The 119,742-nt window shown below is 48.8% G+C and overlaps 2 protein-coding genes and 2 long non-coding RNA genes across 6 annotated transcripts; 3 read left to right on the top strand and 1 right to left on the bottom strand.

Annotated features, from left to right (window-relative positions):
- The first annotated feature begins 5,930 nt into the window (after window positions 1-5,930).
- Window positions 5,931-18,405, top strand: KLHL36 (kelch like family member 36). The gene is made up of 5 exons (XM_084757882.1): window positions 5,931-6,129; window positions 8,907-8,983; window positions 12,609-13,679; window positions 16,484-16,641; window positions 17,725-18,405. The coding sequence occupies exons 2-5, from the start codon at window positions 8,924-8,926 to the stop codon at window positions 18,275-18,277; spliced, it is 1,842 nt and encodes a 613-aa protein (XP_084614008.1). The 5' UTR covers window positions 5,931-6,129; window positions 8,907-8,923; the 3' UTR covers window positions 18,278-18,405.
- A 26,678-nt stretch (window positions 18,406-45,083) lies between these two features.
- On the top strand, window positions 45,084-97,637 carry USP10 (ubiquitin specific peptidase 10). Of its 2 annotated transcripts, none has more exons than XM_084757446.1 (14): window positions 45,084-45,702; window positions 65,427-65,495; window positions 68,110-68,167; window positions 73,310-74,338; window positions 83,611-83,702; window positions 84,199-84,308; window positions 85,066-85,121; window positions 85,341-85,444; window positions 88,264-88,363; window positions 89,017-89,194; window positions 92,645-92,810; window positions 94,332-94,476; window positions 96,286-96,351; window positions 96,652-97,637. In XM_084757446.1, the coding sequence occupies exons 1-14, from the start codon at window positions 45,298-45,300 to the stop codon at window positions 96,837-96,839; spliced, it is 2,766 nt and encodes a 921-aa protein (XP_084613572.1). In that variant the 5' UTR covers window positions 45,084-45,297; the 3' UTR covers window positions 96,840-97,637. The 2 variants fall into 2 exon arrangements, with proteins under 2 accessions (XP_084613572.1, XP_084613571.1); XM_084757445.1 differs by having other exon boundaries at window positions 45,085-45,702; window positions 73,307-74,338.
- Window positions 97,064-99,019, bottom strand: LOC311583665. The gene is made up of 2 exons (XR_014774628.1): window positions 97,875-99,019; window positions 97,064-97,800 (listed from the first exon to the last, which is right to left on the bottom strand). It is a non-coding gene; the product is annotated as an uncharacterized lncRNA (long non-coding RNA).
- A 7,837-nt stretch (window positions 99,020-106,856) lies between these two features.
- LOC311583916 lies at window positions 106,857-112,267 on the top strand. 2 transcript variants are annotated; one of them, XR_014774716.1, is made up of 3 exons: window positions 106,857-106,917; window positions 109,175-109,315; window positions 112,176-112,267. It is a non-coding gene; the product is annotated as an uncharacterized lncRNA (long non-coding RNA). The 2 variants fall into 2 exon arrangements; XR_014774717.1 differs by lacking the exon at window positions 112,176-112,267 and having other exon boundaries at window positions 109,175-109,549.
- Window positions 112,268-119,742: the final 7,475 nt, after the last annotated feature.

The following is a 119,742-nucleotide window of genomic DNA, read 5'->3' as shown; positions in this document are numbered from 1 at the left end:
ATCCCAGTATTTGGGAGGCAGAGGCAGGCAGATCGCTGTGAGTTCGAGGCCAACCTGGTCTACACAGCAAGTCCAGGACAGCCAAGGCTAAACAGAGAAACCCTGTCTTGAAAAAAAAAAAAAAGAAATAAAGTGGAGATCTATGTGTTGTATGCTTACTGTCCTGAACAGCAAACTATAGGAAATTACTAGCAATAGTAGCAGCTCAGCTAAACAAAGTAACAAATGCCTGTGATCTTAGCACTTGAGAGGCTGAGGCAAAAGGACTGAGTTCCAGGCTGGCTTGGGCCTCTAGAGAGACCTTGTCTCAAAATAATACTATCAGGGAACAGGTGTTAAGCATGTCAACTGTGCTAGCTCGTTCATTTCTTCCACTTCTGTAGAATTCAAGTTAACCCTCAGAGCTGGACATCACTGTCCTTCCTCTCAAAGGGCTTTTAATATTCGTGTCATTTGTTGGTGCATCCCAGGCTCCTAAAGTACTACCTAGCTGTATGGGGACTCTTAAATGTTTGCTGAGGAGCAGGTGAATTCCCATTTTGCAGATGAGGAAACCTCGAGCCTGAGAAGTAAGTAAGTAGCTTGCTCCAAGCCAGGCAGCTGCTAAGTACTACTTCAGGGCAGCATGTCCTATAGAACTTTCTGGACGTCTGGAAATATTCTGTAATCTATACTGTCCCATATGACAGCTACTAGCCATATATGGCTACTGAAGACTTAAAATGTAGCTAGTGTGTGGAAATCTGAATTTTTAATTTTCTATAAATCTTGACTAATTAAAGCTGACATGGCAGCTGCTCCGAATAGCACGGCCAGGAGCTTAAGGGTTTGATCCCCAGAGGCTAAAGCCAGATTCCAGGATGTAAAGTACACACAGGGTCAAGGTTTCCCTGTGGCACTAAAGAAATACCCTGCCTTTAGGTTCCACAGGGGAGGAGAGAGACGGCCAGTGAAGGAAGGTTCCAGCAAGTGCTTCTACCATAGCAGTCTGACAGGGCTTTTATCCAGGTTGTGAATGTTGTGATGGTTCCTGTGGGGATCTGGGCCACTGATGACCACCTGCTGATCTGGGCCAGAGTTCTAGGGCTCCAACCTTGAAGTCCTGAGTCGTCAAGCCTTAGCCTTTTATTGCTTGACAGAAAGAGAAACACGGTGTTGGGTGCCATGCCCCATGGGTAAGTCAGGCTGTGGGCACCACCAGTGGGTTCTGCCAGTTGTAACATGCTAGAGTTGGGGAGGGGGTGTCATCATGCATATAGAGGCTTCTCACTCCTACTGCAGGCCTCTGTCCAGGCTGGCTGGTGTCTTCCTACCTCTCCCATCAAAGGGTGTTGTTGAGAAACGCCTGAAGCAAAGGATGAGAGAGTGTCCACTTTAGACTGTATCAGTTTTATCAGGGATCAGGGCTTAAAGGGAGGGCCCCCTGTGTGGTCAATTAAGAGCCCTGTACCATCAGCTAAAGTTAATAGTTATGTCGCAGACAGCTTGAAGAAAGCATGGGTTCATTCACTGGACTTTGATGACACCTCCAGGATGGAGGAGCTGGTTGGGGATGGAGAAACTGAGCTACAACACAGCACATAGTTTGTGCAGACCACACACACCAAGGGCACAGCCACGCCAGGGGGCATGCCTGGCAGAACTGGTGTGGGGTAGGGTAGGGATATGTTGAGGAGGGAGGGAGAAAGGAGTGATAAACAGCCCAGAGGGAGAGGTCTTTCCTATCTACTCAGATGTGAGGGGACCCCTCTCAGCCCCCCACCCAGGACTGGCCTATTGTGCCCACTGTGGCCCTATCTACAGGCAAGCCTCACTCTCCAAAGGCATCCTGCACTTCCTAGCTCAACAGTTACAAACTTTCAGGATGTAGAGGCCAAGGATTCCCAGCAAAGACATGATTAGGGTTGGCCAGCAAGCCTGCTCTTTTGTTCAGATCATCAACTCTCTCGGTTATTCAGCCCCTGGGAGGAAGGACAGGCCAGGGGCAAGCCTTTGGCAGGAAGAACCTAGTGTTTGGAGAGCTAGCGCTGCCTTCTGGGCCCAGATTTCTCCTGAAGCCCAGCCTACATCAGCTGTCCTCTGTTGCTCTCCGTTCTCTTCTAGATATTCTTTTCTTTCTTTCTTTTTCTCTTTTTCTTTTTCTTTCTTTCTTTTTTTTTTTCTTAGAAAGAAAGTTATTTTATTAGAATCTTAAACAGTTTAGGCAATGAAACCATTCTAACAGCAAATGTACTTTCTGCTTACAATTAAAATCTGTTTCAGTTCTAATAATGACATGAGAGACAGGACCATCCAAGTTTCTCCAACAGGAAAATCAACAGCTCAAAATCTCTTTTTCTTTTAAAAATGTTTTTTTTTAATGGTTTATGCAGCTGGGCCTTGGTGGCGCACACCTTTAATCTCAGCACTTGGGAAGCAGAGGCAGGCGGACCTCTGAGTTTGAGGCCAGCCTGGTCTACAAAGCGAGGCCTTGACAGCCAAAGATACACAGAGAAACCCTGTCTTGAAAAAAAAAAAAACAGTTTTGGCCAGGCGTGGTGGCTCATGCCTTTAATCCCAGCACTTGGGAGACAGAAGCAAGGGGATTACTGTGAATTCAAGGACAGTCTGGTCTACAAAGTGAGTCATGAGTCAAGTCTACACAAAGAAACCCTGTCTTGAAAAAACAAACTGACAACCCCCCCCCCCCCCGCGCAAAAAAAAAAAAAGTAAAAAAGAAAAGAAAAAGAAAAAATGAGGCTGGAGAGATGGCTCAGTGGTTAAGAGCATCACCTGCTCCTCCAGAGGTCCTAAGTTCAATTCCCAGCACACACATGGTGGCTCACAACCATCTATAATGTGATCTCTTCTGGCCTGAAGGTGCACATGCAGATAAAGCAATGTATACATTAAATAAATAAATAAATCTTTAAAAAAGAAAAAGAAAAGAAAAAAATAGTTTTATGGTATTCTGGAGACAAAACCTAGTACTCTACCACAGTAGTAACATATACCAGCCCTAACATCTGTTTCTGATCAGAAGGGTTAGGCACAGAGATAATACACATCATTGGCGTAGGCCCTCTTTGCTGATAATCCAAACTGTTTTCTGTGGCCAGCTGTCTGGGTCTGTGGCCTCTATAGGGTTACACAGGGCCCCACAGAAAGGCCCAAAGCTGAGGTTTAGCATTCAAAGACTGTTACCTTGGACCTTGTAGTCACCTGACCTCGCATTTGTTCTGTATATACAAAGCACTATGGGATCGTGGAGCAGGTAATAGGAATTCTGGGCCACAGAATTCCCTCATTGCTACCTGTTAATCACTGTCACCCAATGGGGACCTGTGGGTGCTGCCTACCAAATTACTAAGTGTGGCTCAGGGTGGCCTGTGACAGTTTGCTAGCATTCCTGAGTCTCCCTCCCTATGTCCCTGAGACTGCAGAATGAAGTGGTAACTTTGTTTGGTTTTGGTTCTGGGGACAGGATTTTTTTGTGTGGTCCTGGCTGTCCTGGACTTGCGTTGTAGACCAGGCTGGCCTCCAACTCACGGAGATACACCTGCCTCTGCCTCTCAGCCGCTGGGATTAAAGGTGGGCAGCTCCACACCAGGGAGGCCACATGTCCTTAAACACCCACAGCTGTTCCCTTTGGGTGGCTGGTGCTTTCTCCTTTCTTCTGCGCTCTCTGTAGGGAGGAGATGTCACTATGAGGCACTGTGGTAGGAGGGGCCAGGTTAGGCTGTGGGGTGTGGAGGCTGACTGCCTGGCATCGGAGCTCTGCTTCTGAGAGGCGGGTGATGTGGGGGGATTTTCCTTCTTCAGGCCTCACCTTCCGCATCTGTAAACAGGAAGGGAAGGAGGCCTTCCTCCCCAGGGTTAAGGACAGCAAATGATTTCCTGTGCATGCTGAGCTTAGAGAACCGCCTACTGCACGCAGTAAGCCCCGTGTGTTTGCTGGCTTTCTTACTGTTGTTTAGAAACCGTGTACTCCACTGGGTGTGGTGGCACACTTGGGAGGCAGAGGCAGGTGGATCGATATGAGTTTGAGGCCAGCCTGGTCTACAAAGTGAGTCCAGGACAGCCAAAGCTACACAGAGAAACCCTGTCTAAAAAAAAAAAGAAAAGAAAAGAAAGAAGGAAAGAACAGAAATTGTGTAATCCCAGCACTTATGAGGCTGAGGCAGGAGGACCAAGAGTTCCAGCCAACCCCGGCCACGTACCAAGGCCCTACCTCAGCTTTATGATGAAGCTCCTGCCTCTGCTTCCTGAGCACTAGGACTGCAGATGTAATCCACCATGGCCAGCTAGCATTCACTGTTTATGAACGTTCGTGCCATGCTCCCTAGGGAGATGGGATGTGAGCCCAGGCTAGCTTTCAGGCCAAGGTCACCCGTGGATCTCCAGGGTTGTCCAAGGCCTCCCTACAGCCCCCCACCTCGGGGCTGTGCATCTTCTAGTTTGCCTTTCCAAACCCGACACCTCAGGTACTAATGTGAAGTTACATGTCATTAAAATAGCTTTCGGGGCTGGAGAGATGGCTTAGTGGTTAGGAGCACTGGCTGCTCTTCCAGAGGACTGGGGTTCAATTCCCAGCACCCACCTGGCAGCTCACATTACAGTTCATCTGTAACTCCAAGATCGGACACCTTCCCACAGACATACATGCAGGTAAAACACCAATACAGATATAAATAAATAAATAATAAATATTTAAAATAGCTTTAGTTAGTTGAAGAGGCAGTAGAACTGAGTTTGAAGTTAGCTTGATCTACCAAAAACAAAGCAAACAAACAAAAAACCCCTCTAGCTAAATTTTTTTCCCTCTAGCTAAATCTTAATAAATAATAGGTGAACACATATATTTATACTCATATAGATACACAAATATCAGCCTCCCCCCAAAATCACTAATTTTCCTTTGTTAGCTATCCCAACTCCCCCACACCTGGCATCCTGTACTGTGCTTCCTGACTTTTCCGTTTTCCTGTTTGAACATGTCACTTAGGTATTTTGTTTTCAAGTGGTTTGCTTTTGGGAGACATGTAGCCCAAGCTGGCCTTGAACTCTCCATCTTCCCACTTCAGCCTCCCAAAGGCTGGGGTGTCAGCTGTGTGCCACAAAATGCAGCTGGGAGTGTCCTTGTGTGTCTGGCTTCGTTCAAGTTGAGAAATCTAGGTTCTTCCAGACTAAAACGAGAGTAAAGTTTGATAACTCATAGATGAATTACTGGTGTATTGATTGAAAGGCTATGTACCTGCCATGGGAGCCCAGCAAGGACTTTTGCTGGGCAGCTTCAAGTGGAGAAGAATCAGAAATTAAGAAAGGTGGAGGGGGTAGGAAAAATATGTAAAATATGATGAGCCAACTAGGGCGAAGTTGAGGGGAAGGGTGATTGAGGCCCTGGGCTTAATCTCCAGCACTGAAAAGGAAAAGGAAAAAGAGAAAAGAAAAGGGGGGGGGGGGGAGGTAAGAATAATAGATTGGGATAAAGGTAAGGAGAAGCACAAAGCAGAACACAGGGTGCAGGAGGTGTGGCTATTTTAAGAGTGGTCAACAAAGCCTTCTTTACCGAGTGGGCCAGCTAAGGGAAGATAAGGACCGTACAACTATCCCGGAGCCTCCTGAACCCGCCCTAAGGTCTGTCTTATGGAGCCACTTGGTATACTGGCGCCTGGGATGTGGGCACCAGCAAGCTTCTACAGCGCATGCCTGGCCTGCCTAGGACAGCTGAGATCCGGCCAGGTGGGATCAATAGTCAGGGACCCCTGGTGCCTCTTGCAGCGCCCTCCCGTCCACAGACCCCACCCCTAAGGCGGCGCCCCTCCCTCCTTCCATTCTGTCTCTGCAGGCCCCGCCCCTAAAGCTGCATTCCGCCTCTATAGGCCAGCCCCTCCGGTGAAGCTCCGCCCTTTATCCTGCAGACCCCGCCTCTGGTCCCGCCTGCAGACCCCGCCCCCCAGCCGCCATTGACTGTGAAGGCTTGCACTTCCTTGCCGAGGGATGGCTGCGCTTCGGGCTAGCCCAGAAGCCCCGCAGTGTACGGTGCTCTGGTAGCGGCTTGCAAGCGGGTGTGATCCGGGCCCGCGGGTGCACAGGTGCGGCCCACGCCTCCCTCAGCGCCTCAGCACCTGCGGGGCAGGACCCGGGACGGTGAGTGCAGCCTGGGCTGCGTGCTGGCTCCCAGGGACCCCGGGTGGGGCTCTGCACCTTCATTTCACCTGCTTGCACGTAGCCCAGGACGCAGCTAGGTGTTTACAGACACTATCCGGGAGACTAAAGCGACCTCGGCGCTGGAGAACTCTCTCTAGAACCCTTGGCCTAGAAAAGAAAGCTTCCAGACTGGGAGGAACCAGAGATCTGGCTGGCCTAAGTAGATGGGCGGTTAGGGTATCTATATTTTCCTCTCTGTGACCTTGGGCGGGCCCCTCAGCCACCCGCCCCACCACGGTGTGCCCTTCTTACTGTGGGAACAATGGTGCCCAGTCTCAGACTGCCAAGGTGAACCGAGGGGTATGCAGTAAGTAGATGCCCTTTCCTCTGGGCCTCCAGCACCCCTGGGGACAGTCAGAGAGTCCCAGCATGGGTACAGCCTAGTCACAAAGTTACTAATTCTCGCTGAAAGATCCAGTTGTCTCTTCTTGGGTCCAGGGAGAATGGAACAGAATGCAATGTCTGCAGATTTCCTCCTCCGTGGGAACACTGGAGCCCCCCGGCTCTCCTGATTTATCTCAGAACAGTGTTATCTTATCATATTGCTCTGCTTTAGCGAAGACTCTTTGTTCAGTAGGTAACAAGATGATTCTTCTTGTGGACTCAGCAGAACTGGGGGAAATGTCTTCTTGTAGCCCCAGTCCCAGCGTGTGTGCTACGCCCATACTGGTTTTGTAAGGAAAATGAGGTAACGAAGTAAGACAGACTCATGACAAGACAGACGCATGGCTGCACTTTCCAGCCTTTTCAAAAAGAGGAGCCTTTGAGGCAAACTTATTAAGGGTAGGGAAGTTGTTAGTGTTGATTCTGGGCTGTTTGCAGTGGTTCCCTCGTGACACGCCCCCCGCCCCTCCCACCACAGAGCATATGGGGCGGGAAGCTAGTTCCTGAGCAGATTTTTTTTTCTGAGTCAAACTAAGTTTTAACCTAATCCAACAGGTTTAGTCCTTCCTGGGTGGCCCTTGCTAGTGCCCTCCTAGTCTTTTTTTTTTTGGGGGGGGGGGGGAGGGGAGTTCCAGAATGGGTTTCTCTGTGTAGCCTTGGCTGTCTGGACTCACTTCATAGATCAGGCTGGCCTTGAACTCACAGAGCTCTGACTAACTCTGCCTCCCAGAGTGCTGGAGTTACAGGTGTGTGCTACCATGCCTGGCTCTCCCTAGTCTTCCAAGCCCCCCCCCTCCACCACCACCCCCCCACAAAGCCTGGCTCCTAGGTATTTACAAGTTACTTGGCATGTTAATGCAGGCATCCTGTGTCTCGTCTGTAGATTTGATCAAAAAGGTCAGCAGAGTACGATTGCTCATGTTTGCATTAAATCCCAGGCCTCAAGGCCTGCTTCTTGCCATGGATTCATCCCTCCTATGACCAGACAGTACAGCTTTGGAGGGCAGAGGAAGGAGAAAAGGCCTCTTGGGTCTTCAAGGCAGCCTTGCCATGAACCCCTGGCTGAGGGGTGCTGTGTGCGTTATTTCATGCCTCTTGTTTTCTGAATCAAGAATAAGGGTTATATGGGAGAAAATGATGCCCTGAGGACAGTTTGTACCCATCAGTCATAACTGTCTCTCACCCTCCACTTGAGAATCTGAAAGTGTGACATTGGTCAAGTGTGGGCTCTGTTTCCTATGCTAAGGCGAAGGGCCCAGGTTTGGTGGTCAGACATTAACTAGCATTTTGACGATTGTAAATGTCCTCATCTGCAAAGTGGGACAGTTGACATTAGCCTGGCTGATGTATGGCAGGAGTTAAATGCAATGGCAAGCAGAAGTCCCTTAGCTCGGATCCACACTGGAGTCCAAACTCCAAAATGATGACTGTCATAGCCAAAAGGTAGAGTTTAGATTAAACATCAAAAGGTGGGTGTCGGACCATTGAGATGGCTGAGAGGACAAAGATGTTTGCCACCAAGCCTGACAACCTGAGTCCAATCCCTGCGTCCCATATGATGGAAAAGAACTAACTCTCCCAGGCTTTCACAAAATAAATACATTTAATTTAAGGTGAGGGAACCATGAGCATGGGACACAGACTAAACTCTGTCATGTTCTAGACTTTAGACGATAAAAAGACCTGAATTAAATATAAGTAAAGAAGGTTGCCCCCTGCCTCCAGCCAAAGCCATAAGATGGGCTCAGAATTCCAGGAACTCTGATACCCACCTGAAAAAAAGCAATTGGCCTGTCTCCCGCCCCACAGTTCCCAAATAAAACAGCTTATTTTAAGCATTGGTGTTTGCACACCTTTAATCCCAGCACTTGGGAGACAGAGGCAGGTAGATCTCTGTGAGTTCAAGGCCAGCCTGGTTACAGAGTGAGTTCCAGGAAGGCCAAAGCTACACAGAGAAACCCTGTCTCAAAACAAAACAAAACAACAGCAAACCCTTATGTTAGAAAGCCTCTCATTCCTCTCACACTCCTGTTACTGCACTGTCTGTTCTGCACAATAGGTCTTGAGACTCCACCCTTCAGATTAATAGTATCTACCCTTGTGGTCGAGGTCTCTCTGTTTCCGTTCCTTCAAATTCTCTTTTCGAACTCAGTTCTCACACTAAGAGGCTATGACACCCTAACTTTTCCACACACAGTATTTTGTTCTCGCTCACTCTCCTCCGCAGGACAGTTTCCTTCATTTGCCGACAGCGCTGTCTGCCAGCAGGGCCTGATGCTAACAACCAACGTGGAGTTAATGCTGCACGCTCAGGAATGCTATTCTTGTTGTAGGTCTGAAGTCACTCACAATGGAGGCAAGCAAGCAGATGCGAGTGTCTCGGCCGTACAAGATCAGTGAATCTTCAAAGGTACGTGAGCGGTCCCTCCCCGCCCGTGGCATCGATTCTGATCGCCTCCTCTGGACCGAGGTCTTTTTTTTTTTTTTGGTTTTTCGAGACAGGGTCTCTCTGTGTAGCCTTGGCCGGCCTGGACTCACTTTGTAGACCAGGCTGGCCTCGAACTCACAGCGATCCGCCTACCTCTGCCTCCTGAGTGCTGGGATTAAAGGCGTGCGCCACCACGCCCGGCTCCCGAGGTCTTCTTAACTGTGGCCACATGTGGGTTTGCAGAACGCCTGGCTATAGCTCCCTCCGTTCCACAAATCACCATGAAGGGTGGGACAAAAGAACCATGGGACTTCTGCCTTCATGTGGGGGCTCACCAAGTCCACAGAGAAACCAGCCTCTGGTAGGACTCATCTTCCTGATGTTAAAGCCTCGGGGAATCTCTTCCTTGTCTGTGTCTGACTCCCTGAGACTCCCTGAGTGAATAAGTCTGAGCTCCCTGGGTTCTGGCTACCAGCCCACATTTGCCTGGTTTCTTTAGAACAACCCCCAGCAAGCCAGGAAGGAGTCTGGGGAGAATGACCATCGCCTAGCTGGGCAGGGTGCACATCTGTAATCTCAGCAGCTGAGGCTGAAGCAGGAAAACAAGCACGAGTTTAAGGCTAGCCCTCGCACTAGGATGAGCGCCAGGCTGGCTGGCCAGCCAGAGGTACACAGCAAGACCATCGCTCTCAGAAAACAAAACAACAAATCAGCCTGTGAGATGGTGAACGCCTGTAATCCCAGCACTGGGGGAGGCAGAGGCAGGGGGATCGCTGAGAGTTCAAGGCCGGCCTCGTCTACAAAGTGAGTCCAGGATAGCCAAGGCTACACATAGAAACCCTGTCTCAAAAACAAAAACAAAAACAAAAACAAAAACAAAACAGAAATAGCTGGGCGGTGGTGGCACACACCTTTAATCCCAGCACTTGGGAGGCAGAGGCAGGTGGATCTCTGAGTTCAAGGCTAGTCTGGTCTACAGAGAGAGTCCAGGAAAGCCAAGGTTATACAGAGAAACCCTGTCTTGAACTCCCCTCCAAAAATAAACCCCCAGAAATAAATAATAAATAAATAAAGAGAATAACAATAACATTTTAAGAAAGAAAAGAAATATTAGGGTTGGGGATGGAACTCAGTTTGTAGACTGACTGCTTGACTGGCATGGAATGCATAAAACCCTGGGTCCAGCCCCCAACATTGCATATTTGGTACACAGTAGAACATACCTGTGATCCTAGCACTAGCAGAAGGGTCAGAAATTAAAGACTGCTCTCAGGCTCATAGCAAGAGAAGGGAAGGCTAGGCATGGTGGCACATGCCTTTTCTGGCACTCAGAAGGCACAGACAAGTAGATTCCTAAATTTACGGCCAGGGCTACACAGAGAAACCCTATTTTGAAAGACAACAGACAGAGCTGGGCATGGTGGCGCACACCTTTAATCCCAGAACTTGGGAGGCACAGACAGGCGGATGGATTGCTGTGAGTTCAAGGCCAGACTGGTCAACAAAGTGAGTCTAGGATAGCCAAGGCTACACAGAGAAACCCTGTCTCAAAGAAACAAGAAGAAGAAGAAGAAGAAGAAGAAGAAGAAGAAGAAGAAGAAGAAGAGGAAGGTGGTCTTCCCACTTTAAATGATTTAATTAAGGAAAAAAATCCCAGCTGGACGTGACTGCATAGGCTTTTACTCCCAGCACTTGAGACAGAAGCAGGCAGATCTCTGTGAGTTTGAGGCCAGCCTGGGTTCAGATCTAGTTCCAGACAGTCAAGGCTACACAGAGACATCCTATCTGGAAAAAACAAGCAAGCAAGCAAAAAGCTGCTTTTCCTTGTATTGAGTCTTTTTCTTGCCCTCCCCCTTTGCCTTTCCCCTCTTCGCACCCCTTCTCCTCCCCCCCTTCGTTCTGTCTTGTGGACAGCACACAATGAGCCCTGAGGAGGATGCCATTTATTCCTGCAGTGCTGTCCGTGGGTTCTCAGCCTAAGATCAGAGAAGCAGCATCAGACAGGTGGTGATAGCTGCAGACTCCTGAGCAATGGATGTGGGGGCAGGGCTGGGGGCAGTGAACCCTGCATTCTGTTTTGTTGTTTGTTTGTTTGTTTGTTTTTTCAAGACAGGGTTTCTTTGTGTAGCCTTGGCTGTTCTGGACTCACTTTGTGGACCAGGATGGCCTCGAACTCATGGAGATCTGCCTGCCTCTGCCTCCCAAGTGCTGAGATTAAAGGCATGCGCCACCACCGCCCGGCTGAACCCCACATTTTGTAAGACAGAAAGAAGGCTGCCACCCTTCAGGACCTCAAGCATAGCAGCCAGAGTCTCAAATGCCCGCTAGGCCGTCCCATTGATTTCCTAAGCCTAATTCTAAATGTGCTCACTTTGGGGGCGGGAGAGATGGCTCAGAGGTTAAGAGCACTGGCTGCTCTTCCAGAGAGGTCCTGAGTTCAATTCCCAGCAACCGCAGGGTGGCTCACAGCCATCTATATCCTCTTCTGGCCTGCAGGTTTTCATGCATCAGATACATAAAATAAATAAATAAACAAACAAATAAACGTGCTCACTTTGTTGTCAGGTGAGGGAGTCAGGTTAGCAGAGCTGGAGTCCTGACTCAGGCCTGTCTGGTTTTAGGGCCTTCGGCCTGGGGTGTGTCACGTCTCTGATGGGAAAACATTTACAAAACATCTATCATGACCTAGAAGAAGGAAGAAAGGAGAGACTGAAGGGAAGAGAGAAAAATGTAAACTCTTAGACTCCTGGTTATAAAGGAGAAAGATGACAGAAAGCAGACAGTTTCTTCTTGTTGTTGTTGCTTGCTCTTTTTTCTTTTCTTTTCTTTTTTTTTTTTGGTTGTTGTTGTTTTTGTTTGTTTTTTGAGACAGGGTTTCTCTGTATAGTCCTGGCCATCCCAGAACTCCTTCTGTAGACCAGGCTGGCCTTGAACTCACAGAGACTTGCCAAGCAGACAGCTTCTGGAATTACATATAGTAGGGCTGGCTAGACAGCTCAATATGTAAAATCACGTACTGCTCAAGTCCGACAAACAACCTGAACTTCACTCCTAAAATGTACAGGATGGAATGAGAGACAGCTAGCTGTATTCTGACCTCAACATTCCTGGATTCAACTTTATAGACCAGGCTGGCCTCGAACTCACAGAGATCCTCCTGCCTCTTCCCTCCCTGAGTGCTGGGATTACAGGCGTGCTCCACCACGATCTGCTCACTACCTATTTTATTCGTTTGTTTTGTCTTATTTGAGATAGTGTCTCTATATAACAGTCCTGGCTGGCCTAGAACTTTCTAGATAGACCAGACTGACCTTGACCTCACAGAGGCCCACTAGCCTCTGCCGCTTGCATGATAACACTATAGGCATGTGCCACCATGCCCAGCCAAATTTTTAAAACTTATTTCAGGAGGATGGGAGGGAAGGAAAGAAGGAGACACATGCTCTTAGTGTACCCGTGATGCTCTGATGTTTAACTTCGATGTCTCGTTCCATTTTATCACAATTGTCGGTACCTCTGGGGGCTGACCGTTTGATCCCTGCAGGCCGTGGGTGGCAGGCCTGTGCCGCCCCCCCCCCATCTCCTGATGCCCCCCTTTTTTGTGCAGGTGTACCACTGGGCTGACCACTCCAGCACAGTGCTGCAGCGGCTAAATGAGCAGCGGCTGCACGGCCTCTTCTGTGACGTGGTCCTTGTGGTTGAAGAGCAGCAAGTACCAGCCCACCGCAACCTTCTGGCTGTGTGCAGCGACTACTTCAACTCCATGTTCACACTGGGCATGCGCGAGGCTTTCCAGAAGGAGGTGGAGCTGGTCGGCACCTCCTACGTGGGACTCAAGGCCGTGGTGGACTTCCTCTACAGCAGCGAGCTGGAGCTGGACGGCAGCAACATCGACTACATCCTGGAGACGGCGCACCTGCTGCAGATCTGGACGGCGGTGGACTTCTGCTGCGAGTACCTGGAGCAGGAAGTGAGCGAAGATAACTACCTATACCTGCAGGAGCTGGCCTCCATCTATAGCCTCAAGCGGCTGGATGCCTTCATCGACAGCTTCGTGCTGAGCCACTTCAGCACGCTGTCCTTCACGCCTGACTTCCTGCAGACCGTCTCTGTGCAGAAGCTGTGCTTCTACCTGAGCAGCGGCCAGGTGCAGCACACGTGGGAATATGACCTGCTGCAGGCGGCTCTGCAGTGGCTCACACAGCAGCCAGAGCGCGAGGCGCACGCCGGCCACGTGCTTGAGAACATCCGCTTCCCTCTCTTCCCCGAGGACATCCTGCTCCAGCGCGTGAAGCTGGCCATGTGCTCGCTGTTGCCCAGCGAGGCCAACTTCGAGGGCTTTGTGGAGGAGGCCATGCAGTACCACCAGAGCCTGGTGGCTCAGCCTGTCCTGCAGACCAAGCGGACGGTGCTGCGTTCCGAGGAGTGCCTGCTCTTCGTGGGTGGTGAGGTCTCGGAGCGGTGTCTGGAGCTGAGCGACGACACCTGCTACCTAGACACCAAGAACGAGCAGTGGGTGAAGGAGACATCCCTGCCGGCCCGCCGGAGCCATCACTGCGTCGCTGTGCTGGGGGGCTTCATCTTCATTGCTGGTGGCAGCTTCTCCAGAGACAATGGAGGGGATGCGGCCTCCAACCTTCTTTATAGGTATGACCCCCGCCGTAAACAGTGGATCAAGGTGAGATTAAAGCAAATGAATTTGTTACTCTTGAGGCCTCTTGGCAGTTCGCTAATTTCACCGTGGCTTTCCAGTTTTGTTCTGGGCTTTGACTACTGCCCTGCTTCTGAGAGAGCTGTGGTGATAAAGTGATGGGTTATACCATTGCTGCCCTGCCCGTACCTACACCTGGGTAGGGGTCAGGGAAGGCCAAGCAGCATTCTTCTGATGGAACCTTCTGCCCTGGTGGGAGCATTCTGTGTCTGTCCTGTGTCCAACACAGTGGCCATTGGCCCTGTGTGGCCGTTGAGAGCTTGAAATGTGGACAGTGTACATTTTCAGTCTTATTAATTGTAACTAACAGATGCTAAGTGCTAATGGCTGTTCCAGGCTCCGTGACAGGGTTCAACCCAGCAAGGGCCCCAGGCCTTAGAGCCTCTCTTGGGAGTCTCTTGTGGAGAGGTCTTGGTAGTTATTTTGAGGAAGCAACAGAACTCAGCACAACCCAGGGCCAGCATGGACCTCACACGCCAGCCCCGTTAGCACACCCTAGCTGAGTGTCTTAGTCAGGGCTTCTACTGCTATGAAGAAGACATCATGACCAAGGCAACTCTTGCAGAAGCATTTAGGGCTGGAAAAATGGTTCTCAGTTAAAAGCATTTATTGCTGGTGCAGAGGACCAGAGTTCAGTTCCTGGCACCCACATGGTTGCTCACGAACATCCCTGACTCCAGCTCCTGGAGATCTTGTGGCCGCTTTTGACTTCCGTGAGCATAAAAGCATACATACATACATGCAGGCAAAACATCCATACATGTAATATAAAATAAGTAAATAAAATTTCTTAAAAGATTTATTTATTATTTATATAGTATTCTGATAGTTATAAGTCACCATATGGTTTCTGGGAAATGAACCAGACGTATATATAAGGGCAGCCAGTGCTCTTATCCTCTGAGCCAAGAAGGCATTTAATCCATTTAATCGGGGGCCTTGCTTGCAGTTTCAAAGAGTTAGTCCATTTTCATCATGGCCAAAACAGACAGGCGTAGGCTTTTGAAACCTCCAAGCTCACCGCCCCCCAGTGACACACCTCCTCCAACAAGGCCACACCTCCTAATCCTTCCCGAACAGTTCACTAACTGGGGACTCAGCATGCAAGTGTATGAGCCTATAGGGGCCATTGCCCTGAGCTAGTAAATTCTCAGAAGTTTCAGGCTGGCTCCTTGTCACATATGTTTGTGGCCTTGTAGGCCCACGAGGGTGGCAGGCGGAGTTGATTGGCATCCAGATGGCTGAAGTGAAGTGATGCCTCTGTGATCACCTCTTCAGACTGCCAGCCATGGAAACCCACCTTTATGCTCACACCTCTGTGTAACTAATCACCTAGGTGTTTGCTGAACTTAACACCAGCCAGGCACAGTGGCTCACACCTGTAATCCCAGGATTTAGGAGGCTAAGACAGGAGAATTGCCACAAGTCTGAAGCCAATTTGGGCTATATAGTGATACAGCCTAGACTATAGTTGAGGCCCTGTCACAAAATTGAAAACAGAGGGCGGAGTGTTGTGGCACACGCCTTTAGTGCCAGCACTTGGGAGGCAGGTGGGTTTCTGTGAGTTCGAGGCCAGTCTAGTCTACAAAGAGAGTTCCAGGACAGCCAGGGCTATTATACAGAGAAACCCTGGAGAGAGAGAGAGAGAGAGAGAGAGAGAGAGAGAGAGAGAGAGAGAGAGAGAGAGAAACAACAACAAAACCAAAACAACAACAACAACAACAAAACCAGAATGGATTCCAGGTGACTCTAACCTGGGCCAGCAAGATGGCTTAGCAGATGAAGAGGCTAGCCATGGAAGCCTGGTGACTTGAGTTTAGTTCTTGGAGCCCATATAAATGGAAGGAGAGAATCAGCTCCCCAGGGCTGCCCTCTGACTTACACACACACATGCCATGATGGCATGCATGCCCTCTCCCCACCACATACAAGCTTTGTAGGCTTTCCTGAAAAGCTGGTGGCAGAGGCTGAACCTGTGGTCTCCTAGGTTTTTATCAAGACTGGAGCTCGTACACTCAGGAGTGCCACTTTCTGGCTAGTGAAATCTCAGCCGGAGTGTGCCTCAGTGGCAGGGTGTTGTCCCACATGCTGGAATCCCAGCACTCTGAACAGCCATCTGATGGGGGAAGAAGGACTTTGTTTAAATATTTTATTTCATATAGGCTTATCTATTTAATTTTATGTGTACGAGTGTCATGCTTACATATATGCCTGAGCACCATATGCATGCCTAGTGTCTGCAGAAGTCAGAAGAGAGCATCAGATCCCTTGGAGCTAGAGTTATGGACAGTTGTGAGCTGTCACGCGGGTGCTGGGAATTGAACCTGGCTCCTACATAAGAACAAGTGCAGCCAGGCACAGTCGTGCACGCCTCTAATCCCAGCACTCAGGGAGGCAGAGGCAGGCGGATCTCTGTGCGTTCGAAGCCAGCCTGGTCTACAAAGTAAGTCCAGGACAGCCGAGGCTACACAGAGAAACCTTGTCTCATTCATTTCTTGCGTAATGCCAGGCCACAAGGTTGACCGTGTGGCCTAACGAGTTTAAGGAGGTGTGTCCCCACACAACTCTTAGGAATTTGAGTGGAAACATCAGGGGTTCTCAGAATTTCCCTCAGTAGCGCCCCCTCCCCCTTTCCTCAAGTCCAGGCTCCTCTCTCCCGGTCATCTGGCCACACTGTCTGGCCTTCCTGGGCCATTCACTCTGTGGACACAGTTAAGGAGTATGGCACTAGGGCTTGGGAAGGTAGCCTTCACGGTGTCTCACCGTCCCAGGTGGCATCCATGAACCAGCGCCGCGTGGATTTCTACCTGGCCTCCATTGAAGACATGCTGGTGGCTGTCGGCGGCCGGAACGAGAACGGAGCTCTGTCTTCTGTAGAGACCTACAGCCCCAAGACCAACTCCTGGACCTATGTGGCTGGCTTGCCGAGGTAATGAGGGCTTAAGGCAGGCAACCGTGTACTTGTGTTTGCTGTGTTCATAGGTGTCCTGGCTTCTTCATAACTGGGTGTGCATGAGGGGCTGAGGGTGGTTGCCGCCATGACAAGCACCCCCCAGTTTCCGAGTTGACTGGGGCCCTGGGGTTCAGAGAGTGAGGGTTAAGTTGGGATGGTTAAGTGCCTTACTAGAAGACCCTGCTGGGTGTAGGAGGGAGTTCAGAGAGGCAGGGGCCTTTCCCCACCCGTGTTCCATTCTCTCACTTGCAGAGTGGGTACTGTTGCACAGCCTGGGGAAATTTAGACACCATCTCCCTGTGACCTCCTCATGTGACCTCCAGCAGGCAGGGAGCACCCCAGGGAGAGTGGCACACCCCTCCCCCCGCCCAGGTCTGCAGCTGGTATTGAATCACTGAGTGTGGGTTGTGTCATGGACTGCCGAACCCGCACACCATCTGTTTACCATCCTCAGTTGCACCAGAGCCCAGTCTGGCCATGGGATACACTAGGTATCTTGGGGACTTTGTCCCCCAGAGTTTGAAGGGTTGGAGCGAGCCTGTGTTTTAAAGTCACAATTGGGCCAGGCGTGGTGGTGCACGCCTTTAATCCCAGCCCTCGGGAGGCAGAGGCAGGTGGATCTCTGAGTTCGAGGCCAGCCTGGTCTATAAAGCAAGTCTAGGACAGCCAAGACTACACAGAAAAACCCTCTTGAGACAAACCAAAAAAAAAAAAAAAGAGAGAGAGAGAGAAAGAAAGAAAGAAAGCTTGCATCACAGGTCCTGCCATACTTTTTTTTTTTTTTTTTTTTGTCTCTTTTTTCCACTTTGATAATGTTCGGTGGAGTCAGGCTTTCAGAAAACTGGCCAGAAAGTGAAGTACTCCCATGGGCCTTCCCTGAGGCAGGGGCCATTTGTTGACTCACATTCTGTGCCCCTCTCCATTGACAGCTGAGGTCCAGAAGGTGTCCTTGGTTTGCCTGCTCCATGCTTTTCCCCTCAACCCCTCATGACTTCCTGAGAAGCAGGCTGCCGTGCCCTGAGCTCTTCTGTCTCCCCCCACCCACCATCCTCTCTGCAGGTTCACCTATGGCCACGCGGGCACCATCTACAAAGACTTCGTGTACATCTCTGGGGGACATGACTACCAGATTGGCCCTTACCGCAAGAACCTTCTGTGCTATGACCACCGCACGGATGTGTGGGAGGAAAGGCGGCCCATGATGACAGCGCGAGGCTGGCACAGCATGTGCAGCCTGGGCGACAACATCTATTCCATCGGAGGCAGCGACGACCACATGGAATCCATGGAACGCTTTGACGTGCTGGGCGTGGAGGCCTACAGCCCACAGTGCAACCAGTGGACTCGCGTGGCACCGCTGCTGCAGGCCAACAGCGAGTCGGGCGTGGCAGTGTGGCAGGGCCGCATCTACATCTTGGGGGGCTATAGCTGGGAGAACACTGCCTTCTCCAGGGCCGTGCAGGTATATGACCATGAGACCAACAGGTGGAGCAGGGGGCCCGACCTCCCCAACGCCATTGCAGGCGTGTCAGCTTGTGTGTGTGCCCTCAACCCAAGGCTGGAGGAAAAGAAAAAGAGGAACAAGGACAAGCGCCAGGACCGAGGTCAGTGACCCCGAGGCACTCGCAGAGGCGGCCACACCCACGCCACTTACTCTCTAGCAGTTTTTTATACTTTTTTGATTCCTGATATTTCTATGCCATCAAAGTAATTACTAATTAAATATTCTTCACAATTTTACATATTATCTCGTCTGAATACTTATGTACTTGGGCCCTCATATCTGCACGGGCATTCTTCCCAGGCCATGCACTCCTAAAGGTCCCTGCGACTGTCCCCGCCAACAGTAGCTGCCTCACAGGTTATATGGAAATGTTTGTAGTGAAACTCGAGGTCTCTAAGGTCTGGCTGGGCTGCCCCAAACCTGACCAGACTTTCATACAGACACCCAAGCTGTGCCGAGGGCCTGGAGCGGAGGCCAGTCCAGAGACGTAAGATGTGAGCAAGTTGTTGCAAGCAGGACCAAGCACATCTGTTGTTCATTTAAAGACATGGGGACCCCCAAGCTCCCTGGGCAGGCATGTGAGCAAGACCCGGGGACTCTCAATTTTCTTGCTGGTAGTTACATAGTAGCCTCCATGGTGCCATTTTCCATGGCTGGGAATCTTTGTGAATTTCATGTAGGTCATTAAAAAAGGGGGGGGGGGAAGCAGCACTGAGGTGTCTATGTGCTTCTGTAGCACGAGCTGCCTGCCTCTTGTCACTGTCATAGCGAGCTCCCTGAATCTACCTTTCTTTTCTCAAAGGCAGCCCTGTAGGCCCCTCAGTTGTTTCTCTGGGCTGGCCCAGCATCAGGAGCACTGCACAAATAAGTGCACTGGTCCTCAAGAAGGTGGCTGAGTTCCTTCCCCTTCCCCGGCTCTAGCCACTGTCCTGGCCCTGCTGGTGGCTGCTAAGTGGGTCTACCATGCTGGGAAGATTGTTTCTCCATTTCTTTCCTTCTTTCTTTGAAACAGGGTGTCTCTCTCTCTCTCTCTCTCTCTCTCTCTCTCTCTTTCTCTCTCTCTCTCTCTCTCTCTCTCACACACACACACACACACACACACACACACACTGTAGCCCTGGTTATCATCAAACTCATGGTGATCCTCCTGCCTTAGCCTCCTGAGTGCTGGGATCTTAGGCATAGCCACTATACCCAGTCAGACTCTTCTCGGTGCTTTTGTCTGTGCACATTTCACTTCTTCCTTCTCCTCTTCTTCTTCTTCTTTTTCTTCTTCTTCTTCTTCTTCTTCTTCTTCTTCTTCTTCTTCTTCTTCTTCTTCTTCTTCTTCTTCTTCTTCTTCTTCTTCTTCTTCTGTCTTGGCTTTTCAAGACAAAGGGTTTCTCTGTGTAGCGCTAGCTGTCCTGGGACTCACTCCATAGACCAGGCTGGCCTCGAACTCAGAGATCCACCTCTGCCTTCCCCAGTGCTGGGATTAAAGGCGTGTACCACTACTGCCTGGCCACCCCCTATTTCCTACTCAACAGGGGCAGGGTAACTCCTCTCCAGCCTTTGTGTTCGAAGCAAAGCCTCAGCCCACTGGTTTTGGAGACACAGTTCCTTGTAACCTAGGCTGGCCTTGATCCTCTTGCCCCTACCTCCCAAGTGCCAGGGTCATAAGGGTTTGCTGCCATGCTCAGATTCTCCGCTGACGCTTTCTCGTCTGTGCTTCCTTCCCTCCCCACCTGGGGTCATGGTGGTCCCAGGCGGTCTGTTTCTGCGCTGCTCTGGGAGGGGGAAGGCTGGCTTGAGCACCGAAGACTTCAGAGTCATGGGCCGACTCCACTACTGCATAAGCAGTCTGCATAGCTCATCAGTTACTGCATGCAGAAGTCCCTATGGGCTCGTAGACAGTTGGGAGCTTCAGCAGGCCATGCAGACAAGTGACCAGGGAGCTTCGTGCCCTCCCATGTATAAAAGGCTCTGAGAAGTCTTGCGCTGTTTACCTCCATCATCCCACCGTTTCCCACACTTTGGCTTTGAGACTCCACCTCTTCTCCCCTCTCCAATACTGAACTCCAGGACAGTGTACCCATCCTTACTCCAAGAAAAACCTCATTACTTGAAACCCTTTCAGAAGGCCTGGCCGAAGCATGGCCTGTTCTCTGCAGATCATGAACACACAGAAAGGGGAGCAGGGTACAGGGTGGGGGGCGTTCATCCAGAGTTGGGCAGTCTGGGAAAAGCACATGGGAAGACATCACAAATGGCTTACCCGGCAGGACAGCCTTGACCCTGGGAAGAGCAGAGCCACTGGTCCGAGCCTAAGCCAGCTCCTCTATTGCCCGCTGCAGCTGTCCGCCCCAGATAAGGTGATCCACGGCTTCCACTCTACTTGGGTGCCTTGTGGGTTAACCACAGTGTCCCTCCAGCATTGTTAATGTGGTTACTAACTTACAGGCTTGGACTCTGCCACTGTAGCAGCCGAACAGAAACTTTAAAGCTCCCTTCCTTTAAAGGGAGGGCTTTCACTGTGGGTTGCTTTTTCTCATAGCTGCAGGGAGCTGCCCTTTACTGAGAAAGGGTTTTGAGCTTGGTGGGAATCAGTGGAAAAGCCTGGAGCCCAGCAGTGGTCCTGGGCCATGCTTTTGTTTCCTGGGGCTTTAATTGGACAATTCTATTCTATGCAAGAATGAAGAGAAACAGGTATCCACAAGGACAGACCGCTTCCAGATGACCCCAGCAGGGGGCACTGTTGGAACAGTGAGGGCGGGGCTTATATGTTACAGGTTTTTGGTTTGGAGCCCTGTTTAAGTAAGGCAGAAAGGAAAGAGGGCAGGGAGCTCGGGGTGCTTGTTTGCCTGGTCCTTCTGGTGCTTGGCATCCCATAAAGCAGCCAGCCGCTGAGGCACATGCCTTCCACCTAGTCACTGGAAAGGCTGAGATGGTAGGATCTCCTAAGCCAGGAAGTCCCAGGCCAGTTTGGGCAACACAGTGAGATCCTGTGCTGCCCCCATGCCCCAATATACATGATTGTCTGGCAGTTTATTCTTTTTCACACTGTAAGGCCCCTGTGAAGGTAGGGCTCCTTCTTCTGAGCAGTGTGAATGGCCCTTCCTGGTCCCTGAGTATAAGGTGACCTGGACAGACTTTGATGAGTCCCCAGCCCCTAACTCAGGTGGTATTTTAGGCCTCCAGGTGAACATGAGTCCCTCCCTCAAGACCTGGTGCCCTGTCTGCAAGTTCAGATGTACTGACCTATGTCTAAATACTTTGGCCTCTAAGCCAAAAGGGACCTTCTAGTGCTAAAAGTAAAAGGTGCCTGTCACCCCTCCCACCATCTTAGAGAGTCACTAATTGTCCTTCCTTACCCTGGTCCCTGTGATGTGGTAAGCCTGGGGGTCCCTATCCTGCTGGGGCAGCCGCTGCTTTGCTCTGCGGTGGTACCTGGCCCCCAGGATAAGCTTGCATAATGCGGGACAGCCTCATAGGAGACCTTGTCTGGCGTCTTGTCAAACTGACTTTTTAAGAGTTTTTTTTTTTTAAAAAAAAACTGTTTTGATACCCTTTCATACAATTTGCTAATCACCATTTTGTAGGATGCCTGCTTGGGTTCCCCAGCTCTGTCCTTACCTTCAGCACCTTGGTTTGTCTGGATAACGGATGCCCTGTTGTCCATGTGCGCCTCGCTTTGTGTGGCTTTGCCTCCCATCTCACCCTTCTGTGTGGGCAGTCTAACACAACTCAGGTTTTGTGAGTTCACACGTAGTGGTGGGTGAAGTCATCTGAGGGTCTGCATTCCTGCTGGAGCTCCTGGCTCAGTGGAGTGCAGAGTGCGAGGGTTACCTGAAGCTGCTCCACGTATGCTCCGTTTCATGCCGGACATTTCTCTAACACATGTGTGGCTGGGGTCCTGGTCTCTTCCTGTCTACCTATCCAGTAAAGAACGCCTCACTCCACAGCCACTGCCACAGCATGCCATCCTTGGACTTTTTATATGTCTGACCTCTGACTTCCGAGTGGATGGTGTCTGTGCATGTTTCACGTGAACAGAATAGTTGGCTTCTGAGGGGACCTGAGTGCCTTAAGCTGTCCCCCTCAGTCATCTCAGTCACATGGGGTGAACGGGGGCTGGGGCGAGGACTCAGTCAGTGAAGTGCTCGCCCAGCGTGCAGAAAACCCTTGGGTTCCATTCCCAGGGCCACATAAACTGAGCATAGTGGCTCAAGCCTGTAATCCCAGCACTTGGGAGGTAGGAGGAGGAGGATCAGAAGTTCAAGGCCATCCTTGACTACACAGCAAGTTTGAGGCCAGCCTTGGCTACAGGAGACCCTGACTCAAACTGATTAATGGATTAACCATAAATTGATAAGTGAAAGCATTGGATACGCATTTCTATGTGCACCTGTGTTGACCCCAGCAGCAAGGTCCTTAGGTTTGATGTCGTAGCCAACCACAGGCGGCCCCAGTCAAAATCTGGTAAGGTTTATGGTGATGAAAGCGTTCTGGCTCCTGATGTCACAGAAATCTGTAACAGCGTATGCTTTTTAACGTGTAGCCTTTGTGTCTGTAATTTTACGGCACTCAAAGTTTTCCTGTCTTGCCTCCTTGGTTAGCTTTCCCGCATGTTGCTTTTGTTTTGAATTCCATACAGAGCAGTGACGTACATTAAAACAACTTGCCTGCCAGCCTGTGCTTCACAGTTATTACATGGTCTGTGTGTCTATCTTCTGTGCTCTTCTGAAGGTGAGCCCGCGTGTGTGTGTGTGTGTGTGTGTGTGTGTGTGTGTGTAGCACATGTAATTTGGGAATAAATCAGCTTCCTCTGAACTCGGAGAGGCTGGGACATTCCAATGGCACCTCAATTGTGCTTCTAATGACTATTAACCCAGGAGTGTCATTCAGATCCTCGATCGCCACACTGAGACCCCATGACCAGAACCAGAGGTGTGTGTCAGTTGGGATAATTTGGTTAGCAAAGAAGAAAACTAGAAACGGAGAGCAGTCTAGGCGAGGGCATGCAGTGGGGTCCCCTTGATCAGAAGGACCATGGCTGGGGTTCAGCTCAGAGATGCACCATCCTCCACTAGCAAGCATGAAACTCTAGTTTCCATCCATCACACTACAAAGCAAAAACAAAACCACCCTCGAGAGCCTAAGGCAGGAGGTTTGTCACGAGTTCCAGACCACCTTGGGTTGCAGAAGGGGACCCTGTCTCAAAGAAGCAAAAAGGAAAGGACCAGAAACTGTCAGTGAAGACAGACGCTCTTCTTCCCTTGGGGCCCGTGGGACTGAGGTTGGCTCCCTGCATGCAAAGTGTAGTGAGGTCACCTGTGGACAAGCAGGTCCCTGTTGGTGTCTTCAGCTACTCAGTACCTAGAGAGCACAGGGAGACACCTGCACACCTCACACATGGAAGCCTCGATCCACAGCACGTAGAATGTATCTGCCTATCACAAATTCATCCCCTTGGGGTACCCAGGTCATTAGTTCAAAGCCCGGCTTAGTAGACCTGCTCCCTTGTGGCTCCCTTGGCACCTTACAGCCACCCGCCGTCAGTCAGTGGTCAGTAGTCTTGGTTTGGGAGCTTCCAGGGTGATGAGATGGGGAAAGGGAGGGCTTTGCCTTTTATAGAGAGGCAAGTCCATCACAGCCAAGCGAGGTGACCATTGTCTGTGGCGTGGAGAAATAGCAGCATCAGCTCAGCAAAGCTGCTCTCACCTGAGCCTCACCCAATCCTCGAATCGCCTATTCCATGGGGTAGAGGCTCCTGAAAGCAACTCAATGCTGTGGCCTCTGCTACCTCCACAGTCAAGAGAGTAATGGGATGGGAGGCTAGAAGGCAGTTCAGTTCAACATGACTAAGTAGCTGGTGGTGTTGGTTCAAAATTCTGGAGTCTCCCTCCTGAGTAGTTTATTATAGTCATATTTAAGCACAGCATAATTTGGTGTGTGGAGAGCCACAGATAGCAGCGCCCCCTGCTGCTTCCCCAGTGCAATGCGCCTTTGAGTGAGCCCCTTATGCGCTTGCGCAATCCGCCTTTGAGCGAGTCCCTTATGCGCATGCCTGAAGGCATAGCGTGAGGTGGCGTGATCCAAACAAGGCATAGAGTGAGGTGGCGTGATCCGAACGCACCAACCAAGAGTGACAATGTGGCAGTCTCTGATAGGACCAAACACATTATAAAGGTTCTGTGGGAGCTTTTCCCGAGGTCACTCCGATAGTCAAGGTTCCTGAGTAAACTGCTGTGAGAAGAGTTCCTGGTGTTGGTGTCTTTCCTGCTGGTCGGGGGCAGCATCGACATTGGTGAAAACCCTCATAGTGATAAAATAACTCAGTCCTGTGCACACAATAAAGCTTACAATAAATCTTGAGAAATAAAGTGCACTAGAGATCAAATGTTACCATGTCAAAACCCATTGTAAAGTACATGTGACACCTCCCCAGAAAGACAGGTTCTACAAGCAGGGAGGTGGTGGCCCAGGCCTTTGATCCCAGCAGGTAGATCTCTGAATTTGAGGCCAGGACGGTCTACAGAGTGAGTTTCAGGACAGTCAAGGCTGCACACAGAAACAAAACAAAACAAATAGAAAACAAAAGAAAGGAAAAGATAGGTTCTATAGGTTGACTAAGAAAAACATGCTTATAATAAGGGTCTGGGGGAAGGTTCAGGGTGAGATGGCCGTAGACTGACCACACGGATAATGCAAAGGTCACCAGGCTATTAAACACCTGCGCTCCCAGCCTTCTGGGTGGATAATGGGTTATATAAGCCTGCCCTTGAAGGAAGAGCCCTGTGTGTTTAACATCACAGGTCCCCTGTGAGCACTGAGACCTCTGAGCCTCCTTCAGGTTAGGAAAGCTCAACCCTTGGCCTTCTCCACCCACAGCCTTCCCCTCATCCTTCCTCTTCTCTTTGGTACCCTGCTCTCTGTTTCTCCACATGGTAACTTGTTGTGCACATCTTTTTGTGGGGAGCGAGGACGGGTTTTTCTGTGTAGCCTTGGGTGTCCTGGACTTGCTTATAGACCAGGCTGGCATCAAATTCACAGAGATCCACCAGCCTCTGCCTTTTGAGTGCATGCAACCGTAATATGCACTTAAGATATCAAGATACACCTTTAATCTACAAAAAGTCCAGGGCAGCGGGGGCTGTTATACAGAGAAACACTGTCTTGAAAAACAAAAAAGAAAAAGAAAAAGAAAAAAGAATATCACCGGGCGTGGTGGCGCATGCCTTTAATCCCAGCACTCGGGAGGCAGAGGCAGGTGGATCGCTGTGAGTTCGAGGCCAGCCTGGACTACAAAGTGAGTCCAGGACAGTCAAGGCTACACAGAGAAACCCTGTCTCGAAAAACCAAAAAATAAAAATAAATAAAATAAAAAAATAAAAATAAAAAAGAATATCAAAATACAGGAATGATGGTGTGATTTCTGATTGGACCCTAGTGTTAAAGCCACAAGGTGAAAATTCCTGTATTGCCCAGAAATGGGAAAGATGTTGACTCAAACACAGCTTCATCTCAATAGAGAATACAAGATAGGTACAGCAAGGCATGGTGACACATGCCTTTAATCCCATTACCCAGAAGGCAGAGGCAGGCAGATCTCTGAGTTTGAGGCCAGTCTGGTCCACAGAGAGAGTTCCAGGATAGCCAGGACTACACAAAGAAACATGTGCACACACATGCACACGCATGCACACACACACACACACACACACGCATACACACACTCACACATGCGTTATTCAGTTAAAGAGTGCATTAGAGGCTGGGCATAGTGGCGCATGCCTTTAATCCCAGCACTCGGGAGGCAGAGGCAGGTGGTTCACTGTGAGTTCAAGGCCAGCCTGGTCTACAGAGCAAGTCCAGGACAGCCAAGGCTACACAGAGAAACCCTGTCTTGAAAAACAAAACAAAACAAAAAGTGCATTAGGTAGCTTGTGAATTATATATATCAATAAAGCTATTTACAGAATCAAGCTAAATAAAGCAAAGTTACACCCATTCTTCTCATCCTCTTGGTTGCCAAGAGCTACAGGTTGTCAGTACTTAATAATTTTTTTAAAGATTTATTACTTAACGTGGGGTTAAAGTAACAAGACTGGGGACCTGGGGGTGGGGGGGCCTGGAGAGATGGCTCAGCAGTTAAGAGCACTGACTGTTCTTCCAGAGGTCCCTAGTTCAATTCCCAGCAACTGCATGGTGGCTCACAACCATCTATAATGTGATCAGATGCCCTCTTCTGACCTGCTAGGGTATATGCAGCCAGAGCACTGTATGCATAATAATAAATAAATAAATCATAATAGTAAAAAAAAAAAAAGATGGCTCTTGTTGCCTAATGACCTAAGTTTGAGCCCCAGAACTCACGGTGGAAAGAGAGAGGACAGTGGAAGTTGTCCTCGGAGCTCCACAGACACAGGGTGGCACGTGCCCCTCCCCCAAAATATAAATAAATAAATAAAAATGTAAATGGAACTTTTGTGGTTGCTTGGGGCACCCTTCAGATGGCCATATGGAGCAGCTGTCCTCAGAGCTGGACCACCTTGAGCTGGAAACACTCTCTGGCCCTTCAGGACAGAGCCATCAGCCACCCGGGGTGGGGGTGGGGTGGGGGCGTCGGAGACACAGATCCAACAGGAAACCTTTCTCTACCACACAGCCCTTCCTGGGTCGCCAGGCAACAGCCAACAGCTGTATCTGGTTGGTTCCAGTCAAAACCCAGGCCTTCTCCCAGGTAAGCAAGCCGGCTGTGGTAGCCAGTAAGTGTGGGCTTGAGGCGAGAGTGACCTCAGCAGGGGCTGGCTCACACCTGCTGCCCCACAAGGAAGATGACTCTTGACTGCCCTTCCTGTTGACGCAACAGGAAGTCCTGGGGTCTGGCCGGCAAGCCCAGCTCTGTTCCACAGATGCCTTTACCAGGCTGCCTCTGCAGTGATTCGTTCCCCGGGGCCCTGGCAGAGGCTGTTCAGTCATCCAAAGGGCTGAAAACACAGTTCTGACTTCTGAGTCTTTTGTGCGTCCTGCTAACATTCAAGAGACCTAGTCCACGGTCTCTGCTCATCACTCCTGCTCACAGCTCAAAACCTTGCTGGCATCTCCTGTTTCAACTTTATAGGAGTGTCTTACATTTTAGACCAGGATGGCCTAGAACTCAGCATCTAACCCACATAGACCTGAAGCTCCCCACTGTTCTGCCTCTGGGATTACAGGTGTGATTTCTTTCTTTCTCTCTTTCTTTCTTTCTTTCTTTCTTTCTTTCTTTCTTTCTCTCTCTCTCTCTCTCTCTCTCTCTCTTTCTCTCTCTCTTTCTTTCTTTTTTTTTTGAGACACGGTTTGTTTGTGTAGCCTTGACTATCCTGGACTTGCTTTGTAGACTAGGCTGGGCTCGAACTCACAGTGATCCGCCTGCCTCTGCCTCCCAAGTGCTGGGACTACAGGCATGTGCCACCACGCCCAGCTGACATTTTTTTCCTTTAAAATTTTTTTTGTAAACCAGACATGATGGCGCAGGCCTTTAATCCCAGCACTCAGGAGGCAGAGGCAGGTAGATCTCTGTGAATTTAAGGCCAGCCTGCTCTACAAAATGAGTCCAGGACAGCCAAAGCTACACAGAGAAACCCTATCTCGAAAAACCAAAATAAAATGAAATAAAATAAAACAAAATAAAACCAAAAACAAAAAAACAAAACAAAAACAAAAAACCTCCAATACACCATAGCCACGTCAAAGCCCAGGATTGGCTTCCATTTGTGGGCAGGAGCAATGTCCCTGTGTCCCCTGGTGACTTGTGTCTGATATACAGAAATGCTTTTCCCATAGACGTCAGCTAGAATCTATCATAGGTTCCCCAGAGGCAGCCCAGAGTTGCCATACAGTGGGAAAGGAGGTTGTGTGGGGCTCAGCAGCATAGGTGCCTTCCCCACGCCTTACTCCCACCCTGCTGCCATCACTGTCAACAGAGAACAAAGCCCATACAGGAGGCCTGGGGAGGGGGGGGGGATGGGGCATTGGGGGAGTGGAAAGGGAACTGAAGATGCTCATTAATATTCATAAGAACCCTGCAGTGAATAAGCCCAGCTTGGTGGCTGGAATCCCAGCACTCAAGACGCAGAGGAAGGTGGGTCTCTGTGAGTTCGAGGCCAACCTGCTCTACAGTACGAGTTCTAGAACAGCCAGAGCTGCTACTCAGACAAACCTTGTTTCAAAACCAACCAAACAATAGCAACAAAAATTAAACAAAACTGGTTGGTGCTGGGCATGGTAGCACAGGTCTTTAATCCCAGCACTCGGGAGGGAGAGGCAGGCAGTTCTCTGTGAGTTGAAGGCTAGCTGGGTCTATCTACAAAGCAAGTCCAGGACAGCCAAGACTACACAGAGAGACCTTGTCTCAAAACAAAACAAAACAAAACAAAACAAAACGGAAAAAAATAAACAGAAGTGAAGTAGACTTTTTAGTTAAGATGGAGTCCCAGTCTTGACCCTCATCCAGCAGTCAAGGTCGTGATAATGGTAGAGGTAGGTAGTGACAGGTGGCAGGGGCCCACTCATCTACAAGGGAAAAATCTGCCCTGAATCTTGACCTCTGAGGATCAAAGCATGAATACCATTAACAGCAGCAGTAACCCACATGCAAATTGTCTTTATTTCATTGCAGGTCGGGCACAGCACAGTAATTACTCATCAAGTGGTAATTATGCTTTTATTATTTTTTAAACTTCCATTAAGGAAAACATCTTTTTTTTTTCCTTTTTCTTTTTGGTTTTTCAAGACAAGGTTTTTCTGTGTAGCCTTGGCTGTCCTGGACTCACTTTGTAGACCAGGCTGGCCTCGAACTCACAGTGATCCACCTGCCTCTGCCTCCCGAGTGCTGGGATTCAAGGCATGTGCTACCACCCCCTGGCTAAGGGAAACATCTCAAACTGGGATGAAACGATGTGTGTCACAAACCAGTTAGTTAAAAGATGTTTGTCTGTCTGGAGGCCCCAGAAAGGTTGTCACAGGGCCCCCCTCTGATTAGCCTTTCAGCGTGCACCAGGCACCAGCAGAGCTCAGAAAGCGCTGTGCATCCGTCTCCTCAGCATGCCAGGCAGCCATCTTGGAACCACAAGACTGCAGGTGAGGTGTGCCACAGACCCTGTGCCAGAGGGGTTGTCATCCCAGCTACTTGGGAGGCTAAGGCAGCAAGATCTTGAGTTGAAGGCCAGTCTAGGCCATAGGGTGAGTTCAAAGTCAGCCTGGTCAAATTAGTGAGACCATGTCTCAAAATAAACAGTAAAAAGAAGGCGGACTGTAGTAGGTAGCCCAGTGGTAAAACAACTGTCAAGCATTCGTGAGAAATCTAGGTTCGATCCCTAGTATGAGAAAACATTACTGTATTTAAAAAAAAAAGAAAAGAAAAGAAAAAGAAAAAGAAAAGAAGCCGGGTGTGGTGGCGCACACCTTTCATCCCACCACTCTGGAGGCAGAGGCAGGTGGATCTCTGTGAGTTCGAGGCTAGCCTGGTCTACAAAGTGAGTCCAGGACAGCCAAGGCTACACAGAGAAACCCTGTCTTGAAAAACAACAACAGAGCTGGGAGTGCTGGCGCATGCCTTTAATCCCAGGATTTAGGAGGCAGAGGTAGGTGGGTCGCTGTGAGTTCGAGGTCAGCCTGGTCTACAAAACGATTCCAGGACAGCCAAGGCTACACAGAGAAACCCTGTCTGGAAAAACCAAAAAAAGAAAAAGAAAAAAGAAAAAAAGAAAAGGACCGGAAAGATGGCTGAGTGGTTGAATGCTTATGGCACCCAACTAACTAGCGAGTTTGGATCCCTGGCACTCACATGACAAGCCAGGCGTCTCATGCGCACCTATAAGCCCAGCTCTGAGATGGGCAGAGGTAGCAATAGCTTTGGGAATAGTGGCTTCCGGCCTAGCTGAGAAGATCTGAATTCCAAAGTCTCCAGGAAGAGACTTTGCCTCAAAGGGTATGTGATGCCCTCTTCCAGTCTCCCCATGACCTCACAGGCATGTGCACTCACACACGTACACGGGATCATTCATTTTACAAAAAGAAAAATCGCATCATAGGAGCATTTAACAGGACGTGAGAGCACCTGCCACCAGCCACTGTGTGTCTCCCCTCCCTGGTCCTTGGCTGGAGGGGGTGTGAAATGAGACAGAGGAAGCGGTCAGGCTATTTTGTGCCTGCAGACATGCCGTAGGTTGAGGTTGCTTCACACGTCCTGTCCTCTTTCCTTCCCTAGACAGTCAGTCTTGGGCACAGGGAGGTGAGGCTGGGGAGGGGTTGAGTGCCTGCTTCTAAGGTCATCCCACCACCCTAGCCCACAGAGTCCGTACCATGAGATGGCATTTCCTGCCTGCCACCTTGGCAGGTCCCACAACCTCTGTGACCTCCAGTCCTTTCCAGTCCCTGCCTTTGCAGCATCTCCTTGAGATGGCTCATTCAAGAAGTCTGCATCTTCTCTCGCTTGAGGCATAGTGGGGTCTTTTACCAGGCTATGAGGTTGACTGCTGGCCTAAAGAGTTACTGAAAACCCAAGGGACAGGAATTATACACGGTGTTATTTACTCATTGGTTCAAAAGTGTGGGGAGAGAAAAATTCTCAGCATCCTGTCACCTTGCCTATAGTTGTGTTAGCATTGATGTCTGTCACCCAGCACTTTAAGCGACAGGAGGAGCTGAAGTTGAAGGTCACAGTCAGCTATGTGGAGTTTGGGGGCTAACCTGGGATACAAGGAGACCTTGCCTCAAGCAGTAACAAGGATGGCTGGTGACACAGAACAGACCTCCTCCGGCTGTTATTCATAGCCCAAACTTTGCCTCAGCAGAACCCTGCTTTAAAAATCCCAGGCAAGCCAGGAAATGCTGGCGCACGCCTTTAATCCCAGCATTCCAGAGGCAGAGGCAGGTGGGTCTCTGTGAGTTCGAGGCCAGCCTGGTCTACAAAGTGAGTCTAGGACAGCCAAGGCTAACACAGAGAAGCCCTGTCTGGGGGTGGGGGTGGGGGAAATCCTGTTGAAGCCGTTCACTTGGAAGAAGTAAAGATGTGTATACCTGATAACACTCCTATGGTCTCAGCACTCCAGAAGCTGAGGCAGGAGGATGCTAATGTCTATCTGGGCAATTTAATAAGCCCTGTCTCAAATAAAAAGCAAAGGGACATTTGAGCCACGCCTTTAATCCCAGCACTTAGGAGTCAGAGGCAGGCGGATGACTGTGAGTTCGAGGCCAGCCTGGTCTACAAAGTGAGTCTAGGACAGCCAAAGCTACACAGAGAAACCCTGTCTCGAAAAACCAAATAAATAAATAAATAAATAAATAAATAGACATTCAGGGGTGTAGCTGAGAGGTGGAGTTCCTTTTCCATGCTTGTAGCTGGCATTCAAGAAGCTTGGATTCCTGCTCCCAGCATATGCTCATCCGATGGGAAAAGATGGTTTTCTCTTTTTTTTTTCTGTCTCCACTCCCCCTCCTGGGGGGGGGGTCGTTCCCTCCCTCCCCCCTTCCCAGCAGAGACAGGGTTTCTCTGTGTAGCCTTGGCTATCCTGGACTCCCTTTGTAGACCAGGCTGGCCTCGAACTCACAGAGGTCTGTCTGCCTCTGCCTTCCAGAATGTCTTTCTTTTTTCTTTTTTCTTTATTTTTTTGGTGGGAGGTAGGGCGTGAGTGGTAGGTGGGTGTTGGTTCTGTTTTGTTTACTCTCAGCCCTGAGAAGGGGGGGGCAGGGGCATGGGGGAAGGCAAAAGGGTGGAGTTGGAGGCCAGCCTGAGTTACATAGCAAGATCCTGCCTGAGAGAGAAAAAGAAAAAGAAGCAGGTTGTGTGTGAGTTCTTGTTTCATTGTGGTTTTTCTTCAAAATTAATAGTTCCCTGATAAACCACCTTGCCTCTGGAAAAGAAAAATGTTTCTAGTTTCATTGGCTAGAGAAGATTAAAAGAGTGTCTGTCTCCCCTCCACCCTGAGGCTATCTGTCTGGCAGAAAAGAAAATCTTATGTTAGTTTAAAATTGATGATAAATAAATGTTTTATGAGTGAGGGAAGGAAATAGGGTTTGTAGAAGTGACTGGAGCAACCAAAATGAAAATGCCAGGCAATGGTGGCACATGCCTTTAATCCCAGCAGAGGCAGGTGGATCTGAGTTTGAGGCCAGCCTGCTCTACTGTTCCAGAGCAGCCAGGGCTACACAGAAAAACTTTGTCTCCTCCCCCCACCCCCGTCACCCACCCCAAAAGTATTAAGGAGCAACATAACCTCCAGGGTGAGCTAGACAACCCTGGTGGCTGTCACTATTATTCACTACAAGTTAAACCCCATTGTCAGCTGGGTGTGGTGGCCCACACCTTTAATCCTAACACTCCTGAGGAAGAGGCAGGCGTATCTCTGTGAATTCAAGTCAGCCTGGTCTACAAAGCAAGTCCAGGACAGCCAGGACTACAAGAGAAATCCTGTCTCCAAAAAACAAAATAAGCCAGGCAGTGGTGGTGCACGCCTTTAATCCCAGCACTCAGGAGGCTGAGGCAGGTGAATCCCTGGTCTACAAAGTGAGTCCAGGACAGCCAAGGCTACACAGAGAAACCCTGTCTTGAAAAACCAAAACAAAACAAAACCAAAACACAACAACAACAACAAAAAGCTCTTTGTGTCTATCTCTGGCTCCTCTCCAAGATACCATAGGAAGCAGGCAAGACATTTGGACTTTTCTGGTTTTTTAGGAAACCAAGTCACAGAAAAGTAGCAACTTTGTGAAGGTCTTAGGTTCAATCAGTGGCTGAGTTAAAAATGGAATCCCAAGCTAGGCTTGATGGTGCTTACCCACCACATGGGGAATGGACACAGGAGCATCAAAGTTCAAGGCCAAGGCTGGAGAGATGGCTCAGTCACTTCTTCCAAAGATTCTGAGTTCAATTCCCAGGAACTACGGGGTGGCTCATAATAGTTCCTCTATAATGAGAGCTGGTGCCCTCTTCTGGCCTGCTGGCACACATGCAGACAGAATACTATATAAATAATAAACAAACAAGTAAATCAGAGAGAGAGAGAGAGAAGAGAAAGACGCCAGCCACACCTTTAATCCCAGCACTAGAGAGGCAGAGGCAGGCAACTCTCTATGAGTTCGAGGCCAGCCTACTCTACAAAGCAAGTCCAGGACAGCCACAGCTACACAGAGAAACCTTGTCTCAAAAACAACAGCAAAAGAGTTCAAAGCCAGCCTGAGCTACATGAGACCTTGTCATTTATAAAAAAATACATTTTAGCCAGGCTCAGTGACCACACCTGTAATCCTAGCACTTTAGAAGGCCGAGGCAGGCAGACTGATTTGAGTTCGAAGCCAGCCTGGTCTACAAAGAGAGTTTCAGGATAGCCAAGGCTACACAGAGAAACCCTGTCTTGAAAAACAAACAAGCAAATAACAACAAAGAATGAAAAAAAGGAAGAAAGAAAGAGGAAAAACCAAAAACTGAAAAAAAAACGTAATACATTTTAACCCGTTTATTATATGTGTGTGGATACTGTTGTGTGTAGGCGTGCATGCATGCCATGGCACACATGTGGAGTTCAAAGAGCGAGCTTGAGTCAGGTCTCCTTCTGCCGTGTGTGTTCTAAGTGTGGAACTCAGGTCATCAAACTTGGAGGAGGGTCCTTTCTTTTCCCACAGGGTCTTCTCACTGGCTTCTTCAACATGTTTGGGATTTTCTGTTTGTTTGGTTTTTGTTTTGTTTTTTGAGACAGGGTTTCTCTGTGTAGCCTTAGCTGTCCTGGACTTGCTTTGTAGACCAGGCTGGCCTGGAACTCACAGCGATCCACCTACCTTTGCCTCCTGGGTGCTGGGATTAAAGGCGTGGGCCACCATGCCCGGCTCAACATGTATTTTCATTCTTATGCTCTGAGTGCACTCTTAGGGGAAAAAGCCCTAATTACCATCTTATATAAGCCTATGAATAATTAGGTATGGCAGGCAGAGGCCTGCTCAATAAGAGAAAGCTTATATAATCCACGCTTATCAATCTAGACATGACTGCCCTTCAACACCCCTTCATAAGCAACTTCTTTTCCTGGAACCCATAAAAGGAAACCCCCACCGAGGTAACAAAGGTAACAAGTCCCCTCCCCCAATAATAAGTTTAAGAGGTTCCAAGCAGTGCAATTGAAGCTGTTGAGTTTACCATCCTGCAGTGTTGGGTGCCAATCCAAGCAAATGGCAGGCACACTGACTGAGGGCACAGAACAAGTTCTATTGTTTATTTTGTTTTTGTTTTTGTTTTTGAGTTTGTTGTTGTTGTTTAGATGTACTTATTTTATGCGGCTGAGTGTCTCTCCTGCTTGTATGTCAGGGCACCCTGTGGATGCAGTGCCCACAGCGGCCAGAAGAGGGCACTAGATCCCTGGAACTGGAGTTGCAGATGGTTGTAAGACACCACCTGGGTTTGGGGAACCAAACCTGAATTAAACACAGGAACAGCTAGTGCTCTTAAGCATTGAGCCATCCTCCGTCCTCCTGAGATAACAGTTTTTATGGCTCGGCGTGCAGGTCTCCTCTTCCTCTTCTTCTTTGGCAAAGTGATCAGGGACGAAATCTTACTGTCATTATCACTTGAGTTGTTCTGTTTCCCAACAAAGCTGCTGCCTGGGTTCCTCTCTCCCTTTCACACCCTGTGTATTTTGGAGCTTCCTGTCTCATGACCTTGTCACGTCTGTGTTAGGCAAGCCCGACTATTAGTAATTTTCTATTCTAAACTTCTAGTCTGGATGCCGGTAGACTGGCATGCACCAGCTGGGTCTAACTGCTTCCTGTCCACCTGTGGCTGGGCCTTAGCTGATTTTAGCCGCTTCTGTTTTGGAAATAGATGACTACTATATGCTTCCTTTGGGGGGGGGGTTAGAGAGGTGTCCCAGTGGTTAAGGGCACTGCCTGCTTTTGCAGAAGACCTTCGTTCAATTTTGAGCATCCACATGGTGGGTCACAGCCCTCTGTAACTCCAGGTCCAAGGATCTGACGCCCTCTTCTGACCTGTGTGGGGACCAGGCACATGCATGGTTCACATACATACATGCAGGCAAAATATACATATACATAAAACAAAGAAAATTAAAAACAATTTTTTTCTCTCTTTACACTTCTATAAGCCTCCCAAAAAGGAAGAGTCAAGAGTTGGCAAGATAGCCAGGCAGTGGTGGCACACACCTGTAATCCCAGCTCTGGGGGAGGCAGAGGCAAGCAGATCTCTGTGAGTTCAAGGCCAGCCTGGTCTACAAAGTGAGTCTAGGACAACCAGGGCTGTTACACAGAGAAACCCTGTCTCGAAAAACAAAAACAAAACAAACAAAAAAGAGTTGGCAAGATGGCTCAGTAAATAAAGGTCCTTGCTGTCAAGCCTGATGACCTGAGTTCAATCCCCCAGAGGCACATGGTGAAAAGAGAAAACCTACTCCTATGAATAGTCCTTTGACTTTTTTTTTTTAAGATTTATTTATTTATTATGTATACAGTGCTCTGCCTGCACATACACCTCCAGGTCAGAAGAGGGCATCAGATCACATCATAGATGGTTGTGAGCCTCCATGTGGTTGCTGGGAATTGAACTCAGGACCTCTGGAAGACCAGTCAGTGCTCTTAACCTCTGAGCCATCTCTCCAGCCCCAGTCCTTTGACTTTCATGTGTGCTTACACACACACACACACACACACACACACACACACACAGAGTACAGTAATTTAAAATGCTTCCTTAGAAGCGTGGTGGCACACACTTTTAATCCTAGCCCTTGGGAGGCAGAGACAGGCCGATCACTGTGAGTTTGACGCCAGCCTGGTCTACAAAGCTAGTTTAGGACAGCCAAGGCCATACAGAGAAACCCTGTCTCAACAAAACACAACAAAAATGCTTCCTTAGCCAGGCATGGTGGCGTATGCCTTTAATCCCAGCACTCAGGAGGCAGAGGCAGACGGATCGCTGTGAGTTCGAGGCCAGCCTGGTCTACAAAGTGAGTCCAGGACAGCCAAGGTTAACACATGTAGGTGCTAGGACTCCATTCCTTTGCAAGAGCAAGTGCTATTAACCTCTGAGCTATCTCTCCAGCCTGTTTTAATTTTTTTTAAAAAATATTTATTTATTTATTGCATTTATAGTGCTCTGCCTGCATGTACACCTGCAGACCAGAAGAGGGCACCAGATCTCATTATAGATGGTTGTGAGCCACCATATGGTTGCTGGGAATTGAACTCAGGACCTTTGGAAGAGCAGGCAGTGCGCTTAACCTCTGAGCCATCTCTCTAGCCCCTTAATTTTTAAAAAAAAAGATTTATTTATTATTATGTATACAGTGCTCTGCCTGCATGTACATCTGCAGGCCAGAGGACGGCATAAGATCACATTATAGATGGTTGTGAGCCACCATGTGGTTGCTGGGAATTGAACTCAGGACCTTTGGAAGAGCAGGCAGTGCGCTTAACCTCTGAGCCATCTCTCTAGCCCCTGTTTTAATTTTTTTAGCTGTATGATAATCATATTAAAATCTTTAGACCAAGTAATGACCAAGATCCTGGCATATGCTCCCTCACGGCCCTGCTGCTCTCTCCCAGCATTCAGTCCCTCCCGGCCTTTGCCTTTGGATCAACTTCCCTTGACATTTCACAATCTGCGCTTTTTCAATCCTTCGAATAAGGTGCCAAAACCACCCAATCCAGACACTGAGCTCAAGGTAACACCTTCGTGGGTCCCCTTCACCCCTCCTGGGGCAGGTTACTGACTAGAGCTCAACATCCAATGTTTAAAGACAAAACCTTTTAGGGAGCTGAGGCAGGAGGATCAAGCGTCCCTGTCTCAGTAAAGAAAAACAAAAGCTAGCACACGTTTCAAATGACGTGAGCGACCAGACGGAGCGGCAGGCTGAGCCTTCATTCGGCTCCGGATAGAAACTGCTCTGTGTTCATCTCAGAGGCACGGACTCAGAGCCAAACAGGAAAAAGTCATGGGGCGACACAGGCCCAGGGGTTAGAGTGACAATGTGACAGGATGACGAACACCGAGGTCTGCCTGTGACCTCTGACAGACTGCCTGTGACCCCAGAAACAGATTGCCCAGGACCCTGGAAGACTGGTGAATGAGGGGGCTTCCTGTTATTATGACACGAACGTGACTCTTTTTCTTGGGATAGAAAGTCCCCAGTGCCTCTGCTGAGGGTAGCTGGAGGTGGGGCTGGGGCTGGCAGCTGGTCACTTTATAGAGAGAGAGACCTAAGCTGGCATACTGCCCTCTCCTGCTGTCACCACGAGACCTCAGGAGACACTGAGGTTCTGTCTCCTGGACCTCAGCCTCTAGACCTGTAAGCAACAGGAAGGGCCCTTATATACAGAATAGCTATGTCAGGTATGTAAGAAACACCTCAGAGTGGACAAATTTCCTTCATCTGTCCTGGGGCAGGGAGGGGCAGGTCCGTGTGCAGCCCTGGATTTTGTACTTCCGTTTTGTTTTTTTTTTTTAATTATCTGTATTATCTGTAGGCCTGGCTAGCAATCAATCAAGACACAGGTACTTAGTTTTGTTTTGGTTTGGTTTGGTTTTTCCAGGCAAGGTTTCTCTGTGTAGCCTTGGCTGTCCTGGACTAACTTTGTAGACCAGGCTGGCCTCGAACTTACAGTGATCCGCCTGCCTCTGCCTCCTGAGTGCTGGGATTAAAGGCGTGCGCCACCACTGCCAGGCTCACTTGTTATATTTTAAAATAGCCTTAGTCAACCTGAGGCAGGGCAGATATTAATCCTCTAAACTACCTCCCACAATGGGGCCTCAATCCCATGCCATCTGCGGCCAATAACTTCTATCAAGCTACCTCCCATCCATAATCCCAAATACTTGCTAATGTTCTTCATCTGGACCGGATTCTCCATCCACGCCACTGGCTGTGGGCTTCTCTTCCATCTAAGTCATGGCGGCCTTCCTCTCTCCCCTTCAGGTCTCTCTCCTTTCTCCTCATGGCAGTCTGTCTTTTCTTCCCAGGATTCCTCTCTCTCTAAGCCCCACCTATCTCTTTTGCCTGCCCAGGTGGGATGGCTTTTTATTAAGCAAAAGGTGGGTCGCATAGACAGCAAGCAGTAACTAGCATCAAAATACATCAGACCATCCCCCAACACTTCCGGCCTCCAAAATTATGACAGACTGAATTCTTCTGTTTGTTTGTTTGTTTTTGTTTTTGTCTTTTGAGACGAGGTTTCTTCTCTGTGTAGCCTTGGCTTGTCCTGGACTCCCTTTATAGACCAGGCTGGCCTCGAACTCAGAAAGGTCTGTCTGCCTCTGCCTTTCGAGTGCTGGGATTAAAGGCGTGCACCAGGAGGACAGCCAGAGCTACCTAGTAAGACCCTGGGTCTTAGTTATGGTTTCCACTGCTGTAAAGAGACACCATGACAACAGCAACTCTATAAACATTTCACTGGGGCTGGCTCACAGTTCAGAGGTTTAGTCCATTGGCATGGCAGCGTGAAGGCAGACATGGTGCTGGAAAAGGAGCTGAGAATTCTACATCTTAAATCTGTGGGCAGCGTGGGGGACTATCTGCCATGTTGGGCAATAGCTTGAGCATCTGAAACCTCAAAGGCCACCTCTAGCGACACACTTCCTTCAAGAAGGCCACACCTCCTAATAAAGCCTCTCTCTAGGGCCAAGCATTCAAACACATTAGTCTATGGGGGTCAGCCCTATTCAGACTACCACACTCTGTCTCGAAGGAACCACAAAAAAAAAAAAAAGTTTTCCACTATGTGACTGAGTCATAAAAAAAGGAAGCAGCCTCAAGCACTAAACTCTTCATTAGATAAGACTGTCCAAAACCAGTGAGATTAAAAATTTGCAAAGGGCCGGGCGTGGTGGCACACGCCTTTAATCCCAGCACTCGGGAGGCAGAGGCAGGCAGATCGCTGTGAGTTTGAGGCCAGCCTGGTCTACAAAGGGAGTCCAGGACAGCCAAGGCTACACAGAGAAACCCTGTCTCAAAAAACCAAAAAAAAAAAAAAAAAAAATTTTTTTTTTTTTTTTTTTGGAAAGGGGACAAGTGATAGCCTGTGAGAGAGGAGGAAAGGATTTTATCACAATCAATGGGTTTTTTCCCTTGCTTGTGTTTTCCTTGAATGTCTGTGCACCACATGCATTCAGTGCCCACAGAGGCCAGAAGAGGGCGTCAGATCTCCTAGAACTGGAGTTACGGAAGGTTGTGAGTCACCATTCAGCTGCTGGAAATTGAACACAGAGCCAGGCAGTGGTGGTGGTGGGGGAGGGTGGGGGGGGAGAGACAAAAAAACAAAACAAAACCTAAAAAGCAAAAAACAAACAACAACAACAAAAAACAAAGAAAGGAAAAAAAAATGAACACAGGTCCTCTGCAAGAGCAGCCAGTGCTTTTAACCATAGAGGAAGCTTTGCAGCTCTGGACTCACTTTGTACACCAGGCTGGCCTCGAACTCACAGAGATCCACCTGCCTCTGCCTCCCAAGTGCTGGGATTACAGGTGTGTGCCACCACCGCCCAGCTGTCTTGTGCCAGGCAGGCCATTTTTACTTTTTTTGTCTGCTGATGTGCCTTTCTGCTGAACTGCCTATTGAACCTGCTGTTTCACTAGTCTCTCGAATTTGTTATTATATTATTTCCAATGTCCCAGGCTAGCTGGCCCACAGCCTTTGCCTCTTCTCTTCCCAGAGACAGGCTAGCATTGCATACACAAGCCACTAAATCTTACTTTTTTTGTTTGTTTGTTTGGTTGGTTTTTGTGTTTGTTTGTTAGGGGTTTGTTTTGTTTTGTTTTGTTGTTTTTTCAAGCCAGGGTTTCTCTGTGTAGCCTTGTCTGTTCTGGACTCACTTTGTAGAGCAGGCTGGCCTCAAACTCACAGCGATCTGCCTGCCTCTGCCTCCCTGAGTGCTGGGATTAAAGGCATGCGCCAGCACAGCTCTAAATCTCACTTTTTTATGGGTTCTAAGGTTCCAAGTTCAGGAGGTCAGGCTTGGGCAGCAAACAAGTTCACACACTGAGCGAGCTCCCCAGCCCAGCAAATGGTTTTCAAAATCATAGTCCGAGAAGCACACAGCATGCTTTAGAGTGGGGAAAACAGTAGCGTAGCGTCCACTTCACTGTGTTCTGTGAGAACTCAATAAGGTCATCTGTTCATTCAACAAATGTTTACTGAGAAGCTGCCAAGGGCCTGGAGCCAGTCTGGGGTGCTGGGGACAGCCGGGACACAAGAATATGTAGCTGGCTTCTGGGGGGGGGGGAGGCTGAGTCCAGTGCAGGAGCAGAAAATTCCCATGTGAAATGCGAGCTAGCACAAGCGTGACCCAGCAAGATGGAGCAGAATAATAGTTGGGACCACAGAGGGGCAACCACTTGTCGGATGGTGGCCAGGTCCGAGTAGAGTAAGTGCTGAGCCCCTGAGGGATACAGCCTCAGTCCACTCAGGGGAGCTTGGCCTGCAATGGGCTGTGTAGATCAGGCTGGTCTCGAACTCACAGAGAGCCTCTGCTCTTTCCACCCTCAGGACTGGAGCTGAAGGGCCTACACACACAGAGTTGATAGGAGAAGCTCACCTGGCCCCGCTGGAGGCCTTGACCTTGAGTCTCATCTCCAGGGCTACAGAGCACATAGACACGCTGCTCATTGGCTGACTCTGAAATTGCTTTGGGCTTTGTGAGTTATATCCATGTATTTTCAGGGTTAAAAATGAAAACCCTGATGGGGGCTGGAGAGTTGGCTCAGCAGTTAAGGGCACTTGCTGCTCTTTCAGAGGACCTGAGTTTAGTTCCCAGGACCCACTCAGCAGGCTCATAACCAAGGATAACGCCAGCTCCCAAGAACCCAATACCCTCTCACTTTCCTCTGGAGTCTGAGGACACTTAAACACACACACACAGAGTCAATATCAATGAAGAAAATCTGATGTTTATTTAATTATGTTTTGTCTGTTTGTTTTTAGTGACAGGGTTTCTGCTGTGTAGCTCTGGATGTCCTGGAACTGCCTATGTAGACTAGGCTAGCTCTGAACTTTCAGAGTCCGGCCTGTTTCTGTCTCCCAGCTGTTGGAATTAAAGCGCGTACAACAACAACCTGGCTTATGATAATTATTTGTTTTGGAGGCTTTTAGGCTGTGTTTATTGTTTGCATGTTTTTGTAGGCAAGGTCTCAAGTCTAGGTTGGCCTCAAATTCACTATGTAACAAATTCAATATGTAATTCACTATGAACGCTTCCTGATTCTCCTGCCTCAATGTCCTGAGTGTTGGGATTCTAGGTTTGGGTCCTGTGTAACTGTTAACTATTTATTTGTCATGCTTGGTTGTGGTATTTTTTTTGTTTTTTGTTTTTATTGTTGTTTGTTTGGTTGGTTTTTTTTTTTCTAGACAGGATTTCTCTGTGTAACAGCCTTGGCTGTCCTAGAGTTACTCTGTATACCAGCCGGGGCCTTGAACTCACAGAGATCTGCCTACTTCTGCCTCCCAAGGGCTGGGACTAAAGGCGTCCACCACCACCCCTGGAGGCTGTTTATGTTTTGAGACAAAATCTCACGATGTAACTCTTTGCTGGCCTAGAAGTCACAGACATCCCTCTGCCTCTGTCTCCTTAAAACTGAGGTTAAAAGCCAGGCTTGGTGGTGCACGCCTTTTGTCCCAGTCCTCGGGAGACAGAGGCAAGAGGATTGCTGTGAGTTCAAGACCAGCCTGGTCTAGAAAGGGAGTCCAGGACAGCTAAGGCTACACACAGAAACCCTGCCTCGATAAATCAAAAAAAAAAACAAAAAAACAAAAAAACAAAACTGAGGTTAAAGGCCTGTGTCACCATGCCTACATTATGTGCATGATTTTTATTTTATGTATTTATTTTTTAGCTGATTAGAACTCCTTTAATACAGGCATGGAAGATAATTTAGAAAATGGATCATGTGCATGATTTTTAAGAAAGATTTATTATTTATTTATATATTTATTATGTATATAGGGTTCTGCCTACATGTACACCTTCAGGCCAGAAGAGGGCATCAGATCATATTATATATGGTATGGACCACCATGTGGTTGCTGGGAATTGAACTCAGGACCTCTGGAAGAGAAGTCAGGGCACTTAACCTCTGAGCCATCTCTCTAGCCCTATATGCATGATTTTTAAAAAATTACATTTGTTCAGTTTAGAGAGATAGCTCACTGGTTAAGAGCACTGTCTGTTCTTCCAGAGGTCCTGAGTTCAATTCCCAAAAACCACATGGTGGCTCATAACCATACTGGGATCTGATGCCCTCTTTTGGCCTTCAGGTATACATGCAGTTAGTGCACTCATATATATAAAATAAATAAATAAATCTTTTAAAAATGTATTTATTTTTATTTTATGTGCATTATATGTCTGTGGGTGTCAGATTTTGGAGTTACAAACAGTTGTGAGCTGCCATGTGGGTGTTGGGAATTGAACCCGGGTCCTCCAAAAGAACAGTCAGTGCTTCCAATCACTGAGCCTTCTCTCCAGCCCATAAATAAATCTTTAAAAGGAGTGTTGGGATTATAGGTGTGCACAACCCTGGCTGGCCTATTGAGTTTTATTTACTCAGGTCAGAGGACAACTGGTCAACTTCCTCCCACCATAGGGATCCCAGAGATTGTACTTTGGTCACCAGTCTTGGTGGCAAGCACCTTTGGCTGCTGAGCCCTCTCACTGGCGCACACTTGTGATGTGATGGTACCTTGCATCTATCATTTAGTGGCACTGCCCACTGGACTATGTGGTGCCTCCCACGTGGCGGGACATTCCTCAGTTTCTTATTTTTTCATTTTGTTACATTTATTTCTATTGCCACTGTCACCAGAAAGTCTTCCAGAACTGGGAAACTGTCCAGCCCACCTGGTAGACACCCATTTGCCACAATCCCAATTTTTGTTGGAAAGCTTGAATTTTATCATTGGCAATAAAACATCAAAAGCATCAAGCCCTTCCTGAGAAAATGTTACCTTTATGCCCAAGGACTCTGGGAACAACAAGGATACATTTCAGCAGTTACTAAGCTCCTAGGGCATCGTTCCCAACCTTCCTAATGATGTGACCCTTCAATACAATTCTCATGATGTGTTGACCCCCAACTATAAAGTTACTTTCTTTCTTTTCTTTTTTCTTTCTTTCTTTCTTTTTCTTTCTTTTTTTTTTTTTTTTTGGTTTTTTGTTTGTTTTGCTTTGTTTTCTGAGACAGGGTTTCTCTGTGTAGCCTTGACTGTTCTGGACTCACTTTGTAGACCAGGCTGGTCTCTAACTCACAGCAATCCACCTGCCTCTGCCTCCTGAGTGCTGGGATTAAAGCCGTGAGCCACCACCGCCTGGCCTGAAGTTATTTTCATTGCTACTTCATAACTGTAATTTGCAACTGTTATGAATCATAACGTAAATATCTAATATACAAGATATCTGTGAAAGGGTCCTTCAACCCCAAAAGGACTGAGCCCTACAGGTTGAAAACATCATTTATTTATTTTTTATTTATGGTTTGTTTTTTTTTTGGTTTTTCGAGACAGGGTCTCTCTGTGTTAGCCTTGGCTGTCCTGGACTCACTTTGTAGACCAGGCTGGCCTCGAACTCACAGCGATCCACCCGCCTCTGCCTCCCGAGTGCTGGGATTAAAGGCGTGCACCACCACGCCCGGCTCTTATTTATGGTTTTTCTTTCTGGTAAAGTGTGCATGCTTATAATTCTAGCTAGCACTGGACAGGCAGGGGGAATCACTTAAAGTTTGGAATTTGATAGCAGCCTGGGCAGCACAGCAGGATCCCTTGTTGGGAAAAAGAAAAAAGGAAGAAAAGCTTAACTCACACCACACTCAGCCTTTAGTCCCAACCTGCGGAAGCAGGCGGATCTCTGGGAGTTCAAGGCCAGCCTGGTCTACAAAGCGAGTCCAGGACAGCCATGGCTAACACAGAGAGACCCTGTCTCGAACCGCCCCCCCCCCTGCCAAAAAAAAAAAAGAAAACAAACCGGGTGGTGGTGGCACACGCCTCTAATCCCAGCACTCAGGAGGCAGAGGTAGGTAGATATATGTGAGTTCGAGGACAGTCAGGAATCTGTAAAACAGAAAATTCCTTTCTTGAAAAAAACCAACCCCCCCAAAAAAACCAAACAAAAGCCAAAAGGAAGAAAATTGGGTGAAAGAAACGGGATGCCATGGAACATTTTAAGCGCATTTAAAGAGTAGTGTAAAAGAAAGAGCTTTAGCTTGGCAAAGTAATCAGAAATAAGACTTTGCGTTTTAGCCAGGTGTGGTGGCACACGCCTATAATCCCAGCACTTGGGAGGCAGAGGCAGGTGGATCACTGTGAGTTCGAGGCCAGCCTGGTCTACAAAGCGGGTCCAGGACAGCCAAGGCTACACAGAGAAACCCTGTCTCAAAAAACAAAAAACAAACAAACAAACAAAAGACTTTGCGTTTTGTTCACTCAGTCACAGGCAGGGAGCCTGAGGGAAAGGGCAGTAACTTGTCTGAAGCCACAGGAGAGGGGGATGGTAGAGCCATGAACTCAGAGTGTGTGTGTGGGGGGGCGGGTAGGAGATTTAAGCAAGGGTTTCCTACCTGTGTGGCTGAGTCAACAGCTGTTCCTGTGTGTACGCACCTCCCGGTGTGAGCTATAGGTAACGTCTAGTGAGTGCTGCTTACCCTTTGCACAATGTGCTAAGACCTCAACACGATCTTGTTTGATCTTGTTTGCTTTCGTGTGTCCTTTTCCTCCCCACCCCCCAAAACTGTCACCTTATGTAACTCAAGTGGCGCCTGAACTTGCTGTGTAGACTGGTCTGCAAGTCATGGAAGATCCTCCTGCCTCTGCTGCCCATGTACTGAGAGACAGGAGAACAATGCCGGATCAACGAGTCCTTTTTAAAATTCATTTATTGTGTGTGTGCGCGCCCGTTTGTATGTCGGAGGACAACTCTGTGGAGTTGGTTTTCCTTTTCCACCTTGTGGATCTGAGGATGGAACCCAGGTCGTCAAGGGTAAAGGAGGCGGCCTCCGTTACCTGCTGAGTCATGTCACTGGCTCCTTCAACGTTTATTCCTGTTACACAAACACAAAACGATTTCCCCCCAATGCCAAGCAAAGCAAGTGGAAGGAATGACGAGTGGACGAACGAACGAATGAATGGTCGGAGGAGCGCGCTCCATAAGGCAAGGGATTCATGGGTCTCTCCATTGGAGGAGGTTCCAGGGTCGATCTCGGGTGGCCACCGCGCAGCTAAGACGTCCGGACCCCACCTTGCAGACCCGAGGTGTGTGGCCAGTTCCAACCGCACGCCCTCGTCGGGTGCCGCTGCCCTCCGCGCGTTGCCAGCGGAAGGGTCGCCAGCCGGGGCGCACGCCCACCTGTCGCGCGCAGGCGCAGAACACCGCCTGCTCTCCCGCGGCGCGGCCAGTGCGCAGGCGCGGCGGCCGCTGCGAGTGTATCTGTGCGGCGAGAAGATGGCGGCGACGGGGGACGCGGCGTGAGGAGCCAGAGCAGCGCGGAGCCTCATTGAGACGGGCGGCCATGGCCCTCCACAATCCGCAGGTAACGCGGGCCTCGTCCAGGGAGGGAGGTCTGGGCCTCGGGACTGCCTCGGGGTGGCGGGCGCGAGGTGCGCGGCGAGCGGGCGGTGGGGGAGGCGCCGGCACGCTGCCGGCCTAGGCCCGCGCCGCGCCCCTTAGTGCCGCGCTTCCCAGCGTCCGAGGCCGCCCGAACTGCCCCGAGAGCGCCCGAGCTTGCCCGAGAGCGCCCGAGCCTCCCCGAGAGTGCTCGAGGCCGCAGGGAAGGCCTCCGCGTGCCGGGCCAGCAGCCGCCGAGTCCCGGGCGACGCTCTCTGGCTGCTGGTGTGGTGCTGCGGAGCGGAGGGGTCCCGGCCTTCGCCTAAGGGATTCTGTAGCAAAGAAAACTGGGAACCACTGGGGCAGCACACTCTGTCTCGTCCGGGACTGACACCTTTTGCACGGAGTGGTCTGAGTCCCGGCTGCGTCCGGGCCCCGCTCGGTGCCGGAGCTGCCCCTGCAGAGGCCCTGATAAGCCGCACTTAGGAGAAGTGAGAAGTCAGCACGTGGTGCTGCTCCTCAGGGCTGCCTTAGCCTTGGCGTTTGCCGAGGTCTCAGCCCTAGGCTAGAACTTGTCTTCTTTTATAACCATCTCTTGATATTTTCCTGCCAGACTGAAGGGTGCGTGGGTTCATGTACAAACAGGCGAGGTCGATCTGGTTAGATCACTTTTGAAGAAGTCTTTATATTTTGGGAGAGGGTCTTTCTCTGTAGTCCAGGCTGGTTTCTAACTTGAGGTTTCTTATGTTTCAACCTGATGGGTTGCAGGCATGAGCCACCACGTGCTTTTTTGAAGGGTTTTTCTAATAACAGTTGCAATGAAGGCATGGTGTGAGATTTAAACCTCGAACCCTTTGTAAGGAAAGGTTTGACCCTAGGAGACACTGCTGTCCCATTAAATATGTGATGTTTCATAGAACAAGTCAGAACTTTGCCTGTTTGACCTTTCTCTTCCTTTTGTGAACTTACTTTTGTAGTTGGTGTAGTACTCTGCAGTAGAAAGGCAATTCGTAATTGTTGAATATATTTTTTTTTGGACAAATATGTCATTCCGAGTTTTTATTAGTTTAAAAAATAAGTTTTAGACAGGTCTTCATTATACAACTGTCTGGCTCGGAATTCAGACAACTACCTGTTCTGCCTCCAAGGTGCTGGGGATTCACTGGTGATTGGGGCATTCAACACCACCTCTGGCTCTATTCAGACCTTTTTTAAAAAAATGTGAATAAACGCTTTGCTTCATGTATGTGTGTTCCTGGTACCAATTGAAGCGAGAAGGGCTTTGGATGTCCTGGATCTGGAGTTAGGATGGCAGTCAGCCTCCTTAGGTGTGCTTTGCAATGGAGTTCTCTGCAAGAGCAACTGCTTTAAAACCTGGAGCAGCTGTCCAGCCTCTCCTCAGAGATTTTAGCTTCTTGCTCAACTCAAGTACACCTGTAATCCCAGCACTCGGAAGGCAGAAGCAGGTGGATCTCTTGAGTTAGAGGACAGTCTGGTCTACAAAGCAGGATGGCCAAGGCTACACAAAAAACCCCTGTATCAAAAAACAAACAAGAAAGCCAAGCGGTGGTGTAAATTATGCTTAAGTATGCTTTTTTCATTTCAAAATTAAAAAAAAAAAAGTCACACACACAAAAAGCAATTTACATTCATGCTCAGTTCAGAATGAACCCTACAGACTAATTCCAAAGATAAAAAAGGTAGTCAATTAGGTTTTTTGTTTGTTTGTGACAGTTTCATTGTGTACCTCTGGCTGTCCTGGAACTCTTCTTGTTTTTATTATTATTTATTTATTTTATTTATTTTTTGGTTTTTCAAGACTGGGTTTCTCTGGGTAGCCTTGGCTGTCCTGGACTCACTTTGTAGGCCAGGCTGGCCTCTTACTCACAGAGATCCACTTGCCTCTCCCTCCCGAGTGCTGGGATTAAAGGCGTGCACCACCACACCTGGCCCTGGCATTTGAGTTTTGCTGGATGTGACAGCTTGTGCATATCTTTTGGGGGTAGCCTGGAGATGCTCACTAAACATATATGTTAGCAGTGCCTTTGGTTAGCTGATGGTAGAAGTGGGGAAAGGTGATAGTTTGAGTCCTGTTTTATTTATTTATTTACTTATTTATTATTAATTTATTCATATTGCATCTCAATGGTTAGAATCCTGTTTTATTTTTAAAAGAAGAGTAGTGCAAGGTGGGGCACACCTGTAACCTCCACATGGCAGGAGGATCAGCAGTCTAAGGTCAATCAACCCCAGGCTACATAGCAACTTCTGGGCCAACTGGGCTGCCCTTCCTCCTCTGTGCACATACACAAAGAAAAGACAGGATTTCATTATTGGATCTGCTTTGAGTTGTTCTGAGTATTTTAACATTTAATTAGTTCATTCATTCATGAAATGTTGGCAGTTTACCATGTGCTGGCCTCCATGATGTGCATACTGGGTGGTTTTGTTCTGATTTGTTTTTGGAGACAGGGTCACAATGAAGTCCAGGTTAGCCTAAAGCTCAGTTTTCCTGCCTCAGGCTCTCAGGGACTGGGATATTGTGGGAAGCCTCCATAGTCTAGTACTGTAGGTTTTTGGTGAAGTAACTGCTACAGGTTAACAGTTAAGGGTCATTTGTCAGTGGACTTATCGAGGTTACAAGTTAACTCACTCATATAGATTGTAGCCATTTCCATGTTTGGACTCTGTATTTGAACCCCGTTCTGTGGATTGAAGGGCAGAGGTAAACTTGGAAACACTCTGGGTGCAGGTTGTCCTATCCACCAGCTGAACCAGTTTAGAGGAGCTCTCACCTGAAGTCTAAGTGGGTCTGGTATGTGTGCTGTCAGAACTGGCTCAGTGAGCTGAGCGGATTAATTTGAAGCTACCAGTTTGCCTTATACTTGAAAAGTTTGTGTTGAGTCCACAGCAGTGTTTCTATGCCCGGGTTAGGTAGCATGCTGTTGTTTTCTGTTATTCTTTACACAGACCCCAACATTTTACATGCTGAGATTTTTGGGTGCAGTTTTTAGCACATGACATAGTGTTACACTGTCTTAGAAGTGCATTTGTTGCTGTTGGGTTTTTGTTTTGTTTTGTTTTGAGACAGGGTTTCTCTGTGTAGCCTTGGTTGTCCTGTACTCACTTTGTTGACCAGGCTGGCCTCGAGCTCACAGAGATCCGCCTGCCTCTGCTTCCCGAGTGCTGGGATTAAAGGTGTGCGCCACCACGCCCGGCTGAAGGTATTTTTTTATGCAAAACAATAGTAAAACATTTCAGTCAATCCTGAGACTGTTTGCTGTGAGAAGTCCAGGAGCTGGTAGTTCCCTTGAGTGCTAATTGCTGTTTAGGGACTCACCCTCCCGCCCTTTTAACTCACCTTGTTGGGAACTCAGCACCAAAAGCCAGTGACTGAGTGGACAGATTGCACATTAGGTATTTTGGTTTATGTTAGGTGGAGGCATCATGATTTGAACATGGTGCACACAGGAAAATTGAAAGGGGAAAGGTGATATCATTTGGTGACTGCCCCTGAGGCTAGATTGTCTAGACTAGGGGAAGGCTGTCACCTTCTCAGCTTCACTAGGACGAGGTGTATCACGTTGATGTAGTTTTGCAGATTGTGGGTGTGTAAGGACTTCTGAGCAATGGATCAAGTTTTGAGGGTGCACTGGATGGGGCTGGAAGACGTGTCTCATTGATAATTTACCAAAGTGCAGGAAATGGGTAGCAGAGCTTGCCTTTGAGTTTGTAATTACGCTACAGCAGTGCAGTTACTGGCACACATGAAGGGCCACTGTCACAGAGCAGACATACGCGGCGGCAGTGGGATTTGCTGGCCATGGGATGTTGGATTAGTGTCATTTGTCTCTTAGTGCCACTTCAGCAGGGAACTACTCATTTCTAAGACTTGTGTGTGCTTGGACTGCAGTTTTTCTGTCTGTGGAAGTGATCTCTCAAAAAGGCCTTGTGTGACCATCCTGTCTCAGCAGACTGGATTAAGAGCTAGTGTTGGGGGCTGGACAGATTGCTCTGGGGTTAGAGCACTTGCTGCTCTTGCAGGAAACCTGGATTTGATCCCACATGGTGTCCAGTCCCAGAGTATTTGGTCCCTTTTTCTGGCATTCTCAGGCACTGAATGCACAGGCTATCCAAACATACATGCAAGCAAACACCCATATTCATAAAACGAAAGGAAGAAAGAAAAGAACAAGTAATTATTGGAGCAAACTTGGTGGTGCACCTCTTACCCCAGTACATGGGAGGCTGAGCATGGTTGGTAGTTTGAGGCCAGCCTGGGCTACATAGTAAAATCCTGTCTGAAGAAGAAACCAAAATGAACTTAAGTTGGAACATAAAGGTAGCCCACATGGCAAGGTGATTTATAGTGAGTGGGGCTTTTCAGATTATTGCTGCTCAAGTACTGGCTCCCCCCCCCCCCAGACAGGGTTTCTCTGTGTAGCCTTGGCTGTCCTGGACTTGCTTTGTAGACCAGGCTGGCATCAAACTCAGCGATCTGTCTTCCTCTGCCTCCCTGAGTGCTATTTATTTTGTTAGTATGGAAAGAAAACTCTCTGGCTTGATGCTGCGCTTCTCCTAGGAAGTGAGAAGCATCTCCTTCCTGCTCTGCCCTCTCAGCTGCTGCAGCAGCTCAGTTACTCTGCTGGGACCAGGGCAGGCCTGGCTGGGACAGCCAGGGGGATTGGAACTGCTATCAGAAGGGCTTCTTCCTGGAGCTTGTCTTTCATTCTTTTTTATTTTATTTTTGAAGACAGGGTTTCCTTATTTTTTGTTTTGTTGTTGTTTGTTTGTTTGTTTTCTTGCTTTTTCAAGACAGGGTTTCTCTGTAGCCTCAGCTGTCCTAGACTTCCTTTGTAGACCAGGCTGGCCTTAAACTCACAGAGATCTGCCTGCCTCTGCCTCCTGTGTGCTGGGATTAAAGGTGTGAGCCACCACGCCCAGCCCTTGCCTTTCATTCTTACCAGAGAACTGAGAGTATGCACAGGAATACATGGAGTGAGGCTGCCTTCTCCCCTGTGTAGGTGCATGCCGTGTGTGTGTGTGTGTGTGTGTGTGTGTGTGTGTGTGTGTGTGTGTGCGCGCGCGCGCATGTGGAGACTAGAGAACCACACTTGAGTGTTTCTCTGTCTCAGTCCCCTGAGCTCTAGTTCCAGGTGGACTGGCTGGTAAGCCAAGTGTTTTTTACACACACACACACACACACACACCACCTAGCTTCAAAATGCCTTTTAAAAACTTTGTTGGGAGCTGGGCGTGGTGGCGTACGCCTTTAATCCCAGCACTCGGGAGGCAGAGGTAGGCAGATCGCTGTGAGTTCGAGGCCAGCCTGGTCTGCAAAGTGAGTCCAGGACGGCCAAGGCTACACAGAGAGACCCTGTCTCGAAAAACAAAAAACAAAAAAACAAAAACAAAAAAACTTTGTTGGGTGGTAGTGGTGCACATCTTTAATCCTAGCACTCAAGAGCCAGAGGCAAGTGGATCTCTGAGTTTGAGGCCAGCCTATCTGTCCAGGACAGCAAGCACTACACAACAAAGAAACCCTCTCTCTCTCTCTCAACTCTTTTTCCTGTGTATTGGTTCTAGACATGTTGGTAGCCCCTTGTTTCTTTTTTTCTGGCAGAGTTTGTGAGTGTGCACATGTATGCCAGTGTGCTCGTGACTTTAAATGTAGCTAAGGTTATCTTCAAACTTGCTATTTAGCCACATAGCCAAGAATGACTTTTGCACTTCCTGTTTCTACCTCTCCAGTGCTGAGATCACTGGAGTGTGCCACCGTGCTGGTGTATGGGATTCTGGGGATCCATAAGCATAGATCGTCAGTTGACATCTGAGTGTTCCATAAGAATGAAACTCAGGCAGGGTGTGGTGGTTCACGCCTTTAATCCCAACACTTGAGAGGCAGAGGCAGGCTATTGCTATGAGTTCGAGGCCCCCCCTGGTCTACAGAGTGAGTCCAGGACAGCCAAGGCTACAGAGAAACCCTGCCTCGAAACTCCCCCTCCCCCCCCCCCCAAAAAAAGAATGAAACTGAGTAAAGAAGTACAAAGCCTGTAACAATAGCCTTGCTATGGGCTGTGACCTGATTGAGGTGGAAAGAAGCTGCCTGGTCAAGAGTGTGTCCTGGCCGGGCGTGGTGGTGTACGCCTTTAATCCCAGCACTCGGGAGGCGGAGGCAGGTGGATCACTGTGAGTTCGAGGCCAGCCTGGTCTACAAAGTGAGTCCAGGATGGCCAAGGCTACACAGAGAAACCCTGTCTCGAAAAACCAAAAAAAAAAAAAAAGTGTATCCTGAGTCCGACCTTGGGCTTTTTGGTTGGGTGGGGATATGGTTGGTTCAGCTCTTGTGTTCATAGATAAAGAACTTGGAAGACTGAGGTCTTGCTGTGTCACAGCTGCTGGCCAGAAACCTGTGGCAAAGGATGTCTCCTGAGTGCTGTGATTAGAGGTGTACATCATGCCTTGCAAAATTCATTTTTATGTCTTAAAATACACAGGGTAAGGCTGAAGTAATATATGCAAGTCATAGACTTTGTCACCTAGATTGCCAAACAGCGTTTAATGGAATCCATTAGAAAACCTGTAATCACCTTTCGCAGATCTGTGGTTGGACTGCTGAGCTCTCACTAGCGCCTTTGCTAGGATGGAAGCCATCTGCCTTGACTTCTCACTTTCAGCTTTCAGCTGAGTGTTGTCAAGACCCGTTAGCTTATGGATTTATTGTATTCCAGCAGCTGTCAAGCTTTCTAGCATTTTCCTTCTTTTTGTCTTCTGCTGTATTAGGCAGCTTATCTCAGAGAAGTAAAGCCAGTGCATCTCTTAGGGTCTTCGTCTTATGTGGCTGAGGTGTGTTGGAGTGCATGTGTGGAAGCCAGAGGACAGTTCTATGGGGTCAGCATCCCCTCCCCCCAGCTCTAGCTGTCCTGGAACCCACTCTATGGACCAGGGTGGGCTTAAAGGCAGGAGTCACCACTGCCCAGCTCCTTCCACTTCTATGTGGGTTTCCAAAGTGGAGCCAAGGCCTTGGCTGCCTTTCCCAGGACTTAACATTAAAACATATACTTCTGTTCTCTTTACCTTCCACTAATTGTAGCCACAGGCCAAGGTGCAACATCTTCTCTTTTTGATGTGCCCATCAAAGCTGCGATGTAAGCAGAAGGGCTTGAAAATGAAGCTGATTCCAGATCCTGTGATAGCTGCCCATTCTAATCATCCCCCCAGTTATGAGTGTTTGCCTGCATGTGTTTGTGGACCAGAAAACTAACTGTATTCGATTCCCATGGAACTGGAGCTAGGTGGAGATGGCTTTGAGCCACCATTGTGGATGCTGGGAACCCTGGGTTCTTTGCCAGAGCAGCCAGGGCTTTTATCCAGTGATCTGAGCCCATCAGATCATATTGTAGATGGTTGTGAGCCACCATGTGGTTGCTGGGAATTGAACTCAGGACCTCTGGAAGAGCAGTCGGTGCTCTTAACTGCTGAGCCATCTCTCCACCCCCCCACCCCCCCACCCCTTTTTTTTTTTAAAGACAGAGTTTCTCCCTGTGTGCCTGAGGCTGTCCCAGAGCTCACTTTGTAGACCAAGCTGGCCTTGAACTCAGAGAGATCCACCTGCCTCTGCTTCCCAAGTGCTGGGATTAAAGGCGTGTATCACCATATCTGATTGACTTTTCTTTCTTTTTTTTTTTTTTTTTTTTTTGTTTGTTTTTTGTTTTTTGTTTTTTGAGACAGGGTTTCTCTGTGTATCCCTGGCTGTCCTAGACTCATTTTGTAGACCAGGCTGGCCTCGAACTCACATTGATCCACCTGCCTCTGCCTCCTGAGTGCTGGGATTAAAGGCGTGAGCCACCAGGCCTGGCGACTTTTCTTTTAAAGAGTAGTTTTAAGATCACAATAAAGACAGACTCCTTCTTTCAGTATTTTCTCTCTCTCTTTTTTTTTTTTTTTTTTTTTTGTTTTTTTTTTGTTTTTTGAGACAGGGTTTCTCTGTGTAGCCTTGGCTGCCCTGGACTCACTTTGTAGACCAGGCTGGCCTCGAACTCCGGCTTCCTTCAGTATTTTAAGTAATGATTTCCTTTAGATGGGTGCCAAGCCCATCTCTATTTAAGACCCAAATTAGGCTTCCTGGGTAGGAGTGATCATTGGATAGGAATTAGCTTTGAAGAGACGTTGCAGCGCTTGGGCACTGAGGTTTGTATGGTCCTACATGGGCCTATGTGGCCTGTGTTAGCTGCCATACACTGTTATCACCGTTCCACACACATCACACGAGAGACAGGTTCTAGGTCAGGGGGGCGATAAGTCTGGTTAGGGACATAGAAGCAGGGCTTGGTCTTCTAGTCTGAGTTTTTCTACTTTTTAGAATGTGGGGATCTGGAACTGGGGGAAGGGAGCATGGGAGGAAGGGAGAGTGGTGACTCAGCCCATGCAGAATCCATTGGACTCTGAAGAGCAGACTCAGGGTGCAGGTCTAACTTCCTTCAGTGTAAAAGCCAGGAGACTTCTGTAAAGGAGGAGGAAGCAGTCACCACCCTCGCCTCCATCCATTTTGAGGCTTCACTAGAGTGCCAGGAGACCCCAGTAGATCAACACTGTGTGCAGTGGATCAGGACCGGTCCAGACTCTTTTTTGGTTTTTCGAGGCAGAGTTTCTCTGTGTAGCCTTGGCTGTCCTGGATTCGCTTTGTAGACCAGGCTGGCCTCGAACTCACAATGGTCCACCTGCCTCTGCCTCCCGAGTGCTGGGATTAAAGGTGTGCGCCACTACCGCCCAGCCTCAAGATTCTTCTTAGGAGCCATTTATGCTTCACTTGCCGTTCTCTGTGGGCCTCCAAAAGGCTTATCTCGACAGTCCCCACAGTAGACTTTGTAGAGGATACTAAGCCAGGGCCTGATGTCCACATAGAGACTTTCATGGTGACTCTCAAATGCAAGGTAGAATGAAGGAACGGATGAGATAAAGCTGGGCATGCTTGCAGGTGTTGTTAGTGTGTGGGTTGTTTTGATAACAGTACCTTTTAACTTTTACTTATAAAGCAAAGACATGCTATTTTGCGAGCTGCTTGTCCCCTGCAAAGAATATGGGGGGAATTTAAAGTAAAAATAAAGCTTTTCTTCGTGGATTCTTCATCTTCAGTTTGTCATTTGTATGCTTTTGGTCAAACATTTTTTGATTTGGTTTGGTTTGGTTTAGAGACAGGTTTTCTCTGAGTTAGCAGCCTAGGCAACTCATTGGATTTGAAATGCACTTTGTTGCCCAAGCACTGGGGTCAGGGACTGGAGCTGCCACACTGTGTGTGTGTTTTAAAAATAGGGCCCCTGTAGTTCGGAATCCTGTCTCACCGCCCATTCATTCTATAGTGTGTCATACACTTAGAATAATTTAGAAACTATTCTGACAACATTCAGTAAAAATTTTTAATTTTTTGTTTTTCAAGACAGGGTTTCTCTTGGTAGCCCTGGCTGTCCTGGAACTCCCTCTGTAGACCAGGCTGGCCTCAAACTGCCTGCCCCTGCCTCCCGAGCGCTAGAATTAAAGACCTGTGCCACCACCACCACATGGCGGAATTTAAACATTTTTTATTTTATGTGTATGGGTTGTTTTGGTTTTCCGAGACAGGGTTTCTCTCTGTAGCCTTGGCTGTCCTGGACTCAACTTTGTAGACCAGGCTGACCTTGAACTATCAGGACCCGCCTGTCTCTGCCTCCCAAGTGCTGGGATTAAAGGCGTGCGCCACCACACCCGGCATGTGTATGGATTTTATACCACATGTGTGCCTGGTGCCACAGAGGCAAGATAGGGCATTGGATCCTCTGGAACTGGAGTTACAAACAGGAGTGAGCCGCCATGTGGGTGCTGGGAATTGAAGCTGGGTCTTCCAGAAAAATAGCAACTGCCCTAAATGGTAAAGCCAGTTTTCCAGCCACCTACTCCACTCATAACTGTAGCACTGAGCTCTAGCTTTATACTGTAAAAGAGGCGATTCTCAGTTCTCATTGGCCTATTACCTCTACCAGAGGAACCTAGAGGTCAGACCCTCCATGGTTTGGAGAGAGTGGTAGGTCATCTGCCTGAGTGGCTAGAGAAGAATCTGTCAATTACTGAGATGTTTGTTTTCCTTTTTAAACATTTCCCCTTTTTATTTTTGGTTTTTATAAATATGGTTGTTTTTGCTTGCATGTATGTCTGCACCATGTGCATATAGGTGGAGGCCAGAAGAGGGTGATACCATGGGACTGAGGTCCTAAGCCACCTTGTGGGACCTGGGAATTGAACTCTGGTACTCTGGAAAAGCAGCAATTGCTTTTATCTGCTGATCCATCTCCACAGCCCTTTAACCAGAAGTGTTTCTTCTCCATAGTCATCTTATCTTCTATCAGTGTACTGTGGTGGTCAGATAAGTAAAACACTCCTCACCCTCTTAAGTCCTGACTATTTTCCAGACTGGCACATTTACTTCTCACTCTAATAAAAAGAAAAACTAGGGCCTCTGTATTAGTTTGTGCCCCACACCCCTCAGTGTAGCTCTGGCTGTCCTAGAACTCTCTCTGATACGAGGCTGACTTGAAATGTACAGAGATGCAAAGCTGCAAGGTAGTGGCCCGCTGCCTGGAGGCAGAGGCAAGTGGATCTTTAAGTTTGGAGGCCAGCCTTATCTACAGAGAACAGACAAGGCTACACAGAGAAACTGTCTGGAAAAGGGAAAGTGAACACACACGTGACCGCGCACATATATTCTCATTCTCTCATATATTCTCTCTCTCTCTCTCTCTCTCTCTCTCTCTCTCTCTCTCTCTCTCTCTCCCTCTCCCTCTCCCTCTCCCTCTCCCTCTCCCTCCCTCCCTCCCTCCCTCCCTCTCCCTCTCCCTCTCCCTCCCTCCCTCCCTCCCTCTCCCTCTCGTCCCTCTCCCTCTCCCTCTCTCTCTCTCTCTCTGGGAGATGAGGGCAGCACCTGCTTTTGCTTCGTGTGCTACTAGGTAGGATTAAAGGCAAGTACGATCATGCCCTGCCACAAAATTTGGTTTTGGATTTTTGAGACAGACTTTCTCTATGTAGCCGTGGCCATCCTAGACTCACTTTGTAGACCACGCTGGCCTCAAACTTACAGCAGTCCACCTGCCTCTGCTTCCCGAGTACTGGCATTAAAGGAGTGCACCACTGCACCCGGCCACAAAATAGTTTTCATGCCTCCAGTCTAGGGTGGGTGTGAAAACACGGACTTGTCCTCTAAGCACTAATGCCCACTTAGCAGTAGATGGAACTGGCCTGAGAAGCCTGCGGTCTTGGCCCTGTGAAAGCCTGTATGTTGGATGTTCAGAGTGGAATCTCAGTTTTATTTGTGGGGCGACATGTAACTAATATCTTGAGCAAACATTTACCCAGCTTTGTTTTCTTTTCTCTGTCTTTGCTGGGACTCATTTACTATAATCACAGGTGTCCCCAGAGCCATGGCTGGTGGCAGCTTCAGATCTGAGTTAGGACCTTGGACTCCCTGTTTACTGAGCATGACTGGCTGAGTTTGAAGCCACTGGCCAGGAATCCTCTTGGAATTGTACATAGCCTTGAGCGAGAGTGGTAGAGCCAGGGTAGCCCTGGGTCTTGGATGTGCCTCCCGAGAATGTCGTCTCTGGGCTTTCACAGGTTGATACTTCTGGTTCCTCTTCACTTCCTGACTAGCTCCTTCTCCTGCAGTGCGTTGTGGGTTTATGTCCTAGCGTCTGTGCCTGCTAGTCACAGAGCCATTTTGAAAAATTTTTTAAAAAGATTTTTTTATTATGTGTATAGTGTTGTGTCCTCATGTACTCCTGCACACCAGAAGAGGGCATCAGATCACGTTACAGATGATTGTGAGCCACCATGTGGTTGCTGGGACTTGAACTCAGGACCTCTGGAAGAGCAGTTAGTGCTGTTAACCTCTGAGCCATCTCTCCAGATCAAAGGTGGAACATTTATTGGGACTCAGGGTTCCCAAGGGTTAGAGTCCATGGTCATCGTGGCAAGGAGCATGGCGGCAGGCAGGCAGATGTGGCTCTGTGCCAGTAGCTAAGAGGTTATATCCTGACCCATAGGTGCAAAGTAGAGAAAGAGAGGGAGGGAGGGAGAGAAATGGGGTGGGGGTTGTTACTGGGAATGGTGTGGGCTTTTGAAACCTCTAAGCCCACCCCAAAGCAACTGCTAAGGCCACATTTCCTAATTTTTCCCTAACAGTTCTACTAACTGGGAACCAAGGATTCAAATATATGAGCCTGGGAGGGTGGGAACAGGAAGATAATAGTGAGGGGATAGCAATTGGGACCTAATGTGAATAAATTATTTAAAAACCCCAACAAATCCAAATATATGAGCCTGTTGGGGCCATTCTCTTTTCAAACTACCACAACCTGTGTGTTATGTGCATTTCATGCGTGCATGCCTGGTGCTTGTGAAGGCCAGAAGAGGAGGCTGGATTCCTCGCAACTGGTGTTATGGATGGTTGTAAACCAGCTACCTGGGATAAGCTCTAAGAGCTGACCTCTCCTGTTCTCCACAGAGCAGCAGGTATTCTTAATCGTTGAGCCATGTCTTCAGCCCCATTGTTGTTATAGACAGGGTCTCTATATGGGTCTGCTTGTCCTGTAACTCTCTATGGAGCTAGTCTAGGTTAGCCTTGAACTCAAACAACATCTGCCTCTTGAATGCTGGGGTTAAAGATGCGCGTCACCATACCTGGCATTATTTTGTAATTGACTGAGCAATGACAGGGTCGCACACTTTTAGCCCAGGCTGACCTCAGACTCAGCTATAGCCCAGGCTGCACTGAAAACTTGGCAGCCCTTCTGCTTGCTGCGGTAAAGGGCAGAAGCCAATATACCTGGCTTTTAAAAGGTGATTTATTTTTATTTTTTATTTTTATTTTTGAGTCAGGCATGGTGGTGCGCAGTCAGGGAGCAGAGGCAGATGGATCTCTGCAAGTTCGAGCCCAGCCTGGTCTACAAAGTGAGTCCATGACAGCTAGGGTTGTTACACAGAGAACAAACAAAAACAAAAAGAACAGCCAGTGATCTTAACCACCAAGTCATTTCTGCAGCCCCTTAAAAACTTTTTTAAAAAATACATTCACGGGCTGGAGAGATGGCTCCGCGGTTAAGAGCACTGGCTGCTCTTCCAAAGGTCCTGAGTTCAATTCCCAGCAACCATGTGGTGGCTCCCAACCATCTAGAATGAGATCTGATGCCCTCTTCTGGTGTGCAGGTGTACATGCAGGCAGAATGCTGTATACATAATCTTTTTTTTTTTTTTTAAATACATTTACTTATTTGTAGCAGAGTGCTCAAAGGACAACTTGAGCTCGTTCTCTTCCTCTGCTAGAAAGGTTAGGACTGAACTCAGGTTGTCGGCTTGCCAGTAGACACCCTACTTGCTGAGCCTCTGCCACTCCTGCTGGGAAGATTCTAATTTGGCTTCCCTCTTTTTTTGTTTTTTTGAGACAGGGTTTCTCTGTGTAGCCCTGGCTGTCCTGTTGATTTCCTTCTTAAAGTGAAAAGAAGTGTGTACAGTCCACCATTTGTTTCTTACCCAGCCCCTTTAAAATTCTTGGGGGTGTTTAAACAGACCTTTGGGGAAGTCAGCAAGCTAGATCAGTTATGGCTCGGCCCTTCAGATGAAGGCTTATTGCTGTGACTTCCTTCCTGGCAGCTGACCTGTGGCTGCTGAGCCTTTGTTTAGGCTCTAGCAATTCCACTCAGTGGGGAACCCTGTAGAACCCAGGCCACCTACAAGTTTGTGCATGTGTGGATCCGGCGCCACGGTGCTGCTCAGCATTCCTCAGTAGTTTTAAGGTCTTGTCTGTGAGGGCTGGGGTAGGGGTTTCAAGGAGAGCAGGCCACTACTGTAAACTAGCTAACAGCAAGTGCTGAGTCACTGTCCTCTCCATACATGTGCCCACTGTAACTCCCGTACAGTTACAGACTTACCTCCTTGTCCCCAAAAGTTCCTACTTCAGGCAACTGGTGTCCCTCAGCCTTGTCCCAGGAGGATGACCTGTCCCTGCTGTTCTTTATTTACATGCATGCTCTTTTCCATCTCCCCTTTCTCTTAAGATTAGCTCCAAGGTAACTGTAGCAGTTAGGAAAGTGGCTAGAACTCGCTTCCCAACTTGTCCACTGTTGTGTGTGTTTGTTAGCAGTTGTCGATTGGTGCGTATACTCTGTGAGCCTCCATTGTTCTATAGAGAGGGAAAGCTGCTAACAGTCAGGCTTTGTTACATGAATCATGGCTTCTAATTTCGAGATTGTGTTTGTAACAACAATTTAGCTCAGTTTTTCAATGGAAGTACCAAGAATATGCAGCCAGTGTGTTGAAATAAAATATGCAAACAAAGACTTGCATACTGAAACACTACCTTGCAAAGCTGGGAGATGCTATCTATGCATGGCTTTGTGATGTTAATGGTTTGTTCTTCTGTGCTCAGGACCCTCTTCCCCAGGAAAGCAAAGCAGGATTCCTGCAGCTCAGTCAGGAAGTCAGCATTTCCCCTGCCATTTGTAGTACTCATCAGCCTGCAGTGTGACAGCCTGTGAATGCTGTGATATCCTGAGTCCTTCGCATCTGCTCAGGTTTATCCTCAGTCTCACACAGTTCGCCTGGGGTCACTGGTTCTCATTAAATCTTGTTATATCAATGAGACTCCTGGTTTTCATGGACTGATTAGTGCCACCTTCAGGTGTTTCCTAAGTCACCACACCACTCTGAGTGTGATTTGTATAATGTGACCGTTCACCGAAGCCAGTTAGCATCGACCTTGAAATATGCAGAGACCAATGCTATTCCTCTGAAAACAACTCAGCCTGATTTTCTTTTTCTTTTATAAAGATCTATTTATTATTATGTATACAGTGATCTGGCTGCATGCACACCTGCAGGCCAGACAAGGGCATCACAGATGGTTGTGAGCCACCATGTGGTTGCTGGGAATTGAACTCAGGACCTCTGGTAGAGCAGTCAGCACTCTTAACCTCTGAGCCATCTCTCCAGCCCCCTTAGCTTGATTTTTCCATCTACTTAAAGGCTCGTATGTGACAGTGGTGTGACACTATTCCTAAGTATACATTCACCACTATACTCAACTTAGAACATTCTATTGTCCCCTAGAAAGCGCACATCCAGCAGCAGTTGCTCTGCCTTGCTCCCCTCCTCTCTCCCTGGGAAGCCTGTCTGCATTCTGCATGCCTGTTCTGGACATGTCATGAGTGGAGTCAGACAGGCAGTCAGCCTTACTGTCTGGCTTTTTTTTCAGGTTTTGCTTTGGGGCTTTCCCCCTCATACAGTCTGTTTTGATATTTTCCCCTTCTTCCCAGATCCTCTCCACCTCCCTACCCACCCAGTATCATGTTCCCTCCCTTTCTCTTTGTCTTTGTCTGCTCCACCAACAAAAACTAATACTACAAAAAAAAAAAAAAAAAAAAAAGGCAAAACAAAAACAGCAAACCAAACCACAGAGTTAGTTTTGTGCTTGTTGGCCAAGTACTCCCTGACATGGGGCCTGAACCGTGTGTGATTGGTGCTCCACGGAGAAAGCTCTCTGTCCCTCTCCCAGCAGGGTCAATTGCAAATAGCTTCTTGGTTAGGGTGGGGCTTTGCCTCACCTTCCCTTTTTTAATTTTTCTTTTTCTTTCAAGACAGGGTTTCCCTGTGTAGTCCTGGCTGTCCTAGAATTTACTCTGTAGACCAGGCTGACCCCGAACTCTCAGAGATCTGCCTGCCTCTGCTTTCCTAGTGCTGATGTTAAAGGTGTGTGCCACCATGCCTGGCTCATCTCCCCTTTCAGTGCAGGCCTTTTTTCAGTTAAGGTCCAGAATGTTGAGCAGGTAGTTATTGGTGTGATGTTTCCAGGCCCATGGTTCCCCTCCTGTTCTGTTTTTGCTTGTTTTGTTTTGTGTTTGCCATGCTTGGGACACAGGTCTGAGCCTCACAAATGCCAGGCACACCCCACCCCAGTTCTAGCCACGGCTTCTTAGTTCTAGTCAGCCCCAGGAGCTCTTCTAGCTGGTGAGAGGTCTGGAGCTATGTGGCCTACTTCAGTGAGAACGACGGCTTTGCTCCCTCACAGCCCAAACCTCCCAGGTAGCAGAAAGTCTGGCCCTTCTCTCCTGTGCTGGCTGTGGCAGGGTTCAGCCTGCCTGTAGCTGTGTACTGCCGTGGGAGACTGTCCTGAAAACTTGGTGGCTGCCCATCTGGAACCCAGAAGTACTGAAAAGAGCAAAGAATTGGCTGAGTACTTGTTTCAGAGCCACCTCTCAAGTTACAGGAACCTTTTCAAAAGGCAGAGGGCATTAATTTGGGAGCCGCAGATATAATTCAGTTGAATTTCTAGAGATGAAGTTTTTGGAAGTTGAGCTGAGAACGCTGTTCTCCAGCGCCCCCTAGTGCCGTGCAGTAATGGCAGTCCTCAAGTCTCCTGTGGTACTCAGCTATGCTCCTGCCGGTGAACCTGGAGCGTCTTCTTTACCTTCCATGGGAGGAGACTTTCTGAGCAGGATGTCCGTCCGTCCGTCCGTCCGTCCGTCCGTCTGTCCTTCCTTCCTTCCTTCCTTCCATCCATCCATCCAAACGGGGTCTCTACACTGTCCTTGCTGTCACCTTGTAGACCAGGCTGACCTCAAACTCATAGAGATCCACCTGCCTCTGCCTTCTAAGTTCTATAATTATGAGGACTATAACTGACACCTTATAATTAGTGTTTTGCCTGCATGAATGTCTGTGCAACATGTACATGCCTGGTGCACGTGGAGGCCAGAAGAATGTATAGGATTTCCCCGGAACTGGGAGTAGACAGTTGCCCACCATCATGTGGGTGTGAGGAATTGAACCTAGGGTGTTGGGAACTGAATCTAGGTTCTCTAACTACTAAACCATCTTTCCAGCCCCTGATTAGTTTCTTGAATAAACTATGATTTAAAAAGAAAAGCTCTAAAATAATACTCTTAATTAACAACCGCCCACCTTACTCCCCCAATACGCACTCAACTGTGTACCTCCTGTACACCAACTAAGCCGTAGGTCCAGGGCCTCGGTGAACAAAAATGTGCATTTTTATTTCTCATCACTGTGGGGGTGAGGGGCTTCTTTATTCAGCCTTATTTGGTTCTCTGTAACAGGTCCTCTTGGCTGGCCTTGAACTCAGAGATATCTGATGCCTGTCTGCCTTTCCAGTGCTGGGTTTAAAGGCATGTGCTATCATGTCCAGGTATGAATTTGGAGTGCGTCGGGAACCCACTTTAGCAGACTTAATTTTTCAAGACATGGTTTCTCTTGTAGTCCTGGCAGTCCTGGACTCAGACCAGGCTGGCCTGGAAATCACAGCAATCTGTCTGTCTCCGCCTCCGCCTCCTATGTGCTAGGATTAAAGGTGTGCACCACCACGCCCTGCTTTCTAGAAGACTTTGAGTGATACTGGACAAATAATGAACTAAGTGAAAATATCGGGAGGTTTCACCGGGGTCTGCTAGGCACCCTTTCCTCCTCCAGGGAAGGAGCCTGGGTTGTGCAGTTCCGACTGGGAGACATGCTGTCCTGCTTCCTCCTCTACTTGTACAGTTCCAAGTTTTAGATTTTTGCCCTTACTTGATTAACCACCTCGTTAAAAATGTACTGTAGACGAACCAATTAGAATGTGTGTTTAGAAGTGTAATTTAAGCCAGGCGGTAGGGCGCATGCCTTTAATCCCAGCCCTCGGGAGGTAGAGGGGGGAGGATCGCTGTGATTTCGAGTCCAGGGCTGGAGAGATGGTTCAGTGGTTAGAACTCTTGCTCCTCTTCCGGGCTTAGCTCTCAGCACCCACAGCAGACAGCTCACAGGTACTCACAGCCCCTAGCTTCAGGAGATCCAACGTGTCACACTGATTCAGTTGTCAGGCATGCATATCTTTCCTACATTGTGAGTCTGCAGTGAGTCTGCAGTCTTTCTTATTCCTAACATGATCCAAAAGGGGCCGGCTTTCTGAGTCCCTTTCCCCCTGAGATGGAGGCGTGGTTCTCACTAGTGTCTCTGAGTTCATGGAGTCTTCTGTATCCATAGTTCATTTACAAACTGCACATAGATACTAGGATGGTACCAGCAATGTGTTGAACCCAGGCCTTTTATGTGCTTTGCCACTGAGCCACCACATCTCTGGTCCCTAAGAATATTATATATACTTGGTACACTTGAGTAAAATACTTATAGGATGGAATTCTGTGGAAACATATACCCTAGCATTCTAGGGAAAAGTGCTTTCTTGAGTTTCCAAAACCTCTGCTACTATATACATCGATTCTGCCACTAAAAGCCAGTTGTGTTTTTGAATTAGTAATTTGAATTTACTGTAATTTTCACACCATTCTGTTCTCTGATGAGACAGTTCCTTTCTTATAGTGGTTCTTCTGTTCCTTTCCACAATATGTTAAAATCCACCGTCTCATGTTGTGAGCAGTGGTTAACGTAGCAGTTGGTAAGAGCTGAGTGCCAAAGCATTTCATGGAATGGCTCCAGCCTACGTGAAATCGCAGTGTTTCCACCGTGGCCATCAGGCCACTGTTTCCTTGTGGACATGGTCAAGACTATATGAACATCATATGAGGACTGCCTTGTTTTCACTGTGTTAACGATAGGGTTTTGGTAGACAGGGCCAAATAGCCTCAGGAAATCTTTTCCATGGTCTTCTTCCCCACAGTGGCCTTTTGCATAATAAAGAGTATTATTTACTGTAATACTTAGTTATAGAAAGCTGGGAGTGGTGGCCCATGCCTTTAATCCCAGCAGAGGCAGGTGGATCACTGTGAGTTCGAGGCCAGCCTGGTCTACAAAGTGAGTCCAGGACAGCCAAGGCTACACAGAGAAACCCTGTCTCAAAAATCCAAAACTTAAACAAACAAAGAAACAAGTAAATAAATAAAATAAAGCACTTATAGGACACAGATTTGTAAACTTCCCTGAAAGTCATTTCTAGATTTTAAGCTGCAGCAGAGCTCTGCTTGTACATTGACCCTCAGTCCTGAATTTTACATGGATCATGTTACTGGGTATATGTATGTATGTATGTATGTATGTATGTTTGTATGTTGTGGAAATCCTATGATACTTGTTAGTGGCAAACTTCTTGAAGCTCCTATGAGCTGGTGTCTACTTGGCAGACCCACCTGTAGCTGTACCAGATTCTGTCCGTGAAGGTCACATGCAGTGCTCTACGATGCTAGAGGGCTGCATCTCTGTCATATGTGTCTGTGAGCCTGTTGTGGTTTGTGTTTATAGTAAATGGCATGTGTCTTTAAAGATCACTGGCACTTTGCTTTGAATTTTCCTGTCCTTTGGCAGGAAGATATGAAATGGAGGTAGGTAATGATATGACTCAGCAGAAAGCTAAGCGGAGATGAGAAGGTGAACCAGGAAGTTTCCCCAAAGGCAGGAGTGTACATGCTTTGTGAGCACACTTGACTTGCTTCAAAATAAGCTTTCCAACGTATTCTTTGACAAGTTACAGAAAAGGCTAGGTGCGTTTTCTTGCATGCCATGGGAAAATACTGCTTGCCCCTAGGAACGTTAGCTTACAGCTTAAAGCCCCTCATTGTTTACTTAAAAAGGAGCTGGAGAATTCTAGTATAAATGTTCCATAGGACAGACACTGTAAAATATGTGGCTTTTAAAAAATAAGTAATGTGTATATTGTATGTAATCAAATGTTCTTATTGTTTTCAGTATATTTTTGGCGATTTCAGCCCTGATGAGTTCAATCAGTTTTTTGTGACCCCCCGCTCTTCAGTTGAGGTAAGAAAAATTTAATGGGATTTATAAACTACACGTAGATGCCAGGATGGTACCAGCAATGTATTGAACCCAGGCCTTTTATGTGCTTTGCCACTGAGCCACCACATCTCTGGTCCCTAAGAATATTATATATACAGGAGCGCAGTGGTCCACACGTGTAATCCCAGCACTCGGGGAGGCAGAGGCAGTTGGATCTCTTGAGTTTGAGGCCAGCCTGGTAGTCAAGGCCAGCCAAGGCTACACAGAAAAACTGTCTCAAAAACAAAACAAAAAGCCAACCAACCAAAAGAGAGTGAAGACTGCTTTAGGTGTGTGCTGGCCCTACTATTTGGCTCTTATATTTATATGCTTAGACTTGAAGAAGTATAGTCGCACACACAATTGAACTTTTACTGCTTCCTTCTTCCTGCCTGCCTTTCCCAGAGGGTGGCAGCACACTCTGTGTCCCCAGAAGTAGTAAGTGCTGTGTGCTTTAAGATTACTTTAAGCTGATGCTGTATTCTGTGTTTGTGTGTATACATATGATATTTGCTTTTGCTACTGTTACTATTTGTTTTGTGTGTATGAGTCTTTGCCTGTTATATCTGTGGACCACTTGCATGACTGGTGTCCATGGAGGTCAGCAGAGAGCATCAGATGCCCTGGAGCTGGAGTTATGGATGGTTGTGAGGCATGTTGGATGCTAGGAACTGAACTTCAGCCCTCTGCAAGTGCTGAGCAATCTCTCCAGCCCATTTTCTTATTTTAATTGCTTACTATGGTCCACCACACACTATAATTTATTTACTATACTATATTAATGTGTTACCTTTTTAGTGTTGTAGGGGCTCCTTGATTGGCTTAGTGGGTTCCTGAGGGAGTACATGCTGGTGTCTCATTTCTGTGGCCCATAGATCTCTCTCTCTCCCCCCACCACCCCCACACGCACACACACAGATTTTTGTTGTTTTGTTTCTTGAGTCAGGGTCTCACTGTGGTTTGAAATTTGTTAAGTAGATCAGGTTGGCCTTGAACACACAGAGATAGACTTGTGTCTGTCTCCCAGTTCTGGGATTGAAGGCATAAACTACTATATACACAGCCTTGCAAGTAGAATGGTGTGCACATCTCAGCCCTTGGCTGTGGTGCAGCTTAGGATCTGGCTCTATTCTCTATTCACCGTGTATGAAGCATTTTGTTCTCTGTCTGAGGTCAGGGACGGGGACAGGGGGACAGATGGGTGGCACTGCACAAGGGGGAGAGTGTGAGTATAAATAAAGCATTACAGCCGAGGGCTTCTGTGCCCTCTTAGGTTCTTGTCTAAAGACTTGCCCCAGTATGACAGGTGGGGCACCGCGGAGAAACACTGGGGAGAAACAAGCAGGTGAGTTCTGTGTGTGATCTTAACTTAGCCAGGGTCTTTAAGCTCCAGTTATAATCTTGTTACTGATGCTTGGAAGATGCTTGTTTATTCCAGAAGATGCTCAGATCTTAGTATTGGAAGCAACACACACATTAGGTTTTACTGAACATAACACTTCTAGCAGCATAAAGACTGTCAGTGCAGGTGCAAATGTCTGTGTCTGTTGTTTTTTGTGTGAGGGGCACACAGATAAGGGTCTTGGTTGTCATTTAAGGTTTTGTTTTGTTTTGTTGGAGAGAAGGTTTCACTATGTGTCCTGGAAATCACTCTGTAAACCAGGCTGGCCTTGAGCTCACAGAAATCTACCTGCCTCTGCCTCCCAAGTATTGAGATTAAAGTTGTGTACCTTAAGATTGATTTCAATTATGTGTATGTGTGTCTGCGTGTGGTTTGTGTACTCAGTGCCCATGGAAGCCATAGATGCCAGGTCCTCTGGAGCTACAGTTAGAGACTGTTGTGAACTGACTGACGGTGGAGCCCCTGCCAGAAACGTTTAGTTGGTGTAGTGGTGGTTGGCGTTCAGATTAGAGAGTTCTGCTTTCTGAGGCCTTTCACTGAGTAGAGGAAAAAGCTGGACCCAGTGTTGAGCCCCAGGCTTACACAGGTCTCAGTAAGCTGATTGTGTGTCCAGCACACCTAGACTCAAAGTTTTTCACATTTATATAAGAATCAGAATTTTACTCCATAGTTCAGGTTGGCATGAAACTCACTATGTATCTCTAATTGGTCTTCAACTGGTGGTGATCATCCTGCCTCGGCCTCTTGACTGCTGGGAGTCCAGGTGTAGACACTAAATCCAGTATTTTTGTATTATAGCTAACTGTATGGAAAGCTTTGATCCACGTGAATAGTTCTGACCCCTTGTGCTTACTACATTTGCTGCCACAGTGGCTGTAGATGGACAGTGTGGGCTCTGGGCTCGCTCTGATAGACATCCTGGGGCAGGCGGGCAGGATGTGTCAGAAGGACTTTACTGCAGCATGTACACATGTCATTAGGAGTGCATTTTCAGTTTCCCAGCTTCATTTTCAATGTGTTTAGCAGTGATAAATAATTGAAAGCATTCCTACACTGTTTGATTTTTGTGTCTTTTTGGGAAAGTGATGTCACGAGAAGTTACTTCAGTGGAGCTTAAAGGACGCACTGCTTTAATGCAGTGGCTTATGGAGCTTTAATAATCGGTTAAGATTTGTTTTCTGGTTTCTTATGCAGCTCCCTCCATACAGTGGGACTCTGTGTGGCATACAGGCTGAAGAGGAACTGCCAGATGGTAAGCTGGGCCATGTGTGCTGGGTGGGCATGAAACCTGCAGACGTGTCCTCCATAGGATCATATTTCTTTTACTGAAGAATTTATTTATTCACTTACTTGGGGTTGGGCTATGATACGTGCGTGAATTGGAGCGTGCTCTGGGTGTGGAGGTCAGAGGCCAGCTTCCTGGAACAGGTCCTGTACTTGTACACCGGCCCTGGAACTGAGCGGAGGTCCTAAGACTTGTGCAGCAAGTACCATTACTTACTGAGCTGTCTCTGGTCTGTTCATGTCCTTGAGTCCCATCTTCTCTGTAGCCTAGCAGGCTTAAATTTGTCATCTTAGCTCAGCCTCTCTAGAAGTTGGGGAGACAGGCCTGTAGGACCAGGGCAGCCAGAGCTATCATTTCCTTAAGAGCTTGAAGCTTCCTCTGTGAACTGCAGCTCACTTAACTACCGCATCATTGATTGACAGATATGCTTTCAAGCTTGTGCTGTGCCTCAAAACACTGGGCATGGTAAGTTTTGGTAAGGACGGAGTTGCTCCGGTCTGTTACCTCTGTGGCCCTTGCTCTTGTGGGTGTGTCACTTGATGTCCCTGTGGTCAAGTCTCCTGGGTCCAGGGCTGGCTGTGAGCCTGTTTGCTGTTAGCAGAGGGGCATGTGAAGCTGTGGAGTTAGTGGTCGTGTCCTGTTGTCCCAGATGACTGGGCATTTAGATAGCATTCTCACCCCTGCTCTGCTCCTGCTTTGTCTCCAGCACAAGCCCAGGCTGACTGACGGCCAAAGGTAGTGTTATCAAGGTGCACAGTGTTTGTGGCTGAGATGTGTTTAGCACACCTCGGCTGTGCAGTCATTGCAGGCTCAAACTTGATCATTTCTAGTCAGGATTGTTTTAAGATTCTTTTTTTTTTTTTTTGGTTTTTCGAGACAGGGTTTCTCTATGTAGCCTTGGCTGTCCTGGACTCACTTTGTAGACCAGGCTGGCCTCGAACTCACAGCGATCCGCCTGCCTCTGCCTCCCGAGTGCTGGGATTAAAGGCGTGCGCCACCACGCCCGGCTTGTTTTAAGATTCTTGGCGTCCAAGAAAAAGAAAGTCATTTTTTAGAGCCAGGGGTTAGATTCCATGTTTAGTTAGCATGTCAGACCTGTGATAGGATGTTAATTACAACTCAGGCTTATTTATAAACTTGAAAAACCTAAGCCAGCCTTCTCTACCGTAACATCTCAGAAAGTGACTCAGAGAAATGTTAGCAGCTCTGCAGTTAGCTGTGATAGGAGATCTGAAGGGAAAGGGCAGGCTCAGTAATAGCTTAGCACAACTAGCAGAACGAGCAGCTCTGGAAGCAAGCGGCTATGTAATCTGCTGGTGTGCAGCTCCCCGGGCATCTCTGCCTCTGCTCTGCGTGTAGTGAGCATCTACTGATGCCTGCACTGGGCATGGGCTGTTCTTTCCCTGTGTGCTACTTCTTTCTTCCTGCTTATCAGCTGCTTCATCCCCTGCTCACCCCATAAGGGCTCCTCTTCTCCACTGTTTTCCTTGTAAGTTTGGCTTCAGTTTTGCTGGAATTGCCTTGGAGATTGAAGGACCCCTTCACAGGGGTCTCACATCAGATATTTATATTGTGATTTATAACAATAGCAAAACTGCAGCTATGAAGTAGCAACAAAATAATTTTATAGTTGGGTGTTAGCACAACATGAGGTTGCAGCATTAGGAAGGTTCAGAACCACCGCTTTCCATACCCTGATAATGAACCTGCTTCCCTTTAAGACTGCCCAGCAGTAGATGGCAGGGACACATTCATTTCTGAATGTCTGCCATTGCCTAGTGTCTATTTAGAATGCTGTGACCCTTCAGTATATTGGGAATGAACAAGTGCTTCCTCCCTGCCTCCCAGCATAGACAGTCACAGCAGGTGATCTCGGGCACTTTGGTCAGGCCTTCTTACCACCCTTTCTGGGCAGTTGCTAACTTTGAAGCAGTGTCTTTGCTGTTGAAGTCCTGCTGCACTCTGCATAGCTTCCGTGGGCCTGAGCGCAGCTGGGATTAAAGAGTGTCACCACACACCACTGGGCCAAGTTTTTGTTTGTTTGTTTTTTCTTCAAGATAGGGCTTCTCTGTGTATCCTTGGCTGTACTGGGCTTGCTTTGTAGACCTGCTTTGTAACTAGGCTGGCCTCGAACTCACAGTGATCCACCTGCCTCTACCTCCCAAGTGCTGGGATTAAAGGCGTTGTGCCACCACGCCTGCTGGGACAGTATTTTCATAAGTTGTTCACAGTCTTGTACTAGCCAGTCAGACTCCGTGGATCCACGCCCACAGTCCCTCTTGGCCTTTCTTTGTTCTGTGCTGTTAATCTTTGAAAGCTTCCTTGGTCTCACCACTAAATGTGAACTTCCTCAGCAGGAATCTCACCTTCCCTGCCATGGAGGTGTTGTACTCAATGGAACTCTTTTTGAGAAATGGTCCCCTAAGATGCCTTTGGTTGTTGTTTTGTTTTAACTCGTGTGTGTGTGTGTGTGTGTGTGTGTGTGTGTCTGTGTGTCTGTCTGTCTGTCTGTCTGTCTGTGTCTGTGTGTGTCTGTCTGTGTCTGTGTGTGTCTGTGTCTGACCTTTATGTGTATATCTGTGCACAGTGTGTGTGCCTGGTGCCCACAGAGACCAGAAGAGGACATAGAATCTCTTAGAGCTAACATTCCAGACATTTGTGAGCTGCCATGTCAGTGCTGGAAATTGAACCTGGGTCCTTTGCAAGAGCAGCTAGTGTTCTTATCCACCAAGCCATCTCCAGCCTAGGATACCGTAATTTCCCTGAGAATTTGTCTTCCTTAGGCATTGTTGGGCTATTCAGAGTCACATTTGTAGGCCTCTTCTTTCTTCATCTGAAGAATAAGTCTCAATCTGAACTTTCTGCTGTCTTGCGAGAATAAGAGGAGCTGCCCTGAAATACCAAGTGTTTTCCCTTGGTATCAAGTCATGCTGTAGATAATGTTCTCTGATAAGATTTCGGGCCAATGTGGAAGGCACTTTCTACTGCAAATAATCAATCTGGTGTAAGCTTCACCGTCATTCTGCTTATGTTTGTGTCTGGTGGCTTCAAGCGTCGTGGGATCTGGGAGTATTTTGGGATGGACACCTAGTCCCTATGTGTAATAGAAGCCATTGCTCTTTGGTAATCCATTTCAAAGTGAGGAAACAAAGAACAGCTCAGCAGCCAGCTGCAAACCTGCAAACGTGCTGTAGTCTCAGCGTCATCATCGGGGCAGGATTGCCTTCCTTCCTACCCCAACACAGACATCTCTCTCCTCTCTAGGTAGCATTTCCCCCTTCCCATGAAGTCTTTCAAGCCCTCCAGGATAGAACATACTGACGGCAGAACTTGGGGGTTATACTTCTGTCCTTGATGTGTAGGACTTAACTATTACCACCTTACATCGCACTTGAAGGCATGCTTCCTTTCATTAGTTTCAGATGCATGACCATGTCACCACTGGTCTTCCATGTTGTTGAAAGGCACAGTTGATTCTAGTAACCTACTTTCAGAGACAGACTAAGATACACTATCCACCTTGACGTGTGCAGGAGGTGCAGGCTGGGCTTAGCTGGAGCTTGTGATAGGAACTTTACAAGGTCAAAGCCCTGGACAGGTATAGTGTTGCATACCTGTGATCCTTGGACCTTGGGCAGGCTGGGCTGCACAGCGAACCCTGCCTCAGATTTCCCCCAGTTCAGTCCTAACTTTGTTTTTGTAGGCTTGAAAAGTAGTTTCACCACTTCTGGGGTCAGTCCAGTCTGAATTGAGTTACTAGCTAGCTGCTGTTGAGACAAGGGCCACATCTAGACCCCATTTAAGGTGTTCAGTGGAGGAATCCAAGCCAGCCAAGAGAAGGAGAGTGGGAGCCACCCACCACTTGCAACTGTGAACACAGACAGCCTAGGAGCTTGTGATTCTGCAGCTTCTAGGGGAGAAGCCTGTGTGACAGTGTCTCAGGTTGTGCCACAAGAGCGAATATTTTCCCAGCTCAGGCATAAAGCAAGCATGAGAATTGCAGGGAGGGCCAGGGCCTCACTGTGTAGTCCAGCCTGGGACTTGGCTTCTCACACCTCCTCTCTGTGTGCTGGGATTACAGGTGTGAACTTGTATGTCTTTCTTTAAAGTGAGGCCAGATAAGCATGTTATCTACCACTGAGTTGTATTTCTGAGGAATTTCTTTTTTAAAAGATTTATTTATTTAGTATTCAATGTTTTACCTGCATGTACACTTGCATGTTAGAAGAGGGCACCAGGTCTCATTATAGAACAAAACCATGTGGGTACTGGGGATTGAACTGGGACCTTTAGCAGAGCAAGCAGTGATCTTATCCATCTCTGAGCCATCTCTAGAGCTTCCTGAGGAATATTTTTAAGCAACAAGATGCTTATTTGTTTGGTTGTATAGTGAGACAGCCAGAGCTGCCTCTCTTGGTATTGGGGCCACATGTCTCACTAATTCTACCCCCTCCCCTTAAGACAGGGTTTCTCTGTGTAGCCCTGGCTGTCCTGGATATACTTTGTAGACCAGGCTGGCCTCGAACTCACAGAGATCTGCCTGCTTCTGTCTCCTGCTGAGCACTGGGATTTAGAGGCTGCACCACCACTACCCACTTCCCACTAATTTTTGAATTATAAATTTAATTTCTATCCCCTGTTTTTTTGAAATTCTTTGTTATATACCCAGATAACCAAGGGTAAGGACAGGCTTTTATTTTTATTGATTGATTGATTGATTGATTGATTGATTGATTGATTGATTTTTTTATTTATTTATTATGTATACAATGCTCTGTCTGCATATACACTTGCAGGCCAGAAGAGGGCACCAGATGTCATTATAGATGGCTGTGAGCCACCATGTGGTTGCTGGGAATTGAACTCAGAACCTCTGGAAGAACAGGTAGTGCTCTTAACCTCTGAGCCATCTCTCCAGCCCCCCAGGCTTTTGTTTTTTATACTCCCAATTTAGTCTTGTTTTATAGATGTCGTTTTCAGCAGATGAGGCACAAAGCCTGTCATAGTTATGTTGGGGGATCTCAAAGAGGACAAATGGTTTAGGAACTGTGTAGCCTGCACCCTGTACTCAGAATGGATAGGTATTGACACATCTTTTCTTCTCAGCAGGACAAGAACATCAGAGGATTGAGTTCGGTGTTGATGAAGTCATCAAACCAAGCGATGGTTTGCCAAGACCTCCTAGCTACAGTATATCAAGCACCTTGAACCCTCAGGCACCTGAGTTTATTCTTGGTTGTACAACTTCCAAAAAGACCCCCGATGGCATAGAAAAAGATGGGACCTACAGCTCCATTGACCAGTACCCGGCTTCGGCCTTGGCTCTGGAAAACAACTCTAACGTGGAGGCAGAAGCCTTGGAGAACGATGGTGGCACTGGTAGTCTTGGCCAAAGGGAGCGTAAAAAGAAGAAGAAGCGGCCCCCTGGATACTACAGTTACCTGAAAGATGGTAGCGATGAGAGTGTTTCCCCAGCTGCCCTGGTCAATGGCCATGCCAGTTCAGCAGTCACGAACAGCGAGGGTATGGAGGACGCGGAGTTCATGGTGGACATGCTTCCTTCAGTCATGCCCAGGACTTGTGACAGCCCACAGAATCCCGTGGACTTCGTCAGTGACCCTGCCCCTAAGAGTCCTTTCCCCAGAACACTAGGTGGTGATGACAGGACTGCAGGGCTGCCTGAGGGCTGCCATGGCACTGATTTTGAGCAACCCTGCCTCCCTGCAGACAGCCTGCTAAGGACAGCTGTGACGCAGCCCTATGTTGGCACCGATACTACTGAGAATCTCACAGTTGCTAATGGAAAAATACTTGAATCCTTGAGCGAGGACACTGCTGCCAATGGGGTAGAGTTACACACTGAGGAGAGTGCAGACTTGGACTCTGCAAAGCCTGAGAGCCAGTCACCTCCTGCCGAAAGCGCGCTCTCTGCGTCTGGCGCCATTCCCATTAGTCAGCCTGCAAAGTCCTGGGCTAGCCTCTTCCATGATTCTAAGCCCTCATCTTCCTCGCCCATGGCATATGTGGAAACCAAGTGTTCCCCCCCTGCCCCATCTCCCCTGGCTTCTGAAAAGCAAGTGGAAGTCAAAGAAGGGCTTGTTCCAGTTTCAGAGGATCCCGTAGCCATAAAGATCGCAGGTACAGTTTAACAGGCAGGCTGACTGAGGGGGGACAGGCCTGAGGGCTGCACACTGCAGTATGTTGGTGCCCACAGTGGCAATAGCTCACCTGTGTGGTAATAGGAAGCAAAGGGCATGTGTGCATTAACATTATCCAGAAGAAAGGTGGTAGGAGAGGGCGCGATGCCTGTATGTAAGTGAGAAAACCCCATATTTACTATGAGTTCTTCCTTACTGACAAACTCCGTTTCACTCTGCATTTCTTGGTCCTGTACTGTGGACTGTATGACACGTGTGCCCTGTGCTGAAGCTCAGGTACACTTGAGGTATGATGGTCCTCCTCAGTTCATACTCACTTCCTACTCTTTTCCTATATCAATACAGAAAAAGACATTAAAAAATAAAGTGCAGCCCCTCTCCCTCTCCTTACTAACTTTGGGCCGAGTGGATTTCTTTAGAATTGTAGCAGCAAGGTGAGATAGGAAGTTAGAGACAGGACCTGGATGCTTAGGTGCAGAAGCACGTCTCCAGGTCCCCAGCTCCCAAGATGGCTGCCATGTGCCCTTGGAGTGCTCAGAGTCTCAGCAGACAGTACTACGGTATAGCCTCTTGGTGGCTGGTGGTGACAACAAATTACTGCTTTTAAACATCACATTGGGAACACAGACTGTAATTTCAACTCAGAGGACACTAAGGCAGTTTGAGGCCAGCCTGGCTTTAGTAGCAAGACCTTGTCTCAAATAAGAAGCCAAAACACAGATGAGAATAACATTTTATTCCCTATGTGTGATACATTATTCTGAGTATTAGTGTTCTGATCAGAAGATGGATAGGATTTGCATGTTTTGTTTTGCTTTGCTTTAAAAAAAAAAAAAAGATTTATTTATTGTATATACAGTGTTCTGTCTGCACTTACACATATTGGCCAGAAGAGGGCACCAGATCTCATTCTAGATGGTTGTGAGCCACCATGTGGTTGCTGGGAATTGAACGCAGGACCTCTGGAAGAGCACTGACTGCTCCTAACCTCTGAGCCATCTCTCCAGCCCTGTTTTGTCTTTCATATAACATCTTGTCGTGTAGCCCAGGCTGGTCTTGAATTTGCTTTTAGCTCAGGCTTTTCTCCTGTTTCTACCTCCACTGAGATTATTTATTTATTTATTCTTAAGGTTTATGGGTGTGTTTGGCCTTCATGCATGTCTAGGCAACACTTGTATGTCCGTTCCAGCAGATGCCAGAAGAGAGCATCAAATCCCCGAGAACTAGATTTGCAGTCTGTTTTAAACCCCTAATGTGGGTGCTGGAAATCAAGCTCCAGTCCTCTGGAATAGTAGCTGGAACTCCTGAGGATTGTAGTTTTGAAGGAAAGTAACTTCTCTGCAGCCTTCCTCACCACAAGACTTTTTTTCTAAATATGTGTTTTGCCTGCACGTGCACTGTATGCGGGTGCTGGGAATTGAACTCATATCTTCTACAAGAGCAACAAGTGCACAGAGGCATCTCTCCAGGCCATTTTTCTTTCTCAGTTTCACTTTGTAGCCCAAGCTTTTCACAGATCTGTGCTGCCCTTCTTCCAAGTGCTGGGATTCTACACACACACCTCCATGCTCTGCATGGGTTCTTCCCTATATATTGCATACAGTTCTTCTAGAATGTATTTGCTGTAGGTCTGGGACATGGCTCAGTAGCGAAGAAGAGCACTCATGCAGGCATGAGGATCTGAGTTTGAATATCCAGTATTCAGGACAGGCATGGCCTGTCATAACATCATTGTGGGTCCAAGACAAGTACATTCTGGGAGCTTGTTGGCAAATGGATGGATCTCTGACTTCTAGGGGAGGCAGGGCAAATCCTAACAGCAAAAGAAGCACTAGCTTTAACCAGCTGGTCTGAGTGGTGGGGAAACATTCTTGCTTCTGTTTATGTCACTAAATGCATACTGGCTTGCCTTGTTTTGTTTTTGTTTGTTTGTTTGGCTTTTCGAGGCAGGGTTTCTCTGTGTAGCCTTGGCTATCCTGGACTTGCTTTGTAGACCGGGCTCACAGTGATCTGCCTGCCTCTGCCTCCCAAGTGCTGGGATTAAAGGGGTGCGCCACCACCGCCCACCTGGCCTTTCTTTTGGGAAATGTTCAAGACAGGGCTTCTCCGTTACTGGCTGTCCTAGAACTTGCTCTGTAGGCCAAGCTGGCCTTGCACTCACAGAAACCCACCTGCTTCTCTCTGCCTCCCAAGTGCAGGGATTTAAAGGTGTACAACACTCCTGCCCTGCTATAGTAGTGGCCATTTTTAGTAGGAGTAACTGAGTCAGGATAAGCAGTAGAAGGAAACCTGAGGGGCATTAAACTGCTGTTTGAAGGCCAGAGAACAGTGTCTGCACAGTGGGGAGTAAGTGAGCAGCAAAGGAGCTCAGGGCTGGCCTGGAGAGATGGCTGCTCTTCCAGAGGGCCTGAGGTCATTATAGATGGGCTCAGAGCCATCTACAGTGAGACCTGGTGCCCTCTTCTGGTGGCACCAGGCAGGCAGAACATATTGCATACATAATAAATTAGTCTTCAAAAAAGCCGGGGAGTTGGGGGGGGCGGTGGCTCATGGCTGATGGTGCTGCCCCCTTGTGAGCACAGGCCTTAGTAGGCTGCATGTGTTTTCCTTGTCACTGCACCTTACTTTTAATGCTCTAGTATTCCTGGGGCTTTAGAAGAACATAGATCACATCCTAAACTAAGCTGTCAAATGCTTCTGGAGCACAAGGTTGGATTTCGTTTAAAACTTGGCATCAGTAAGCCGAGCGTGATGGTGCACGCCTAAGTAACTCCAAGCAAGGAGAGAAACCCAGCTAAGTGCCCACATTAAATCCCAGAGGACACGAGAACCTGGTGAGCTGGGGTCCTGAAGTCTGCCCAGCCATGTGGGCTTTGCTGCATCCTTCATGCTGCTGGATGGTCACTGTAAGCTGAGGCTTCCCAGGGAAGGAGTGTGGCGTTGAGGACTTGGGTGTGAGTGACGACAATACAGTCTCCAGACCATTGTTTAGTTGGTTAGCACTGGCTTGAGACTCTGCTCTACTGGTAGACAGGTCACTTTGCTGTCCTGCCTGGCTAGAAGCTAAGGTCGCCCATGTTCTTCCCCAGGTGGCAAGAGTGAGGAAAGGAAAGCCTAGAGGCGTGGCAGTTACTAAGTACTAGTAGTTGGGTTAGGTGCTGGAGTATGGTTAGGTACTGGGTAGCTAGGCTTACAGGACAGTGCCAGCTCCACTTAGGACATCCCTCAGATCTTATGATAACAAAGTGTAGGAAAACTCATCACACGTAAGCTTGTGCAGCCGCGAACACTCGGTGCTAACCCCATCCACGTGTAGGTTGTCTGTGTTGCATCGTTTACACTATGCCTTGAGATTAAAAGGGACGTTCAGTGATTTGGGTTTTATGGTGTCCACAGATAGCATGAGAAAACTCTGGACTCTGCTCAGCCTTTTGGCTGATTCAGCGTGTTTTATGAGTCATTTAGCACTGCCATTCCATAAGCATTGGTTTGAGTAGCTCCACCAACTCCCATGAGAAAGACCTATTGGGGGCCATTTTCCCAAAATTGCCTTGAATAAAAAGAAAAACTTGGAGAATTTAGTGTTGCAGCCAGTTGTAGTGTTTGCCTCTGAGGGAAGATAAAGCTTGAGAAGCTAGCAGTAATGACCTGAGTACACTCAGCGGAGCTCAGCCCTCTCCACAATCACATGCTGCGCATTAGGCTAGAGTGAGCCAGTCCCCAGCTAAGTAAATGAGTTGACCCCAGGCAGAGGGAAGAGCCAAGATCTTTTGCAGCCTCTCCCTTGCTCTCTCTGGATTCAAGAAGGTGGATGCTCCACTTTTAATCTTAGCATGGAACTGGAGCAGTAGATGTTGTGGAGGCTTTGATCTTTTTTCTCTTTCTGTTCTCTTTTGGTTTTTCAATTAGCAGTAATTGTGCCTCAGATAAACCTCATTGGCTACAATACTGCCACTGCACAAAGCTGCTTTTTTGGTTTTTCAAGACAGGGTTTCTCCACACAGCCCTGGCTGTCCTGGAACTGGCTCTGTAGACCAGGCTGGCCTTGAACTCAGGGATCCACCTGCCTCTGTCTCCTGAGTGCTGGGACTAGCCACCCTGTGGGAAAGAGTAAGCTTTGTCACAGGTGGAAACAATCTTGGCCGGCTTTACCCTTGGGGCACCCCATGAATACCTTGTGAGAGGCTGTTTGGAGCCTTCCTGGGCTTAGAATTCAGGAAGCAGAACTGGGAACCCCACCTGGGCTATTGTTTTCCTAATTGACCTCAACGGGAGAAGGAGACCGCCCTTTCCATGTGACTGAGGGAGGTGGGGAGGAGAAAACAACTAGTGCAGCCCAGGCGAGAGCGCGGAGGGAGCAACAACCGGGCCGGACCAGCACGCGGGACAGAGAGACACCTAAGGACCCGTTCCCTGGAACGGATACCGGAAGGTTCATTCTTCTGTCCCTTTAACCTTTTTTCCTTCTTGTGTATGCTAGTTGGGTTGTATAATAAAGTTTAATTGTTAAAAAACAGAGCCAACACCACCCCCTCACTGCTGAGGTTTTGATCTTAACTTTAAGGTATTCAACTGGGCCTGGTCGTGTGACGCACTACTTTAATCCTGGAAGTGAGTCTGGGACAGCCAGGGCTGCACAGAGAAAAACCCTGTCTCAAAAAAATAAAATAAAACAATATTCAACTGGAATCAGCTTTAAAGCAGCTTGTTTCTTTTGAAATGGAGATTATTGATACATAGTCACAAAATGTTCAAAAGTTCTGGTTTTGGAGAATATAGATTATTTCTTTTTGGGATGGAATGATGAAAGATGTTTTTTCAAACTTTTATATATTCTTTTTTGTTTGTTTTTGAGAAAGGGTTTTTCTGTGTAGCCTTGGCTGTCTTGTAGAACAAGTTGGCCTTGAACTCAGAGGAGGGGGGCAGGGGGAGAGAGGGAGAGATCTGCCTGCCTCTGCCTCCCAGTGTGCTGAAATTATTCCCCCCTCCTCTCACCTGCCTCTGCCTTGTGTATACTGGAATTTGTGTGTACTGTCTACCACACCTAGTTAGATAGATTTGTTTTTATTTTACGTCTATGGGTGTTTTGCCTACACCCGTGTCTGTGTACTGCATATGCACAGTGCCCAAGGGGGCCAGAAGAGAGTGTGGTGCCCTCTGGAACTGGAGTTACAGACCGTTGTTAGGTGTGTGTGGTTGGGAACTGAACCTGGTTAGTTCAGTTAAGTGCTTTTAACCACTGAGCTTTCTCTTTAGCCAAGACTGCCTCTTTTTTTTTTTTAAACATCTCATGATTTATTTTATACATGCATGTGCACAGATGCAAGTGTGTGAGCACCCAAACACGAGTGCCGTGGTCAAAAAACAACTTGGAAGCTGTTTCTCTGCTCTACTATGTGGGTCCTGCAGTTGAACTTAGACTTAATGGCAGCTGAGCCACCTGCTAGCCCTGCCTCTTTCCAGGGGATGCTTGTAATGACTCATGATTTATTTCTCCACATTGTCACTGTCCTTACTCCAGAAGTGCGTTATTAGTTCATTGCATCTGTTTGAGGAGGAGTTAACCTCCTGCCAGCTGCACCTCTTATTCTGCCGCCTGTCTGCATGCTTGTAGGTGTTGATCAGACCACTGGGGGGTGCTAAGAGACAAGCTTGCTGTCTTGCAAGGAAAACGGAAACTGCTTATTGACCTGTTGGCTCTCCCAGGGATGGGCAGTGTGGAAGCCAGCTTGAGCATATGGTTTCCCAGTAAATGTCAGAGAGGAGTGGATGGGGTTGGGGTGTTCTCGGGTCTGCAGAGCTCTGCTGGCTAAAGAAGCTTTCATGCTGTTCAGGCCGTCACCTGTTGTGTTTTTAAAGCAGGGTCTTGTTTCTGCCGCTTCAGTGCATACTGTACCCAGGTAGGTGGCCACAGCTTTGGGGTGAGTCTCATCTCAGCTGGCAGTCAGTCCTCCATAGGAATTCTGAGATTTATTTTGTTTGTTTGAGTAGGGTCTCTCTCTGTGGTCCTGGTGCAGTGTGGTGATCCGACACCCACTGGCCTCTGTCTCCCAAGAACTGGGATTAAAGGCAAGCATCATCATCCATTTCCCACTTTTTAAAAATGCGAGGTTTCCTGGCTCAATTTTCTAAAATGTGGATTCTGGGCCTCTGAACTCAGGCCACTGGGCTTGCGCCTTCTCCTTGCCCCTGCAGTTCACAGTTGAGGCTGCTCAGAACAGTGGGCACAAGAGGGAAGAAGTTCGTCTGGTTCTCCATGCCTGTTCCTTGTTGGTCTTTCCGCTTCCTCCAGTGCCTGTGCCAAAGTAGAGGTGACTATCATGGTACCCCATCTCTTCTCCCACCTTCAGCCAGTCCAAGAAAGCTTTGCCTCTCAAACCACCAAGAAAACAATTTCTCCCATCCAGAAACCTGTGTGTGTTAGGCCACTGTCTATCTTAGCTCCTCCCGTCATGTGGCCGTGTCTAAGGTCTGGCCAGGCATCCCGTTAGGCAGGACGCACTGGCTCTCCACTCTCTTACCCAGTCCTTGCTCTTCTCCCTGTTGATACCATAAGTATACACTGCGCTGTGAATTTGAGGGGAGTGTGTTGGGAACACGGCATGCAGACACCCGAGTGTAAGTTACTATTCACAGTGTTCACACCTTGCTGACCCCAGGCAGGGCCCTTTCCCTCCATCTTTGTCTGTGGTTCCCTCGGTCTCTAGCTACTCTCTTGCTATGTCTGCAGACCTTAACTGCATGAAGCACACTCCCCAGACCCTTTTAGCTGAACCTGTAGTATGTGGCGACTCAGCTGGGACAGTGAGTTCCTCGTTACCTATCTGTGAGCTGGCCTAGAACAGGGCTAGTTACAGTCTTTTGTGCGCAGAGGACAAATGAGCTGTTCACCAGAGGTCAGCCATGGCGGGAAGACCAAGTGTAGTTATGTACATCTTGCCACTGTTTGCTGCTCTGAAACCCTGTGGCATTGCATTGGGGTATGGTGTTTGCCTGAATACAGGTTTGCAGGCCACTGTGACCATCACTGCTGTGGCTTACAGTGGAAGGTGAGGGTACTTGTGGTACAGCCCAACGACAAGTGGGAGAGAGGGAGTGCGAAGGGGAAAGTGAGTGCCACCTTACAGTGCAGATATTTTAAAAACCTTTTAAAGATGTGTGTGTGAGGTCAAATTGTGGGAGTTGGTCCTCTCCCCACCACGAGGGTCCTGGGTTATAGCTCAGATCATCAGGCCTAGCAGCAAGCACCTGTAACTGCTGAGCCACCTCACCAGTCTGGTAAGAGAATTTTCAGTAGGCCTCACTGTACAGTGGAGAGGGAAGAGCCAGGCAGGCAGATCCACAGTTGTGTCTGATTCAGTGCCATGACTCAATGTTCTCATCCGTAAGATGGGCTGTCAGAGTGCCTCTTTGTCAAAGTTGCTGTGAAGTTGGATGTTAACGGGCAGCTCCAGGCACTCACTGGTGGGAGGTGTCAAGTCCTAGGTCTGTGTCTTACTAAGAGGGCGAGCTTTACACATGTGGTCTCTCTGATGCCTTCTGCTGCTTCTCTGGAGCCTATAATGGTTTGTTTTCTCAGAAAGATGGGTGACATAAAATTACTCACTGTGCTTTCTCCGCTGGAGGAAAAGGGAAGGAAGAAGGTGAATATGCACATACACACTTAAGCTGTGCAGATTGAGTTCCTCCCCGGACTTTCCGACCACAGCCTGGGACTGGCCACTACAACTGTTTAATGGTTCTCGTTATTGTGGATGGTGGTCAACACCGTAGATGCCCATTACTGTTTCCTCCTTCCTGTGGAACAGTTTAAAAGTAAAGGAGGCATCGGGGTGTGGCCCTGAATTGGAACCTAGATTGTGTTGATCACAGACAAACTGTTGGTATGGTAGGAAGCAGACAGACAGTGCCCCTAAATGACCGAGTTAGGTCCCGCCAGTTAACACTTGTGGCTTGTAAAGACCAGACTGAGTGTAAGGGACATATTTACTGTAGCCATTATGTAATAGGATTCATTATGGGATATTGGAAGAGCCTTGAACTTGCAGTGTAGATCAGGCTAGCTTCAGACTCAGCCACTACCTCTTAAGTGCTTGGATTAGTGGGTACACTACCACGTCAGGATAAGTTTGTTTTTGTTCTTGTCTGTAAGATAGCGTCTCATGAAGTTGACCCAGTCTAGGACTTACTGTATAGGCTGAGGCTGGCTTTGAACTCCTGATCCTTCTGTGTCTGTCTCCCAAGTACTGTAGCTACAAGGATTTGCCACCACTCATGACTTTCTTGTCTTTGTTTTAAAATGAATTTCTAGTTAGGCCTGATGGCATATATTTGTAATCCCAGTGCTGAGGCAGAAGGATTACTGAGTTTGAGATTAGTCTTGGCTATGTATTATCAGGTCAGTCAAAGCCACTTAGTGAGACCTTTTCTCAAAATCCAATGATGATGAAGACATTTGTAGTTTTCTTTTTACTTTGTTTCCTCCTCCTCCTTTTTTTCTTTTGATTTTTTTCGAGACATGGTTTCTCTGCGTATCCATGCTTTCTAGACCAGGCTGGCCTCGAACTCACAGTGATCCACCTGCCTCTGCCTCCCAAGTGCTGGGAGTGCATGCCACCAAAGCCTGCTCGGTGTGCGCCACCGAGCCCAGCCTTATAGTTTTCTTGAAAAGAGAAAAAGTGGTTTCAGGGGGTGAATCTGAGGAGAGACCTACATCTGAGTGGAGTGAGGAGTTAGAGGGCAGAATGAATCGATGATTTGATTAGTGACTGGCTGGAGCAGTTGTCACTTACTGCACGGCCATCAAGCACCCACTGTGACATGCCAGGTTTCGTGTGAGCCCAGGAGGCACACACTTTGTATAAACATTTTTTATACATACTGTGTAGAAAGGCATACCTTTGAAACTGGTAGCCATCCAGGAGACTTTGCTGCCGGTGAGGCGTGCTGTCAGGCTTGGTGGGGAAGCCACTGTCTTCCACATCTGCTCTCTGCTGCTGCGTGTGTCGGTATGTCTGGCCATCGTGCTTGCTAGTATCCACTCAAAAGATGAGTACTGATGATGTTAGGAGGGAAACACTATTTTGAAAACCGGTTCCTCATTCAGTAACAAAGCTGGCGTTGAACTAAGTGAAGCATTAATGATAAGGGCTTCTGAGGACATACGCTCTCCTGAAGGAGTCTCAGCACTTCAGAAAAACACTGCCCACTGCAATGTTGTTAATGTCTTCGTTTGCTTCTTCACTCTTGCAGAGTTACTGGAGACTGTAACCCTAATACATAAGCCAGTGTCATTGCAACCCCGCGGGCTGATCAATAAAGGAAACTGGTGCTACATTAATGCTGTATCCTTCCTGGATGCCATCCCCAGGCCTGGCTGCCATGGTGCTCTTCACTCCGGGTTTATTTGACTTAGTGCAACTTCCACAGGGCAGCTGGCCTGGACTCTGAATGGGCCGTCATTTGGTCTGCCTACTTCATAGTCAGTGACACTCAGTCACGAGCCCCACTCCTCCACCCTCTGTACAGGGATTGATCTGTTGCCCTGGGAAGGACAGAGTCAGGCGTGTTCTGTTCTCATTGGCGAGGCCGTAGATAGGACAGAGTGGTCACATAGAACTGGAAGCTTTGCTCTAACTAGTGAGAACATGATGCTCAGCTAGGCTCTTGAATGTGTCACCCTGGCCAAGAACGGATCCCTACATGGCCGTTACCAGGCAGCTATGCTCTTATTTGGTTTATTTCTTTTTGTGTTTACATATCACAGTAGTTGGGTGTCCTTGGCTTATCTTATTATATGTCTGTTTCATTTCCTTTACACTTCCTTACTGCAACATTCAGACTCTGCAGGCTTTGGTGGCATGCCCTCCGATGTATCACCTGATGAAGTTCATTCCTCTGTACTCAAAAGTGCAAAGGCCTTGCACATCAACACCGATGATAGATAGCTTGTAAGTAAAGAGATCCCACGCGTGCCAGTGCTCGGGGCGCTCCCTGAGCTGAGTCTAACCCTCAGCTCTTGATTTTCTCCTGATGAGGGCTGGACTAGCTTTCTGCTCTGCTTTTATGTTTTCTGAGCCGGGCGTGGTGGTGCGCGCCTTTAATCCCAGCACTTGGGAGGCAGAGACAGGTGGATCCCTGTGAATTTGAGGCCAGCCTGGTCTACAAAGTGAATGCAGGACAGCCAAGGCTACGCAGAGAAACCCTGTCTCAAAAAAACCCCACAAAGTTTTCTATGTATGTTTTGCATACATATATGTAAGTGCACCACAGATGTGCATTGCCCGTGGAGCTCAGAAGAGGACTTGGGTCCCCTGGGCCTAGAGTTACAGCCAGTTGTGAGCCGCTAATGGGTGCCGAGAACTGGACCCTTGTTCCTTGCGTGAGCAGCAAGGACTTTGTACCACTGAGCTACCTCTCCAGCTTCTGGAATTCTTTTTAAAGGAAGATGCTGTTGGGGTTTTCTATGGAAGTTAGCCTGAAGTACGATGAGACTCTGCTGCTTCGTCCTTCAGATTCATAGAAAACCTTGTACTGTTTGCCAGCCTAAACTGCCATTTTAAAATGGCCCCCCAAAATACATATTAACGTAAGAACCCACTGGGTCCTGTCATGTCAGCTGACATGGGTGGCACAGCTTCTGGTTAGTGTGCTGTTGTGCCAAGGCCCGCTCCTAACATGTTCTCTGCTTCCCCTTTCTCTGTTTAGTGTCCGGCTAATGAACGAGTTTACTAATATGCCAGTACCTCCCAAACCCCGCCAAGGTGAGTCAAAGTGAGCAGCTGCGAGACCTTGTCAATGGGAACGTGGAATGGGGGAACAAGCATGTAGTAGATGTGGTCTTGTTGGAAAGAAATGTCCTTTTAAATCTAGGTATTTCCCTGTCCGGATCTCAGCTTCCTGCGATGGGGGTTTGGGTGGCTTTGCTTTCTGTCCTTTATGCTGTCTGTTTAGTTACCAGAATCTGTCTGTTTTTCTTGCAGCTCTCGGGGATAAAATCGTGAGAGATATCCGCCCAGGAGCTGCCTTTGAACCCACATACATTTACAGACTCCTGACAGTTATCAAGTCGAGCCTGTCTGAAAAGGTCTGGGGTGCTCTGTGGCAGCCATACAAAGTGCTCCAGTGAGCTGGTGTAGTTCTAGCTGATAGAGGGCTGAGGCGAGAGGACGTCTGGGAATTCAAGCCTAGCCTGGGCTAGAGAGCAAGTCGCGGATAAGCCTGAACTACCATCAGTGGTTGTTGCTGCTCTTTATGTGTGCCACATGGCCTGTGCTGGAGATGTAGTGGAGTCACGTGATAAGCTAGTGTCCAGTTACTCACATTTAGCAGCACCAGGTATCAAGGACTGAGTCTCACCAGCTCTGCTAACCTGAGTCCAAGCTGGTTATGGGCAGGGCCTGTCTCCTGACTCTGTCCCTCATTGCTGCTGCACTGCACTTGGGTAGAGTGGAGATTCCTGGAGTACCCAGCCTCCATCTTATTCCTGCTCAGGCTACAGCTCAGGCTCCATTGACTTGGCTCTTGCCTCTTGTTTTTTCTTAATACTGCATATTGTGTTACTAAGGGCAAGTGAGCAAAGGAGCCAAGAAGCCTTATGGATGGTCCTGAGAGCTTTTGAGAATGACTGAGGCATTTGTCTAGAGCATTCAGCTGGTCTTCCCAGTTCCAAGTCTGTAATACATTGGCATGAACAGTTCAAATTCAGGTAAAGGAAACTTTATACAAACAGGAAAAATAGTTAAGAAAATGCCATTTAAATGAAGTGGCATAGAAGCTACATTGCTTTAAATAGAGTGAGCTTCCAGGTGTACAAGAAAGATGCCAGCTACACAGCCTTTTTTTTTTTTTTTTTTTTTAAATGCCTGTGATACAGCTTTTCTTGTTGTCTTGGAATTTCAGTTCCTACTACTTGGGATTCAGGATACTAGGGATGCTCTATTGAGGGTGGGGATCAGAAGCACAACCAGACAGCATAAGAGAAGTGTGGTGACAGCGTGCAGCTGCAGAGCCTGGAGGAGGCCAGATGGCAGGAGCAGAGGGAGAGGAGTGCTCAGAGAACTTCCTCAAGCTGAGCCCCTCTAGGGAAGAATGCTTAGGAGTAAAGCACTTAAAAATTTTTTTTATTTAAATAATTTATTCAGATTCCATCTAAATTGTTATCCTCTCACTTGTACCTTCCCATTCCCCCCTCCCTCCCTCCCCCTATTCCCCTCCCCTAGGCATGTGACAGAAGGGGACCTCCTCCGCCACCATATATGATCATAGCCTATCAGGTCTCATCCTGGTAGCCTGCTTACTCTTTCTCTGAGTGCCACCAGGCCTCCCCACCAAGGGGAAGTGGTCAAATAGGGGGCACCAGAGTTCATATCCCCACTCTCCACACAACTGTGGAGACTGTGCTGTGCATTGGCTAGATCTGAATAGGGAGTAAAGCACGTGGGAAGTTAACATCAAGCTAGCGCTTGAAGACCAACTTCAAGCTTGGTGGTTTCCTAGCAGGCTGCAGCAGCTGCTGTGTTGTGGGCATAGTTCAACAGCAGACAGGTCTAGAGCAAAACCTCAGACATGCCCCATATGTGCCACCCCCGTGGCCAACCCTAATTCTATTCATGTAGTCCTTCAGTATTGCAGGGTGTCCTGCCTGGTTGGTAGGGTTTTTGGGGTGCTTAGACTCAGTCTCTTATCCATTCTCGGAGGGATGGATGTCTTTCTGAAGTCCAGGTTTATAGACACCAGCCTAGGCCTTTCCTGGTCTTGCAGTCCACACCTGCTGTGTGAACTCTGCTGCACATGGACTGTGTCCTTCTGTGCCTGCATGCATGTGCACGCAGGACTTTTATCTGCTTTGGTTTAGGATGTCCTGGGAAGTGAGCAGTAGCACCTGAGCTCGACTCACTAGCTCCAGTCTCATTAGGTTGTCCAGGCTGGCCTTGAACTTGTGACCCTCCTGTCTCAGCCTCCTGAGTAGCTTGTGTCCCCATGCCAGGTGGGTTGTACCTTTTGGTGCACATAGGCAGAGTGTGCAACATCAATGCTGCCATGTCTGCAGATCCTTTCGGAGATCGTGTAGTAAACCTGTGTGCTTCACCCGGGAGCCCTAGGCAGATGGCTGCCTGTGCAAGTCCTGATGAATGACAAGAGCTGCGTGGCATGCAGCTGGCGACCGCTGTCTCTGAATGGCTTTGCGGGTCTCTAAGTCACCTAATTACTTGGAGCTGTAGCTTTTCACTTGTGACTTGAGTCCTCGACAGTGGTTCTGTCCAGAGACTAGAGTTGGGTATGGGGTTGCCACTCAGTGCTGAATGTGAATGGTGGCTCAGCACTTGCCTTAGGAAGTGGCCTTCAGTGTCTTGTTCATGAGCTCTATATTTTTAAAGCCGTTTTAAAATAATCATTTGTTTATTTGTTATTTTGTGACTGTCTCACTTTGTAGCCCTAGCTGGCCTAGAACTTACTGTAGACCAGACTGTCCTAGAATTCACAGGATGCCCCTGCCTCTGCCTCCTGAGTGCTGGGATCAAATGTATGCACCACCATGCCTGGCTTTTTGTATTTTTCTAACACTATAAGGTAAAGTGTATGCCTAGGAATTCCACTATAAAAGCACAGAACAGCCAGGCGTGGTGGTGCACACCTTCAATCCCAACAGATGCAGATCACTTTGAGTTCGAGGCCAGCCTGGTCTACAAAGTGAGTCCAGGACAGCCAAGTCTATCACAGAGAAACCTTGTCTCCAAAAACAAAAAACAAAAAACAAACCAAAACCACAGAACAAACTCATGACAACTCTAGGGAATGCACTGATCTGGAATGTTTTGACAGAGGTGAGGTGTATTCCAGGTGCTGTGGGTCCTGTAGGCCTCACTGCAGTTGTTAGAATTAATGTGCCATGTCTGTTCTCAGGGCCGGCAGGAGGATGCGGAGGAGTACCTAGGTTTCATCCTCAATGGACTCCATGAGGAGATGCTGAGCCTGAAGAAGCTCCTTTCACCCACGCATGAAAGTAGGTTCCTCTATATGAGACTTTGCCTGGCAGCGGCTTAAAGGAAGGTTGAATGCCCATGTTACACTTACACACGCACAGGTCAGAGGTTACCTGTCCATCAGTGCTTAGGGTACATTAAAAACTAGTTCTTTGCAGGGTGTAGCTGCCTCCCAGCCCTTGGGAGGCAGAGGCAGGTAGATCGCTGTGAGTTGGAAGCCAGCCTGGTTTACACAGCAAGTTCTGCACTGCCGGGACTACACAGAGAATCCTGTCTTGAAAAACAAAACAAAAACAAACAAACAAAAAACCGAGTTATTTTTTATTACCTTTAGCACAGCACTGAGAAAGCTGGGCTCAGATAACTGGAATTTGTTCATCTCCGTGCTCTTGCTTCAACCTTTACTCAGAAAGAGATTGAGGCCATAGTCACTGTTCTGTTAAGGTTTACTTTGGCTTAGGGTCCCAGAGGGGCAGAATCCATCACAGTGGAGGAACACGGCGGCAAGCCAGACAGCCACATTTCATCCACTCACAGGAAGCAGAGAGGGGACAGAACACAGAGCCAGGCTGTCAGCTGGGCCCTGGCGACTGGTTAGACAGCTCTTGTAGAATCTGCTTGCTCGCAGATTTTGTTCTTGAAGATGTTGCCTAAGCAGACCTTTCCTTTTCAGAACTTACTGTTTCCAATGGGCCCAGAAGCCACCTGATAGAGGACGAAGAGCAGGAAGACACCGGCGAAGGGAGTGAGGACGAATGGGAGCAAGTGGGTCCCAAGAATAAGACGTCCGTCACCCGACAGGCAGATTTCATTCAGACACCTATCACTGGCATTTTCGGTGGACATATCAGGTTTATGCTTTTCCATGTTGCCACAGGGGGAGGTGTGAGAGTGTCCGGATGCTTCCTCCCATCTGCTTTGCCCACTTCTCTCTTGCTCTTCCTAATGCCCTGCCACCAGGGGCTGTGTGCCTCAGTGATCCTGTGGGTGCTGGCCATTGCTCACTGTTGATAGTCAGAAAGCCAACTGGCTTGTTTGTTCTGGTAAAAAGACGAGTGTCTGACTGGAGGCATTGTATTGCTGTACTTTAATAAATGGATTGCTCATGTTTAAGTCTATAGCATGATGTTCTGAACACGGGTGGCTGTGGAGAACTGGTCAGCACACAGACCACCTCCCATGCTGCTCCTTTCCTCATCAGACAAGCCCAGCCACAGTCACCCCTACACTGGTACACCCTGACGCTTTGTGCCCTCTGACCTGGCCCTCCTGCTTTCTTCCCCGACTTTGCTGTGGTTATGCCTCTGTCTGCAGTTGACCCTTTCAAATGTACAGCAGCATGAGCACACATCATTTTCCTTCTGTTTCTTTTTCTTTTCTTTTCTTTTTTTTTTTTAAGATTTATTTATTATTATGTATACAGTGCCCTGCCTACATGTACTTGTGCAGACCAGCAGACGGTGCCATATCACATTACAGATGGTTATGAGCCACCATGTGGTTGCTGGGAATTGAACTCAGGACCTTTGGAAGAGCAGGTGGTGCTCTTAACTACTGAGCCATCTCTCCAGCCTATTTTTTCTTTTCTTTTTTTTTCTTTTTCTTTTTTTCTTTTTTTTTTTTTTTTTTGAGATTTATTTATTTATTATTATATATACAGTGTTCTGTCTGCATGTACACCCACAGGCCAGAAGAGGGCATCACATCACATTACAGATGGTTGTGAACAACCATGTGGTTGCTGGGATTTGAACTCAGGACCTTAACCACTGAGCCATCTCTCCATCCAGCCTTTTCCTTCTGTTTCTAGCTCCAGTTACTTAGGGTAATGTCTTCCAAGGCCACCCGTGCTTTGGCAAGTATCAGGACCTCCTTTTCCAAAGCTGAGTAATACTCCTTCGTATACTCCCACCAAGGTGGCTTTATCCGTTTGCTTTTCAATGAACACATAGGTTGTTTATCTGGGAAACAATTCTGAATGGACTAGATAATTTAGACACCAGAACCTCATGAGCTAGAAAGTGAAGTGGACAGAGGGAGGCACTGGCACAGGAGGACATGTGACCTGGGACCTAAACCAGTCCCTCAGTCAGCTTTCTGTTCACTCACGTCATCCTTCTAAATGACTCTTTTCCCCATTCATTTGCGTTAGAGACTTTTGAGTGCAAAAGTCCCAAGGTACCTTCCAACGATGGTTTAGTTGGCTTCAGAGTATGCCTGGGCGCTGTACTGAAAGACAGCTCTCTTCTCAGGAGCCAGTGGCAAGCGGGTCTGCTCAGCAACAGATTGAGCAGCTTTCAGCAGGAACTTCTTTCTGCTTCTGTCCCACCCCACCTCACCCCAAACGAGGAGGGCTGAGGAGCCAGCTGGGCCACCCTGTGACATTGCACAGGCCCCCTTTTCCTCTGGTGTGCTTCCTGGCCTGGGGAAGGCGTGTCTTGGCAGACACGTCCCCGCCCTGGGATGAGCCATGGTGGCAGGAGTACCAGTAGCAAGAGGCCAGGTGGCGAGCAAGAGTGAAACACGCCTGTGCCCTTTGCTGCCCTCGCCATCCAGCCTGGAGTTGGGATTGTTGAGCGTGCCTGGGGCGATGAGCGTTCAGGCTGCCACAACACATCCTTTGCACTAAGGGCAATATGAGCTATAGCCAGCATGACAGATCTCAGGTGTGCCTAGGAGCGATGGCAGGAAAACCAAAATCTCCCCCCTCACCCCACCCCCCACCCCCACCCCGGCCCCCGGAAGAAATTGCTGTCATGGTTGCGTGCCCCAGCCAACCTCTGTGGGGTTCCTGTCCCAGTGGGTGGGGGAAGGTCTTTGTGTTGAAGTTCTTTAAAAGCAGAGATAAGGAATTACTGTTGTTATTTATTATTTTAGTCAGGGTCTCATGTACGCTGGCCTGGCCGTGAGCTCAGCAGTGGAGGTACAGCCACAGCTAACGATGACTGAGTTCTGATCCTCGCTCCTCCACCTCCCAGATGCTGGGATTACAGGGACCTGGCCTGCTGTGAGGTGCTGAGGTTAGAACGGGGCCTCTTACACACCAGCAGGCATGCTCTGCCCCAGCCACTCCCAAGCCTAGACAAGGATTGTTTAAGGCAGGATCTCTGTAGTTGCCCTTGCTGACTAAACTCACGGCATTCCTCCTGCTTCAGCCTTCCAAGTGCCTGGCTGATAGAGTTCTGACTACCTGACTGCTTTTAAGACAGAATAAGACTGTTGATTCTGACAAGAGCCCCTCCTGTTATTCAGTCTTTTTGCAGGTTTTTTTTCCCCCTAGAGAAACACAACGCCCCCCCCCCAACCCCCCTTTTTCTGATAAATTTAGGACTGTGGAGTCAAGAGAGTCTTGTTTCTGCACTTTGTTTTGGTTTTACAAGGTGGTTTCTCCATGTAGCCCTGGCTGGCCTGGAGCGAATCTGTAGACCAGGATGGCCTTGAACTCAGATCCACCTTTCTCTGCTTCTGGAATGCTAGGATTAAAGGGGGCGTGCCACTACTGCCCAGCTTTACTTTCATTAAAGTTTTGGGACTGAAGGACCACCAGTCGTCTTCCCACTCCAAAGGAAGGTTGGGGCGTTAGACCTGAGAGAACAGCTGCTTCTCACGGTGTCTGTCCTGTGGAGTCCAAGTCACCTCTCGCCAGCTTTACTCTCTCATAAACCAGGACACCAGGCTGCACAAGCAAGGTCTTTTATTGAATCTCAGAGTGTTTCCTGGAAGAGGTTAAATGAGATGAGATGGGCTTACAGTTTTTACTCAGAAGAACTTAAAAACAGAAAAATGCAGGAAAACAACAACTAAGAAAAGTTGAGTCGGTGCCCTACCCACAAGGCCAGTTGCCTCTCTTCTGGATTGCTAACATGGTTTTTATTATCCTCGGCTTGCTCCCATTCCTCCTCCTGTTGTTTTTATAGACTGAAAGCAGCATTAAAAGCCCTGTTCCCCCTGGGGATTTCCTCCATCTCAGAACAGGCTGTGTGCGCTGTTAAAGCCTTCCAGGTGGGCGAATTTAGTAGCTGCTACACACTGTACTCAGGTGTGCAAGTGAAGAATTTGAAAGTTGAACCATCTGAGTTAAGCTGGATACCACAGGACCAGTTGCTAATCACGGAAGCTGGTAGTCAGCGGGAGTTATTTTTAAATCAGAGTGGTTTTGGCTTTTCTGTTGTCTCTGGTCTTCTGGGAGTGATACTGAATAAACTTATTTTGAGTGTTTATTCCTTCTCTGTTTTAATCTTTAGGGAAAGTGACACAGAGTGGCCTCTTACATCTCTTCTGTCTTTCATCGCAATCCTTAGGTCTGTGGTTTACCAGCAGAGCTCCAAAGAGTCTGCCACTTTGCAGCCATTTTTCACACTGCAGTTGGATATCCAGTCTGACAAGATACGCACAGTCCAGGATGCATTGGAAAGCTTGGTGGCGAGAGAGGCTGTCCAAGGTTACACCACCAAAACCAAGCAGGAGGTATGTTCACAGCTGGCCAGGAGCCCTTACATGCTTGGACAGAGCACAGCTCACATGAAAGAAGCTGACTTGAAACCACCTCTCATGCCAGTTACTTTACTGAAAAGCCCCAGATTTTCAGGATGGACCAGTTGAAAACAGATGGTCCAACAGCTGTGCCCCCGGCTCTTGTGACCCACGGAAATGTCTCCCTTCTGTCCCCGACCCCAGTCTGCATTTCATTTTCTGGCAGTCTACTCTGGTACCCTGAAGTCAGCCGATTTCCAGCAGAGGCTGAGTTAGGGTGCGAAGGCGGTTCCGGGCACATCTGTGTTGCAAGATCACAGATCGTTAGGGGCCCTGACAGACAGACAGACAGTTCAGATGCACGCTTCTCTTGGATGTCAGTAGACAAGGAGAAAGTCTTGAGTCCCTATTGTGAGCAGTTACGAGCTTGTGGGGAGAGGCCAGAGTCTGGGTCTCGGTGTGCCTGCTCTCCCGCTCTGCATCTGTGGCCATCTTCTCTAGCATGCCTTTTGTAGCCTGGCATTGCAGTCACAAGGCTGTCTTGGCAGGGTTGAATGCCTGCCTGGTTAGGGTGCCACTTTTTTGAAGAGGTCCTGGCATTGGAAAGCTGTGGACTCCTAGTGGAGTGTAACGGCTACACGATTTTAAAAAAAGGTCCCAGCACAATCCTGTCTTCAGGAAATGCCCTCCTGTGACTCGTGCACTGAGTAGAGAAGAGAACCCAGCTGCAGCGGCCTGAGGCCTCCTGCTCTAGGCCACGCCATGCTCTGGGGATCTGCAGAGGAGGGTCTGATTTGGTTCTGGTGGTTGTTTTGTTTAAAAAATGATCAAGTGCCAGGAGCCAGAGGAGGAAGCCTGGTAGCCAGCCTGAGTAAGAAGAGCCTGCCTGAGGACGTTTGTGCAAGAGATGGCCGCAGAGGTGTCCGTGTGGGGCGCCTGGCTCAGCCTGTCGCTGTGACTCTGCAGAGGTGGAGTGCTGTCTTTCAAATGATTACTTAGATTCTCTTTCTCTTCATGTAAACCATGAGGCTTCAAGGGAAGACTGAAGATAGATTTCGTGGAGAAAAACAAAACAAACACTAGCTCTAGGCAGAGCCTGGGAACAGTACTGCGTGGGCAGAAAGATCATTCCGTGCTCGCCTGGGAATTCCTCCATCACACGTAGTTAGTGCTTCCTAAAGACCGTAAAAAAAACTAGAGGGACGTGATAACAGAACCACAAGCCAGTTACAGGGACACATGGCTTCAGGGTTACTCAAAATGTGTGTTTGGAGAAAGATACTAAGTGGGTTTATGAATGAGAGTGAAAGGACAGGCTGGTACGTGCCAGTTCCAGCCTTCGCTCAGTCAGTGTGTGTTCTTAGCCAGTTTATCACTGTAGAGCCAAGGTCTTCACTTGGAGGCCACAGATGGGTGCTTTGGCAGGGGTCTGGAGGGGTCTGGGTATGGCTGGGCAGCCCCTCAGGGTGCTGCTGCCGCCAAGCAGGCCTGTGAGCCCCAGCCACTTTGTCACAGGTTGAAGTGAGCCGCAGAGTGACTCTGGAAAAGCTGCCCCCTGTCCTTGTGCTGCACCTGAAGCGCTTCGTCTATGAGAAGACGGGTGGGTGTCAGAAGCTGGTCAAGAACATTGACTACCCCGTGGACTTGGAGATCAGCCGAGGTAATGCAGGGCCCCGACAGGCCCAGTCAGGGCTCTCTCCGCTTTACACTTACCGACATTTGTGATTTTTATACTGAAGTTCTCGTTAGAGAAGTAGGCCTATTTGGTTCAGGGGTATTTTGCTTGCAGTATGGTTGTGCCCTGTGTGCATGACTGGTGCTAGCGGAGGCCAGAAGAGGCCGCTGAGGCCCTGGGGTTGGAGGCACAGATGGCTTTCAGCTGCCATGGTAGTAATCAAACCCAGGTCATCTGAAAGAGTAGCCAGCATTAACCACTGAGCCCTGTCTCCAGCCTACTATTTTGTTTTATATTTTGGTTTAGTTTAGTGTTTGTGTTTTAAAGCAGGGTCTCACTATTAATGCAGTAAGTGCAGGCTGCCCTGGAGCTCACTCTGTAATGCCTGTCTCAGCTTCCTGAGTGCTGGCATTAAAGGTATGTGCCTGTGCCCAGCATGGATAGAGACAAAACTGAAACAAAACATGATTTGACTAGATCAGAAAAGTAGAAGAGCAGCTATAGGCAGCAGCTGGTACTGGCAGTGCATGCCTTCTGTCCCTAGACAGTGAGATATGGTACTGCATAGCAATGTGCTGAGCGCAGCCTTCCATGGGCCCGTGTCACTCAACAGTGAAAACACATTGTTTTGGTCTAAACTTTTTTAAAAAAATTGTATGTAAGCCAGGCATGGTGGCTCATGCCTTAAATCTCAGCACTTGGAAGGCAGAGGCAGGCAGATCGCTCACTGTGAGTTCGAGGCCAGCTTGGTCTACAAAGCAAGTCCAAGACAGGCAAGGCTAACACAGACAAACCCTGTCTCTTCTCATACCAAAAAAAAAGTATATAATTGTTTATCTGCATGTATTTGTACCACATACCTGCCTGGTGCCCCCAGATATCAGAAGAGCTTGTCAGATACCCCAGAAATGGAGTTATGGATGGGTGTGGGCCACTGTGTGGGTACTGGGAGCTGGACCCTGGTCCTCTGCAAGAGCAGCCACCGAGCTGTCTCCACCCAGCTCTGACAGCATGTTTTGAAGGACTCCAAGAGACCGGAACTCTACTATAATACAGGCTGAAGGCAACCTTTTCTTTGCTAAAGGGTTATGTATGTGTTTTGTGTTGTGATGTGTGAGTAGGCAGGCATGCCAAAGCGCCCATGTGGCCTCAAAGGTCAGCTCTCACCTTTTATTTGTGATCTGGCCATACAACTGGGGACACTCAGCTTGTATAGCAAGAACCTTTACCTGGGGAGCCGTCTCACTGCTGCCCTCCATTTTTTCCCAATACATTGTAAATAGTTTATGTGTGTCCACGCACATGCCCTGGTGTCCATGTGGAAGTCAGAATGCACGTGTAGGAGCCAAGTCTGTGTTCACAATGTGGCTCTGAGAGTCCAAAAAAACTTCACACACCGAGCATCTGCGCCAGCACAGAACAGCTGCCCTGAAAGTGTCACAGTTGTGACAAACATCTTAGATGGTGCTGGAGCCTAACTCAGGGAGTGTGGCAAGCCCAGGCAGTCAGGCAGTCAGGCAGCAGTGTCTTTTCCTGAGCTTGGGGAGATCCTCCCTTTGTCCCACCACGGTGTACCTGGATCCTGCCTCCTAGTGCAGGAGCTGGGTGTGCTGTTGGCTCCTGCTCCATGCCTGTCTATACCTTCTGGTTCTGTTGTGACACAGCTCTGGGCCATGGCCTGTCCGTCCAGCCTCTGGCCCTCAAGTGGTGTGGGCATTGTTCGGTGGGGGCTGTCACAGTCAGTGCTACTGTTCTGCGAAGATTTTGCTGAAGTGTTGCTGTTTTGTTTTTCAGAACTACTTTCTCCAGGAGTCAAAAATAAGAATTTTAAATGCCACAGAACCTACAGGCTGTTTGCAGGTGGGTATGTTCGCCCACTGTTCCTCAGACACAGAGAGCAGCGAGTCTGTATGTCCTAGGCCAAACCCCGAGGGAGCACACTGGCCCAGAATGTGCATCCTGGAGAGCTTGGGTTTTCCAGGAAGCATTCGGGACCGGATTTGCCCTGAATTGGGGCTGACACAAGGGAGGGTTCTCACAGCGTGTGAGTGTCTGCCTGAGACCGCGGCCTGCAGCCTTGGGATTGAGTGGATGGGCTCTGGCAGTGGGGTCAGCATTTCTCACGGGTTTCTCACGGGCGGCTGCTGGTGTGTCTTCTAGTGGTCTACCACCATGGCAACAGCGCCACAGGCGGCCACTACACTACAGACGTCTTCCAGATTGGGCTTAATGGCTGGCTGCGAATTGATGACCAAACAGTCAAGGTTATTAACCAGTACCAGGTGGTGAAGCCAACTGCTGACCGCACAGCCTACCTCCTGTATTACCGCCGTGTGGACCTGCTGTAGCCGTGCCCGTGTGCCTGTGTGTGTGCCTGACGCTGCTTCCTACAACTCCCAACTCACTCACTACCCACCTCTCTAGTGGCTCTGTGGAGAGAGGCCTCCTCTGCGACCGTGGGCTGCAAGGACAGGACATGTCTGGGGTCTGCACAGCGCAGCCCATGCTGCCTCAGCTTCAAAGACTGGACTGTTGTTGATGGAGGAGTACCGGAGAGCCAGTGCTTCTGAGGACCTCGGCTCCTGTGCGGAGGAGGCGCTTGCACTGTGTCCCAGTCTGATCGCGTAGTGGAATAAGTCCCGCACCAGCAGCTCTTGTAAATTTGTGAAAATGAATTTTATCTTTCCTTAAAAAATAATTTTTTTAATTCATCACACTTTCCTCCTTTACCCTTTAGTTTTTGATAAATGATAAAAATGAGCCAGTTATCGGAGATGAGATAGTTCTTCAAAAAGAAATTTAAAAAAATATGTTGCTGGTTCCTAACAGGAAACACATTTTAACAACAGTGAGATGAAAACTGCTGACGTATATACACTGCGGGTCAGACATGGGTGCAGACGTCAGGCTACAGGGGTGGTGATTGTAACTTTAATACCATGAAAAGATTTCAAATCACATTCATGCTCTGTGTACACATGAAGAAACGTGGGCAAAATAATGAAGATTGACATTTCCCAATGTCTGCTGTGTAATCTCCTGCCACGCCTCTCTGATGCCATGTCCCTAGTTGTACACAGTGTAGTGATTCCTAGGAGTATAAAGTTGTCACCGTCAATAAAGATCACAAAGTTGGTTTAAAGCTCTATGTGGTGGTTGGTGTGGTCAGCCCCTGCTCAGCCGGGACTCTGGCTGTGCTGGCTTAGTGTGCCTGCTGCTGTTGTGGGAGAGGACTCAGTTTTGCTCACTGATCCTGTGGCAGGTCAAGGCCAGATCTTACAGAGCATTTCTGATGCTGCTCCTCAGCTCCTGGCAGAGATGAAGAAGAGGCCGCCAGCAACAGGAAGTCTGCTGTGTTTGCGGCCCTGTGTTCTGGGCTCCACAGGGCAGGGCTTGCAGTGGGATGCAACCTTTTGCCATGAGCCGCCCCCTGTGATGTGGCAGTGTCTGCTCAGCTTCCCGTGAAGGTGTGGAACTTAAGGTGACTCCTATGTATTCTGGAAACTGGCTGACAGGCAGAGGGACGCCAGTGTCTGTTCCTGCTCCGTGTGGTGTTGCTGGCGATTGTGGACAATAACAGGCCAGAGCACAGCCATTCCACAACTGGGGCTTTCTCTGTCTCAGCAATGTGTCTAGAAAGCCAGAGCAAGAGGCCCAACAGATAGCCTCCAAATATCTAAGCATCCTGTGTGTACAGGTGACATTCCCCCTCCAGTAGCATTGTTTGTGTTGTCCTGGGTTAGTCATGTGTATTTGGTATAGCACAAAAGAAATGACTTAAATATTGGGGCTCCATCTGAAATAAATGAGTCCAGTGGGGTGCCCGGGCATCTATCTTGGTCAGCTACTGACTTGGTGTTCTCCTTTCTCAGGGGTCTGTCTCTTGTGTGGTGGCCGCTTTGCTGCCAACACGAGATTCTGCTCCTTTCCCATGGCCAATGTCCTGAGGAAGAAAGCTGGCACTGGAGGGCAGCTTGCTTAATACAGCCTTCTCCTGATTGGTCTGCTGTGACAGAACCATAGGCAGCAGCCACAGGCTGAAAGGGGCAGATCCTGTGTCTGTGGGTGGTTTACAGACACTTCAGTCATCTCCAGGCAGTGTGAACTTTTCTCTTAGAAGGCCACTCGTCCCTCCTGGATCCTCCTCTAGCTGTTAGCCTAACCTTGATGGCTCCCCTAAAACGGTAATATCTTCCTTCCTGGGATGAAAGATTCTAGCATGACCTAATTGGAGAGACCTTGCTTAATGCAAGATTCTTTTAAGTTTTTATGCATATTAAGGCATTGCTTGTATGCAGGTATGTGTACCACATCCATACCTGGGAACTGCTGTGCTTCAGAGCCCCTGTAACTGGAGTTACAGATGCTTGTGAGCCAACATGTGGTTGCTGGGACCTGAACCCAGGCCCTCTACAAGAACAGCGAACGCTCCTTACTGAGCCATCTCTCCAACCCCAGATTTTCTGTTTATTTGGTTGTTTTTTTGAGACAGGGTTTCTCTCTGTAACCTTGGCTGTCCTAGACTCACTTTGTAGACCAGCCTCGAATTCACAGGGATCCCCCTGCCTCTGCCTCCCAAGTGCTGAGATTAAAGGCGTGCACCACCCGCCTGGCCAGATTTAATCTTTGAGAGCATTTTCAAGTTCTTTATTGTCTAAGCAGCTCCAGTGCACGGCCAGTTGCAGATAGGCGAGCATAGCGGGACCAGATGAGACATACCAGACCAGAATAATGAAGTGTCTGCGCTTTGTCTCTGACCGGAACAGTGCGTGGTGCATGGGCAGGGAGTGACGCACAGGCCTCCCGTGTGTGGTGTTTACTTTAGAGTCTAATCCTGCAGCAGTGCTTGCTCCCTGGGCTTCCTTGCCTTTGGGTCATTCATTCTCAGGACTTCCCTGCAAACTGCTGCCAGGGCTTTTGATGTCAACAGTTTCTCCTTGTGTTCAGTGTAAATCAAGGTGAATGCTGACATGACATCAGCCATGTCTCTCTGGGAAGGTCATTGGAGCTTTGAAGCTGAAAGCCCGTGTGTTTTTACAGTGTTAGGCTGGATGTGAGGGGCACTAGCATGTTCCATGGAGTCCTACATCAGAGTGTCTGTAAACCTGACCCTGAGCTCCTGGCCTATAATTTTAAAAAATACTTATCATTTATGTGTATGGGGGTGTTGCATGTATGTATGTATGTGTGTGTGTATGTATGTGCACTACATGAGTGCCTGTTGTATACAGGCCAGGAACTGGAGCTGTAGATGGCTGTGAGCTGCCATGCAGATTCTGGGAATCAGACTTCCTCAAGAGCAGCCAGCGCTTCTAACCAAGCTGAACCGTCCTTCCAGCTTCCTTCCAGCCTATTTATCAAAGCAGTTTCCTATTTTCCCCTCAATATTTTGATTTTTTTTCTATTTAAGATAAATTAATTTTTTTGTTAAAGAAAATGCATGAGAAGTGGATCTGAGCACCTGGATTCTCACCTGAGCCAGCACCTCTGGGCTTGGCGGCACCACACACCTGTCCCTGTGGGTAAGCATTTATTGGTCCTTGAGACTACTACTGTGAGGCTGCCAAGACCTCGTCATCCTCGGCAGATGTGTTTGTATGCAATCTGCACTCTGCCGAGAAAAGATGACATGTCCCTGCTTCCCAGTAACGTTTGCTGACACCTACGCTGCAGTGCAGGTGCTGCCCTTTGAGGTCAGCCCTGGGGCATTACATGCAGTGTTGGTAAGCCGGGGCAGAGCTCACTAGTGGCTAGCATCCCCTCTGGTCATCCGCAGTGTGTTCCTTCCTGGTACCCTCCAGCTTTCCTGCCTTGCTCCACTCCAGGACACAGCTGCTGCTTTGATTGAAAGCTCCATGACGTCTATGAGCTCTGGTCAGACCTTGTGCCCTAAGGCTATCGCAAGTAGCATGTACATCAAAACATGCGAGGAGAGTGTGTGTGTGTGTGTGTGTGTGTGTGTGTGTGTGTGCTTAGCCTGTCTGTGAGCTTGAGCCAGCCATTCCTGCTGTGCTGAGGACAAGTACACCCTTTCAGACCGCAGCCTGTTGAGGGAGCCAGTGACTGACCGTGCCGTGAGTCAGATGCCAGTGGGTACCACAGAGAAACAAAAACAGGAATCCCCAGTGCTGTGATGTTCCCACAGACAGTGGTAAATAAAGACGGCTACGGAGCCCACAGGGCCAGCCTTGTGAGCTTGGACATACTGCTTTGTTTCATCTCAGCAGTACTCCACCTCCCACTTTGTGTGATCTCACTGGAAGCAGAGTAAAACTCCGGCTTTTGTGTGTTATAGAATGCTTGCTCATGTGTTAGGGTGTAGTCCTGTAGGCTGTGACCGCAGTATCACCTCCCAGGTAGGAACCAGCTCACTGCCACAAACACTAGGTGAGGCTGGAGACTCATCTCAGGCCCCATGGTGCACTGATGCCTGAGCAACGGCAGCAGTGGCGTGTGGATGGTGGCCGTGCTATTCCCATGGGGCCATTGCTATGTAGGAAGTTTGCAGGGAAGCCAGGTCACAGCAACAAGCTTTTATCCATAGTGAACGCATTCCCAGGCCTGGAACCACCACTAGCAATTGGCGTAAAAATAAAATAAAATAAAATAAAATAAAAAATAATTAAAACAAGATGGCGAGGCTAGCCTTGCAGCTATCCTTCTGCCTCAGCCTGTGCAGTTGGGGTTGTGTCAAAGCCATGTCTTTTCCTTGCCATGATCTCTAACCTGTTTGCCCATCCCCTGTCTTTCGTTGGCATCATCCTGTGAGTTCTGGGTGCTTCACTGAAGACTTTGGTGTAGTTCAGGGAGGTGGACCTTGGCTGCTGCGTGCTTTTCCACAGTGCTTGGCATGGAACATCCTAGCGCATGCTAGGCAAGTGCTTCACCGTGGAGCTTCATTCCCAGCTGCCACTAAGAAACAGTGTGAGGGTCTGAGGGCTGGACAGCCCCACCAAGGGGGTGCTTGCTAATCTCTCCCCTTCCAGCCTTTCAGTGCCCAGCCAGGAGCCAAGTGCACGGGCTGCTTGTAATTTGTTACTATTACTGTTGTTGTTGCTACGTTCCCCATGAGCTTTCTAGAAGTTTCTGGGGGCACAGACATAAGCCAGGTAGAGGCGATGAGTCTTAACAGCAGAGAGAGTACTTCTTGTCCGTGTTGCCAGTCCTACAGAGGAGCATCCATTTCTGGACCACAGCGGGAATATGCTTTAATTCTTCATGGACATAAGCGGGCAGAAGGGGACTCGGGGCAAAAAAAACAAAAGCAAAAAAACAAAAACAAAAAACAGCAATGTTTGTGCGAAGGAAGATGGGATACAGCCAAGAAGGGGAGGGAGGCTGCAAAGCAGGACATGGTGGGTACCTTCGTTCTGCAGCACTCCAGTGCCCAAGACCACCCGTGCCACTAGGCCACTTGTGGTTGTCATTGGCCACTGATGTTGGCCTCTCTAGCCCTCCCCTTCTGACCTCCAGTTCACCATTTCTCTTCTGGAATTTACAGTTTGGCCTTGAGTTGGTCCTGTCTCCACATCAGAATCCTGGCGGTGTCAGGGGTGTGGCCTGAGCCTGCTGGAGGTTCACGGCTGGGAGTGCTGTCCTTTTCATCCCTGGCATCCTCTGCAGTAGAGTGTCTGCTCTTAGATGTTGCACCGCCAAGTACCCCTCACGTCCTCTTCTGAAACTAGACCTGCCTCTGTACCCCTGTTTTGAGAGTTGGAGGTGTCTTTGTATAGTCCAGGCTGGCTTTGAACTCATGATCCTCCTGCCTTAGGGGCCAGTCCAGGATGTTAACTACCATACTTGGCTCTTGATTTTGGTTCTAATGGTGATGATTAATAATGCTACCCAAGGAGGAAACAGGCCCTATAGGAAATCACAAAGTAGGTAGATGGGTACTTACTTGCCCCTACTTGGACAGAAGGCTCAGCTTGCTCTTCATGGAGCATGCCAGGTCTCACCAGGGTCTCACATCACCCATTTTGCCCTGAACTACATAGAGTAGCTGAAGAGAAACATAAGTCACAGTTATGCCTTTTGTGGACTGGTCTACTAGCCCACTGGCCCTCCATGCAAATGACCTATGTGGTCTTTGAGTGTTAACCAGTTGTTGACACCCCTAGGCAGCTATTGGCTGAGGCCGGGAGCTGGCACCTTTCTTGTGGAAAGGTTGAGCTCTGGAAGGTTTGTTGCCATGGTGATGGTGTGTGCCTGCTGCCCACAAGGCAGTGGTTTGGAAAATGCCGTGAGGAAGCCCGAAGCAGCCACCTTCGTGCAGTAAATGCTATACGTCCACTCAGATGTCCTGTCCTACTTAACAGGCTACAGGGCCCCGAGGCCTTGCCCGAGCCCAGGCCTGGCTGCCTTGCCATCTCCGTGCACACCTTCTACGTACTGTCGGTGTTAGGAGCACTGTCCTGTGTATGCTAGCATCGTTGGCCCAGAGCATCTACATGCTACAGTGTCCCCCATACCTTTCAGGGTAACTGTTAAAAATGTCTCCAGACATTGCCCAATATCCCCAGGGCTTTATTTCCCCAGGTTAGCCGCAGACGAATTTGGATTTCTGTTTCTATCAACGGCACTCTGTACCGTGAGAGTCTGCACACTCACTGTTCCTTAAACATTCATGGTGTCCCTTTTGGCTGCTGAAGAATGTCCCCACGTTTCTGTGTCCCTGTGCATGGATGGACTTGCCACCGGTGAGGCCTGCTCTGGACGTTATTCTATCCTTTGTGGACCCACAGCATGGGGCTCGCAGCCTCAGCAAGGGCCACTGCTCAGTGTCCAGGGTTCCTTACCCCCCTCAAGCTCACAGTGTGGAACTGGTCAGGAGCCTGCCACAGGGTAGGGCAAGCCACACACGTCCAGGCTCTCCAGCTCCTGGACACAAAACAGTTTGCCAATTCTGTGGCAGTATCTCTTGTTCTAAACTGTTGTGTCCCTTCTTCTTGGCTGTTACGTGCTGACAATCGCCTAGCCCTCAGGTGCGGGGGCAGTGGCGCACACCTTTAATCCCAGCACTCGAGAGGCAGAGGCAGGCAGATCACTGTGAGTTCGAGGCCAGCCTGGTCTACAAAGTGAGTCCAGGACAGCCAAGGCTACACAGAGAAACCCTATCCCGGAAAAAACAACAACAAAACAAAAAGTCCCTGTCTCACCGGGTGTCGCGGTGCATACCTTTAATCCTAGCAGAGAGGCAGGTGGATTGCTGTGAGTTTGACATCAGCCTGGTCTACAAAGTCCAGGACAGCCAAGACTACACAGAGAAATCCTGTCTCGGAAAATCAAAAAAATCAAAATCCCAAATTCCTGTCCCTTGCCCGCTTTGGTATGTGCCCCGCGGTTCTCCCGGATTTGCCTCTAGTGAACTCCCGCCACCTCTGCAAGAGGAGCAGAGGCCCCCGGTGCCTTTGTAGAGAAGGTAGCCAGGAGTGGAGGTAGCCAGGAGTGGAGGTGCCTTGGCCCAGGGATGCTCATCCCTGCTGGGCCTTCGCTCTGGCTTGGGCTACCCAGCCCCCCTCTCTGTGCCCAGGAGGAGCAAGGGGTGACACACCACAGAGACCCACTTTTCCTTTCCACCTCATGCCTGGCGCCTCCAGAGCTACCTCTCGGTGCAGGAGAGCTGTCTGTGTTTCACTCTGTGACTATGTCACAGGTTTTCCATGGTGGGCACTTCTTACTGTTTATTTTATTTTATTTTTATTTTTATTTTTGTTTGTTTGTTTGTTTGTTTGTTTTTTCAAGACAGGGTTTCTCTGTGTAGCCTTGGCTGTCCTGCACTCGCTTTGTAGACCAGGCTGGCCTCGAACTCACATTGATCTGCCTGCCTCTGCCTCCCGAGTGCTTTATTTTATTTTTGAGACAGGGCTGCAAGTAACCCAGGCTGGCCTTGAACTTGGATGAAGCTAAGGATGACCTTGGCTTCCTCTGCTTTCCAAGGTCTGGGCATCACGCAGCCACTGTTTTACTTTTTGATCTTCAGAGCTTGTCTCCCCAGTTCCCATGCCCAGGGGAGCCATTATACCTCCCTGTACCCTCTCCTCCTTGCGGGAGACCAGTCAATCTTCTCTGAGGCCTGAGGTTTCACAGAGCCACAAACCCAGGAGACTTCACTGGGAGAGCACACTGGCCAAGTCTGCCCTCTTGGAAGGCAAGCGCTGCTCTCTGGTTTGAAAGTTAGCATGGCAGTCTTGTGCCCAGAAGACACAGGGATCCAGTTCCACGTCTAAAGCACAGGGCACGGAGACTTCTTGGGCGCCCAGTGCCATTCCGTTGGGGTGACTTAAGCAGAGACAGATCGGAACCTTGAGGATTAAGTTCCCCCTTAAATACTTGTGGGTTTCGAACTCCAGGGGAAGTTTGCTTGGGAATGCTGTCTTGGGAGTTCATCAAACGCTTGGAAGAGATTCCGAAAACATATTTCTAAGCCCTCCGTGGTCCCAGCTGGAGTCCTAGTTGGTTTTAATAAGCATAGCTATTGGGTTTTCATCATGCTATTATGACTGACTGACTGAGGAGACGGCTTCTCTGAGAGCTCAAGGTGGTGTGAGTTGACTGGTGGACCCCATGGTCCATCTGGCAGGGTCCGGCACATACTCCAGCTTTCAGAAACAGCTGCTCCAAATCTGATGCCGGAACCAGGTGATGGCTCATTTTCAAATGTGTGTGTTTATTCGTCATCAAACAGGGGCTGAGGCCTGTCTCCGCACCTTGCTTGTAGTTGCAGGGAAATTCGGGAAGTGAGGGGTTTTTTTGTTTTGTTTTTTGTTTTTCGAGACAGGGTTTCTCTGTAGCCTTGGCTGTCCTGGACTCACTTTGTAGACCAGGCTGGCCTCGAACTCACAGGGATCAGCCCACCTCTGCCTCCTGAGTGCTAGGATTAAAGGCGTGCGCCACCACGCCCGGCTACGAGTTTTTTTTTTTAACTACACCTTTCTTCCTCTTCCTCTTCTTCTTCATCTTCTTTGTTCTCATCCTCTTGTTCCTTCTCCTCCTCCTCCACTTCCTCTTCCTCCTCTTTTCCTTCAGTGCAGAGGATTGAACCCAGGGCCTAAGGCAAGTGAGGCTGTGCTGTCTCTAGACCTTTCTTTTTTCTTTTTGGAGACAGGGTTTCTCTTGTAGTCCTGGCTGTCCTGGGCTCCTGTGTGGCTTTCAATGTGGCGGCACTGAGGGCCGCTCCTGGGCCTCTGACGTTTGTGATCCTGGGCAGTGGTCAGCAGAGCCTCAGCCAGGCAACAGTGATGGAGGGTGACCTGGCCAAGCAGGTCATTATTCTTCAGTGACAGGGCCCTGAGAACCAGGACGTCAGGAGATAGAGCCAGAAGCCAGAGAAGGTAAGAAAGTCTGGGATTGGAAGGCCTTGAACATGCTGTGTCTTCTGACAAGCACGTTTCCTCCTGAACATCAGGGCCTCAGGGAAAGCCTTGGCTGATCAGTCCAGCCATTAACAGCAAGAAGGTTGGGGGCCTCAGTCTTCAGTTAGGTATGCTTTTTTTTTTTTTTTTTTTACTTTTCACTTATTCTGACCTATAAGGATCTTTAATTTTTTTTAAATACTTCTCTGAGAATGTTGTATGTTTTTGATCATATATGCATTGCTCCCCCAACTCTTTCCTTGGCTTCTTATATAACTTTGTGTCTGTCACAGCCAACCTCCTCCCATCAGGTCCAGCCTGTGCCACCCATATATTATTGGAAGTGTGGTCATCCACCAGGGAGTGGGTTGAGCTGTCAGGGGCTTGAGCTTGCACAGGTCTCGTGATTGCTGTCACAACTGCGTGAGCTCACATGTGCAGCTGCCCTGCTGTGTCCGGAAGACAGTTTCCTTATGGCTAGCCACAGCGTGTGGCTCTTACTCTCTTCTGCCTCCTCTTCCGCAAAGGTCCCTGCGGCTTGGGAAGAGATGTCCCAGTTAGGGCTGAGCCCTCCACAGCGTCTCACTCTCTGCGCCTTGACCAGCTGTTGATCTGTTTTTTGTTTGTTTGTTTGTGTTTTGTTTTTGTTTTTGGTTTTTTTTTTTTCGAGACAGGGTCTCTCTGTGTAGCCTTGTCTGTCTTGGACTGGCTTTGTAGACCAGGCTGGCCTCGAACTCACTGCTATCCACCTGCCTCTGCCTCCCAAGTGCTGGGATTAAAGGTGTGCGCCACCGCACCTGGCAGTTGTGGATCTGTTAATCACCTTTTACTGCAAACAGAATCTTCTCTATTAGGGTAGAGAGACGCACCTGTCTCCAGACCACCAGGTGCCTGTAGTTTAAACGATCTTAAGCGGCCGCTGACAAGAAGGGCACCGAGTACCAACTGTGGACTTTACACATCCTCTCCACAGCCAGGGGATTTGTTTACTGTCCTCATTTACAGATCCCTGAAGGGGCCAGGAGAAGGGGAAGACGGCAGGGTGCTCAGCAGGGATTCAAACCCAGTTCAGGTACGGTGGAGCCTCCTCTGCGTCAGCAAACACTGGGCCCAGGGCCGCTCCGGGAGCCGCCGGAGCCACGGGGTCTTGGTGATGTGGGAAATGCTAGTGAAAAATGGTTTCCCTCAGAATTCACGAGGCTGGAGCATTCTGTTTTGGTTAAGAGTTCTGGGAAGCCTCAGTTCTTTCTGAGCTGCCATGCCCACTCCAAGAGTTCTGGCTCCCTCCTGCTTGTGGGAACCGGAACCGGGTGACTGGGTGGCAGCAGGGAGCAGGCCTGACTCACAGCCCTCCCCCAGCTCTAGGAGGTGTAGGTTCCAACTGCTGCATCAGGACCCCCTCCTCAGCCACAGCCGCTGTCAGCCACCCTCTTGGCAGAGGCCTCAGTGATCTTCTTAGCCAAAGTTCCTGCAGGCCCACAGTGACTGTCACAGCCTCCTCCCTTTCGAGGCCTGTGTGGTCACTGCTGACAGCTCCTGGGCAGGTGACATTGCTCCTCTCTGTGCCATGCGTTCCTAAAAAGCACACAGCTCTTAGGCTGCCACAGTGTGGACAATCTGCCCTGGACCACAGGGCACACGGCTATTGGTCACACAATTGTCTAGGGCCTGACACTGCTGGCCTCTTGCCCCACCCCAACCCCCCACTCCACCCTCCCTGCTCACCCTCTTAATGCTCCCCTGCCTCCTGTCTCATACTTTTCTTTCACAGTCCTATCTGTCATCCCTTCTGCAGTCACGTGTGCTCATGCGGACACCCCTGTTCTGACACAACAGGGGCAACACTGCACGCCTGTCTCCTCCTCTGCCCCATGTGTTCACGTGCAGTTTTCGTAACCTTCCTCTTCCTCTTCACGTGTTCAGTTCTGTGGCAGTGATTCAGTGCTGTTCTCTTCTGGGTTTGCTTCGTCTACTTAATAAGTCTCTCTTGGCTCCTGAAGAGCAATGTTGGTGTTGCCCCCAGGACTCCAGTGTGCGTCTGTAATTCCTCACAACCTAGTAAGAGTTAGTGTCGTTGAGTGAGCACTTGGGGCGAAGCAGGAGCCTTGCAACACCATGCCTGTCTGTCCTGATGGTATGGCTATGTGTTCTTTAGTATTCTATATAAGGCAGGCCCGGACCCCAGCGTCCTCAGAGTGTGCTTTAAACAATGAAGTCATTTCTTCTATGACTGGGATTTCCAGGGGAGGTCACAGCCTCTTTGTTTTCTTGAGAGCTTGTTTGGAGAGGAAGCACAGCTACTCACAGCACCTTGACCAAAGTAGACAAGAGAGCACTTCTCAAATGTTGGGAATAAAGTCACTCGCCAGTACACTCGGCCTTTTAAAAGTCATTTCACCTTTTATAATAAGGTCTACGTTTTTGTTTGGTGTCGGGGGGTGGGGGTGGGGGGTGGAGGGGGTTCGTGCGTGAGGGAATGAATGCATGTCACACATGTGTAGAATAGCCAGGCAGCCACCCTGCAGGACTTTCTGTCTCCTCCCTGAGGGCAGGGCTTGCAGGATGCGAGCATGCACACCTTTCGGCTTTTAAGTGGCTTCTAAGGATCCACACTGTGACATGGCCTTTATCCACCAAGCTGTCTTATCTGTCCAGCCCTGAGGCTTTGTGTTTGCGAGTGCGAGCTTCTGGCGTCATTCCTCAAGCTCCTCCACCTGTTTGTGAGACAAGGTCTGTCTGGCCCAGAGCTTCCGCTTAGGCTGAGGGGCCTGTGAGCCCGCAGAGTCTGTCTCCACCAGGCCAGCTCTTTGCCTCTGACTTCAGGTCCTCTGACTTCACACACTGTCATCTTCCTTTGTTCCCGCCCCACCCCCCCACCCCCCCCCCCCGCCGTGTTAGCTATCAATCAATTGTACAAACTGACATCTGGATTAACTGAGAAGAGCCAGGCGGTGAGTGCTGGGTCGCAGGGCGCAGCCTTTCCTCTCCCTTGCCCGCTCTGACTTCTCTGGCTTTGTGGGGCTTTCTTTGGCCTTTTCAGGCCTGCTGCTGGGGGCTGCTCATCACTGAAGGAAGTCAGGGCAGGAACTCAAACAGGCAGGCACTTGGAGGCAGGAGCTGATGCACAGGACGTGGAGGCTTGCTCGCCATAGCTTGCTCAGCCTGCTCTCTTATAGAACCCAGGACCACCAGCCCAGGGATGGCACCACCCACAATGGACTGAGCCCTCCCACATTGATCACTGATTAAGAAAACGCCCTACAGGCTTGTGTACAGCCCAATTTTATGGAGTCATTTTTTTTTTTCTAATTATGGTTCTCTCCTCTCAGATAACTTTATCTTGTGTCAAGTTGACATAATTTTATCCAGCACAGGCCGGGCGAGGCGGTGCACACCTGTCTGTAATCCCAGCACTCAGGAGGCAGAGGCAGGTGGATCTTTGTGAATTCAAGGCCAGCCTGGTCTACAAAGTAAGTTCAGGACAGCCAAGGCTACCCAGAAAACCTTGTCTTGGAAAAAAAAAAAATCTAGGGCTGGAGAGATGGCTGAGAGGTTAAGAGCACTGACTGTAGTCCAAAGGTCCTCAGTTCAATTCCCGGAATCCACATGGTGGCTCATAACCATCTAGGATGAGATCTGGTGCCCTCTTCTGGCCTGCAGGTGTATATGCAGCAGACTGTTGTATACGCAATAAATAAATAAATCTTTACGGAAAGAAAAAAGAAATCCATTCTCTTTAAAAGTCTAAAATCTCTTTTAAAAGTTCAAAGTCTTTCAGCTGTAGGCTTCTGTAAAAAAATCAAAGTTAAGATAAATACTTTCTTCAAGAGGGCAAAGCCAGGGTACAGACACAGTCTGAACAAAGCAAAACTAAACTCCAACAGTGTAAGTAAGTCATGTCCAATTATTGGGGATTCACCCACAATCCTCTGGACTCCTCCAGGGGGCTTGGGTCACTTCTCCGGCCCCACCCTCTGCAGCACACACAGCTTTTCTAGGCCCCAGCTGGCTCCACTCCTGTGACCAGCTGCTGCTGTTCTTGGTGGTCACCCCACAGTGCTGGCATCTCCAAAACCGCTGGGGACTTCTGCTGCAACGGGGCTGCACTCGAACCAGTAGCTCATCCTAGGCTCTCTTCCCAGTGCCGAGCCTCAACTTCCCTGCATGACCTCTTCAGTCCTAGGCCTTTAACTGTCACTGAGGCTGCGCCTTCACCAATGGCCTCTCCTGGCCTCTCACGGTGCCAAGCCTCGGCCATCTCCATGACCCTTTCATGCCTTTCAAACCAGTACCACTTGGGTGGCTTAAACATATTACCAAGTTCCGCTGCCAGTGTGAGGTACAACCTTGGCCGTCTCTGGGACACAGCTTCTCTGTGCTCTCAGGAAACACTTCCCAGAAGATTTCACCTCAGGGATGCTGATCTCTTCATGAATTTCTTAGCTTCAGCCAGCCGGAACCTGGAGAGGAGCTGATGGAAGGATATGGCGGTTTGAATAGGTACAGCGCCCCCTCCCCCCTTGGCTCATGAGTTTAAATGCTTGGCCCATAGGGAGTGGCACTATTAGGAGGTGTGGTCTTGTTGGAGTAGGTGTGTCGCTGTCAGGGTGGGCTTTGAAGTCTCCCAAGCTCAAGGTTTACCCAGTGTGGCACACAGTCTTTTTCTGCTGCCTGAGGATCAAGATGTAGAGCTCTAGGCTCCTCCAGCACCATGGCTGCCTGCACAGTGCCACGTTTCCCACCATGATGATAATGGACTAAACCTCTAAACTGTAAGCCGGCCCCAATTAGATGTTTTCTTTATAAGAGTTGCTGTGAGTAGGGCGGTGATGGTGCATGGCTTTAATCCCAGCACTCGGGAGACAGAGGCAGGTGGATCACTGTGAGTTCGAGGCCAGCCTGGTCTACAGTGCGAGTCCAGGACAGCCAAGGCTACACAGAGAGATCCTGTCTCGAAAATAACAAAACAAAACAAACAAACAAAAAACAACCAAAAAGGGGCTGGAGAGATGGCTCAGAGGTTAAGAGCACTGACTGCTTTTCCAAAGGTCCTGAGTTCAATTCCCAGCAACCACATGGTAGCTCGCAAACATCTATAATGAGATCTAATGTCATCTCCTGGTGTGCAGGCATGCATGTAGGCAGAATACTATATACATAATAAATAAATAAATCTTAAAAAAAAGGACAACAACAAAAAACAACCAAAAAAACAAAACAAAACAAAAAACAAAACAAAACAAAAAACCAAAAAAACCCCAACGATAGTCAGCAATAGAGACAAACACTCCGACATAAACCTTGGCCTCCACATACATGCATAGTTAAACACTCGCCCCTACATAGACCACCCACACCACATGCACACACAGACGTGCCATAGCTGAGCCGTGGCTTGACTGTGGGGTGCTCATGTAACGTAAGTGAGCCCTCTGTTCCCATCTCTGACCCCCAAGAAAGGGCACTTCATAGTCTAGACATCTCCGACAAGCTGGCAGAGTGCTGTTTTCAGTGTTGCATGATTCCTGGAAGACTTTAAAGGGCTTGAAAGGGCTGCTCCAGTGGCCCCACGTGCCTACTGTCTGCAGCCTCCGCCACTCTTTGGTCCTGCCGGGCTCTTGCAGGCCCCCCACAGCCCCTCTGGTCAACCCCAAATCTCCTGTATGGGCTGCCCCTACCTGGCAGTCTGAGATTGGCCACTGGCCACTTTGTACATCTGGGACGTGTTAATTGGTGGCTCGAAAAATAAGTAGGGTAATCTCATTTCTGGTAAAGAGGCTGGACTAGGTACCCTTTGGGAGCCAGATGACTGGGGCCATGCCTGGTGGTGTGTGGTCTACGAGCCTCTGGCTACCTTGCCCTTTCGAGACTCTGCCCAGAAACTGCTGGCAATGCTGTGGGCTGATTTATGGTGGTTTCCTGTGGAGCCCGTGGCCCCCCTGTCTGCGGCCTCTCCGCCACCTTCTCACAGACACAGCTAGCCGTGGGTCCGTATGAGTTCCCTGTGGTTGCTATAACAAATGACCCCAAGCTGAGTCGCTTTCAACAGTAGAAATGTATTTGGTCTCAGAGGTTAGAAGTCTCAGATCTGTCTGCCTCCGTGGGGAAGGGAAGGTCTAGGTGTGGCAGGCTCCTGAAGGTCAGGCGTGAGTTCCTTTATCTTCCTTTTCCGGCTTCTGGAGGTGCTACCAATAGCTCATTCTCTACCTTAAGTGTGTTTTCTTCAAGCCCCTGTTTCTGCCATCACATCCTTCCCCCCGACTTTTCCCTCACACTCCCCTCTTTGAGGTGATGTGTATGAGATTCCATGTGACCCACTGTTTCCTTCAGGTCAGTCCTCACGATCCGCAGTCACCGTGCACGGAACAGCATCTCCAAACACTTGCATCCGGCAGGCACACAGCATAAGCTCTGTACATGTGATGTGCCTTTGTGTCCAAAGCTTTTCTATTGTGTGTCTGTCTGTATGTGCGTGTGCGTGCCCTCGTGCATGTGTGAATACATCAGTGTGTGTGTGTGTGTGTGTGTGTGTGTGTGTGTGTGCGCGCGCGCATGCTATTGTAGCACAGTGCATATGTGGAGGGCCCCCTTGGTGGTGAGGTTGGGGGTGGGGTGGGGCTATGTTGGGGTGCATCTTTCTTGTGTCTGCTGCCACGTTGCCTACTCTCCGCTAGCCAGCCCTTGAGCTTCTGGCTGATTCTCCTGTCTCCACCTCCCATTCTTTCCATAGGAATTCTGGGATTATAGATGTGTGGGACTCAGGGTCAAATGTATGTCATCAGGCTTTCATAGCTACATCTGGAATTCTTCTACCCGGTGAGTCATCTCTCCGGCCCTCAGACATTTTCCTTCAGCTTTCATGCATATGTATGTGTTATAGGCACACAAATAAAGTACACTGACAAAATTTTTCATAAAGAAAATAATTTTGAAACAAGTTTTTAAATTATTTGCTTATTTTATGAACATTGGTGTTTTGCCTGCATGTATGTCTGTGTGAGGGTGTCAGATCCCCTGGAAAGGGAGTTACAGACAGCCATGAGCTGCCATGTCGGTGCTAGAAATTGAACCCAGGTCCTCTAGAACAGCAGCCACTGCTCTTAACTGCTGAGCCATCTCTCCAACCCCTTTAAAACAAGTTTATACATATGGCAGGGTGGCTCAGCAGGTAGGGTATTTGCAACACTTGTGTCCTGGGCCCAATCCCTTGGAACACTCCGGGAAAGGTGGAAGGGGAGCATTGACTCCACAGAGCTGTCCTCTGACTGCGCCACAACCCCTCGCCATTGCACTCACACTGACAAGTAAAATTAGAAATTAAAACAAGCCAGGCGGTGGTGGCGCACACCTTTAATCCCAGCACTCAGGAGGCAGAGGCAGGTGGATCGCTGTGTGTTCGAGGCCAGCCTGGTCTACAAAGTGAGTCCAGGACAGCCAAGGCTACACAGAGAGACCCTGTCTTGAAAAACAAAAAAACAAAAAACAAAAAAACAAAAAAAAAAAGAAATTAAAACAATTCTTTGGTATATGCAAATACATACATAGTTTTACCAAACACACACACATCATTGTAGACTAAGGTGAATTTGCATACTCATGAGACAGACAAGTTTGTTTTGCGCAAAGCATTAAATCTTAGCTGAAAACTCAACACTGCAGCACAGGCCTCCGAAACATCCTCCATTGTCTCCCCGGCCTTAGACTGGGCTCTTCAGAGGCTGAGCCTCCTGTCCTGGCTCAGTTTCCTGATGGCCGTGATAACATACCCCGAGGAAAGCAACTTGAGGGGGTGAAAGGGTTGTTCTGCCTCACAGTTCTTGGTATTTTCTGTCACCGACTGACGGGAAGTCCAGGTGTCAGGCAGGAAGTCAAGGAGGGAAGAGCTGGAGGCATCAAGTGCAAACCAGGCCTCTGCTCTTTGTGTTATTTAGCCCATGGTGGGCTAGCCTGTGAACCCACCCGCAACCCCACCCCCACCCCCAAAATGGCCAGAGGCTTATGTCCCACATGGTCCTGGATTCTGTGCATTCAACAGCACTATCACACCCCTTCTCAGTTCTGGGGAGCAGAAGTCTGCAGTGGGGTGCAGGCAGGCAAGTTGCTGTGAAGATGGCCTGTCCTTGCCTGTCTCCATCCCCTGCCGTGGGTTTGAATCCTCTATAAGACACTGGGCAGTTCAGGCCAGGAGCCCACATATGACCTCCTCTGGCCTTGTGCCTCTCTGTGCAAACAGCCAAGTCCTGAGAGCTCCTGAGATCGGACAGGAAATTTGAGAACTCAAAGTCAGTGACAACAGAAGTCTAGCATGTTCTCCACTGTGTGTGTGTGTGTGTGTGTGTGTGTGTGTGTGTGTGTGTATCTGTCTGTGGGTGCCCATGTGGATGTGGGGCACACTCATGAGTATACATGTATGTGTAGAGGCCCCAGGTTGACCCCAGGTGTCTTCCGCCATTACCTTACGTTATTTAATGAGGACAGTGACATTAAACTATGACCCTGGAACTGGCCATGGCACTAGTCTAAAATGGGGGTCCCCGTCTCAGCCTCTCCGGTGCTGGGATTACAAACAAGCTAGCGGCCATGCCAGCCTGGCTCCTGCGGAGTCTAGGGATTGGAGTTCAGTCCCTATTCTTGTACGGTAAGTCCTGCCTCGCCGAGCCATCTCCTCAAACCTTCCTCAGAGCTTTAAATGCAGAACTGGCTGTGCTGGAAGGGACATGTAGCTTCCAGAGAAGTCTGTCCTCAGTGTGGTTTGTGGTCACATGTTATGGTCTTGGTTCCCAGACTGAACACACTGAAACCACAAGTCCTCATATTCTGAGGCTGGCGACCTGGTAGTCCCCCTGCTGGTCTCACCGGGGGCTCCTTCATGCTGCTGCCAGTTAGCTGACATCTCAGCCAGGGGCGGGGACCGGGGTCCAAGGCGGCTCCTTGGACACAGACATTGGTTCTGGCTGTCAGTCCAGGGACTGTGTTGGCTACATGGGTGCAGAGGTCCCTTGAGAGCTTGAGCCAAGGCGCAAGCGCGCCAGCTCCAAGCTGGGAATTGACGCATGGTTTGTCCCATTGCATTCCGTGGGGCCAAAGTCACACGGCCTTTGTGGGCACGGCGGGGGTGGGGGTAAGGGTTCACACAGCAAAGTATGCTGCAAAGTAGAGGCAGAGGCAGGATCTCCCAGGGCTCACGTGATCACTACTCGCTGATGCGCCATGTGATCACTACTTTCTGGAAGAGCCATCCCCAGCCTCGGTGAGCACCGACCCAGCCATGGCCTACATGACCGATGGTGGCAATCTAGAGTCAACACACAGGAAGAGCCAGGTGATGTCATCTTATATTCTCCAGGCCAGGTCTGTGGCCTCAGGTCATTTACTCACTCCACCTGTCTGAAAGCTGATCCACCTCAGTTTGTCCTGACTTAAGGCGGAAGGGGAGATGGAACAGGAAGTTTGCGTGGAGGTCAGGGGACGACAACCTATGGAAATAAGCTCACGCCTTTTACCATGTGGTTCTAGGGCAGTGGTTGTCCTCATGCTGTGACCCTGGACCGTGCAATTACTCTGTTGCTGCTTTGCTACTCTTATGAATTGTAACGTAAATATCTGAAATTCAGGACGTCCTCTCTGTGCCTCCCGTGCAAGGGTCATTCAACCCCCAAAGGGGGCATGACCCACAGCCTGAGAACTGCTCTTCTAGGGGCTTGAACTCAGGCTATCAGGCTTGGCAGCAAGCACTCACACTCCCGTCAGCCACCCTGCTGTGTGCAGTTCCTGCAACAGAAAATGAGTTTTTGCCCTTCTAGGTTTGGCTTATTTCCCTTAACTTGGTGATTTCTGGTTCCATCCGTTTTCCGGGAAATGACAGGATTTTTCTTGAATAAGACTCCATTGTGGGGCCGGGTGGTGGTGGCACACGCCTTTAATCCCAGCACTTGGGAGGTAGAGGCAGGCAGATTGCTGTGAGTTCGAGGCCAGCCTGGTCTACAAAGGGAGATCTAGAACAGCCAAGGCTATGCAGAGAAACTCTGTCTTGGAAAACAAAAACAAACCAAAAACAAATAAAACTCCATTGAGTACACAGTCACATTCTTTGTCCAGTTACCTGTTGAAAAGCGTCTAGCCTGGTCCCACTTCCCGACTCCCACGCATGCTGCAGCAGCCGGCACACAGGGTGTAAAGGGTGCCTGGGGCCTGCTGACAGGGCTCCTTTGGGTACTTGGCAGCACTGGTAGCTGGTCCAGGGGTAGTTCTATTTTTAGTTATGTTTTCTTTTGGAATCTCCACACTGATGTCTGTAGTGGCTGTGTCAGCCTACACTCTGAGGCCATTTTGTTTGTTTGTTTAACTTAAAAGTATTATTTTATATTTATATCTTATGTATAGATGGGTTTTTTTTTTTTGTTTTTTTGTTTTTTGTTTTTTGCCTGCGTGTTACATGTGTGTAATGCTCAGAGACCCGAGGAGGACATTGGATCTCCTGAACTGGAGTTACAGAAGGTTGTGGGTCACCATGTGGGTGCTAGGACTAGCACCCTAGGCCTCTGCAAGAGCAGCCAGCACTCTGGACCTCTGTTCCATCTCCCCAGGCCCTCTGGCCATTAAAAAAAATAAAATAAAAAAATAAAAAAAAAAACAAAAAACAAAGACTTCAACATGTGGGCTAACCAAGCTGTTTCAGTAACCCCACACAACTGAAGGAGGCTAAGGGAGCCCTGGGCCCTGGACACTGGGCTGGGAGACCCTAGTGCTCTCCTCAGATCTGCTTCTGCAGTGGGAGTCCCCTCCCCCATTGTCCTACCCAGCCCTGTGCTCCATCCTGTCCTGGTGAGGTCCTCTCCGTGCTGGAAGCCATCTGCAGCTGTGGGGTGCAGGTACTCTGTCCTTTCTGCCCAGGCCGCACATTCCTTCATCTCCCCTTGTCCCAATGCCTGCTCCACTGTCAAGTTCCAAGCCAGGGGAACATGAGGGCCACTTTATTACTCCAGATGGTCCCTGATGGCTGGCCCTAAAGCCCTAGTCACAGCAGTTCCCTGCTGTGGAAGTGTTGGTTTATATTATGTAAACATGTTTTTGTTTTAATCCCAGGTGTGGGATATGGGGGCTGTGCCAGTTTGTCCACAGCTGATAACTGCCTCCTGAGAGGGCGAGTGATGTTTGTCAGCTGTGAGGGGGGTGGGGGCTGGGGAGCTGGGGAGCTGGGGGGCCTGTGGTCTTTGTCAGTGGGGATAAAAGCCAGACCCAAAGAAGAGACTGGGGGCTCTGAGAAGGAAGAAGGCTGCTGATGTTTCTCTCTGCTGCTCATGGTTGCTGCTCAAGCAGTATGATGAGAAATCAGAGTTATCCTGAAAACGAGGATTCGACTTTCCTCAAGGAACCCTGTGACTCAAAACAGCAGAAAGTAGCTAAGGTAAACTATACCCTGTCTCCCCACTAACCTTCCTTCTCCACTACCTGGTGTTGGGGTGTTGGAAGGGATTTGGGTGGATATGGAGAAAGAGATTTAAGGAACCCAAAATAAAAATAGTTTAAAAGAAGCCGGGCGGTGGTGGCACACGCCTCTAATCCCAGCACTTGGGAGGCAGAGGCAGGTGGATTGCTGTGAGTTCAAGGCCAGCCTGGTCTACAAAGCAAGTCCAGGATAGTAAAGGCTACACAGAAACCCTGTCTTGAAAAACCAAAAAAAAAAAAAAAAAGTTTAAAAGGATGACAACAGTGTTGGACAGACGGCTCAGCAGTTAAGAGCATTGTCTGTTCATCCAGAGGTCCTGAGTTCAATTCCCAGCAACCACATGGTGGCTCACAACCATCTATACCCTCTAACGCCCTCTTCTGGAGTGCAGGTGTACATGCAGATACAGCACTCATATACATAAAGTAAATAAATAAAATCTTTAAAAAAAAAAAAGGATGACAGCCAGGCGTGGTGGCCCACGCCTTTAATCCCAGCACTTGGGAGGCAGAGACAGGCGGATCGCTGTGAGTTCCAGGCCAGCCTGGTCTACAAAGTGAGTCCAGGACAGCCAAGGCCACACAGAGAAACCCTGTCTCAAAAAAACAAAACAAACAAACACAAGGCCCCCCCCCCCACCAAATTACAACAATTTCCTTCTGCCAAGCCCTTGGCACAAGTTAACTTGTGTTGTGTTGGGTGGTAAAGTCTCTCCCCTCCCCCATAACCACTTCCTGCTGATACCTGTCCATAACGTGGCCTTATTCAGACAGTATCTTCACAGGTAGACGGGGCTGAGGTAAATAGGTTCATGCTGAGTCAGGCCTGAAGTTGGTGGGGGGGTGGGGCATGACAGGTGTCCTTGCAAAGTAACAGGGGATGCAAGGCCCCCACTCTGTGATAACAAATTTAAGGGACTTCAAGTTGTGAAACGTGAGCTTTATTTTTGGTTCTGTGGAAGCTGGGGTCAGCCTGGGCAATAGGCAGAAATGGCTGGGGAGCCCTAGTGACCCGACCTTAATGGCGTGTCCCTACCTCCTGTTAGTTCAGGGAGGTACAGTCTTCCCTGTGTCCAGATCTCTCCTCTCCCAACTCCCATCCTATTGGTTCAGGATACAAAGCTTTATCTAATATGTATCCTAGGCCTCAAGAGTCCCTCCTTTTTGGATCATGGGCTCAGTCACAGAACTGCCTTTAACTTCCCTATTGGTTTTTTTTTTTTTTTATAATTTATTTAATTTTATTTTAGCGTGAGGGTGTCAGAGCCATTGGGACTGGAATTACAGACAGTTGTGAGCCGCCATGTGGTGGCTGGGAATTGAACCCGGGTCCTTTGGAAGAGCAGACAGTGCTCTTAACCACTGAGCCATCTCTCCAGCCCCTTCCCTATTGTTTTTGAGACAGGGTCTCTCTATGTAGTTCTGGTTGACCTGGAACTCACTATGTAGACCAGACTGGTCTCAAGCACAGAGATGTGCCTGTCTCTGCCACCCCACTCACTGTCCTGCCTGGCCCTGCCCATAACTTTTCAACCTCAGGCTGTCCTGAGAGGCCTAGTTACACAAGCAGGCACTGGCTGCCAGCGAAGCCCAGTGCTTCCTGCTTCTCTGTGATTCTCTGATGAGCTCTTAAATTTACTTCATTATTAAAGATGGGCTGTGATGATTTTTTTTCTTGCTTGCTTGCTTATTTGAAAAAAAATTTTTAATTAATCCCACTCATTTTATTTTTATGTGTGTTTGCCTATAAGCATGACCATATACTATATGCATGCCTGGTGCCCTTGAGGGGGCGTCATCAAATCCTCCAGGACTAGAGTTATGGATGGTTGTGACCTACCACATCACCAGGTGGGTGCTGAGAAGCAGACCCAAGTCCTCTGCAAGAACAACAAACGCTCCTAACCACTGAGCCATCTCTCTGCCCTTGACAACTTCTTACCGGTGAGAAGACCAAACAGAAAAGCCATTGGACCACCTGGCCAAAATTGGGGTGATACAGACACTAGCTGAGATGTGTCAGGACTGTAATCCCTCCACCAGGACTGAGAGCTGCCCAGGCAGGCTCTGCCTAGGAACCCTCTCACTGTGTTCCCACTATGACCCCACCCACAGCTGGAGGGCAGACCTCTGGTCCCAGAAGCTGGAAGGAAGCACCCGAGTGCTGCGTTTTGGATCTGGGGTGTGTACCCCAGCATGGATGCTGCGGCAGACTCAGAGCACAGGCTCTCTGTGGTGGGATGGTCTGGTGGCCCACAAGAGATCATGCTTGGTAATTAGTCCTAGATAGTGCTCAAAGTGAGGCTCGAACCCACGACCCTGAGATTAAGAGTCCCATGCTCTTCTGACTGGGCTAGGCCAGCTGGCAGCTGTGGTAGTTAGTCCTAGAGCTTTGACCACTCAGGGGTCAAAGAGGAAGGAGACATACCAGGGCTGAAGAATTCTCAGA

This window comes from Acomys minous (genome assembly GCF_964271855.1).
Source record: "Acomys minous genome assembly, chromosome: 14".
Classification (NCBI taxonomy): domain Eukaryota; kingdom Metazoa; phylum Chordata; class Mammalia; order Rodentia; family Muridae; genus Acomys; species Acomys minous.
Note: the sequence above shows the minus strand (reverse complement) of the source record. Positions and strands in the feature narration are given on the sequence as shown.

Bases quoted from the DNA above. Each gene is read 5' to 3' on its own strand.
- KLHL36 (XM_084757882.1), top strand. From the start codon at position 8,924: ATGGAGGCAAGCAAGCAGATGCGAGTGTCTCGGCCGTACAAGATCAGT. The intron at 13,680-16,483 runs GTGAGATTAAAG...TCACCGTCCCAG, and splicing joins GCCGTAAACAGTGGATCAAG to GTGGCATCCATGAACCAGCG. The intron at 16,642-17,724 runs GTAATGAGGGCT...TCCTCTCTGCAG, and splicing joins TATGTGGCTGGCTTGCCGAG to GTTCACCTATGGCCACGCGG.
- USP10 (XM_084757445.1), top strand. From the start codon at position 45,298: ATGGTCGGAGGAGCGCGCTCCATAAGGCAAGGGATTCATGGGTCTCTC. The intron at 84,309-85,065 runs GTAAGTAAAGAG...TTCTCTGTTTAG, and splicing joins ACACCGATGATAGATAGCTT to TGTCCGGCTAATGAACGAGT. The intron at 94,477-96,285 runs GTAATGCAGGGC...TTTGTTTTTCAG, and splicing joins GGACTTGGAGATCAGCCGAG to AACTACTTTCTCCAGGAGTC.